Source organism: Eulemur rufifrons, chromosome 2, assembly GCF_041146395.1.
Source record: "Eulemur rufifrons isolate Redbay chromosome 2, OSU_ERuf_1, whole genome shotgun sequence".
NCBI classification, from domain to species: domain Eukaryota; kingdom Metazoa; phylum Chordata; class Mammalia; order Primates; family Lemuridae; genus Eulemur; species Eulemur rufifrons.
The window spans coordinates 38,734,902-38,879,080 of NC_090984.1; the positions used below are offsets into that span (position 1 = coordinate 38,734,902).

Below are 144,179 nucleotides of genomic sequence, written 5' to 3' on the forward strand. Positions count from 1 at the left end.
CCTACCTGATGCCCTGGAAAACACCTTTAGAAAATGGCTTTTGGGGGAGGAGATTTGGCGAGAGTCACCAAACCGTACCTCATAGCAAACTGATCCTTGGAGAGTTTGCAAATGTCACCCCGGGTCTCAAAACGAAAACAACCCCCTATCGTTTCGCGCCTTCCAGCATAGGGCAGTGGTCATTTGTCTTGGGGCAAATGAGGCGACCGGGGGCCTTTTCGTGGCTCCCAGACGCGCCCCGTGGCAGGTGCGGGCGGCCTGGGAGCGGCGCCAGAGGCGGCCCTGCGCCCTCGCCTGTCCCCCCACCCCCGGGCGGGCGGGGGGTGCTCCCCGAGGTGACAGGAGGAAGCGGGAGGTGGAGGGAAGAGAGGAGGTCCCGCCCCCACCTCGCTCTCCTTTACGGGAAGTGATGTGGGGCCAGACGGAAAATACCCGCCAAGGACCCAAAAAAGGCCGGCAGCGGTGGCCGCGGCGCGGACAGGACAGCGGGCCGAGCCAGGTGAGGGCGGGCGGCTGCCTGGGCCGGGGGAGGCGCGCTCCGGCCCCGGGCGCCCCGCGGCTTCCCATCCATCCCGGGGCCGAACGAGGTGTCGGGGGAGCGGCGGCTCTGCCCTGGGGCTGGGCTTGGAGGCTGCGGCTCCTTCCCTCCGCACCTCCGGGCGTCCGAGCCCGCCAGAAAAGTTGCTTTGCCTGTCCCAGGTCCCCCGCACAGACCCCAGTGATGACAGACGCCGCGGGTGGGCAATTAGCCGGGGCGAGGTGCTGGTCAGGTGCAGTTCCAGGTCTGTCCGGCGTCTAAGGCCACCCTTGGTGGCATCCAGGTACGAGGGTCCCCATCAGGGGGAAAGGACACTTCATTGGCGGGAGAGGAGCGAGGTCCTAGACCGCTCGTGCTGTCCCCTAGTTCTTTCCTCCCTCCCGTTTTCAGTTTCTTTGACGTCTTACACCCTTGATGATAATGGTCTGCACTGCACTCTAGCTGCGTGAGAGAGGTTCTCCCTTTTCCTGCCAGTCAGACAGAAAACCCTACCTGGCAGCCAGGCCCTCGGGTCGTGACTGATGACAGGTTTCTGTAACTATTGCCAAAGCCCCGTCTCTGTCACCAGTTAAGCCAAGTTAGGCCTGGCTTAAGGGACTCTTGTGAGCCCTTGAATGAGCCTTCCTGGCCTTGCTCCTGCTGGCCACCCAGACCCACATGGCCTCCGAACCTTCTGCAGCAGGGACCGCTTCCTCACCTCGGTGGTAACAGCTGTTCTTTCCTACTGGATGAATTCTCCATTCATGGTTCCTGTATTAGTCAGATGTTGGGGTTGGGAGGTAGGGGACCATAGTGTTATGCCATGTAAGTTTTCTGTAATCATTGCTGATTAAATTTGTGAGTGCCCCACTGTCCCTGTTTCCTTTCTCTTTTTTTTTTGAGACAGCGTCTCACTCTGTTGCCAGGGCTAGAGTGCCGTGGCATCAGCCTCGCTCACAGCAACCTCAAACTCCTGGGCTCAAGCTATCCTCCTGCCTCAGCCTCCCAACTAGCTGGGACTACAGGCATGCACCACCATGCCCGGCTAATTTTTTCTGTATATATTTTTAGTTGTCCATATAATTTCTTTCTATTTTTAGTAGAGACGGGGTCTCGCTCTTCCTCAGGCTGGTCTTGAACTCCTGACCTCGAGCGATCCACCTGCCTAGGCCTCCCAGAGTGCTAGGATTACAGGCGTGAGCCACCATGCCCCGCCTCTTTTTTCTTTACTTTCTTTTTTTTTTTTTTTTTTTTTTTTTTGTGCCTTCTTAAAAACTTGCTTTAGGGGAAAAACAGCCTGAAAAGCGGTTTCTGCAGATGGTTAGAAATGACGAAAAATTAACATAATGCTGAAAGAACTTATCTGAGGATCAGCCTTTTCTGTGTTTTATGTTGGTTTTCATTCCTTTCTTTCTTCCTACCTTACCTTTCTCCTTTCATTCTTTCTCTCTCCCTTCCTTTCTTCTTTCCTTCGTTTCTTAATTTCCATGACCTGCCTTGATTTTTAATTTTGATAAAGCATAATTAATCTATTTTTCTTTTATTGCTTGTGCTTTTGGTGTCAAACCTAAGAAGCCATTGTCAAATCCAAGGTCATGAAGATTTATGTCTATATTTTCTTCTGAAATTTTTATAGTTTTAGCTCTTACATTTCATTCCTTGATCCATTTAAAATTAATTTTTGTATATGGTGTAAGGGAGGAGGTCCAACTTCATCCTTTTGCATGTGGATATCCAATTCTCCCAGCACTATTTGTTGAAAAGCCTATTATTTCCCCTGTGAATGGCCTTGGCACCTCTGTTGAAATTTGACTGTGAATGTGAAGGTTTATTTCTGGACTCTCAGTTCTAGTCCATTGATCTATGTCTATCCTTAGGCTAGTATCATACTGCCTTGATTATTGTAGCTATGTAGTAAGCTCTGAAACCAGGACATGTAAGTCCTCCAACTTTGTTTTTTTTCAAGATTGTTTTGGCTATTCTCGGTTCCTTTAATTTCCATATGAAATTTAAGATCAACTTTCCAATTTCTGTTGCCTTAGTTCTAGAATAGAAGTAAGGATTTTGAAGTAGGCAACAATCTCTAGGAGCCAGACTCTCAAGTTTTCTCTCCCAAACCTGCTTTTTCCTTAATCTTCTCATCTTAGTCAATGGCAACTTCGCTCTTCCAGATGCTCAGACTACACATCCTAGAATCACCCCTGATTCTCTTGTTTCTCTCATACCCCGAGTCAAATCCCTCAGCAAATCTCATTGATTCTATCTTGAGAATATATCCAGGATAATAACCATTTTTCACCACTTCTGCTTCTTCCACCAAGTTCTTGTCATCTCTGTTACCTGGATTACTGCAAAAGTCTCCTAAAGGGCTTTCCTGCTCCCATCCTTTCCACTCCATAGTCTATTCTCAACATAGCAGTCTGAGTCCATTATGTAACTTTGCTCAAAACTCTCCAGTGGCTTTTTATTTCAGAAGAAAAAACAAAATCCTCATCATCCTCATCATGATCCATGAGGCCCTTACAGGGTATGTGATTTCATCTTCTATTACTCTTCTCTTTACTTTCTCCACTCCAGCCACACCTCAGGCCATTTGCACTTGCTGTTTCCTCTTCCTAGAATGCTCTTTCTTCAAATGTCTGCATGGCTTTCTCTCTCATTTTATTCAGGTCAAATTCATTTTTCTAGAAACCACCCTATCTAAAACAGTGTCCTTCACCCCTCCTATCATTTTTTACCCCCTTACCTTGTCTTGTTTTTCTTTAGAGTCTTTATAACGTTAACTGTCATCACACACACACACACAAACACACACACACACACACACACACACACACGCACGCATACAATATCTGTCTCCCCACTGGTAGACTATAAGCTCTACAAGGGCCAGGAATTTGTCTTCTTCGCTGTGGTGTTCATAGCACAGAGAATGGTTTCTGACACATACTAAGCACTCAAAAAACAAAACAAACAAAACAAAGCAAAACAAAAAACCAAAACATTAATGAAAAGGGATTGGGAATTATTCTGCTATTCCTTTCCATTTTTTGTAAGAGAAGCAATGCCCATAGATACACTAACATCTCCTAAGTCTCTCCTCTTCTATCCTCTGATTTCTCCCAAGATAATGGCCTTATCTTCCTTAAAAAGGAAAAGGTCAAATAAGTAGAAAGGTGAGGGCTCGTGGTCTTTCCCATGGTGGCAGAGGGAGGCCCTGTGCTCCGTAGCCTGGGCAGACTGGGCAGGGCCATTTAGTGCCTGTCTCCAGTATTTCAGCCTCTTGTACTGATCTAGGGAGAAAGTGAAATTTCTTGGAAATTTAAGAAATGGAAATTAATTTCTTGATGCATGTTTGGCACCACAGTGAATTAATCTTTCTCTGGCTTCTAAAAGAAATTGCCAACTCTGAGACTCATTTTGGCTTTTAATTATGTAACTACTTTAGACTGTCAACTATTGTGTATTTTGGCTTTATTTCCATGACTAGATTATAATATCCTGGAAAAATATCCATGATTTCAGCTTATTTTTGAGTCTTATATTGCAAGATATCTTGGACAAAGTAAGTTTTCAATAAACTTGCTAAACATACGATTAAGTTAATGGATAAACTTTGGTAAATTGTCGTTGTTGGAAATGCATCTAGTCCAAACATCTAATTTTTTTGGACCAGAGCTGCAAATATCTTGTTAGAATCCACCTTGTCCTACTGCTGCTGATAGAGCAGTATTGGCTACAGTTCAATGGGGCTTCCTGCTGAACGAGGAATTGTGAGAATTCTCAGTGAGAACTGAATTAATTTGGCCTAGAAAGTATGGTAATTAATTTTCTATGTCATTTTAAAAATTGAATCTACCGTCCATTGTTATTTAAACTTACCTTGGAATGTGTCCTATCCTCACTGCACAATATGAAAGAATTGTTTTTACATATATATGCAGTATGTATATATTCCTAATAAATTAAAATAGGTTTGATATCTTCTGATAAACAAAACAGGGCCTTTAGGCTTAAAGTCTGAGCCACTAAGAAGCAAAATTGTCTTATTGTTGAAACAAGAGTGGCTCTTGATGAGAGTAATAATTTTTCCCTTCCATAGCCTTCACTTTTTATGCCTCATGCAGATTTTGCTTGGACTGTATTTGTTCCTCTGCCTCTTGGTCAGGAAGTTTGAGTTTATGATCTGGTTTCCCTTAAGCTGATTACCTTGGGAGCAGACATTAGTACTGAGTTGGAGGCAGAGATAAAGGGTTTGTAATTAACTTTATGTCAATAGGGTGAGGTGTGTGGAGTAGGGAGCATTCAGCTTGTTTTAGCCTTTCTGTCTGGTTGTGCAGTACTCAGAGGGCACGCCACACACTTTTTTAATTAAAAAAAATTTTCTTTAGAGATGGGGTCTCTGTCGCCCAGGCTGAAGTGCAGTGGTGCAAGCGCAGCTCACTGCAGCCTCTGAATCCTGGGCTCAAGTGATCCTCCCACCTCCCTGCCTCAGCATCCGGAGTAGCTGGGACTACAAGTGTGCCACCGTGTCCATCTGATTTTTTTTTTTTTTTTAGAGACAGGGTCTGGGTATGTTGCCCAGACTGGTCTCAAACTCCTGGGCTCTAGAGATCCTCCCTTTTCCTCCTGAAGTGCTGGGATTACAGGCCTGAGCCACTGTAGCCTGCCTCCTTTCCTGTTTTTTTTTCTTTGTGTATGTCACTCTTGAGAAGGCCTCCCATTTAATGCTTTAGTCAGCTACTCTTAGAACTACCCACGTACATGGAATCAGATTTTTGCTTCTTAAGATTGAACTTCTAATGTGGGGATGGAGGTAGGGTGCCAGAGTTAGCAAATAAAAAAAAAAGTAAAATGTGCATTTGGATCAACAATAAATAATTTTTTCCTATATCTCATGTACTATTTGATAACTTTTACTAAAAAATTGTTGTTTATATGAAATGGAAATGTAGCTGGTGTCTTGTTTTTTATCTGGCAGCCCTAGTTGGAGGTCATGTTTATGCACAGCAAATGCATTGATCGTGATCATGTCTGAAGAATGACTGAGCTATGGCTCGTTTTGGTGACTGTGCATGTAACCATCTAAAGGAAAGAGAAGATTTGTAAACTCAAGGGGTATTAGAAGTAGAAGAAAGTTAGAAAAAATTTAGTTTTATTCCAGTCTCTTATAGTTAAGGACATTTGCATCCAGAGAGATTGTCACTTCAACAAAGTCACATAGAATTAGTGGCAGACCCAGAACTGGGACTTGGGGACCAAGGATGGGTCTGCTGTGTGATCTTTTCCCTTAAAATGTCCTGTATAAGTTGTTTATGTTTAGTGTTGACCCTTAATCACTTCTGTCGTCACCCACTCATCATTACTTCATTATCACACTGTCCCTCCAGTCTCCAGACCCAACAAGTGGCAGCCAAAGCCATTCTCAGGAGACACCTTTGACTGTTCTCTGAGAGCCACATGAAAGCCACTATTGAAAACCACTATTTGGTATTCCCTGTTTTGATGCCAGACAGCCTGTAGTTCAATGTGTTTTTATTCCTTTTAAGATCTTAATATTTTTGTGCCTTTTTTTTTTTTTTTTTTTTGAGACAGAGTCTCACTCTGTTGCCTGGGCTAGAGTGAGTGCCGTGGCGTTAGTCTAGCTCACAGCAACCTCAAACTCCTGGGCTTAAGCGATCCTACTGCCTCAGCCTCCCGAGTAGCTGGGACTACAGGCATGCACCACCATGCCCGGCTAATTTTTTGTATATATATATTTTAGTTGTCCATATAATTTCTTTCTATTTTTAGTAGAGACGGGGTCTCACGCTTGCTCAGGCTGGTCTCGAACTCCTGACCTTGAGTGATCCACTCGCCTCGGCCTCCCAGAGTGCTAGGATTACAGGCGTGGCGCCCGGCCTTTTGTGCCTTTTTGATACATTACTGTGAGATGCTTTGACTAAGGTAGACTTACTGAGTGTAATGCCACAACAACCAGTGTTGTCTTCCTGAAAGCCTGCTTGCTTTCAGTGGCTCACTCCTACGACATTCCTCAGTGCTTTGTATTTTGGTAGAATAAATATGAAAGATAGACATATGGCAAGGACCAGTGTGGATAGACAGGTATATGTGACTTGCCACATTAGAGATGTGTCCTTTTTACACACTATTTTATTCTTATAAGTATTTTAAAATTATTTGTACCTATTTAAGAAAGCAGCCTTGAAAATGAACATGTTACCTCTAACTGCAGCTAGAATGCCATATTTCAGAACAACTAATCTTGTTTTTTCATAGCCGTGTTGGTTAATTCACATAAAGCCTTACCAGCTGCCAGGTCAAAGCATAATAATAAAATTGGTTGCCAAGAGACCGAAAAATCTGTTCATTCTTATTTGCTGCAGTTTATCTACCTTGGCCTGATCCCTCCACATGGGTGGCTGGTCCAGTCCTCTCTGGGTATGGCTGGATACTAATTTCCTGTGTCTTTGTATCATTAAAAGCAACTACAAGGTGTCTCAATTGGTTAGTTAAATGTGACGATAGGGTAATTTTGTTCCTGCTGTGCTATCCCTAATATGGGCTGGGGGAATGACACATACAGAAATAGGTCATGACTTAAATATTCATTTGAGATACCTAAGAATTTTTAAGTATAATCCATGGTTGTGGTCAGGATTTCTTTGTTTCTTGCTATGTGTGGTTAATTGTCATAATGAATCTCACCACTGCAAGGGAGTGACCCCAAGAATGAGTGAAGAGGTCTAGCATCCCTTGAAAAGATAAGGTATTGTCCTTACAGTCAGATACTGGAGACCTAATATGGCTTCTCTTGTCAGGGGCAAGGCCAGCTCTCCGTTACCCCCTCTCTGCTCTAGGCACATGGGGCCATGAAGTGTGTTGCAGTATTTCCTCAGGCAGTGACTCATCCTGTGTTCCAGAGCTCCTGCTTGAATGTGGAAGAACCAACACAGCCAGGCATCAGTAGGCTAGTTTTTGTTCTCAATGTTGCTGATAATTAACTTTCTGATACCTCACCAGTGGCTCTCAGTTGGGGGTGATTTCTTCCCCTCCCTCCAGGGGACATTTAGCAATGTCTGGAGACATTTTTGATTGTCACAACTGAGGAGTTACTCACTGGCATAGAGTGCATAGAGGCCAGGGATGTTGTTAAACATTCTGCAATGCACAGGACAGCCCCACAACAAAGGATTATCCTACCCAAAATGTCAATAGTGTCCAGGCTGAGAAACCCTGCATTAGACAAACCACTGAACCTCTTTGGCTTGCAGTTTCCGAAGTTATAAATTTTCTCCATCATGTAAAGCTACCTAAGCCTACCTCTACCACTGTTGTTTTTCTAACCTCTCCCTCACCCTAATTCTAAGTCATTGAATATGAGATAGGGCTCAGCTATCTGTATTTTGTTTTTAAGTCTCCACAAGAGACTCTGATGGGCAGTCGGGCTGAGAATCCCTGTCCCGAGGGCTCATGTCAGATGAGGTTCTCATGGAGGTGCCAGGTTGGAGAGGAGTGGACCGCATGGGGACAGCCTGCCAGTAGGAGGGAGTGAGAGGCTGGTATCCAGTGCCTGTTATGCACTTCCACATGGGCAGGAGCCTGCCAGAAGGCCACAGCGAGCCTGACTGAAGGGTTACATAGGGACCTGTGCTCTCAGAGCCTAGAGTATCTACTTCCCAAATTTCCAGCTGACCACCATACCCTTGTGCCACCGAGGAGGCCAAGGAAATAGTAAGATTGGGCAGTTTCTTCATTAACACCCTGTTTCCTGCTTAAGCTTCTCTGCGGGTGTTTGAAAGTCAGTAACAAAAAACCTCACCCTGAGTCATCAGACTATTTTGCCACCCAGATAAGGAAACCACATTTGTTGGCTTGTAGAATTGTGTAAGTTAAGAGCTGGTAGGGACCTTAGAAACTGTGTCGCCTAACCTCCCCTCCCAGAGGTCCAGAGCTGTGCTCCAGGACACATGGCTAATTGGTGGCAGAGAGGTTTCCCAAAGGCTGATCTGATGATTTCCTGTATGTTCTTTTTATGCTCCTATGCTAATATTTCTTGATTGTAACCAGTTGTAAGGTGGGCAATCCAAAATTGTGTTGTTTTGTTCTTCAAAGGAAGTGACTTCTAGATGGAACTTTACTAACAAGCAGAGTCTCTTCCTTGAATCCTTCTGAAATATCACGGGAAGTGAAACACGTATATTATGATTTTTACCTATGTTAAAGCAGTGCAGAAATATCTGAGTACCCACTCTGTGCCAGCTGCCAGTTAAAAACCGCCATCATCCCTTGTCTGTCCTGCTGCTTTTCTGGTCTCATTCTTGGTCCCCGCCTCCCCCAATAGCCCATTATTCACATAAAGCCATCGATCGTCCAAACAAAGGAATTCAGATCATATCCTTCTTCCGTTTAAAATTCCCCAGTTGCTTCCCATTGAGTTGGGTATGAGACCCAAATGCGTAGCCATGGGCCTCTGTCATGCGAGTGCTGCTGGCCCCCTGAGCTCAGCTCATCCCTGGGCCTCTCTCCTCCAACCTCATCTCCTTCCTTTCTGTTCCTTGGAAATGTCAAACTCAGATTCAGTCCTATGCAATTCATATTTTCTCCTACACATTGGACTTTATTTTTTAAACTAAACCAGAATGCCAGTTTATTGGTACATGGGAAATGGAACTGCAAGCAGACTAGATTCTTTTCTTCGAGGACTAGTGTACTTGCCTCCTACTCCATGGGAAGCAAATATATTATAAAAGGAGAAGGCTACTTGGTAAGCACTGACTCAGGGCACAAGGACTTGGAAATCAAAAAGATCAGAGAGTTTTAATGCTGGAAGAGGCCTCAAAGCTCACCATGTTGATGGTTCCCCAAAACTGGCTGCCCATGAAAATTTCCCAGGGAATTTTTGTTTAAAACATACCCACACAAAACAAACACATTTTTCAATTTCTCCTTTGGAGATTCTAATTTGTTAGGTTTGGGGCAAGGGCCGGGGAATACACATTTTACTTAAAATGCTGCTCTAGTGATTGATGGTGCACAACTAGGTTTGGGAGCCACTGACGCAAGTCCGCCTCTATTCCCAGGTGAGTAAACTGAGGCTCAAAGAGATCATGTTCCTCACTCAGGGTCACACAGCTAGTGAGTGGGAAGATGGAACTCAAATTTCTCTGTCATTCAAAAACATAGTAAGAAAGATTCTCAGGGACAGTGGCAACACAGCCTCAGAAACTGTTTATTACTTTTTCTTTATTTACATGTAACTACAGCATGGTGTCAAACAGGAAATACACGCAGCATAGTTTTTCTTTTTTGTTACAAAGTGTCAGAAGAGGACCAGCAATATCAACACCTTCTGGGAACTTGTTAGAAATGCATATTCTCATCCCCACCCCAGACCTACTGAATAATCTGAAACTCAGGTGAGACCCAGAGTCTGTGTTTTAAAGCCATCCGGGTGATTCTGATACACTCTGAACCTTGAGAACCACTGTCTACCGGCACATTTTACAGCCCACCCCTTGTTAACATTAAAGCTGCCGACCTTGGCCTTTGTAGTTGATGACTCATTAACATTCAGGCCTTAACTTATGCAAGCCATCTGCTTTCCTCGTTGACATTTATTCAAAACACGAACTATTGTTATAAGTCTTCATTAGAATGTCATATACAAGAGAGGAAATAGACTAATATTATATTTACTTAGAGCCTGCTGTATGTGAGGCACCATGCTTGAGGCCACTACTTGTTATCTCATTTAATTCTCACAGTCCTCCTGTTAGGTCAGTGTTATTATCCCTCTTAGAAGATTTGGAATCTGAGGCTGATCTTCACCTGCAGGTTATTTATCTAGCTATAATTGTGCTATCTGTTGTCTCTCTAGAACAGTTGCTCTCAAACCTTATTATGCATAACCAGGAAGTCTCTGGGAAGCTTGTTAGAAATGCAAATTCCTTAGCCCTCCCTTGCAGAGATCCTAATTCAGAGGCCTGGGTAGGACCCAGAACTTTGTATTTTTATCAGATACCCCAGGTGATTCTGTTGCCAGTCCTGGGTCCATTTATTCCTGCCCTAATTGGTTGACCAGATAACCCTCAAGGCTTCTCTGAAGTTGTGTGGTTCTCCTGTGTTTTGTGTTCACAGGCCTTGGGTACTGGGTGGGGATGTTAGCAGAAGAAATACTAGTGTGGGAGGGAGGGAGCTTGAGAACCTTTATAGGGAAGTCTCTTCTATGCCTGGCTGTTTCTGCTCTTGCTCTTGCTGTTGCCTCCTAGGGGGTTCCCAGGTCATGTTTTAGATTTGAGTAACTTGTGTTCCTTTCTGTTATCTACCCCAAATTTTGTAACTTTTCTTGTAGCAACTTTGCCCATGAGTTTGTGGGGTACATATATGTGAGCAACTTCTTCCAGACTATAATTAATAACTATGGAGTAGTGAGTTGCTTAGCTTTGGAGGTCAGAAATGGTATGTCATCTCTTTGACATATTTATTCAGGGAAAGAGTTGACATATTTAGTGAATGATTTGGCAGTCCATTAGAAGACTAAATAATTTGGTGCCATTATGAAGGAAAAAAAGTGAAATGTGAGTTAAAATCTAATTTCAGGTATGATGCCTGATACTGTTACTGGTGAGGTGAGCTGATTTTCTGTCTGCAAATTCAGAAGCAGCTACTGACATAAATACCCCAGGGTTCCCATAGTGTAAAAGAGTCATGTATATGAAAAGGTGGTGGAAACCTTCCAGGCCTTTGCCCAGTAGAGAAGTCAGCAATGTTGAATTATTCAATGTCTTTAATATGTCTTAGTCCTTGAAACAAATTGTGTATGACAAAGCACACACAAAAGCAAACAATTCAGCTTTCTAGGACCTACTGTTATACAGAGCAAGTTACAGATTATGTGTCTAAGAATACTTTCTTTTGCCACCTGATATTAGAGTTGACAATGACAATATGCAAGCTACCATATGTGTCAGGAATTATACAAGCATTTGCTCATTTAATCCTCAACAGCCTTTCAAAGTAGATATTATCCTTCATTTTCCAGATGCTGAAACAAGTTCAAAAGGATTAAGTAATTTGCTCAGTGCAGGGATGGGATTTCCAGGGATGCAGGATTTTTAGTGTTATAACTTGGACAGTCCCTGGTAAACCGGGATGGTTGGTCACCTGAGTGCCTCTCAGCCCACTGACCCACAGTTGACAATGAGGAAGTAAGTCCAAAGGGTTCGGAGCAGTCAGGCAGAGGGTTAATATACTGAAACTTGCCAAATTGCCTCACAGACAAACTTTCAGAACCTGTCTTGGGGCCCATTTTCCTCCATTTTACACACAGTTCTAATAAGCCTGGTCATTTGGTTTCCAGGTGGCTTGTCAATTACAGACAGCACGTTTTTAAGGGGTCGGAGTTGTTCTAGGAAGGCACACTAAGTACCGTGGTGAGGGATAGCTGACTGCAGCAAAGGTGGGGACAGAGAGAATAAAATGTAAATTAACAGGAGACATGAAATCAATACATCAGCCAAAATGGTCAGGAGCCATTTATTACTGGGGCAAACATGCCTTAATAAAAATTGCTATTGAACATTTGCTAGGTGCCAAACATGGTTTTAGGCACTTTGTAAGTATTACATAATTCATTCCTTACAGAATAATCCTGCAGTTATTCCTGTTCCACAGATGAGGCAGAGAGGTTAGGGAATTTGCTCAAGGTCACACAGCCAGTGAGGTAAAGTTGAGATTCAAAGCCAGACTGTCTCCTGAGCTCAGGTCCTCAACATCCTTCTTCAGGGCAGGTCGTAGATCCTGAGGACATAGCACAGCAAGTTAGTGATGTTTATTGTGATGTCCTGCATCATCCAAGAAAAAAAATGCAGGCATGGACATTAAATTTTATTTCATATCAATTAATTTTTTAAATTTTATCAAGGTTATACATGGGCATAATTGTACAAGGCCTGTTACAAAAAGCCAGCAGACTCCCCTCCCCCAGCCCACTTCCTGCTCCCCAGAGTCAACCTGTTGCAGGTCTTGCAGTTAGCTAACTTTGCCAGCAGTTACACCCCTGGTCTTGAAATGACACACTTATATTTCTATGGTCAGTTTTTTAGATAGGGCATTATCTGTTAATAGTTTATAGAAGAAGAGAATTTAACTCATTTCTCCATGTAGCCCTACCATACATGTGTACCATTTTCATCCTCACCTTCTCCCCTAATTGTTACATTATAATCTTAGTTAGATCAATATGTCATGGGCTCATCATTTCTAGCTTCAGGCCTTCCCTCGTGGGCTGGGCAGAATGTCCAGAGAAGACTGTTGTAGCCACCTCTTGTGGAGTGTGCCTGCATTCTGGGAGTCCAGTTGTGTTGGTGAGGCGTGGGTGGTGATGGAGTGTCTCAATATTTACTATGTCACATCTTACTGCCTACCCCTGCCTTCACAGCAGCTGGTATGCCTCGGAGACCCTGAGGGCTTTATCCTCTCCAGAGAATAAGCCTTCCAGTTCTGCCAGAGCTGGAGGAGTTGCAGGCTGGCAGGTGTCGGGACTGGGATCTGGGGGTGGGCATTCTTCCTTCCTTTCTGTTCCAACTTAATAATTTCCATTTAAAAACTACTTTCTTGAGGTATGATTGACATATAAAAAGCTGTATATTTGATATATACATTTCGATGAGTTTGGATTCACCTGTGAAATTCACCTGTGAAACCATCACCACCATCAAGGCCGTAAATATGTCCATCACCTCTCAGAATTTCTTTCCATTTAACATAAGACCTACCTTCTTAGCAAATTTTAAGTATATAATACAATATCGTTAGCTATAGGCACTATGCTATTAGGAGATCTTCAGAACTCATTTAACTTGCGTAATTGAAACTTTGTTCCCCTTAACTGTCACCTTCCAGTCTCCCCCCTCCTCCCAGTCCCTGGCAGCCACCATTATACTCTCTGCTTCTGATGTTGTCACAAATGGCAAGAATTCTTTATTTTTTAAGGCTGAATAATTTTTCATTGTATGTATATACCACATTTCCTTTACCCATTCATTGTCAATGGACATTTAGGTTGTTTCCAAGTTTTGGCTACTGTGAATAATGCTGCAGTGAAAAAGAGAGTGCAGGTATCTCTTGGAGATCCTGGTATCAATTCCTTTGGATGCATACCCAGAAGTAGGATTGCTGGATCCTATGGTATTTATATTTTTTAAGTTTTTGAAGAAACTTCATACTGTTTTCCATAGTGGCTGTACCAACTTACATTCCCACCGGCAGCGTATGAGGGTTCCTTTTTCTCCATATCCTCGCCAGCACTGGTTGTCTTTTGCTTTTTTAGTAATAGCTATCCTAGCAGACATGATCAAAATCATTGTGGTTTTAATTTGCATTTCTCTAATGATTAGTGATGTTGAACACCTTTTCATATACCTGTTGGCCATTTGTATGTCTTCTTTGAAAAAATGTCTATTTGGGTCTTTTAAAACATCAGGTTATTTGTAGGGTTTTTGTTGTTGTTGTTATTCAGTTATACGAGTTCCTTGCATATTTTGGATGTTGACCCCTTATCAGATATATATGGTTTGCAAACATTTTCCCCCAGTCCGTAGGTTGCCTTTTCATTTTGTTGATTATTTTCTTTGCTATACAGAAGCTTTTTGGTTTGATGAAATCCCATTTGTTTATTTTTGTTTTTGTTGCCTGTGATTTTGAGGTCATATCAAAAAATTCATTGTCAGGATAAATGTCTTGGCTTTTCCCCTATGTTTTCTTATAGGAGTTTCATAGTGTCAGGTCTTACATTTAAGTCTTTAATGCATTTTGAGTTGATTTTATGTATGGCATAAGATAGGATCTAATTTCATTCTTGTGCATGTGGATCTCCAGTTTTCCTAAAACAATTTATTTATTTTTATTTTTTAATTTTTTGAGACAGAGACTCTTTCTGTCACCCCGGCTTGAGTGCAGTGGCATCCTCATAGCTCACTGCAACCTCAAACTCCTGGGCTCAAGCAATCTTCCCACCTCAGCCTCTTGAGTAGCTGGGACTATAGGCATGCACCATAATGTCTGTAAAACCAAGTTTTAGTTTCATTGATCTTTTCTATTATTTTTCTAGTCTCCATTTCATTTGTTTCTGTTCTGATTGTTATTATTTCCTTCCTTCTTCTAACTGGGCTTAGTTTGTTCTTCTTTTTCTAGTTCCTAGAGGTGTAAAGTTAGATTATTTGAGATCTTTGTTTTTTCTTCATGTAGGCATTTATCACTATAAACTTCCCTCTTTTTTTTTTTTTTTTTGAAACAGAGTCTCGCTCTGTTGCCAGGGCTAGAGAGTGCCATGGCGTCAGCCTAGCTCATAGCAACCTCAAACTCCTGGGTTCAAACAATCCTTCTGCCTCAGCCTCCCAAGTAGCTGGGACTACGGGCATGTGCCACCATGCCCAGCTAATTTTTTTCTATATATGTTTTTAGCTGTCCAGATCATTTCTTTCTATTTTTAGTAGAGACGGGGTCTCAGTCTTGCTCAGGCTGGTCTCGAACTCCTGACCTCGAGTAAACTTCCCTCTTAAACTGCTTTTGCTGCATTCCATAGGATTTGGTGTGTTGTGTTTCCATTTTCATTTGTCTCAAGATATTTTTTGATTTTCCTTTTGATTTTCTTTGGCCAATTGGTTGTTCAGGAGTATGTTGCTTTATTTCCACATAAATATGTGGTAAATTTTCCAATTTTCCTCTAGTTACTGATTTCTAGTTTCATATCATTGTGGCCAGAAAGGATACTTGACATGGTTTCAGTCTTCTCAAATTTGTTGAGACTTGTTTTGTGGCCTAACATATGATCTATCCTGGAGAATATTCTGTGTGAACTTGAGAATATGTATTCCACTGTAGTTGGATGGAAAGTTCTGTATGTGTCTGTTAGTGCTATAGTGTTGTTCAAACCTGCTGTTTCTGTATTGATTTGCTGCCTAGATTACCTATTCATTTTTAAATTGAGGTATTGGAATCCCCTAATATTGTTGTATGGTTATCTGTTTCTCCTTTCAGTTCAGTTAATGTTTGCTTTATATATTTAGGTGCTCTAATGTTGGGTTCCTGTATATTTACAGCTGTTATATCCTCTTGATGAATTGAACCCTTAATCACTATATAATTATCTTCTTTGTCTCTTGTGATTGTTTTTGACTTAAAGTCTATTCTGATGTAAGCATTGCCACCCCTGCTCTCTTTTGGTTTCTGTTTGCATAGAATATTATTTTCCATCCCTCACTTTTAGTCTATGTTTGCCCTTAAACCTACAGTGACTGTCTTGCGGGCAGCAAATAGTTAGATCTTATCTTTTTTATATACTCTGTCATTCTATATCTGTTGATTAGAGAATTTAATCCCTTTACGTTTAAAGCAATTCCTAACAGATAAGGACTTACTATTTCCATTTGTCCATTGTTTTCATTGTTTTGTAGTCCTTTTGTTCCTTTCCTCTTTTCTTGGTATGCTGAGCTGCTTTTAAAGCAGACTTCTACCATTCCATCTGTTTTGAGCCCCAACTTTACCTTCCCCCAACTTCTAGAGGTTTGTGGACTCTGAATCTCTGAGACTTTCTGGATGTTCTGTGATGAATTCCTTCTCACAATTCCCTACAGGCAGATAAGGAGTCAGCTTTTCAAGGTCTGCTAATCAGTTTCCTCTTGTCTCTCTACCTTCTAGCTTCCAACATTTTGTTGCTTCTACTAACCTGATCATTGTCCTTGTGAGTTTATGTCTTCAAGAAATAAAATACTCTTTATTGTTATATGAGTGAGATTTTGAGAGGCAGCAGAACTACATGTACATGTTTAGAATGGCATCTTGATCCTGAACTCTGAAAGATGTTATAGAAAACTTTCACTGCAAAGGTATCTACAAAAGTTTTTGTTTGTTTGTTTGTTTTTTGCTTTAAGGGGAAACCAACAGCTCTGTGAAAAATGGTATTATCCTAATTTTACTTGCTATTCAAAGTATAGTTCTGGGACCATCACCTGGGTGCTTGTTAGAGATACAGAATCCTGAACCCCCCACAGGCATGTTGAATAAGAATCAGCATTTTAAAAGATTCTTAGGAGATTCCTATGAACATTAAAGTTGAGAAGTGCTAATATGAAACTTTACTTAACATCTACTGTAATTAGAGTAAGTTAACTCTGATGAATTTTAATCTGGGATTTAAAAATCTTAGTACTTTTCCTTACCAGATTATTCTCCAAATTCTAGAGATTGCTGAGAGGAATACACAAGTTTCCGTGAAAATGTACCCTTTCCCCCTTTATAAACCACGTCTATATATTTGAGTCAGCAATAGTTATGAACCAAAAATTCCATTTTATTTACTGCAAGAGATGTCAAACTTGTTATGTTCAGGCTTTTTTAGTTGCCTGTGGTTCTTGAGGTTGGTGATGGGATTTTGTAGATTGGACAGATGGAGTCTTCAGTCACACTTTGAGCTGCCAAAATGAGAAGATTAGCTTCTTCTAGAAGCAAGGGATAGATTGTTTAGTTGTATGCCCAACATCTCACCCAGTGATTAGTTAGTGCTCAGTAAGTGATTGTGGGGTGAATGAATCAAAAATAATAAGATACAATCCCTGCTTTCAAGATATCCACAAACCAACAGAGAAAATAAGAAGTTGGATAATTATCATACAGGGGTGACCAGTTCTAGAAATAGTAAGCACAAAGAAGGGGTATCTAACTCAGCGTTGCTGGCAGAAGAAGGAGCCAAAGAACTAAGCCTCTTGCTGAGCAGAGCTTCACTCTGACTTTAGTATGTATCGGAATCACCTGGAGGACTTGTTAAACCACAGACAGCTGTGTCTCATCCTCAGCCTACCTGAGGTCGGGGAGGCCTAAGAACGTGCATTTCTAACAACTTCCTAGAAGATGCTGGTAATGCTGGTCTTTGAACCACATTTTGAGAACCACTGGTTAATTACAAAGAATTCTCGTGGCTGGACTCTAGCAGCTCACAGGCAGGAGGCAGGGAATGGTAGGTGACACTGAAGGCAGAAGCCTAAGGAATAGGGATTTTATTGTGGAGGTTGTGGGGAGCCATTAGCAGGTTTTATGGAGGAGAGTGATGGATTCCCATTTGCTTTTTGAAAATATCACTTTGGGTGTGGTGTGGGGGATAGATCAGAGACAGGAGCAGGTTGGGGACCAGAAAATGAAATAAGTGGTTTATCATAGCCATCCAGACAAGGGATAATAAAAACTTGGAATAAGGGCAAGAGGAGGAAAGATCCCTAGGACTTGGTGGCCAATTGGAAGTGGGAGGGGAAGAGAGGGAGGAATTATGAGACCTATCAGATTTCTGGCCAGGTGTGCATTGGAATTGTGCTACTCAAGACACAGGAAGCGGAGTGGGTCTGAAGCAGGGTCATGGAAGAGAGTAAAGGAGGTAAATTGAGTGCGAGACATGTTGGATTTGAGATGCCATCAAGCCATCTGGTGGACCTCCCTGTAGACTGTTTTATTCATGGGTCTGGAGGCCAGGAGCAAGGTCTGGGAAGAAATATGGCCCTTCCCTCCGGCCACTTCAATTTGATCTCCCATATTTTGGGTCAGGCATTGTATTTATAAAGAAACAACATTAATATTATATAACCTTTAAGGGCCTTGAGAACACAATACATTTCAAGATGTTTTCTCAAGAAAGCACATGTTCTTCTTTTTTGATTTGGGGGGGGTGGCGAAAGAAAGAGTTGAAGTACTACTGGTCTTCTAACACCAGAAGAGGTTAATAAAGCCACCCTCTGTGTGAGAGGCCAGTCGAATTGGATCTTAGTAAGCTTGAAAGGGGAAAAATCACTTGACTGGTCTGCAGGGCCATATGACGAACAGCTGAGACTAATTAGCTGGATTGTGGGTTTTTATAGCGGTGCCTGATTTTGAAAGTTGATGGAGCGAACTGCTTTTCAAAAGACTCTTTTGAAAACGTTTATAAGTAGGCCATTCTGACTTTAACATTTCTCTTTGTCTTAACATTAGACAAAAAGTAACCTTCTTGAAGAGGACATGTGATTGGAAGTTGTCAATTGTGGAAGTGTTGGCAACTCTAGTCTCTAAAGTTATAGAAAAACTGGACAAACGGTTCGCTGCCCTGACAAGGTATGGTTTTGCATTTATCTTTTTTTCCCTTGCAGTGGTTTTGAGCTCTGCCATGCCAATTTTCAAAATGCTTAAATCATGTGCAATTTAACATAAATACCATTGCACATATTATTATTTTTAACCAAAGACTTCACAATGTCTGCCGAATTTCTTGGGATGAGTTTGAAAAGTGCATTTTCAACGACCAGGGAGTGAATATGAATACCGACTACATTCTTCCTGTCTTTTCTGTACTCTAATACAGTAACATAAATTTTTATTCTTAGATAATAAGAAACTGAATTACTTTAAGAGTCTTGCTTATCCTCTGAGGATTTTATTGACAAAAATTCAAGCTTATTGGGATCTTGTTTTTAATATTAATAGCTTTAATGGAGGAATGTGCGTGTTTTAGTATAAGGCATATTTCTTCTATGAATTAAATCTGCCTTGAAATGATTAGTTTTGTTAGGTCTGATAAGGGTATTGCGGCTGTGTGCGTAAAGGTCCGTATATTTTAGGGGGGAACAGTGAAGTGTGCAGGAGTGAAAGGTCTGGGTGATGAGTGTGCTGGGAGGTTTCATGACACAATTCTCTACTTTTGGATATTGTATTAGTTTACGAGGGCTGCTGTAATGAAGTACCATAAACCGGGTGGCTTCAAGCCTGGATGACTTCAACAACAGAAATTTACTGTCTCACAGTTCTGGAGCCCAGAAGTCCGATCAAACTGTTAGCAGAGTAGGTTCCTTCTGAGGACTGTGAGAGAGGATCTGTTCCAGGCCCCTCTCCTTGGCTTGTAGATGCCTGTCTTTTCCCCGCATCCCTCATGACATATTCCCTCTGTTCAGGTCTGTGTCCAACTTTCCTCTTCTTTTCTGGACATCAGTCATATTGGATTAGGGCCCACCCTAGTGACCTCTTTTTAACTTGATTACCTCTAAAAGGTCCTATCTCCAAAAAAAATTACATTTTGAGGTACTGAGAGTTAGGACTTCAATATGTGGATTTTGGAGGAACACAATTCAACCCACAACAAATGTGTTTTGCAAAATTTCATAGTATTAGCTGGGCATAGTGGCATTTGCCTGTAATCCCAGCACTTTGGGACACCCAGGTGGGAGGATCACTTTAGGCCAGGAGTTTGAGACCAGCCTGGGCAACATGGTGAGACCTCCATCTCTATAAAAAATAAAGAAAAATCAGCTGGGTGTGGTGGTGTGTGCTGCAGTCCCAGCTACTTGGGAGGCTGAGGCAGGAGGATCACTTGAGCCCAGGAGCTGGAGGCTACAGTGAGCTATGATTGTGCCACTGCACTCCAGCCTGGGCCACAGAGTGAGACCCCATCTCTAAAAAAAATTAATATCATATTTTAAAGATTGGTCCCCAAATGCATACAATAAACATTTAAACCAAGCGCCTGGACTGTGGTGGATACTCAGTGTGTGAAGATGAATAAGACATAGTCCATGCTCACTAACTCATGGTTTATTGAAATGAATGGCTCTAACTTTGTGAGTGTGCATGTGTTTACTTATGGCTTCCATTGAGTTGTAGCCACTTTCATAGTCTCGTGTCCCTGGAGGCACAGTCAGGCTCCTGGCACAGGGACAGTCTGATATTTTATGAGAGGCAACTGGAAGGGCTCCCTTGCCCTAAGTATCCTCAACTACAGGTTAAGAGAGTAGAACAATTCTTAATGTTCATCTCCAGCTGTCTCATTTTACAGGTGAAGGCTTAGAAGTGATAAACTCATTCGGCTAATTTGTGTCACAGACAAGGTATCCTGTGGGGTGTCCCGACTTCCCCTGCAGGGTGCTAACCAGGAAATACAACCTTTTGTTTTCTTTGCCACAAGCTCATGCTTTTCACCTGGGAGTGAACCCAGAGCCCCATTATTAGAAGTCATTGTGGGAAAGAGCCTTGATTACAAATTGACATTCTCTGTCATGATTCTTAGATTATAAATATGGGGGAAAAAAACATGTTTCGGGAGGAGTGTTTATTCATGAGGGCATCTTGTCCATAGAATGACGTTGGGTTGAATACATCCCAAAGGGGTTTACCCCTGGTCACGGTTGCTTTCTCTGTCTCTCACCACTCTGTCCCTATCCTTCCAGACAGTGTTCAATGACCCTGCAGCCATTAGAATACAAACAACATTTTTCTTCTTTCTTGCTGCTTCTGCTGCCCACAAGACAGGAACTGTGGCAGAAATGGAGTGGGTTGATGAAACCCTGTTGCCCAGCAGGATGGCACCATGGCAACAGGGCTGTGCACGTTTGTGGCCAGGGCAGGCTGCCTCTCTCTGCCGCTGTTTCAGCTCCCGCCCTCTCCAGACCTTCCGTACCTGAGTGTTCAGAAAGGAAATGGTCACCTCCCCCGCATTTCTGTTTTTCCTTCTTAGGATTAAAGCTTCCTGAGAGATCGGGCCGTCTTTTGCTATTATTCTCTTCTTCCTCCCTCTGAACTTGGTGGATTTAGAACCAGAGCTCAGGATATAGCATAGGTTGATAGCTGATGAGTCATGATGAAGCCCATTAAAAACAAAAGCTGATTATCACAGGAGCGATTATTTATTTGCCCTGTCTTTGCAAGAGGATGTTTTTTTTCCCTACGCTCCTGGTGTGGCTGCAGCGTGGCTGGGGCCCTGCCCTCTTGGCAGAGCAGAGGTCACCTGGCATGGGGGCGGAGGGAGCGAGAGGAAGTGGGTGATGGATGAGGCCGGGTGCTGCTGGAGAGATGAGCTCGCATTGCTCATCTGGAGGCAGGAGCAGCTTTGCTCAAACACAGATATAAATCATCCCTCCAAGAGCATCAATTTTTTTGTTGTTTTTTCTTATCTTCCCCATTTCATACTCTATCAGGTTTTCCTTCTCAATGACACAATCTGAGCAGGGATCCTTCAGCTGTCCTTTAGCTAGATTCATCACCCAACAAAGGAGAAAATCCAGATTGCTTTACATGCAGCTCTGTGCTGGGGTAACCAACCCAGCCTGTGGGTTATCGCTGCTCGAAAAATCCCCTTCCTGGTGTCCTTGGCTCTCTCTTGCGGCCCCTTGTGTTCTGGTGCTTTCCTTACTTTAAATGCCCATCTCGTCTCTCCTATGGCTTCTGTGTTGGTGACTGTAAAATTCATAGCCTTCTTTTGAGCTCTAGTGTTGTTTTCCAAGTGCCAGTTAAACACAACTTTTTGGATGTCCCTCAGACATTAGGGATATTTAATTGGTGGTGTCCCATACAGTGTAACATAGTAGTTGAGAATGCGCCTGAGTTCAGATCTTGGTTCTGCCAATTCTGGCTACGTGACCTTGGGCAAGTTTCTTATCCTTTTTGTGCTTTGGTTTTTTCATCTGTAGATTAGGAACCTTATAGGGTTGTTGTGGAGACTAAATGAGTTAACATTTTAAAGGATTTAAAGAAGTTCTCATTAAGTATTAATTACAATAATCATCTTCTCAAACCATCTTTTCCTCTCTCAGTTAATGATAATACCATCCACTCACCAAACAAAAAGTTTTGATTATCTTTAACTTCTATACTAGTCAGTTAAGAAGTTATATTGGCCGAGTGGGGTGGCTCAAGCCTGTAATCCCATGATGCAAGAGGCTGAGGTGGGAGAATGGCATGAGGCCAGGAGTTTGAGGCTGCAGTGAGCACCACTGCACTAAAAAAGTTACATAGATTTCTATCTCCTAAATATATCTTGAATTAATCCAGTTACTCCCTTCCTCTTCATTCCTACTGTCACTGACACAGTTCAAACCCTCACCGTCTCTCTCTCTATACATTTAGCCACTTTGGACTGCTAAAACAAACTACCATAGAATGAATGGCTTATGAACAACAGGAATTTATTTCTTACAGTTTTAGCGGCTGTGAGTCTGAGATCAGGTGCCAGCAGGGTTGGGTTCTGGCGAGGACTTTCTTGCAGGTGCAGACTCCTGACTTCTTATTGTATATTCACGGGGCAGGAAGATAGCTCTCTGGCCTCTTCCTGTAAGGGCAGTAATCCCATGCATGCGGGCTCTACCCTCATAACCTCATTACCTCCCGAAGGCCCACTTCCTTATGCCATCACGTTGGGGGTTAGATCTCAGCATATGAATTTGGGGGAGACAAACATTCAGTCCATAACACCATAGCCTCCGGATGCTCCGTATATTCCCAGTCTCCACGTGGCTGCTGCAGAAATCTGTCCAAGACACACATCTCATGTTCCTCTCCTGCATAAGAGGCACGTGGTAGCTTTCCATTGTCCACAGGATGACACCCAAACTTTTTAGTGCCATCTAGGAGTCCTTTCAGGCCTAGGTCCCAAACATGTTCCCGTCTTTTCAGCCTCTGTCCTGGGTACACCCTCTCTTGAGTCCCTGTCCCCTGTCAGCCACATCCGCCTGCTGAGGTCCCCTCAGTGCATCATGAGCAGCTTTTCGTCTCTCATTCCCCTGCAAGTGCATGTGCCCCTCATCAGTGAGCCCAGTATGTGCGCCCTTCTGGATGGCTTTAAACCTGCTCTATTTTTTTGTATTTTGAATATCAGACTTCCCATATCAAATCCCATAAAAATGTTATACCTTTTGGATTGGTGTCAATAACTATTTTGTTTATAACATCTGTTGTCTTTAAAGGATTTTGCTTATGTGGCTGACATAGGAGGTAAAGTTCATCCGCACATTATCCTGTGCACTGTGTAGTTTTTGTCCACTCACATGTGTCACTTGTCCCTCTATGTGCCTGCACACTCACGTTCTGATTTTAGTCTTTGGCTCAAAAGCCCCTCGTGAAGTTTTTCTGATTTCCTTACTGGGCATAGTGGGCTCCTCCTCCTCCCTCTGGCCCTATCTCCTGCTTCCCGGGCATTTTGTACATACTTCTATTACAGCTCTTGTTTCACTGCATTTTTACTGTTCGTTTCCATGTAGAGCTCACCTATTAGGCTGTTGTTCTTCTAGAACCATGTTCTTGGTGCTTAATGTAGTGACGAGTGCATGACACATCCTCAGTGCTTGTTTCTTAGATGTTTAACTGATGTGCTCATGAGCTGTTGCCTGAATTTCAATCACTCAGACCAGGCTCTTTCCCTCCTCAGTGGCTTCTAGCTTCGCTGGTATATCTTTGGGTTGGTGGCAGAGGCCAATCCATGTATCAACTTCATTTAAAATTATTATTGTTTTTGAGACAGGGTCTCACTATGTTGCCCAGGCTGGCCTCGAACTCTTGGAATCTAGTGATCCTCCTGCCTTGGCCTCCTGAGTTGCTGGGACTGTAGGTGCACATCACCATGCCTGGGTTTCATTTAAAATTATTAACACCTTTTGGATTGGTATATGTATGCTGTTCTGCCTTTAACTCCTATTATATTTGAAGAACACTTAATATATATATTTCTTGGGAAATACTCTCATATGTGTCATGAACAGTATAGCCCTTTTTCATATTATCTTATGCTTTATAATTTTGGTAATTTCACATTTGTCATTTTAGCCAAGTTTGTTTTTCTCTAAAGAAAACTTAAAAGTTCATTAAAAAACATATTCCCTTCTAGACTAGCTTCTAGAGGTTTGAAAATTGTTTAAAAACTAAAAATAATTGAGGGTTTGTAGAAATCACAAAATGAAATTTTTTTTTTTTTTTTTTTTTGAGACAGTGTCTCACTCTGTTGCCCGGGCTAGAGTGAGTGCCATGGCATCAGCCTAGCTCACAGCAACCTCAAACTCCTGGGCTCAAGCGATCCTCCTGCCTCAGCCTCCCGAGTAGCTGGGACTACAGGCATGTGCCATGCCTGGCTAATTTTTTCTATATATATTTTAGTTGGCCAGATAATTTCTTTCTATTTTTTTAGTAGAGACAGGGTCTCGCTCTTGCTCAGGCTGGTCTCGAACTCCTGAGCTCAAACAATCCACCCGCCTCGGCCTCCCAGAGTGCTAGGATTATAGGCGTGAGCCACCGCGCCCGGCCTACAAAATGAAATTTTAATGGCATTAGAAAATTTAATTATTGTAGTTGTGATACTGTCTTAAGTCAGGTGTGGATTAAATGTATTTTCTTGTGATGTTTAATTTCTCTTTTGTAAGATTAAAGACTAGAATTTTGTTATAGATTTGTTTGCTAATTTCTATTTCTTTTGTGTAAGTGATCCTTTTCACTTTTAGATCATGCTTACTCTAACATCTTTGTTCAAATAAATGCATTTCATGGAGTTAAATGAAATATAGACTTTAGGATAATTGCATCTAGGCTAAATGAAAAAACTCAATAAAGTTTTTTTTTTTTTTTTTTTTTTAAAGTGAATTGAGTCCTTAATTATTAGGCGGAGTTCAGAAATTTGACTTCAATTTCTTTAATTTGAAAATTAAGATGTGGTTTTGAGACAGGGGCTGGCCTGTTTAACAGATAGTGTTGAATTACAGAATACATAAGCATCATTCCTTATCTCTCAGAGATGCTTGCCATTTTTGAAATACGTTACCCTGTTTTTTAGGTGTTATAATGGGGGAGCTCAAACCCTAAAGTCGAATAGAGTGCTGTACTGAAAAAACAAAAGATAGCTAATGAATTTTTCGTATTTCTCTAGAGGATGAAACACCTTTTCAGTTGGAAACATTCTGTAATAAATCTGCCTATAAGTGACTGCATCTCTAGTAACTTTTTTTCTAGCCCAAGACAAGAGCAACTTATGTAAATATAATGTGGTACATTTGAAGATTGGTTTTGGGTAAGATCATCTCAAGTGCTTGGTACTTATTAGGTATTTCATTTTTTAGCCATTCCAGTATTTATTAATTACTCTGAGAACGACCTCCTTTCCCTCTTGCCCACTTGCCCTCCCCTTGGAGAGTGCACAAGGAGGGAAGAGAATAACTTTGAAAGAAAAATCCTGGGTACAAAGTATGAATCAAGAACAGAAGCCAGGAAAGTGAGAGAAGAAACTAGAAGGAGGAAAGATAAATATCAAAGGCAGAATAAATAAAAAGATGGCAAATTAACAGATTAAAAAATAAAAATCACATAATCTCAGTACATGCAGGAAAAAAATATAATAAAGTTGACATCTACTCGTAATACTCAGAAAACTAGGAATATATGAACTTCCTTAACATGATAAAAATATTTACCTAAAATCTATAGCAAATGTTCTTCTTGGTGAAATGTTACATAATCAAGACAAGACTGCCTGTATCACCATGTCCATTCACTATTTTTTTTGGAGATTCTTACTGGCACAGTAAGACAAGAAATAGAAATAAAAAGTGTAAAGATTACAAAGGAAGGAACAAAATTTAATTATTATTATATTTTTAAAATAAAAAAAAATATTTGAGATAGAGTCTCTCTCTGTTGCCTGGGCTACAGTGCCGTGGCGTCAGCCTAGCTCGCAGTGACCTCAAACTCCTGGGCTCAAGCGATCCTCCTGTCTCAGCCTCCCGAGTAGCTGGGACTACAGGCATGTGCCACCACGCCCAGCTAATTTTTCTATATATATATTTTTAGCTGTCCCTATAATTTCTTTCTACTTTTAGTAGAGACGAGATCTTGCTCTTCCTCAGGCTGGATAATTATTTTTACCTTATATGTTTAACAAATTGTTAGAATTAATGTGGCTAAGTAACAAATGGCAGAAATATATTTAAAAGATATTACAGTAGTGACAAAAATATAAAGTACTAGTTAATAAACTGAAAGAAGTACAAGGTCTTTATGAAGAGTATTTATTGAAAACTTTAAAAAATTCATTTCTTCATATAAACTATTTTTTAGAGCAGTTTTAGGTTCACAGTAATATGGAGGAGAAAGTGCAGAGTTCCTGTATATTTCCCTCCCCCCAACATGCAAGCCTCCCCCCCAGTCAACATCCCATACCGGAGTGGCACATTTATTACAATCAGCGAACCTACATTGTCACATCATTATCACCCAAAGTCCATAGTATACATTAGCATTCACTCTTGGTGTTATATATTCTATAGGTTTGGACAAATGTAAAATGACATCTATCCAGTATTATATTAATACTATTATACAGAATAGTTTCACTGCCCTAAAAATCCTTGCTCTGTTTATTCATCTCTTCTACTCCCCAACCCCTGATAACCACTGATGTTTTTACTATCTTCATAGTTTTTCCTTTTCCAGAATGTCTGTGACATAACTGGAATTGTACCGTATGTAGTCTTCTCAGATTGATTTCTTTCACTTAGTAATATGCATTTAAGGTTCCTCCATGGAACCTTTTTATGGCTTGATAACTTATTTCTTTTTAGCTCTGAATAATATTTCATTGTCTGAATTTACCACATTTTATTTAGTCATTCACCTACTGGAGAACATCTTGTTGCTTCCAGGTTTTGGCAATTGTGAATAAGACTACTACAAGTATCTGTGTGCTGGTTTTTGTGTGGACATAAGTTCTCCCCTTATTTGGGCAAATACCAGGGAATGCAATTGCTGGATTGTATGGTAAGAGTAAGTTTCGTTTTGTGAGCAACTGCTAAGCTGTCTTCCAAGGTAGCTGAACCATTTTGCATTCCCACCAGCAATGAATGAATGTTCTTGTTGTTATCCACATCCTCACCAGCATTTGGTGTTGTCAGTGTTTTGAATTTTGGTCATTCTAATAGGTATAGTGATACCTCGTTTTAATTTGCAATTTTCTAATGGCAAGATACTAAGTATCTTCTCATATACTTATTTACCATCTGCATGTCTTCTTTTGTAAAGTTTTAAAACGTTTTAAAGGCATTAAAGAATATATAAATTGAGAAATATACATGTACATGGATAAATAGATTAAATATCATGAACAGGTCAATCTTCTCAGTTTGATTTATAGATTTAATGAAGTCCCATCAAATCCCCATATGGCTTTTGGGGAACTTACATGGAAGTGTGAAGGGTCAAGAATGTCCATAGTAAGTTGGGGCACCAGTCCTACCAGCTATGATGATGTATTATAAGGCCTTAGTGATTAAGGCTTTGTGGCATTGGCCCAGAGGTGGCCAAAATGACCAGTGGAGCAGAATAGAAAGTCCTGAAACAGCTCTGTCCATACATGGCACATCACTGGGGGAAGGATAATTTTATTCAGTAAATGGTACTATGATAATTGGATATCTTTAAGGGAAAAATAATGAAATCAGATCCCTATGTATACCTTAAATTCCCAGTGTATTAAAGACTTCAATATGAAAGGAAGTACCTTTTGGAAAATAATATAGAATATCTTTATCACTTTAGATAAAGAAGGACTTCTCTATAATGATATAAAGAGAACTAACTATAAAAAAATTAGTAAATTTGAATAAGAGCCATTAAAAAAGTAAAAAGACAAACCACAAACAGGAAGAATGTATTTGCAACATATGTAGCTGATAAATAGTATATGAATATATGAAGAACAGCACATCCGTAAGAAAAAGACAACTGAATAGAAAAATAGGAAAAAGATACAAATGTGCTTTTTTGTAAGAGGAAACTGAATGGCCAAAAAATTTTTAAGGCCGGGCGCGGTGGCTCACGCCTGTAATCCTAGCACTCTGGGAGGCCGAGGCGGATGGATCGCTCAAGGTCAGGAGTTCGAGACCAGCCTGAGCAAGAGCGAGACCTCGTCTCTACTAAAAATAGAAATTATATGGACAGCTAAAATATATATAGAAAAAAATTAGCCGGGCATGGTGGCGCATGCCTGTAGTCCCAGCTACTCGGGAGGCTGAGGCAGTAGGATCGCTTAAGCCCAGGAGTTTGAGGTTGCTGTGAGCTAGGCTGACGCCACGGCACTCTAGCCCAGGCAACAAAGTGAGACTCTGTCTCAAAAAAAAAAAAAAAATTTTTAAAAAGTTCAACGCCATTAGTAATCAGAGAAATGCTAATTTAGATCACAATGTGTTACCATTTTAAGAAGTCTGAACAACAAACACCAAAGATTGGTTAAGATGTGAAGTTAGTGGGAGGCCAAGACAAGAGGATTGCTTGAGGTTGGGAGTTCAAGACAAGCCTGAGCAAGAGCGAGATCACATCTCTACAAAAAAATTACCCAGGCATGGTGGCATGACCTTGTAGTCCCAGCTACTTGGAAGGCTGAGGCAGGAGGATGGCTTGAGCCCAGGAGTTTGAGGTTGCTGTGAGTTATGATGATGCCACTGCACTCTACCTGGGGTGACACAGTGAGACTCCATCTCAAAAAAAAAAAAAAAAAAGAAAAAAAAAAAAAGGTTGTGAGGTTAAGAGTGTAAAAGTGTAAAACAATTTGGCATTATCTTGTATCACGGAGCATGCACATACCTGCAGCCCGGATAGATCACTCTTTGACATCTACCCTAGAGCAAAGCTTCCCCTGCTGTGTGCTGAACTGGTTCCAATATGTTGAGATATTGAACCCCTCTTCCCTTGGGGTAGCTGGGCAGGGGCTGGCCTTTCTGGAGCCCTCATACCTGTTGCCTTTGATCATGAGCATTTCCGTAAGTAGGTCATATAAATATCACAAAAAAGGTTGGAAAGCAATTTCCTGGAGAAACTCTTGCTGGTGTTCATCAGGAGACATGTATGTACATATGTTTAGTAGTATTGTTTTAAGTGAGAACAAAAGCATAGCAGACGTGGTATAGTTAAATTCTCTTCTGAAAACCCACAGACATTAAGTAATTAGAGAAGGGTTTTAACATATCATTTATTAGTACCAGTGGTAAAAGTGGTAATTGTTTCCAGGAGACTGAGAGAGGCAAGGAAGGAGTAGGAGAATAATGATATTACTCTGGGCCAGTGTGTGTTTTCATTGACATGTCGTCAGATGAGTAGTGTATGATGATGATGGTGGGTAAGACCTAAGTTTTGAATCTGAAGGCTCCCAGGGAGAAAATGCTGTGCAGGCGAAGGGACATTCAGCTGTCTTCCCTGACATTTCCCTAAAGCACCTTACAGCAGAGCAATGATGTCTGGAGATAAAGTTTCATTAGAACGGCAGGGGCTGCCCATCATGTCCTGTGTAATTTAGTTTGGCTGAGAGCACCCTGCTGTGGTCTTTGGTCATGTTCATGCTGAGCTAACAGAGTGTTCCGTCTTCTGTGGTTTGTATGTTCACAGCCTTCTTTTCAGACCTTTCACTGTTGGCCACTCTGCCTCTGTTCCGAAGACAGAGGTAAATGTGGGCCGCAGGGAATGGGGATGATTTTCACGCATTTCTCTCTGGCATGGCTTTGGTGATCCCTAATGCTGCCCCAATCCAATCTCCTTACCTTTCACCTGCAAAAGTCTAACATCCACCTGCAGACATCTTATGGCCACTCCAGCTCTCTCCCCTCTCCCACTTCAAATGTCCTGTTTCTGTCAGCAACACCATTTTGTTCCCCTGGCCACCTAGGGTGCATTCTTTGGAGTTTCCTTTGTTGCGTCCTTTTCCACTCAATGTGGCACTGTGTCCTTTGTTAAAATTAATGTCTCCTGAATCCCCTCCTTCTCATTCCCACTGTGGCTGCCCTCATCTAGGCTCTCATTTTCAGGGAGTTAGAGGTGATTCAAGGGACAGCCGTCACCATGACCCCACTTATATTTCTCATGGCTAAGCTCTGAACTTTGAACCTATAGAGCATAGAATGTTGATGGTGGGAAGTGACCATTGAGTTCAAACCTCTTATTTTGTATTTGAGAAAATAAGGCCTGCAGAGGGTTGGTGACCCATGCTGGATCCACATAGCTGGTGGCAGAGGAACTAGAACCCCACACACCAAAGGGTTAGTCGTCTGGCTGTCTTCAACTTGCCACGTTAACTCACAAGCATCCCTTTGCGTTTACAGCCAGTGTGGTAGTTATTAGTGTATTTGTCTTATCTCTATATGACTTAGAAATCTTGAGAGGATTATATTTTATTTATATTTGTATCCTTTGAAGTGATTAGCGAGGCTCCTCAATCCTAGTTCAACTGGGCTAGGTGCAGTGGTTCACACCTATAATCCCAGCTTTGGGAGGCCGAGGTGGGAGAATCACTTGAGACCAGGAGTTTGAGACCAGTCTGGGCAACATAGCAAGACCCTGTCTCTACAAAAAGAAAAATACTTGTTCAATTGCAGTCAAAACATGCCCTTGTACCAAACATGCTGTTTTTCATATTCCTCACCACTGAGCTAAATGCTGCCTGGCTTGAAGGTGCTCAGCTCAGGTCCTAGCTCTTGCTTGAAGCCTTGGTCACATTGGTCTCCCTTTTGGACCCTTTCTGACCTCCTAGGGGGTCTACTTGTATTATAAAATAACCATCTTACATGTACCCAGTAGTTTACAGGGTTTTTTTTTTTTTATTTCAGTAGATTTAGGGGGTCTAAATTGAATTCCATTAGATTTATAAATTGTTAGTGGTAAAGTCTGGGCTTTCAGTGTACCCATCACCCAGATAGTGTACATTATACCAAACAGGTAATTTTTAATCTCTCATCCCCTCCTAGCCTCCCGCTTTTTAAGTCTCCAGTGTCCATCACACCACTCTGTGTATCATGCATAGCCAGCCATAGCTTAGCTCCCTCTTATAAGTGAAAACATGTGGCCTTTATTTTTCTGTTCCTGAGTTATTTCATGTAAGGTAATGGGCCTCCAGTCCCATTCATGTTGCTGCAAAAGACATGATTTCACTCTTGCTTATGGCTGAGTAGTACTCTACAGTCTATATGTACCACATTTTCTTTATTCACTCATTGGTTGATGGGCACTTAGGTTGATACCATATCTTTGCAATTGTGTATTGTCCTGTGACAAACGTATTAGTGCAGATATCTTTTTGATGCAATGATTTCTTTTCCTTTGAGTAGATACCCAGTAGTGGGATTGTAGGATCAAATGGTAGGTCCCAGCTCTTGCTTGAAGCCATGCTGTTCTTTGAGAAATCTCCATACTGATTTCCATAGAGGTTGTACTAATTTACATTCCCACAAATAGTGTATAAACGTTCCATTTTCACCATACCCACACAGACATCTATTGTTTTTTTTACTTTTTTAGTAATGACCATTCTAATTAGAATAAGATGATATCTCAGTTTATAGTTTATAAAATGTATTCATATGCTATATCCTTTAATCCTCCTAATAATCTTGCTGGATAAATATTACCATATTGAGGAAACAGTCTGGGAGAGGCTATATGACTCCTCTGGGTCACTCAGCTAGGAAGAAAGTAGCAGAGTTCAGGTCTTCTGACTTCAAGCCTATTTCCCTTTTGATATCCTGTGCTGGCTGGTCTATAGGGTATAGCAGACATTTTGCTCCCTGATGTTTATTTGTTCTTTGTTATAAATGAGTTCATCGCTTTTGCCTCACCCTGATTATAAACTTCTTGAGCGGAATGGCTGGATCGTGTTTCTTTCATGCCATCCATAGTTGCTACCACAGTACCGGACATGTGGTAGTTGCTAATCAAATACTGCGGAGTTGATGCAAATATAGTTTAATTTACCAAAAATGTGCAGCTATCACTGGAGTCTCAAGACACTTTTTGAGTTATTTCTGAATGAAATCAGCAGGGAACAGAGGGAACCAGAGGAAGGAAGGGGCTGTTAGAGAAAGCCAGATGGTAGACACAATTAGCATTTGAGTGACAGCTGGCCAGTTGTCAGTCCAGTGGTGAGGGATAGTGGAGAAGCAACATACAAGAAGACAGGCGTCAGGAAATGTGCAACTTTACTGGAGAGATGAGACGTTCTCATGAGGATGGGAGTGGGGTACTTAGAAGTGTCATATGACCTGTACGCATTAACCAAGGTAAAACATTCATACCTCTTGAGACACATTGATTAAGGAAATACCCAGAGTAGGATGGGTTTATGGGGACAAGCTTCCAGGTGAGGGTGGCGTAGGTAGAAATGCATTTGGCTTAGTTAATGATCATCCTGTTCATTACCAGGCCCATGAGAAAAAGAACATAAGTAAGTGTGGATGTTTCCATCGAAACAACTTCCCTTCCTTTTCCTCTACTGTGGGCAATCAATAGGGCCTCAGCCCTGAGCCCCTGTGGTCAGAAGTGAAGGAAATGCAAATAATTGTGTGTGTCATCTCTGCATGGAGGTCTGTTGAGATGACCAACTTGCTGGCTTTTCTGATACTGCATCATTTCACATATTCCTGTGCATTTTCCCAATAAATCAGAGAGATGCTTTAGAAATTCCAGTACTTTGACAACTAAATTATGTTTCCAATTCTGCCTTTTCCCAAAAGGGTCACAAAAATCCACTGATAGACATGTGCCCAGATTTTGGTTTGGAAAATCATGCTGCATTTTGTCTTTTTATGTTTGGGTTGCTCCTAAGTTCATAAACATTTTGTAACTGAATGAAATGTAAAACTTCTTCCACAATAATACATGTGAAAAATGTCCAATTTCCTAACAGTAGAAGCCAACACATTTTCTTTTATAACCTTCTATCTTCTATAAAGAATATAAGATCAAGACCATTTAGATTAGAAGAAAATTTTATTATTTATGCTGGTCTCGAACTCCTGGCATCAAGCAATCCTCCTGCCTTGGCCTCCCAGAATGCTAGGATTACAGGAGTGCACCACTGTGCCTGGCCTAGAATAGAATTTTAAAATCTTTTCCTTCCTGTGTCAGAAATTTTCACAGTTTAGAACTATATTATAGGAGCTAAAGGAATGTGTATCTCAATGTTTAGAGGCACAAGAAATTAAGATAAATGATTTCAAATTAAAAATTGTAATTTCTATGCAAAATAAGTAATTATCATGTTCTATGCTGTACATTCTAAAATGTAAAATCTTTTATTTCTTAGACATTAATATGTAAAGTTTTAGTGTGATATATCTAGGAAAATAGATTAATACCATTGATGTTTTAGACATTTTGGTTTACTTTCAAGGTTTTATAGCTATATAGCAATTGTATTTTTTTATGTGATGTGCAAATACATATAAGAAAAACCTAACTTAAAAGGAATGCCATTTATAACATTGTTTTTCTTGGGGATGAAACACTCAAATTACAAACTTTTGCAGTCAAATTTGTTGGTGTATATGAGGGCTAACTTTATATTTTAAAATGTGAACATACTGAAACATGATTCTAGATTATAAGATTGATTATCATGTATGGCTTCTAAGACGTTTCCCATTACTTTACAGTTATCTCTCTTATATAAAGAATCTCATTTCATCCTCATTTTAAAAAATTAAGTATGATATTACATGTTTCGTCCATTTCCTCTGAACACATAAACATCATTTCCAAAGATTTGCTCATCAATTTCTTATCAACTCATGGGTACTTACATCTTCACAGTTTATGCCCCTCTTGTCTACAGTTTCCTTTACCCTCCTGGCTTGTTCTTTTGCTGATTCATAGTCTCTTTGTTAATACGAAATCTTTATTTCAGTGTTAGTGCATCTGTGTTGAGGTTTCCCCCCCCGATTCTTTTTTAACAAGGCTCTTGCTCTGAGTGACCATCTTGCCTGCTCATTTTAGCCCCTATATAGTGGTAACCTCTTGGCTTCAAATATCTTTCTCAGAGGTGCACTCAGAAAATAGGAGCTTTGTTCTCATAGAAGCCCTTATCCCAGGCTTGGCTTTCCATCTGCCCAGAGCAGGAAGAAGGAAGTTAGTGAAGGAACCTGGTTGGAATAGTTGGGGAACCTTTGAAATTGGATGGGCAGAGCAGGGGAGAGCAAGTGGATCAAATACATTGCTGCGACTTAGAAAGTAAGAGAATCTCTCTGGTTTTTGATAAACAGCAGTTGTGTACCTTTTCTAACTCTTGTTACTGCTGGTTCTGATGATCTGTGTCATCTCCTCTGTCTGTAGGTAGGTATCCTCTTGAATTCTTGGAATGCTGTCCCCCTCCCCGCCCCCCGTAACTCTCAAATCCATAAGCTGCTTCTCACCTCATTGACCTGCTCCTTAGTTTCTTGGTGTTTGACTTGCATATGACTTTGATCACTTGTCTGGGACATCCCTTTGTACTTGATCCCTGCAGCCCAGAGTTGATTCTGTGCTGCCCTCACAGTGAAGCTAGGTAGGGCACACTAGGGTCTTCTCTGTCCCCTCTTCCTATAGCCCTTTTCTCTCTCCCTGAAACTTACTATTGGTTTTAAATAACAATGCTTTCATATAAAACATTCCTTATGACACAGCCGCTAGCTGGGCCAAGCGGTTCTGTGTTTAAAACATAATACTGGCAATTTCTTCTGAATTCATAGAAAAAAATCAAGTGAGTGGAGAGAATTTTAAGTTTTACTTTGAGCGGTATTTTAAAAAAGTTTTGTACCTTGTTATGCTATTTTGTACTATCATTTGGTATAAAGTGGCTTCTGATATAGCACAAAATAATATATTCTCATTTATTTTAAGTTGGCTGTACCAATTTCATTGTGTTCTTAAAAGCATATCTTGGCTTTTGAGGGTTCCACGCAAACAGATTCTTGAGCCCATAAAGATTAATTTGGTCATATTTTCTAATAACCTCAAAGTGTCCATTTAGATACAGGAAAGAATCACCAGGGTAGCTGGTTACAAACATTCTCCCAATAGCTCCCTCTGTTGTCTCTTTAAGGACACTGGTTTCCTATCCCAAGGTCAGTGCTGTTTCTTGGTTCCTTTTTGGACAGTTTGGCCTAGATTATTCCAGGACTATTCAGCCCTAGACCCCAAGCTCTTCCTCCCCCATGAATGACCCAATGATGGTTGTCCCCAGGAGTCTTTCCTATAGTCTCATCTCATTCTCTCAAGCTCTAGGTAGCCACTCTTGGATTTCTCACCAGGGGCAGCCAATACATTTCAGATTTTCAATCCCAGATGAGAAGAGTCTTGGCTGAGGGGACGATCTAAGAGGTGGCATCTTTAGGAGATGCTGAATGGAAAAGCCTGGCGGTCCTTACGAATGAACTCTCAACTAAAGTGTTTAGGCAGAGAGGAAGTATTTGGGGTCAAAGGCAAATGTGATGACTCAGAGCCAGGTTGAAGGTGGATCTTTCTGCATTGGTTTTGGGAATGTGCACAGTGGAATCATTGTTAGGTCTTTGATGGACTCACAGGCCTTGGAGGTGGAGTCTTAACCCTCACTGCTTTCATTAGAATAGTTCTGTTTTCATCCGTTTTATATGTTGGGGTGCCATGTTAAATTTCTTTTGAAGACACAGTTTTATTGCTAAAGAATGGTTGCAACCAGCTGGACTAGGGCAGTTTCCTGAGGCAATGAAAGGTTTGCTGCAATGACAGTATGTAGGTTTCCTATGCAGCAGCATCCAGCTGGCCAAGACACTGATCTGCTATAGACAAGAAATATCCCAGACTTAGAAGAGCTCTGTCACATTTGTAGAAGTCAGAGAAGAAGCTCCCAAACATAAAATAATCTCTACAGTGATCTATATTAAACGTTATGATGCGACATAGTGTGTTCCTTCCTTATTGCTCAACTGACTGTTGTAACAGGATGAAAGCAAACATGCTGTATACATGTGCTTGAGCTCTCCCTGTCATTTATTGATTGTGGCTCACATGTGTGTTCTTAAGTAATTTCACAAGAGTGGACACATAAATCCACTCTGATTAACAAAAAGAGAAAAGTCTAGTGCAAATTACAGCCTTCTCAATTGATAACATGTTTCTAAGAACTTCAAATAACATGTATGCATTAAAGGTAGAAGTAAATAACTTAGCCAACTAGCATAAGTGAACAATTTGGAGGTCTCTAAATTTGGTATATAACTCATTTGACTGTATGCTTTTTTATTCCAGTTAAAAAAAATAGAGGGAAAGATTAAATATGAATAAAAGTTTACGGAACCCTTAAAGTACCTCCACGGATCCCAGGGTCCTGTAGAACACAAATTGAAAACCACAGATTTAATGCCTCCCTCAATAAGGGCTGCAGTGCTCGTTTTTTTTATGATGCTTATATTCATCTTCTTTAAGATATTACGTTGGCTTTATTTTCTAAAAATGAATATGATGTAGGTTTTTAACATACCTTTCTTAGAAACAAAGTAGCAAAAAATATAAACAAGGATATATCAGATTGAAAACCACGACCAACTAGCTTGACCAGTATTAACAGGTATGTAATTTTGCATCCAACAAACAGGGTATACAGATTATTTTCACACATTCATGAAACTTTAGAAAACTTAACTCATCTTAATGAATTCCCCCAAATTTGATGTTATGCAGACCACATTTACCGATTACAGTGCAATAAAATTGGAAATCAACAAGAACAATAACACAAAAGCCAACTGTGATCTGACAGGCTGATTTAGAAGTTGGCTAGATGGCTGTACATTGTTGTTCCTCAGTCCTTGTGCACAAGCAAGCACAAGTCACACCCCGTTCTATAAACGGCTGCTGACAGAAATGCAAACAGTCAGTTCTGGGACTCTGCATACTAAATAGGTGGAATAAGGAAAGACTTCTTGAGAAGCAGTAAGGCGTATATTTGATTAGACCTTGTCCATTAGGTGAGTTTTTTTTCCTTTTGATTCAGCTACTAAAGAATATGTTGTAAGTGTATTATTGGAGAGCAGACCTGAAGAAGACCAAAAAGACCTACAGCCAACTGCCTTCAGCTTATTGGCACCTGATGGGATAGGCTAAGGGTCCTAGCATCACTGAAGAACAAAAGTCATTCTATGAAAAAGACACCTGTACCCGAATGTTTATAGCAGCACGATTCACAATTGCAAAGATGTGGAAACAACCCAAATGCCCATCAATTCATGAGTGGATTAGTAAAATGTGGTATATGTATACCATGGAGTATTACTCAGCTATAAGAAATAGCGGTGATATGGAATCCCCTTTGTTCTCCTGGAGAGAGTTGGAACCCATTCTATTAAGTGACGTTATCTCAAGAATGGAAAAATAAGCACCACATGTACTCACCAGCAAATTGGTTTCCCTGATGATCACTTAAATGCACATTTGGGAATAACACCAATTGGGTTTCGGGCTGAGGTAGGGGGTGGGGGGAGGGGATGGGTGTATACCTACGTGATGAGTGCGATGCGCACTGTCTGAGGAATGGACACGCTTAAAGCTCTGACTCGGGGGGGATGGGTGGGACACGGGCAATATATATAACCTGAACTTTTGTACCCCCCATAATAAGCTGAAATAAAATAAAATAAAATAAAAAAACAGGAAGTGTGGTGTTAAAAATAACATTTATTTATTAGAATTGTTAGGTTTTAAAGATAACTTCTAACTTGAACAAATAAAATTTACTGGCCACTCTTAGATAGATTATGTTAAGAAAGAACTAATATTTCTTAGTGGAAATTACATCAAAAATCTTTTATTATCTTAAGTGTCATGACAATTAAACTGTCTAGTCTTAAATTTCAAGAAAATCAATCAGCAATCGTGATCAGAACTTTCCTCTTGAAAATATTTTTTTTCTCCCAAGTTCTGGCATAATAAATATTTAATTTCTAAAATGATAAAAAAAATTAGAAAATGGTTTGTTTTCCTGAGCCTATTTCACTATTTTTAAAAGAACTGAGTTGGTACAAAGTGAAAATATTTGTAGATACGACTCATGACCTACTTTTATCAGTCAGTGCTGCCTTTTCATTAACATTGTGGTAAAAATAAAGCTGGAACAGTATTGAGAAGCACTGGGTTTCTGAAATGGCTCCATTCTCAGAGGTAGCTGGGAAAAAACTCTTTTTCTTATTGGAAAAGTAGAAGACCCTGAAGACACAGCATATGAGCTTACTGAGGAGGGTTGAACACTCTGAAGTAAACATTAGCAGCTTGGCTAGGCACGGTGGCTCATGCCTGTAATCCTAGCAATCGGGGAGGCGGCTGAGGCGGGAGGATCACTTGAGCTCAGGAGTTCAAGACCAGCCTGAGCAACAGCGAGATCCCGTCTCTACTAAAAATAGAAAAAACATTTAGCTGGGCAACTAAAAATAGAAAAAATTAGCCGGGCATGGTGGTGCCTGCCTGTACTCTCAACTATTCAGGAGGCTGAGGCAGGAGGATCACCTGAGCCCAGGAGTTTGAGGTTTGAAGTTGCTGTGAGCTAGGCTGATACCATGGCACTCTAGTCTGGGCAACAGAACTGGACACTGTCTCAAGAAAAAAAAAATTAGCAGTTCACTGTGTTGCAATGAAAGCATGAATTTGTTGAATGGCATTGTTAGTACAAGGTCAGTTTTTGCACAGGCAAACTGGAGTTTGCCAAGAGTACCTGGAGATGGGGGGACAAGAAAGCCAGAAGAGCAAAAAGAAAAGTAGAGAGGCCACGGGTAATGGTTGGAATTAAGGCTGTTGGAACACAACGTGGCGGTGTGTCAGGGCTGGTGTTTGGTTGTGGAAATGGAAATCGGCTGTGAAGAGGTGGAAGTCCTGTGTGCTCTAGATGGAAGCCACCACGTACCCGAAGAACATATTTCTGGGCAGAGAACAGTTCTGCTTAGATGTGGTCAGTGAGGCTGAGGGTGTGAGGTAGACAGGACAATGGGGGAGTGAAGAAGTGCATCTTAGTAGCCTTTGCAAATATCTGTGTGTCAAACCGATGGTTCAACTTAACTTTTGTGAAGGGTGTGTGGGATGGGAACCCTCACCATTCACAGTCCTGCATGCAGTAACAGCATATCTCTTCACAGAAAAGTAAAGCGTGGTTGTGCCCTTTGTTTAAGAAGTCTGAGGAATGACTGCAGTACACTGTGAAAAAAAATCATTCTTATAAAACAATATTGAAAATAACACCCTAGCATGTAAATGGTTGGGTCTAGAAAGACAGGTGGTGTCATATATTCTGCACACAATTTCTCTGTAAGGTGAGTAAAATATAGAGTACTCATATTCTCATTTTTAAAAAAGTCAATGATAAATGACCCCCTCCCTTCCCCAGTTACTGCCAACTAAGGGATATTTGTCTAATTGTTTTTATTATTTGGACAGTCACCCTCAACAGATCTTCTAATTTGTAACTTTTTCTTGGAAGCAGAGGGTTTGCTTCTCAATTTGGTGTGCTTCCCTGACAGAGCAGCCATCGTCTTTCCCATGTTGCAGCCCACGAAAAACTTGAGGCAGGTGAGAGGCAAGATAGGAGTCAGGATGTATTGGTCAAGGCCTTACTGTGCATGCTTCGTGTTCTGGGAGGTCAAGTCTTGGCAGAACACTTGAGTCAATTTCTAGGTCAGAGGTGGAAATGTCTTCTGTGTTTTGCAACCTGGGAAATTCTCTTACCAATTTCAAGTCCTTTGAATGTTGCCTGATTTGTAATCCTCTCAGTCCTGGCTACGATAGCAGTGCTATTATTTCTAATTTTTTGCCTTTGAATGTTGGGACCAGAAGTCTGATGGCACTCTGACATACTTTTCTCCCCATCTGTCAGAGCTTGTTAACAACAGCAGAATTCCCTCTTTTTAACTAGTTGAATGTGTAGCTATTCCACTTTCCAGGTAGCTTATGTTGCTCCTCCTTTTCCATTTTCAGAAAATGTTTTCAGTCTATTCTTTAAGAGCTGTATAAAGTTTCAGTGTCATTCTTAAGGTATAGTGGAAAAAGCTCAAAGCCATAAGATTAATCTGTTGTAATCATAAGAGCAACTATGATTTATTGATCTTTATTGGGCATTTTGATGCTCACTTTATACAGGCAGGTGATGATACCCTATCATTTGAATTTAGGAGACCCTGACTCCAAAGTCAGTGTTTCACTGTCTTGTATGTGCTCACAAAAAGCAACTGCTGAGTGGGAGTAGACTTTACAGATTTTGCACTTTCATCAACTTCGTGGAGGTTTCTCAGCTTCGTGGTAGTATTGAGAGGTATGTTTAGCTATGGGTTGGGCCTTCTATTGCAGTGTCATATGGCTGTGTCCATTATGGGGCTGCTTCCACATTATTTGAGATATTACTCAGCAAACCAAACATCCACTCCTGCTTCCACTGTATTGCCTGTATCTTACAAATGACATATTCTATGTGTGTCTCTTTTTCTGTTATCTTACATCTGTAAAGCAAGAGGTACTTATCACAATCGATAAGTACTATGACATCCAGTGTTTCAGTGAATTTACTTTCCATAAATCCTTACAAATACTCATACTCTGATCTCGAAAGAGGTTTGAGCAACAAATAATGTCTTTTGGATAAATGAGTCAATGGTCTCCACAAATTTTTTAAAAAGCCAGTATCTCATTTGAGTCATTGACAATGGTCTTCCAGAACATTTTTCACTTTTAGGAATCATTCCAATACCCTCTTCTGTCCTAACACACAGTTGTATTATTTGCTTACTGGGTTCTGTGGGTCACCCAGTAAGGTGACTAGAACATTTCAGAAATAGTAGATAGACTCCTGGGTTGAGACTGCTTATTTTTTTCTTCATCTTAGTCTTTCTCTTGAAGAGAAATTATGAATGTTTAGAGGAAGCTCTTACAAGTGAGAGTATGTTTGGATGTGGTGGCAGCATTTGGAAATGTATATTTAATTCAACAGTATTTGCAGATAATTTTATTTTTTCTCTGAAGAACTTGCTATGTTGGAATATCACCATCTGTTTAGAAGTTGGTCTTTTCACTTTGTTTAAATGGGGGAAATGGAATATTCCTATGTAACAGGCACATTTATAAATATTAAGCCAAATGATATGCAAATTTATATCCTATCAGTTTTTGGCCATGAACATCTCCCCTCACTGTTAAGACTGGATCTATGACACTACTATAAAACACTGTATTGATAGGAATGCATTTATTAATCAAAGGTTATAGGTGAATATATAATTCAGTTACAATGTGATATTCTGAATTTGGATAAAATCAAACTCATCTTTCAATATGCAGATAAGGAAGAGCTAGATTCTAATTTCCTTCTGCTTTTCAAAGCTGTTAGATTTCCACTTACTTCTATCTGACATCTTTACACTAACAAGATGAGCTCTTTGTTTATAATTTTATCTGTTCAATTCTTGACCCATTAAGGAAGCTGGAAACATATCTGCAGAAATTAAGGTTAGTAAACTGACGTGCACAGAGTTTGCAGGTTGTCTTCTCTTGTGGAAATGGGGTCCTCGCTGGTGGGCAGTGTGCATCTTGCTTTTGTAGTGAAAGTAGCTGTGCTTTACTTCGGGGTGTAGAGATTGTAATGGTCTGAGAGAGTGGTAGCCAGCACTCATTGGGTAAACACACGTTGCCCCTACTCATATCTGGGTGCATTATCAAATGCCTCTTCCATCCTGTTTCCTGCCATGTCAATTCTCTTCCCCCTTTCTGCTGTCTCTATTATGTGTATCCCCCAGAATGCCAGGTATGGGTCAACAATGGCACCACTGAAAAACAAGAAAAGGCTACTGCTTTTTAACATTACATATAAAAACACTGATAAACTTTATATTTTTATGCCATTCATTGGTACTTGAACATTTTTCACCAAATGAATCCATGGATAAGGGTATTAAATTACATGAAATAAGATGTGGCAACATCATTCTCATAAATGCTGATGTTCTGTGCCATTATCTGAAAAACGAGGGTTATATTCACATGCTCCTACTTCTACATCAAAATCATTTGGGGCTGGGGGAAGTAAAGTCAATAAGCTACATAGAAACAATAAAATATATTATTAATCATTTAAAAAAATCAAAATATTTTCAAGTGAAAACATTCTTTACGATATACTTCATATTTCTTTTTAAAAATTTCTGCCTATTCTCTATTGAGCTTTACATTTCTATTTCTTTTATATCTTTGCATGTATGCCAAACATGTGACTTGTGTGCATATCTGCAGGGAAAGAGGAATACAGGGATGTGAATTTTGATGTCATGTTGCATGATGTTTATGAGAGAAGTTTACAATGTTCATAAGGATCGGCTTCTTTGAAAACCCATAGGCAGGTATAGTTATTGGAAGAAATTAGATAGGAACGTGGCTAAAACCGTGAGGTCTAAGGTAGGTAGGGAAGAAACAAGAAAATGCATTTCCATGTTGAGTATAACTGAATTGACTCCCCATTGTACCCTGGCACCCAGCACAGAAAAGGCATTCAATCAATATTTGTTGAATGAAGGCATGAGTGAGGGCCAGAAGTATCTTTACAGAGAACTTGAAGTGGTGCCAGAGAAAATAATCTTATTTGAGAGGAAAATACCAAGGGACTGAATGACTCTAGGGGGAAAGGAAAAATTTCATGATTTTTCTGCTTGCTTTTCATTTTGGAACCATAACAAAAAAGACATAAAGAGGATTTATGGAAGATGGGACCAACTATCAAGAAGACTTATTTTTCCTTGGATTTGCTGTGACCAACACGAAGCAGACAACTCATAAATTTATGACTTCTCTCCCTGGAGGAGCCCATCGGAAGGAAGGATTTTTTGATAAAAGGGCTGCAAGGGCAGAAGTACAGACCCCTCAGCCCAACATCTCTGAGAGTCTAAGCTTTAGTTACAAGCAATTTATCACTGTAGCTGCTGGCACCGAAGAAAACTTTTGATTTCTGAATCAAAGGAACTATAACTGAGGTTTCTAGCCCTGAAGGAAGGAATATAAAGAGAACAAAAATATGGGAGAGATGCACACAGGACTGGAATTTAGGAGACTTGGGATCTAGGCCAGCCCCATATCTAACTAGTTGGTAGATTTCAGACTGTTCACTTGCCTTTTCTAGGCCTCAGTTTCCTCTTCTGGAAATTAGAGCATTCAACTCCTGAACACTCCCAGCTCTGAAATTGCCAAAAACCACATGGATAAGACTCATTGTTAGATTGGAATGCCAAGGTAGCTTGGCATTGTGATGGATAGAGACCCTGAAAGTGATTGCACCTAAATTGAATTTCTTTCTGTGATTTTTCTGGTGGTTCAGGTACTGGTTTCAGTAAGAATAGGCTAATGAATTACATACTTTGCTAATAAAGAACTTGATGAAGCTATTCCTAATAGTATTGGTAATAAGTTTCAATTATTGAACACAACACAGAGCAAGCAATGTGCTAAAGCTTTCTGTGGATTATCTCACTTAGTTCTTAAAACAACCCAGTGAGGTTAGCAATGTTGTTATCTTCATTTTACAGTTGAAAGAATGAAGCTTAGCTTAAAGAACTTCGACCATATCATACAGAACAGGAGAGTCAGAATTTGAACCCAAGCTTACATTGAGAAAACATCACTCTTTATATCCGTGGTCACCACCCCCGGGCTGCAGACTGGTACCAGTCTGTGGCCTGTTAGGAACCAGGCCACACAGCAGGAGGTGAGGGTGAGCGGCAGGCAAGCCAGCGAAGCTTCATCTGTATTTACAGCTGTCCATTGCTCACATCACTGCATGAGCTCTGCCTCCCGTCAGATTAGCGGTGGCATTAGATTCTCATAGCAGTGCAAACCCTACTGTAAACTGCGCATGCGAGGGATCTAGGTTGTGCGCTTCTTATGAGAGTCTAATGCCTGATGATCTGAGGTGGAGCTGAGGCTGTGATGCTAGTGCTGAGGAGCAGCTGCAAATACAGATTATCATTAGCAGAGAGGTTTGACTGCACAGTAAATGTAATGTGCTTGAATGATCCTGAAACCATCCCCTTCCCGCTTGGTTCATGGAAAAGTTGTCTTCCATGAAACCCATCCCTGGTGCCAAAAAGATTGGGGACTGCTGCATATGGTATAAGTCTTATACAGACATTAAATTCTTTTTAAGGATGATGAGTAGATAAAATAAAATCAAATATGTCTAGTGATAGTACTGTTTGTGGCACATGGTAGCTATTCAGTTAATATTATTCCTCCCCTTTCTTTTATTCTCTTTACTAAATATGGATGATAAAGGGAAAATACGGCTTTCAAAAAAAATGTCTGGCTATCTAGAATTGTTTTAGAATGATCCACCTTATGATAGGGAATTTTAAGGTTGGAGTCTATGATTGACTTTATTATGTTGCTTCACAGAGAATTTGAGCTATGGGGTGTGTGTGTATGTATGAGAGAGAGAGTGGGATACAGACAGAAAAATCTTTCCTCTTTGCTCTTAACTGAAATCACTCTCCTCTGTCTTATCCCTGACAAAAATTAGAATATGTTTTATTTTTAAAATAAGGAAGAAGATTATTGACTTTCTATCACCAGGCAATTATCACCAATAGTATATGTTGAGGAAGTGGGTGTTTCTTAGTTTCTATGGTTAATCTGATGAGAGTGAGGGTGGAGAGCACTTTGAAAAAATATTTGTGTAAGGAGGAGAGATTGAAGTGAGCTGAGTAAGAAAGAAAATCTTTTGCATGTCCCAAATTGGGGGCACTCTTAACTTTTTAGAAAATATTCCTTTGAGGTATTTAGATACTACTTCCTCAGGGAGGTTCAGAGTTTAAATATGTGACCTTAGGTTCAACTGCTCTTTTAACAGATCCTTATTTTTTATTTTATTAATTTTTAGTTTAGGGGCTCAGTGTACTTCTTACAGTTCTAGGGGAGAAAGGAACGTTGCCTGCACGTTGACCTAGGAAGCTAGGTTGCTGATAGCTACTAATACTTATGTAGGACTTGCTATGTTCCAGACACTGTTCTAAACTTTGTATGTGTACACTAACTTGATCCTCACAACTGCCCTCTGAGGTAGCTTTACCATTGTGCTTCATCAAGTCTAAACTGTGTGGATGGGGCATTCTTGAGTTTACTAGAAGATGCTGACAAAAGGTTTTCACACAACTGTATCTCTAGTGACACCTGATTTATAATAGCAATTGCAAGATGTCTTGGGTTGTAAGGCTATGAAATGTAAGAGGCGCTCTAATTTTAAAGAAGTTAAAATAAGAAAGCATATACATTTTAGAATTAATAAAATATGATATTCACATTTTATAGATGAGGATCCCGAGGCAAAAGAGGTTAAATAAATTTTCCAAAGTTATGTGACTGGATTCAAATCTAGGTGGCTTGTTTCTAGAGTCTGCACTTTTAACCTCCATTTATTTTCTGTCTCTCAACAATACGTTGGGATTGAGCCCATGCTAACATACGGATAGACTGGCTGAGACCCAGTTACTTATCCCCTCATTGTGACACCTGTGATGGAACAGCACCAGCCCTTTCTGAGGGAGGCAGGGTGCGTGGTATGTACAACCTGCCTCTAGGGCTGTGATGAGGGTGGTTGTGCTAACACAGGTGAAGCACTTGACACGTGGGCGTCTGACCCAGGCTTCAGATCCATTTCCAGCAAGAGCAGTAAAAGAGGGACGCCCTGATGAACTGGCTTCCCAATGTCAACAGGCTGGAGTACGTGCAGGAGATGGTGTGTGTTAAATGTTGTTTGGGTGCCCCAGATGTTAAATTCCCGTATTGTGTGTTCTCAGTGTTTCCCTTTCTGCTATAAAATGCTAACATAAAAATAATTTATGTTATTAGATTTCTGTATTTGAGGAGTACAGTATTTTCTTTCTGGAAAACAGGCCCCAGAAACACCACTCGGGACTTGAGTAACATATAAGAAAGCAAAAATAGTTTTTATATGAAAACCTACCATCAGTTGAGACTTAACATTAAGTTGTCTTCACCTAGTGGTGATAAGCAGTGGTGAGATAACCACATAGGGGATTGCAGGTTGGGGTTGGGAGTATAGTCTGTTATGGACTAGAATCATTTTTTGTTGAAAGATGGGATGATTCCATTAACTGCAGGCTTTGATTAATTGGACCAAAAGCTCAGATAAGGAAACTGTCACCATCAACACTGTGCCCAAACCTTGAAAAATCTCTTTGTTGTCACTTTGAAAACCTGCCTGCCCCTTAAATCCATTTATTCCTTGCAGCTTCCTTATTCTTTAGAATTCTGGTCTCTGTTAACCCAGATCAGCCTGGTCAGTATGACTCATTTTGGGTAAACTCTATACAGACTCCAAATTGGCTGAAGGTTTTCCCCCACTGAGATCTCTGTTTTATTGTTGGATCATGGATTAAAGTCTTGCTGCCAGGTGCTTGAGGTAAAATGGGAGGTGAATTCTCAACCTAGGAAGCCTGTGTCCCTCCTCACATCTTTCCCTGTTGCTGACCATACTGTCCTTTGCTAGTGCTCCTTTCTCCCAACCCCTTTCCCAGACGCCAACACATACAAGCTGTAAAGGGCAGAAATAGATGATACTGTGATGGAGACAAATTTTGTGGCATAGAATGTCTATAATTGAGGTAATTTATGAGTCAAAATTTAAGTTTGTTGGTTTGGCACAATTTTAAAGCACCACACTGTTTGTGGTGTTTCTGATTGTCATTTTACATATCTATCTAGTCATGAACTAAATGAACATCTGAAATCAGTCTGAAACAGTTCAGAATGTCTTGAACCAGTTTATGCCAGTCTAAACCAGTAAAAGCCATTTTATAGATGACTTGAACTCATTAGGAACAATTTGATAAAATTAGAGCAAGTGTGACTAAGTTGGAAGTAGATTTATTATAATTAGTCAGCACCAGCTTGATTTATTAAAATATACTTGGAACCAATCAAAACTTATATGAGCCAAATAAGAACCTGCTTGTCCAGGTCAGAACCTATTTGAGCTAGCTAAAACCAGTCTGGAAAAAAAGAACAGTCTGAATCAATTAAAACTATTAAAATGAGACCCACATAATTTTGGTTAGATACATCTCGTCTTAGCCAACATGGTTTTAGAGCAGTCAGAAATAGTTTTGTAGGTAGAACCTCTTTTAACTCATTCTAAACTAATATGAATCAGTCAGATTCTTTTGGACAAGTATGAGTTTGCTAAAATGGATTGGAGTGTTCTATATGGATTTGAACCTGTTTTTAAATTTATTAGAACTCTTGAAATAAGCATATCTATTTAAAAAGAAGTGCAAATGGTTTGAACCACCAACAACAAAAAGATAGGATTAATTTGAAAGTGATCTTTGTTGACTCAACAAAATACTTTGAGCTAGTCAGCAATCTTTTGTGCTAGAAAAGATATGTTTTGAGCTGTCCAGAGCCAATTTCGGAAATTGTTCTAGGTCTTTAGAGTGAGTCTAGATGTCCACTGTGGGGAAAATAGAGTGAGCTAACCTTTAAGTACCCAGTATATGCCAGGCTTTGTGCTGGGTGCTCCACAAACAGTATCTCATTGAATATTCACAACAATGGTGTGAGGTAGTGTATATCTTTTTTTTTCATAGAACGGAAACCTGGAAATCTAAGGCTCAGAGATATCCAAGTAGTTCGTATGTGGGAGACTTAGGATTCAAACCCAGCTCTAGTTGACTTGATGTTTCCTATTAGGCTACCTTGTAAGATATAGGGCCAGGCATGGTGGCCCTTGCCTATCCTAGCTACTCAGGAGGCTGAGGCAGGAAGATCACTTGAACCCAGGAGTTCAAGGTTATAGTGAGCTATGAGCACACCACTGCACTCCAGCCTGGGTGACAGAATGAGACCCTGTCTCTTAAAAAAAAAAAAAAAATCATACCACTGATCACTTTTAAGCCTAATATACATTTGTAAAAAAATAAGTAATGCATGTGAAGCTTGAGGTGGAAGAGACATTAGACTTGGAACTAGGAGATCTAGGTTCTAGATCATGTAAATCAATTTATGTCTCTGGGTTCTGCTTTATCCTTTAGAAGACTGAACCCAGAGAGTGAAGGGTCTGAGCATTTATTTTCAGATTAAGAAAGCAGATAATTGTCTTAAAGGTGCGGTCTGAAAAATGCAAACCATGGTTAATATTGGTGGTGGTATCTATACCTTCAGTTTGTGGTATTTGGTTTGTTAACATTTCCTTTATGATGGCTTGGTTAGTATTGCTATCGTGAATAGAAAACAAAACTCACAAGAATCATTTGCAGACTCACTTGTGTGATTCTTCACCCATGAAAGTTAAACACATTAAATTGTTGGTACAGCAAGGATAGTTTCATCCAAGTCTTTGAATTCCACTTACGTAGGTTTAGAGAATCCTGGAATATTGATGCCATTGGTAACAGCATTTTCTCCTATACCTTAAATGTTATAAAAACATGGTTATAGAAAAGACCAACTTTTTTCAAATTAGAAGTAAAGAGGAAATAAGGTAGCCACAGTGTCTTCTTGCTTCATTCTTATTGCAGGATTGGAGTTGCTCTCTGCTTCCCCATTCAGTTTGAGGGGAACTCCACCCCCCAAGGGATTAAACATCATCTGGACCTGCTTTTCAATTCTGAGCTCTTATTTCTGAATAATTTGGAGCTAAGTGAGATGCTGTGATAGGACATGCTAGAATGTTGATGCCCAAGTGTTCATCTTTTGGAGAGGAATTCTGTTACGTGCCATTAATACTGGCGACCTACGCCTGCAAATACAGAAGCTAATACCACAGGAGAGCCATCATCTGTCAAGTGTCACTCTTTATAGTGAGCAAATAGAATCATGAATGTTTGTAGAGGCTCTGCCCTTATCGACTAGCTAGCCATATCTGAAATGTGAGATCACAGGTCTGTGCTAAGGCACTCTGAGGAAGTACACTGCAGTGGCTCTTGGGGATCGGCATTTAGGATTTTTCAGCATAAGGTGAGTCACAAAGTTGAGGATGAGGGCGGAGGGGGAGTAACCTTGAAAATCCATACATATTCTTGCCTAAGTTTTTATTAATTTTATTGATCTATAGAAATAATCCTATAGTAAGCACTGAGTATGACAGCAATGTTTCTGGATATGAGGTTGGATGAAAAGGGGACAAGAGCATGGACCTAATGTAGGGCATCTGGTGTGCATGTGAATAGGTGAATGTGTGTTTGAATGGGCAGGTAGAGTTGTCCATGGTGATGGGATAGCTAATTATTTTTCTGATTTTCAGGACAGTTTATTGGCATCGATTAGTGGGGGGAATGAAGAGAAGTTGATTAATGGGTACAAACATACAGTTAAAAGGAACAAGTTCTAATGCTCAAAAGCAGAATAGGGTGACTATAGTTAAGAACAGCATGTTATATATTTCAAAACAACTAGAAGAGAGGACTTGAAATGTTCCCAACACATAGAAATGATGAATACTCAGCCCTTAGAGGGGACCAGCGGGGACCATTACACATTCTATGCATGTAACAAAATATCGCATGTCTCCCTAAGAAGTGGGAGCTAATAGATAGGTACAAAGCAACATAAAGGACATGAGAAACTAAGAAGGGGGTGGGAGGATGGCGGGGTGGGTGTGGGATAAAAACTTACCTGTTGGGTACAATGAACACTATTCTGGTGTTGGGCACACCAAAAGCCCTGACTTAAGCATTGTATAAGATATCCATGTAACAAAAACACTTGTGTCCCTTTGATTAATATTTTGAAATAAAAAAGAATTAAGTGGCTTTGAAGAAACTGTAGTAACATAAAAATAAATAAGATAAATAAAATTGCCTAGGTGTCCATTTTCTCTCTTTTTATGAGAGAGAGAAGCCAAGGATCCAGGGGTAGGAGACTTTGAAAACGGAGGGGAAATTGGAACCACTTGCACTCTAAGATCTCCTATCATTCCTTATATCATTCCTTTATTAGTTTTTGTTCTATATGGTCTGCAGATAAGACTTAGTGACTGTTATCTTCTTCTTGATTATCATTCTTACTTGAAATTTTTGTCTTAATATACTAAAATGGGTATGTTAAAGCTATACTTATTTGTTGTTTCAGTAGCTTCTCCTCTAGCAAGTTGTTAGGTTCTTGGGGACCTGATATGTAATCCTCTCTGCACAGAACCCCTAGACATGTAGGTGTTACGTAGAAGTGCTTGTTGGACTGAATTATTAAATTGTCACTATATTAATGGGTAACTCTAATGTTTTGTAATGGATTTTTAATAAATATACATTTGTTTGTATTTTGCAGGTGAACCACTGAGTTCTTCATTATGTCTGATGGGGATTATGATTACCTCATCAAGTTTTTAGCTTTGGGAGACTCTGGAGTAGGGAAGACCAGTGTACTTTACCAGTACACAGATGGTAAATTCAATTCCAAATTTATCACAACAGTGGGGATTGATTTCAGGGAAAAGAGAGTGGTAAGTTGTAAATCCTTCTATATAAAAATGTAATGTTTGAGTCAACATTGGCCTGTCTGTTGGGTTTACTTTGTAGGAGTTAGGAGGACAAAGGTTGGGATCTAAAGTTGAAGAGTGCATATGAAAGTGTGTTATGTGCAATACAGGCAGTGTGATTGAACAGGCTGTGCTGAAGGACACTTCATGTAAAATCAAGCAGAGAATATAAAAGTGAATAGTCCCCTTAAATTTTATCATAGTATCCATTTGGCTTGTATGTTCCCCTCTGAACTCCACAAAAGTTACTTGTCTACCTTTGTCATGAAGCCTGCCCAACCACCCTCTCCCACATACCCTTGTTTTGTGGGCTATACCTTCCACCTTTGGTATCTTATCATTTTTATTGGCATTCCTCTTAATTAAACTTCAGCAATTCCATATGGAACACTGAGTGGCAGAACTCAGCACTGCTGCCAGGAGGGTGAGGTTGGAGTAGGAGTGGGGAATGCGGTAGTGGATGTGATGTTCTGCAGAATGTTGAAGGGAGAGGCTTTTTTTTTTTTTAAAAAAAAAAAGAAACTCAAAGAACCTTAAGACTGAATATTATTTTAGTGGTAGAAGGGAATGCAGAAGGCCATGGTGTCATAGTTGCAGATGAAGGAAGATGGCCTTCTCCATGGACTACATTTCTTGCTAAAAAATCCACTGTTACCACAAAGCAGGTCAACAAGTGGCCAGGAGGTTAATGACAAAGGCCGGTCAATGCAATGCATTCTACCAGAGGAAGATACAGAGTCCCTGGTACAAGACAGAAGGTCATTGCCTTTTACCCACTCTAAGTATTTTCTTCTACTAACAGAGAGTCTTTTTTTTTTTTTTTGGAGACAGAGTCTCACTCTGTTGCCCAGGCTAGAGTGCCATGGCGTCAGCCTAGCTCACAGCAACCTCAAATTCCTGGGCTTAAGCAATCCTTCTGCCTCAGCCTCCCGAGTCGCTGGGACTACAGGAATGCGCCACCATGCCTGGCTAATTTTTTAAATATATTTTTAGTTGTCCAGATAACTTCTTTTTATGTTTTAGTAGAGACGGGGTCTCGCTCTTGCTCAGGCTGGTCTCGAACTCCTGACCTTGAGTGATCCTCCTGCCTTGGCCTCCCAGAGTGCTAGGATTACAGGCGTGAGCCGACCTAACAGAGAGTCTTATAGAGACTTAGACACACTGAGTAAGAATGGGATCCTAATGAAATTTTTAGTATTGACATATAATTGGTAGAATCTATATATATGTATGTGATTATTTTTAATTCTCATTTTATAACCTTGTTTTTTTGAAAAATAGATTTATTAAGATATAATTCACAAAAGGTAAAATTTATCCCTTTAAACTATAAATTCAGTGGTTTTTGGTATATTCATAAAGTTGAGCAACTATCACAATTTAATTTGAGAACATTTTCATCACTGTAAAAAGAAACCCCATACCTGTTACCAGTGATTCCCCATTTCTCCTCCCCCTAACCACCATGAATCTAGTCTCAACAGATTTGCCTTTTCTGGACATACCATGTAAATGGAATCATACAATATGTGGCCTTTGTGTTTGGCTTCTTATACTAAGTATAATGTTTTAAGGTTCTTCCATGTTCTAGCATGTATCAGGACTTCATTCCTTTTTATGTCTGACTAATGTTTCATTGTATTGATATGCTACATGTTGTTTACCATTCATTTGTTGCTGGACATTTGAATTTTTTCTTTTTAGCTATTATGAATATTGCTTCTGTTAACATTCATATACAATTTTTGTGTGGATGTATGTTTTAAAGTCTCTTGGATATATGCCTAGGAATGGACTTACTTGGCCATGTGATAACTCTACGTTTAACTTTTGAGGAATTTCCTCAGATGCACCATTTTACATTCTCATCAGCAATGCATCGGGGGTTCCAGTTTCTCCACATCCTCACAAACACTTTATTTCCTACTAGATTATAGCCATCCTTACCTACATTGTGTTAATACATAGCATGTGTGATCATTCTATGCTGTGCATTATAAATTTATAAATATCAATTTTAAATACAAAAAATCAAAGGCCAGGGAAGGAGTTAAGACTGTGGTGAGGCTGTGTGTGTGTGTGTGTGTGTGTGTGTGTGTGTGTATTTGAATGAATAAGATATGCAAATAGTTTCAGCCCTTATTTAGGTCTGTGGTCCATATTGAGTTAATTTTTCAGTATGGTGTGAATAGGCGTTCAGCTTTATTCTTTCACATGGGGATATCCATTTGTTTCAGCACCATTTGTTTAAAAGACTATTCTTTCCCCCATTGGATGGTCTTGGCACTGTTGTGAAATCACTTGACCATAAATGTAAGGGTTTATTTACAGACTCTAAATTCTATTCCATTTATCTGTATTTTTATCTTTACACCAGTACCACAGTGGTGTGATTACTGTAGCTTTGTAGAAAGTTTTGAAGTTGGGGAGAATGGGTCCTTCAACCTTTTTCTTTTTCAAGATTGTCTTGTGGGTCTCTTGAAATTCCATATGAATTTTAGGATTAGCTTGTCAATTTCTACAAAGAAGCTAGATGGTATTCTGACAGGGATTGAATCGAATCTGTAGGTAGATTTGGGGACTATTGCCATCTTCCTAATATTAAGTTTTCTGATCCACAAACATGGGATTTTTTTCCCATTTATTTAGACCTTTTAAATTTCTTTCAGCAATATTTTGTAGCTTTCAGAGTATAAGTTTTGTACTGTTGTTAAATTTATTCTTAAGTATTAATATTTTAATATTTTTTGATGCTATTATAAATTGATTTTATTAATTTTATTTTCAGATTGTTTATTGCCAGTATTCAGAAATACAATTTAAGGTTTAAATTCTTGTATATTGGAATCTTGCTGAACTTGTTTATTAGCTCTAATAGTCTTTGTGTCTGTTTGTATTTATGCCATAGGATTTTCTGTATATAAGATCATATCATCTGCTAATTTACTTCTTTTCCAATTTGATATGTTTTATTTCTTTTTCTTGCTTCATTGAAGAACCTTCAGTAAAACACTGAATAGAAGTAATGAGAGAGGACATCCTTGTCTTGTTTTTCATCGCAGGGAGAAAACATTTAGATATTCACTATTAAGTATAATATAAGCTGTCAGTTTTTAAATAAATGTCCTTTCTTGGGTTGAAGAGATTCCCTTCTATTCCAAATTTAAATTGTTTTATTATCATGAAAGGGTGTTGGATTTTGTCAAATGCTTATTCTATATCTATTGAGATGATTGTATTTTTAGTCCTTTATTCTGTTAATGTATTACATGAATTGATTTTCTTATGGCAAACCAACCTTGCTATTCCTGGTCTTGGTATATAATCCTTTTTATATATTGCTGGATTCTGTTTGCTAGTATTTTGGTGTGTATATTCAGAAGGGATATTGGTCTGAGTTTTTTCCCCACATCCTCATGATGTCTTTAGTTTTGGAATCAGGGTAATATTGGCCTCATAAAATGAGTTGGGAAGTTTTCCTCCTTGTCTATATTTTGGAAGATTTTGGGAAGGAATGGTGTTCTTCCTTAAACATTTGGTAGAATTTATAAGTGAAGATATTTAGGCCTGGACTTTTCTTTGTGGGGAGTTGTTTGATTACTAATTCAATCTATCTATTAGTTATAGTTTTAGATTTTCTGTTTCTTCTTAAATCAGTTTCAGTCATTTGTGTCTAGGAATTTCTCCATTTACATATTCTAATTTTTTGGCATATAATTGTTAATAGTGCTTCTTCATAGTCTTTTTATTTCTGCATGGTTTGTAGTATCCTTTTATTTCTGATTTTAGGAATTTGAGTCTTCTATTTTTATCCTTGGTCATGTCTAGCTAAAAGTTTATCAGTTTAGTTGATCTTTTCAAAGAAAAGATCATTTATTTCCACTCTAATCTTTATTATTTGTTTTCTTCTGCTCACTTTGGGTTTAGTTTACTCTTATGTTTCTAGTTTCTGAAGGTGGAAGCTCAGGTTATCAATTTGAGATTATTCTTTTTAAATGTTGGTGTTTATAGCTATAAATTTTCCTTTGAGCACTGCTTTAGTTTAGTCAATAAATTTTCACATGTTGTTTTTGTTTTCATTCATCTAAAAGTATTTTATAGTGTCTCTTTTGTTTCTTTTTTGGCCCATTATTTATTTAAGAGTGTGCTATTTAATTTTCACATATTTGTGATTTTTCCAGGTATCTTTGTTATTGATTTCTAATTTTACCCCATTGTGGTTAGAGAATATACTTTGTATAATTTTGGTCTTTTAAATTTATTTAAGCTTGTTTTATGGCCTAACATATGGTGTATCCTGGAGAATGTTTCATGTGTATCTCAGAAGAATGTGTGTTTTGCTGCTGTTGGGTGGAGTGTTCTATAGGTGCCTGTTATGTCTAGTTGGTTCAGTGTTGTTCAAGTCTCTGTTTCCTTGTTGACCTGCCTAGTTTGTTCTATCCATTCTTGAAAATGGAGTATTGAAGTCTCTAAATATTATTGTTGTCTACTTTTTCCTTCTTATCCCTATGTCTGCTTGATGGGTTGACTCTTTTATAGTTAATTAATAAAATATCCTTTTTTTGTCTCTAGTAACAATTTTTGTTTTAATGGTATTTTGTCTGATATTAATATTGCCACTTCAGCTCTCTTTTGTTTGCACGGCATATTTTTCCCCATCCTTTTACTTACAACTTCCTTGTGTCTTTGACTCTAAAGTGTGTCTCTTGTACATAGCATATAATTGGATCCCATTTTAAAAATCCATTTAGTCAGTCTCTTTTATTTGGAGCCTTTAATCCATTTACATTTGATGTAATTACTGTTAAGGAAGAATTTATGTCTTCTATTGTACTAATTTTCTTTTAACATATGTATTATGTCTTTTTGTTCCTTGATTTCTCTTTGACTTCTCTATTTTGTATTAAATCAGTATTTTCCAGTATATCATTTTAATTCCTTTTTCATTTTTTTTTTACTGTATATGTTTGAGTTATTTCTTAATAGTTCCCCTGGGGATTACAATTATCATCTTAATTTTTAATAATCTAGTTTTGATTAATATCAACCTAATTTTAATACTATACAAAACTTTGCTCTTGTATGACTCTGTTTTCTCCCCCTCCTTTGTGGTGTTACTGTCATACAAGTGGCATCTTTATATAATGTGTGCCCATCAACACAGATTTATACTTACTGGTTTATGCAATTGTATTTTAATCAGATGGAGAAAAAGAGTTTACAAACAAAAATACATTTATACTGTCTTTTATATTTACTTATGTAGTTACCTTTACTGGTGCTCTTTATTTCTTTGTGTGGATTTGAATTTACTGTCTAGTATCCTTTCAGCTCAGTCTCGAGAGCTGTCTTTAGTATTTCTTATAGGACAGGTCTGCTAGAGATGACTTTTCTCTCTCTCTCTTTTTTTTTTTTTATCTGAGAATGTCTTAATTTTTCCTTTAATTTTAGAGGGTAGCTATGCTGAATATAGAGTTTATTGTTGATAGTCTTTTTTTTCTTTCAGCACTCTGAAAAGCTGAAAAATCTCTCAAATTTTTTCTGCCCTTTTCAGTCTCTCCTTTTTTTTACAGGACATCCAAGATATATATATATATTGGTATGCTTGGTTATGTTCCACAGCTCTCTGACATGCTCTTCATTCTTTTTCTTTCTGTTTCTTATACTGGATAATATCAATTGACTTATCTTCAAATTCACTGATTATTTTTCCTGTCATTTCAAATCTGTTGTTAAGCCCCTCTATTGAGTTTTGCATTTCAACTATTGTACTTTTCAACTCCAGAATTTCTATTTACTTCTTTTTATATCTTTATTCTGTATTTAGTGAGCCATTGTTCACATACTTTCCTTTAATTCTTTAGACGTGGTTTCCTTTAGTTCTTTGACCATATTTATAATACCTAATTTAAAGTCTTTAGTAAGTTCAACATCTGGGCTTCCTCAGGAACAGTTTCTATTGCTTGCTTTTTTCCTATGTATGAGCCACACTTTCCTGTTTCTTTATGTGTCTTATAAGTTTTGTTGAAAACTAGATATTTAAAATAATACAATATGGCAACTCCAGAAATTAGATTCTTCCTCCCAGACTGGGTTTCTTATTTTTGCGGCTTATTTATTTATTTTTGTTGTTGCTGTTTGTTTAGTGCTGTTTGTTTGTTTTGTTTAGTGACTTTATAATTCTATAAAGTCTGTATTTTTTGTTGTGTGCAGCTGAAATCCCTACTCAGTCAACTTAGTGGACAGCTAAGGAGTGGACAGAATTTCTTAAATTCCTTGAACCAATAAGTCTCTCAGATTCTTTTAGATTTTTTTTTTTTTTTTTTTTTTGAGACAGGGTCTTGCTCTGTCACCTAAGCTCGTGTGTAGTGGCATGATCACAATTCATTGCAACCTTGAACTCCTGATCCTCTTGCCTCAGCCTCCTGAGAAGCTAGGACTACTGTCATGAGCCACCATGCTCAGCTAAGTTTTAAAATTTTTTTGAGAGATGAGATCTTGCTGTGTTTCCTAGGTTGGTCTCAAACTCCTGGCCTCAAGTGATCCTTCTGCCTTGGCCTCCCAAAGTGCTGGGATTATAAGCATGTGCCACTACACCCAGCTGGTTACACTTTTTCCTTTTCTTCTTTTTGTTGAGACAGGGTCTCTGTTGCCCAGGCTAGAGAATAGTGGTGTCATCATAGCTCACTGCAGTCTCAAACTCCTGGGCTCAAGCGATCTGTCTGCCTCAACCTCCTGCGTAGCTGGGACTACAGATGTGCACCACCATGCCCAGATAATTTTTCTATTTTTTGTAGAGACAGGGTCTTGCTGTGTTGCTCAGGCCGGTCTCGAAATCATGGCTTCAAGCAGTCCTCCTGCCTCAGCCTCCCAAAGTGCTGGAATTACAGGCATGAGCCACTGCTCTGGCCAGGTTAGACTTTTGTTAACCCTAAGTATTAAATAGTATTGGCTATCTCTGGTAGCTATGGTGTTAAATAATTGCCACTAATAGTTTTCAACAAATGCCATAGGGATAGGGCTGTTTTCATAGAGAAAGCTTTGAGTGAGGTCAAATGAAGACAAAGCCTGCAGACCAAGCTTTTCAGGGAGCTTCTTGACAGTTCTCTGAAGACAGGACTTTTAGGGAGCTCCAAACCTATTCTGCCTCCACTGTCCACAGTGGCTGCTAGACTGATGGTTTTCATGGCTACCATATTTGTGCATTTCTTGATTCTTAAGGCCACTGCAGAGCTAGAGCAAGGCGGATGGGAATAGGACAAGTTGAAAACACCAGAAAACAAACTGTTTTTACTGATATGCAGTCATTCTTCTTGAATAAATGCCCATTGGAATGTTGCAAACCTTTAATTTCCAGAGTTCTGAAAAAGTTGATTTTGACAATTTTTACCAGTGTTTTTTGTTGCTTTTTTGGAGGAAGAAATTTTTGGAGGTCCTTTCTCTATTGTTCCGGAAGGGCTTTCTATAAAATTATTTTAAAAGCACTTTTTAAACATGGGATGGGGAAAAGCCATAGAAAGGTAATATTTCCTGAAACTAGTTACTCAAGGGAAACTTGAGGAAAGGCAAACTGTTATTTTTATGTAAATTATTGCATCATTTACATTTATAATATAATTATAAAACATATGTGTCTATATTTTAATACAAATTGTTATATTATTCAAATAAAATTGTTTGACATAAGATACAAACATGACTGTATTTCAGATGAGATTATTTTTGGAAGTTTATATGCTTTGCAGATTTGTATCAAATAGAAAAGTGGTAAGAGTTAACTAGTGTCAATAGTTCTCTTATTTTCTCTTTCACTTTGCTGTTTTAGGTGTACAGAGCCAATGGGCCGGATGGAGCCATTGGCAGAGGCCAGAGAATCCACCTACAGTTATGGGACACAGCAGGTCAGGAGAGGTAAGAGATCTTCAGTTAGCTGCTCCTTACTGAAAGAAAGAGAAAAATAACACAGTGACCTGAGCAGAAAAAAGCTCAGTAAGATCTGTTGCTAAATTAGCAGGGAATTTATCACTTGGAGATGATAATGGTGGCTATATTTCATACAAGGTCAAAATGAATCCTTTTCAAAATGGACCTTTTCACTTTTTCTTTTCTTTTTCTTCTTTTTTTAGACTTACATACTTTTGTCCACTTACTTTTGCTGTTTACTCAACCACAAGAAAGCTGCAAAGTTGCATGGGTTATTCTTACCTGATTGTTGAAACCTAGTGGAAAATCTGGTTGGAATTAATCCATATGGTCAGAGGTTACTTGACCAAAATAAGCCACATGAAATCTTGATATAAAGTTGCTTTTAGTTAGCTCTAGCTTTTGTTTTCTCTCACTGCCACCTTGAAGGATTTTGTTTATTTTTTTAACTTTTTATTATGGAAAACCTCAAGCATTTTCAAAAGCAGAGAAGATAGTATAATTAACCCATGTATCCATTACTCAGTTTCAATAGTTATCAAGTTGTGGCCAATCATATTTCGTGTATGTCTCTTACCACTTCTCACCCCTCTCCATATTATTTGTAAGCAAATTCTAGACATCATATTATTTCATTCATAATTATGTTGGTATGTAGCTCTGAAAGGTAAGATGTTTTTTGAGAAAAACCTAATATTGCTAAGTAGATGACAAATTTATACCAATATTTTCTTCCCTGGAGCTTGATTGTCATTTATAGGCTTTGCATATATAAAGTGAGAGGAAACTGACTGGTAGAGAGAGAGAGAGGAGACAGCAGGATAGAGCCTTGGAAGGCAGAAAACCAAGAAAGGATAGCATCTGAATCAATATACTATTCTCACCCTTATACCAAAGAAATAGTTTTCGGAGATAAGAGATTTCTGTAGAGACTGATGTTAAAAAGTCATGGAACACATTGCAGTGTCAAGATGAGCTTTCACAGAAGGAAAACATACACAACAAGTACCATGGCTTTTGGCCTAATTAACTCATAATTGTACAATAAATTCTTGGCTGAGACTAAGAGGTCACGAGCTAGTTCTCCTCAACCCTGTCCAGCAGGCTGGGTTTTCCAATCACATGGTGTGTTAACACTGAAGCTGATATAAATGATTAATAACTGTCCTACACACTTTTGGAATATCATTGTGTAATTTGTTATTGATAAACTTTTGTAAGAGGCTGAGAGTATTGCATGTAGCTTTGTATTTCAGGAGTGGGATTATGGCTTAGCTGACCAATCTGCTTCTGTGTTCCTAGGTTTCGTAGCTTGACAACAGCGTTCTTCAGAGATGCTATGGGTTTTCTTCTACTTTTTGATCTGACAAATGAACAAAGTTTCCTCAATGTCAGAAACTGGATAAGTAAGTGTTATTGTTTCCCTGCGTCCTGCTCCCCACTCTCTGGAATAGAATGTTCTCTTGTATTCTGCTTCTGTTGTAAATTGTTTTAGAGGAGTTAGTTAGTCCTAGTTAGTGCAAGTGCTGTTTAAAGGAGAGGTTTTTAGTTTAAGGGCAAAGATAATTAATTGAAATACTCTGCTTTTCCTAGTAACATTTACTTTGATTTGTTGAGTACTTCCTATGCTCTAGGTACAAGGCAGCATTTTAAATGTAATCTCCTAATTAGTCTGTTCCAAGGCGACTTTGATCACTATTTTATAGATGAAGAAGTAGAAGCTTAGAGAAGTTAAATCTCTAAGTATCTGCTTGCCTATTGTGTGTTCTCAATTCTTGCATCATCCCTGGGTGTTAAATATCTATTACATAGATGTAGATATCTTTTGAAGGCTTAATGAATCATACACTTGGCCCTAGAAGGTTCCATCTCTGCTTTTAGGGTCAGAGCATCTGCCAAGAGGACCCTGCCATGAAAATTCTACAACATATTAGCAAAAGTGGTCCCAGTGCAACATACATCAAGCTTCATTTTGGCTCTTTGGAGAGATTCTAACCTCCAAATTGATTGGTTAATAGCCATTTAAAATCCTGCCAGTTGACCAAATAACAGCTTTCAAATGCATATTTTTCTTCTTCAGTTGTATTAGTGTAACCCTAGAGAATCTATTAGAGAAGACTGTGATATTAAATTCTTAACATCCAAATCTTTAAAACATTTATTTAAAAATATCTACTACTTAAAAATTAGTTGGTATTTTGGGATTATGAAAGGGTAATTGGCTATAGTTTGGTTTTTTTTTTTTTTTTGCCCCAAATGTGTTCACAGGAAGTGGCTATAGTTTTGATAATAGCCTTATTTTAAGATGAGTTTTAAAATAATTTATATAGCACCTTGAGGTTTCCAAAGCATTTTCACATACTTTGTACCTGATCCTCACAACCACCCTGTGAGGAGATCCGGGTTGGTGTTGTGTCCTTATTTCAGGATGAGTACATGGAGCCTTAGAGCAACAGACTTATCCAAGGACATGGAGATTTTGGCTTTCAGTGCAGTGGCCTTCTATGCCTTTTCTCAAGTAAATTGGCCACTAAGAGTTGAAGAGCTATTAAACACTTTAAGTATGAGTTCCCCAAATGTAGTCAGGCTTCCTGGGCTGCACTTTGCTAGATGCCTGGCCAGTTGTACACCTCATCACTTCCCTTGCAGCTGAACGGTGGCTATTTCTAATCCCTTAGTCTCAGTCCCTGCTCGTCATCCTCTCCTTGGGGCCTTCAGGGCACGTTCTGGGGCTCTCTTAAATCACATACTTCAGAAGGATTCCTAGAGAGTGTGCTCAGAAGCTTAGTGTTGAAAGATAGTCACCCTGTTTTTCACAGGTAGAAACTGAAACTCTCAGGTGTTAGATAGATGTCTGGGCTTTATAGGTAAAGAAAAAAATCATGTAAAAACGTGTACATACACATGTATTTTTTTTTCCTTACAGAGTAAAGAATCTTTATGGCCCAGTTAGGTAAAAAGAAAAAAACCTTATACATATTGAAGGTTTCATGTCTCCAATGGAAAGTATTCCCCTTCCTCCCCCATTTAAACAAAAAGGTATAATATTCAATGTCGGAGGTAGGAATATAAAATCTGAATTAGGCATAGAAAGTTCTTAGTTGTTTATACATTTTATTTTTCCTCTGCCTGTCAGCATTTTGAGTATCATTCTTTTTTTCCCATCAAAATAATAGCTTTGAAAAGTATATATATTTTAAATAAATAAATAAATATCTCATATATGTGTATGTATTTATAAAAATGGTGCACGCCAGGACAGAGAGAGTGTTACATTACAGAAGCAGCTGACCCTGGTCCCTGAGTGGCCAGGGAGAGGACAGCAGGTCTGTCCCCTCCCTTTGCTCCTTGCAGGCCCTTCTCTCTCAACTACGAATCTCTTCCTGCCCTCTTGGAAGGGTGATAAGAGCCGAACGGAGAGGCCTGCTCGGTTTCAGAGACTGAACAGAGCCCTCTGGACCCAGATAGAAATCTGAAAGGACCTGGGTAGTGACCTATTCAATGCCCGTCTTCCTGGAGTTCGGAGGGGTAAGCAAGTCCTGCTCACAGTCATCCCTCACCCAGTGCCAGCATGTTTTGTAAGGAAACTTTAAAGTAGCAAAGATTTCCAAACTTCCGCAGCCTCACACAAGTGGTACAAGAGCCCAACAATAGATATTTAACATAGTTTCACCTCTTTGTTTTCATTCCTGTTATTCCCTCTGTCCGAAAAGCCCTCTCTATATTCACCCCCATTTAAAAAAACTAATTAGAGTTCTGCTCATTCTTTATAACCTGGCAAAAGTGGCCTCTGTGAAATTTTCTGTGATAACCTTAGTCGGGCTGGATTTTCCCCCTCCTCTTACCCCAGTTACAGTTTTTACTACATATGGGGTCCTTATCACATCCCGCCTCACGCTATAGTTGTTTATGTATGTGTCGTTTTCCTTAGTGAGTTTTCTAAAATAACTGATTCATTCACTTTTTATTTAAGCATAATCTTTGTAGAAAAATTAGGGAAAAAGAGATGGAAAAAGTCACCAATAATCACACCTCTCAGACTCCACCCCCCCCCAAAAAAAACAGTATTAATCATTATTACTGGTAATACTTACACAGCTCTTATAAATGCTTTCATGTATTAACTTAGTGGTTCTCGAATGTGAGTGTGCATCTGAATCAAGGAGGGCTTGTTCAAACACAGATTCCTAGCCCCAGCATTCCTGAGTCAGTAGATCCGGGGTGGGACCTGAGATTTTGCCTTTCTAACAAATTCTCAGGTGATGCTAACTAAGGGTGCTGGTCTGCAGACCTTACCAGGAGAATCACTGAATTTACTCATTTCATCTTCACCTTGACCTTATGAAGTAAGTAGTATCATTATCACCATTTACAGATAGGGAAACTGAGGCAGACAAATACCTTCCTCAGGGTCCCACAGCCAGTAAATGGCAGAGCTGGGATTCAATCCCAGGCGCCCTGGGTCCCTAGTCCATGCTCACAGCCATGGTGCTGGATGTGTTAGCTGTTCACAGAGCACAGAGCCACTCTGCAGACCAGAAAGATTTCACAGTAGAGGAAACCATGAAGCAAGTCTCGAAGGAAGGTTGTGGCTGAGTATTCAAGGATGTGGGAACAGCCTGTGTAACAACATGCAGAAAAAAAAGGGCATGGCTGTTATTAGAAATGGTGCACAGTTAGGTCTTGCCCATGTAGGGCTTGTTACCACAGCTGCCCCTTGAAGGCAAAGAGCTGTCCTGAAATTCCACCCAAAGTATCGGCCCGTGTTCATGCTCAGTACATGCTTGCTGACTTGACTTTCTCTTGAGAAGCTAATAACATGACTTCATAATGAGGAACTAAAATGTCAACACTTTTCTGGTTAACCGTGATAAAAAAATAAATTAGGCCATACACTTCGAGGTATGTCTCATTGCGAAAGTTTGGGCTGCTTTAATTTCACTCTGGGGTGTGGTGAATAAGAAGTAAGGCTTTATTTTTCCTTCTTTGGGAGATTATTTAGCTTAGTGTGAAGCTCTTTTGTTTGAGTCAATTGCTTTTTATAATTATGTGTATTTACAGGTTTTTAGGTGAAATAAAAGCTATGGAAAAAGAATTATAGTCCCCTACTTCCTCTTGGTTCCAGTGACAGAATTATTTACTATTTATTCTGGGTCTTTTAGCCTCATTGAATCCTGCATCTTGTTTGTTTTAAATGAATTGATTCTGCCCTAGGATAAGAGAGAAATGTAAAAAACATTTCAGATGGAAATAGGTTAGTTTATAGGAAGATAATTCTTTTCAAAATGTCATTGCTGTGGAGAAAAAAATATTTGAAAATCAGAGCTTTAAGATTAGCAATAAGCACTAGGAAATCTTCCAAGTTTCTTTTTAAATGACCTTCATAAAAAAGTCAGGTGTTCTGTGTGTGCGCGTACATGTGGGCGCGCACATGTGGGCACTCAACATTTTGAGGGTTAGCACATTCTTTCATAACTATCTGACATAAATTAACTGGGGTATGTGCTTAAGAACAGGAGTGGTTATATTTCTGCCCCATCCATTCAGCTTTACAGATTAGATTATTGATGCTTTGAAAACATACCGGTTTCTTATATCTGTATGTATATTTGCAGCTTTCAAAGAACTTTTGCATGTATTCTCCTTTGATCATATGCTTACATTATTATTTACCTATAATAAACTTTCTTATATTAATAGGTCAGCTACAAATGCATGCATATTGTGAAAACCCAGATATAGTGTTATGTGGAAATAAGAGTGATCTGGAAGACCAGAGAGTTGTAAAAGAGGAGGAAGCCAGAGGACTGGCAGAGAAATATGGGTGAGTATTTTTGTGGAGAAATCTAGAGAAAGCACTTTCAATATAAACACGAGCACATGAGTGGGTAATGCAAAGATAAAAGTGAAAAATCAAAGCAAAAAACTCAGCTATAGGCCTTAGGAGGTGTCAAGTACCTCTTTTTCTATATTAATATTATATGATAGTTGGAGCCATAGAAAAATCATGAGGTGAGGGCTTCCTTCAGTGCTTTGGTCCTGTTTTCTCAATCTCTTGGCATTTGCAGAAAGACAGCTTTGAGTGCAAGTGCACTGTGTAAGGCCTTCTTTCTGAACTACAAACAGGAGACTCCTGGGATAAAGAAATTTCAAAGGCAGTTCATACACTATTGTAGAGAGTTCTAGCATATGCAATAAATATAATAAATAATAAAGCCCTATTGGATATTGCAGACTGGGTGCTGGTTTTGAAATGTCTGTGCTGGGAGAGGGGAGTGTAAGATCCCCTTTGGTTTAGGCTATGCTTTTCTGGTGGAGGGTCAGCAAAATACTGTCTTTCTCCTCAGGTTCTGGGAATAGGATCATAGTAGCAGCTGCATGAATTGGACATAAAAGAAGTGGTCAGTTATTGCTTATGAAAGTGTTAAAGTGTCAAGGTCACGTCTGCAAAGGAATTTTTACTTTCCTTTCCTTCTACTTCTCATACATTGAGGATCCAAATGTAATTTCAAACCCTGGTATTGAAAGTGGGAGGCAGCAATGAAGGTTGAGAAGGGAGGGGAAGTAGAGTGGTGTGGTGTGATAGGCTGGGATGGTGCCCAGCTAGCAGCTTTAGTGGTTAGGCAGAATCCAAGGGGGCCAGGGATTCTGGCCTTTCCCTTTTCCCTGTGTGACCACTGCTTTGTTCTTCCTTGGGTTGATGGAGGTTCAGAAAGCTGATAGGGTTTACACTGCAAAGAGAATGGAAGGACAGGTTGGCCAAGTGGGAAGAAGCCAGACTCTGGAAAGCTTTGAACACCAGGTAAGGAGATTAGATTTGATCCCTCTCTTTCAGGGAGTTGCTGAAAGCCTTTGAGCATGGAGGGATGCTGTGTGTGCTTTTCCAGATCAGTCTGGGGGCTGTAAAATGGAGGGAGGGAAGAGTAGAGACAGGGAGACTGCAGTGATCTGTGAGAATGGGTAGAAGCTGGATTTGCAGAAAAGGAAAAGGAAGACTAAATTAGAAAAAAATACATTGGGTGGGGCAGAACAGGCTTTTAAACCTTTCTCAATTCTAGCTCATCTGGGAGATTCTCAGCAACTATAGGCTTACTCTGGCAAGGATTTACAATTGGATGTGGAGGTTTTTACCTTAGGGTAGATGGTGTTTAACCATGTTAGAAACATCTGGAGAGCATTTAACAAATGCTCGTGTCTGGGCCTCACCTTTGTGCATCTGACATAATTGGTCTGGAGGAGTTCATTATCAGCCAGGGTTCAAAGGAAGAAATACCTGCATATATATGAAGGGCTCTGTTACAGGGATTGGACCATATGCAGCTGTAGGAGCTGTTAAGCCTTCTCTGTAAGGTGTTGTCTTTGTGTCTGATGCTGAAGCTTGGAGTCCACACGACAGGGAGCCAGGAAGGGAAGGTGGATATAAAGTGTAGCATGGAGGAAAAAAGTGAGAACCAGCTGGGACCCATAATGACAGACTGAAACCCACGTCAGTTCTTGTTGCCTCTGACCTGGACGGTGTGGGTGTCCTGCAGAAGCCAGGGCCCTTTGTCACAGGGCTAGCCACATATTCCTGGCCCAGGTGCAGGTCTGGTTGGCGGTGTATGCCGATGAGATGAGCCAGCAGATAAGCAACAACATACGAGAGTATAAAACGGCTGCTGCTTCACTTCTATCCCCAAATCTCTTTTGTGGTCCACCCTAACCAGAAAGGGAATTCTGGGGAGTGCTGTTCAGCCTGGCCAAGTTGACATATTACAAAGCCTGGGCATTTGGTACCTTTTAAAAGCTCTCAACATGATTTTCATGTATAATGGTTGAGAACCACTGACCTAGATGATTCCAAGGTGGCTGTTGGCAAAGCCTCACAGGTGGTTCTCATAAGCCCCCCCTCCCTGGAGAGGCACTCATGTAATGTAGTGGAAAAGAAACACAGGGAGAGGTCAAATACCACAGAGAATACTCAAGTGTTGAAGCTGGGAGCTGTGTTGCAAGGCTAAGGAGGAAGTCAGCTATGAGGCAATGGAAACTGTGTATCTAGACCATGCTTTTGAGAACTGTGTTAGTAAATGGGGGGAAAAAAGGCAGTTAAGGGAGTTAGATCAAACAAGTATGTTCTCAAGCATTGGGGGAGAGTCAGGATTGACTTCTTCCCCCTCTGGGCTGCTTTAGCTGTTTTCCTGTGTTCTGGTTCTCAGGATTCCACAGCCTGCCTGGTGTCACAGGGCCGGACATACGGCCTTCTGCCATGTCGGGTATCTGAGGAATGTGGGGACTTCCAGCTGTGCCCAGCTCACCGTGGCTGGGGAGTGGTTCATACAGAGGGGCTTAATCTATAGTTTCCGAGTTGAGTTAAAATGAGAAGAGAGGGATTAGCAGAAAAGAATAATTGAAACTCGAAGAAGAAGGAAAAGGGATGGAAATAATTCCTTCAGGATTTAGGAAGGATATAGTGTTGTTCTATAGGCTGTTGGGCACTTTCAGAGGAAAATATGATGCATCAATTTGGTTCACACGCATTTCACACATTTGGCTTAAAGTTTAAGGATTATTGTCACAGAAATCTTATTTCATTCTTAATTGTAACATTTTTCTTGGTTGCATATGCATCCAGTAATGGACTCCGGTGGTCAGTTAATCTAAAAGCGTACAATTTGTGGTAGATCTTCATATCATTGATATGTTGTCTGCCACATTTACATTTTTTGTAACTACTGTGCTGTCTTCTATTCTCAACTCATAGAAGTGGATCGTTGGCCCACAGGTGGTTCTCTGGAATACACATACATTCAGAGAATGAAAGACTGTGTCAGAAAAACTTTGCAAGCCTAATAAAGAACGTTACATGCAAATATGGAACATAAATTTGTGTGTGCTGGGACAAGTAAATCTGAGAATAAGGAGTTCACACAGCAGCTAAAAGTGGAAAAGGTGAATTGTCAGCATGAATAGCAGAGTTGGTTTTTTTTTTTTTTTTTTACCAGCCTAAAAGTCTGTTTACTTCTAATTTTCTAGCTGATTTTTGCTTTTGTTTTTTGCTGTCAAACTTGGTTAGGTTATAATATGAAGCTCTTAGTTCACTTCCCAACAAAACAAGTGATCTCTCTGGTAAACCAATTGAATTTTCCCAAGACAAGTACAAAATAAGGCTTTCCAGTATGCTATTAATATATTTAGTAATATTGTCAATGAAGTAAGAAAAGAGAGCAAAACAGAAACTTGTGCAAACTTGTGCTTCTGCCAGCCAAACAATTAAAGTTCACACTGTTGCTGAAACACTTTTAAAAATATCTACACAGTGACAAATATTTAGAAGAGAAAGCAGAATGAAACAATGGCATCATTCCTTTTTTAGATGACATTGTTAGATCTCAGCCTTCAGTGTACATCAGAATCACCCGAACACTGGGTCTCACAAGTTTTGATTCAGTAGGCCTGGGCTGGAGCCCATAAATTTATTTTTCTAACTAGTCCCTAAATGCTGCTGCTGTTGATTCAAGACGGCACTTTGAGAAAACCAGTGTAGACGCTCAGATACTGTCAGGTATGCTTGCTATCAGACATTTTCCTTGGCAGGTGTGCATGCTAGCAGATATTTTCCTTGGACAAAGTCATTCATGCACAGAACATGGAACAATTGTCTCCTTGTGCCATACGTGGGTGAGGGAAGTGTGCACAAATGACTTATCATTGGAAAATCCATGCTTAAAGAGAGGAGGATTTTTTTTTCCTTGCACCATTAATTATATCAGCTATGATATAGACTGGGAAGGGATACTGAGATTGGTACTAAGGGAATACCCAACCACAAGTGAGCATATGATGACTTCAGTCTGTGAGTAAAAATGGTTGCATCAAATTGCCTGCCCACACTGCTTTATTCACAGAGGGTTGTTGGTGGTCATAATAAGATTTTTTTCTTGATTTGGAGTTGAGGGAAATAGAGAACAATTATGACAATGATCATAGCATGACAACTGAATATACGTATTTCATGTGCTGTGCAAAGAAATGGGCAGTAAATTCAATATGACATTTTCCCCACTGAAGGCTGCTGGCTGTTGGTGAGGAAGATACTCAAGAGTTTCTGGAATGAAAGAGGAATTAAAACATTTACTCACAACATTAATCATATCAATACAGATAATTCTAGGGGTTTGAAGTGGCTTAGTTCAGCAGAATGCTCAGTGTCTTACCTAAGTCTGATGAAATGTACGACTATCTTGATCTCTAAAAGTTTTATTTTTGCAAACTTGTTGACATCCTTTCTTGAGCTGAGAAATAAATTAGGGATGTATCACTGGGCATGTTTTAAAACCACACAAATAAACCACAGGCAAACATACAAAGCCTGATTTGCAGAGCCCCGTTTAACTCAGTAAAGATTCTAGATTTCATTTGCCGCAATCTCCCGGGTTTGAACAGTCAGCATTTCCTGTAACTGTTGTTCATTTAGCATCCAACAGACTACGAAAAAGTAGCGAGACTCACTTCTCACTTTAGTGAGACATTTCTCCATAATTTCTGGAACCACATGTGAGCCAAAGATCTAGAACCATTTGACAGAATCATCACACATATTTGCTATCATTCCTGGAAACTTCTAACTGGTGTTTGGCATCCTTTGGTTTTATGGGAGTAAATGATAGAAAAGAAATCAGCTGGATGTAGATCATGACCCATGGCATGAGTGAGATCTTGGTGAAAAACTGCAAAGCCATTATGTCCCTTTCATTGATTTGAACCTGTTCATTTAATTTTTTTAATTTTGAAATTTAAGATTAATCTATTTTTGAAAAGCACATTAAAGTTAGTCTACATGTATTCCATGTGGCCATTTACAGACTGTGATTAGCAGCACAGAACTTTTTCATGCCTTTGGCAATACTGCTCCATGGTAACGTTACATTAGCACCACCATGTGGACAGAAGGAACAATATCCTCCTTTGCTTAAACTGGGGACAGTTCATCATCTTAAACTTAAGGGAAGATTATTAAATTTTTTCCTAATAAGTTTTGGGGAAAGCAGAATATTTTTGAGAGAAGAAATTAAACCCAATTAGCTTAACATTTATTGCTGTGTGCTAGGCTTGTGCTAAGCACTTTACATCCATTTTCCCGTTTGCTCTGTACCATGACCCCATGGACCTCTGTTACTTCCCTTCGCAGAGAGGCAGTGGTCCCAGAGTTGGAAACGGGGATAATGGGTAGTTGGCTCTAGAACCCAGAATCTTAACTTTACTTTTTCCTTTATCCTCACTTCACTCCCCAGTCTAGACTTTGAGATATTTTTATATTGCTTTAAAAACGTATAACATGTTTTAAAAAAGTATTCAGATAAAGTAGCTTAAACTCTTAAAAGTGAGCATTAAGAAGATATGGACATAAAAATATTTCTAATTCCATCTAGTAGACTTCCAATGCCCTCGGGGCAGGCTGCACAGTCCCACTTTCAAATGTAAGAACAATGCACATTTCTGTCTCTGGGATATCATTTCCTTTAGAAGGAAAGTCTTAATTCAGAGTCTTCTCTGTGGATCTCATATAGTTTTCTTTTCCTCTGGCAACTCAAAAAATTGAGTGTAGTGATCTCTAGCATTCATTTATTTATGTAGAAATGAAAATTTTATTGCCCACTTGCTCAGAAAACTCTGAATGATTAAAGATTTTAAAATTGTTTACCTGACTCCTGGTTGCATGACCTGGAGGTTCACAAATGGCAAGAAAATACACTTTTAATTGAAATAAATGTATTACTTGACTTTGGAGTTATAATTCTAAACTTTATCTTGTTAATATTGCATATCTTTTAATATGTGTGACTTAAAAATTTATAACTTAGCTCCCATACCTTGAAATTCTACCAGTTAGATATTTGCTTAAGCTAATAAACATTGAACTAGAAGCATTAGTCATTTATACCTTGGCATTAGTCAGTAAAGTAAGATCCATTTTTTTCCTCCAGTGTTTAGTGAAGATCACTTGAGGAGTGAAGGGTTTGATAAGGCCTGAAGGAGGCAGATGCTTTGGAGCATGAAGCATTTGGCTAGGACAGGTTGAGCGAGCCATCCATCATGTAGGGAAGCATGGTCCTAGGTACCAGAATTAGGGCAGTACTGTAGATTTTACAGACAAGCTGCATTGTTGATTAAACCAAACTTTGTGGGCTAGTTTGGGAATTTAATGTTTACAATGTTGCTAGTGACATTGATTCTTTGGGATGATATGTTCTGAGCTTTAAAAAATAAAATTACAATTAAAATTTTGTGACCTAATCCATTTCTGTGTTGGAAATAAGAAACATTTATCAAATGTTTACTATATGTCATGTTCTGATCTAAGTGCTTTAAATATCAACTCATTTAGTCCTTACAAGAAGAAACTGATATTCCTTGGCATTTGTAGATGAAGCCACTGAGGCACTGAGGTTAATAGTTTGCCAGAGTTACACAGTTGATAAGATGTAGTGCCAGGATTTGAATCCAGGCAGCCTAACTCCAGAGGTTCTGGCTCTTAACCATTGTTCCATTACTGTCCATAACTTCCATGCATAACTTTTACATTTTTCAAAGTGCTTTCAGCTGTGTTTTCTTATTTATGCCTCAAAAATATCTGTGAAGTAATTTGCAGGAGCTGAGGGGGAAGTAACTATGGAAAGTAGAAATAGCTATTGGAGATTGAGTTGAGGAATTGAATGGGTTTGAAGTCTCAAGTTGGAAAGATATTTATCATTGATTTTAAGAAAATTAAAAAAAAATGAGGCATACAGTATTGTGACTTAGTAATTAAAGCAAGTTTACTGCTTAACTATTTTTTTTGTATTTCCAATTTATTCTTGGGGGGAAGTGAACTTTTCAGTTGGTTTTTCATATAGTAATATATTTATGAATGGGGATAGAATGGTCAAGCTCTCTCCTTAAGTATAAGAAATGTTCTATAGATGTTAACTGATTTTTTTCATAGGTGTAATTGAGAAAGATCATGACAAAGAAAATTTAAGTATTTTGAGAATTCTCAATCTAAAATTCCAGTCCTATAGCAATGGCAGAATCACAAACTGTCCCCAGGATTTAGTTCAATAATATCATAGGTACTCAATAAATAAATGTGCATTGAATCCAATCACAAAAAAATGCCCTCTTCGCAGTTTTTAATCAAATATCATATATGACTGGGGCGACAAAAATATTTTATCTTCATTTTATGGGCAAGGTGAGAGATGAAGATGGAGGAAAAAAGATTGACAGTAACTAAAGAGACAGACAGGAGGTTTAAAAACTGCTAAGACCAGGTAATTTTCCCAACAATCCCTTCTCTGATTAAGATATTTTAGAGTCATCAATGAAGGGGTAATAGAACATGGGCATGGTGGCATCAGTGGAGCAACTGTCTTGCAGAACTCACAGATGGATGGATAAGTGCTCAAATGAGATGATAGTTTCTCAACCAGTTTCTATTAATAATAGCTATGTTAAAACCAGAGAGAATTGCAGAGGTTCAGCTGCAAGGCCTGTCAGCTCCAAGAGGAAGTGTGCAGATTTAGACAGCATCATGAGGAATCATAATGGAGAAATAGCCTTATGTCCCTACACATGTATCCCCTAAGTGTGATTCTTAGTGACATCAGAAGTGGAACAGTTCTGAAAAGACCTGTAAAAGCATGCATAGAAAATGATACTATTTGTAACCCAGCTACTTGGGAGGCTGAGGCAGGAGGATTGCTTGAGCCTAGGAGTTTGAGACCAGCGTGGGCAATATCGTGAGACCCCATGTAAAATAAAACAAACAAAAAATACCCCCACACACATAAGAAAACAACAACCAAAAAATCCTTACAAAATTATTTATACACCTCACTGGAATAAATGTATAAGGCTGCTCAAGGTTGGCGGAGACAGGCTCAGAGACTCTGGCTGCTGCAGGCTCCTTTCAGGTGCCCCAAGGGCTGAGGGATCAATGTCATCTCAGGTATACCTGTAACTCACTGCACACCAACATGCCTTGGATCTATTTTAGCCTGTATACCTGGAAGTGGTGTCATTGAGGCATAATGCGTGCATATTTTCAACTTTACCAGTTATTACCACATTATTTCCCAAAGTAGTTATAACAGTTTATACTTGCACCAGCAGTAAATGCAAATTCCTCTTTTCTCACTCCTTGGAAACACATGGTATTGGGAGATTTTTATATTTTTGTCAATGTGGGTTTGAATTCTATGCCATTATTCTAGTTTGCATTTCCCTTATTTTTGGTGAGATTGAACATTTTTTCATAAATGTCATTTCTGAAAACTTCCTGTGCATATCCGTTGTCAATTGTTGTATTATCTTGTTTGGTACTTTATTTAATTTGAGGAATCATTTATATTTTTTTCATTGCTAACACCTTTTTTATTTATATGAAATACCATCTGGTTTGGTCTGTGGGTCATCTTTTGATTTTGCTTATGATGTATGCTATGGCACCGAAGTTTTAAATCTTAGTATTATCAAGATTATCAAACATTTTCTCTGTGGTTTGAGTTTCAGTATCTATATTAAGAAAGCCTTCTTAACCACAGGAATGGAAAAACAAGCACCACATGTGCTCACCATCAAATTGGTATTAACTGATTAACACTTAAGTACATATATAGTAATAACATTCATCAGGTGTTGGGCAGATGAGAGGGGGAGAAGTGGATGCGTGTATACACACCTAATGGGTGCAGTGCACACTATAATATGCTGAAATAAAAAAAATTAAGAAAATTAAAAATAACTATTAAAAATAAGAAAGCCTTTTTTTTATCGCAGTGTCAAAAAGATAATCTCATATTTTCTTCTAAAAGTTCCCAAGTCTTTTCACCCAGAGAACTTTACACAGTTTTTTATACCCTGAATAAAGTTTTAAATTCTGAAAGTTTTAACTCTATAAATGTTACTAAAATATATATTACATAAATATGCTCCCTTAAAAAAGAATAAAAATTGATCTTTTGAAGATCAATTGTCTAAAATTCCCCCAGTTTTGCATCTATATTAGGAATGCAGTGTGAATTATTTTTTATTGGTTTTTTTTTTTTCTTTTTAATGAACCCTTGGGTGGTAAAATGTTTTTGTCATCTTGTGTATTTGTACTCTACTTATTCTTTAATTTGAATCATCAAGGGAAAAGGTCACTGTCCTTTCCCTCCATGTATTGTTACCTAAGTTTTATCTGTCTTCCAGAATTCCCTACTTTGAAACTAGTGCTGCCAATGGGACCAATATAAGCCAAGCAATTGAGATGCTTCTGGACCTGATCATGAAGCGAATGGAACGGTGTGTGGACAAGTCCTGGATTCCTGAAGGAGTGGTGCGGTCCAATGGTCACGCCTCTACAGATCAGTTAAATGAAGTCAAGGATAAGGGGGCATGTAGCTGTTGAACAGTCAAGTAAGCGACCTAGTAATTCAAGTGGCCCATGCCTGTGATCTTCTCTATGATTGATACCTGGTACAGTGAGAGATGAATGGGCATTGTATACAAACTGCTTCTCACCATCTCCGTTAGACCTATCAATAAAGCATCCAGTTTTAAAATTAATTTCTTGCACTTTGTAAATATTTGTTTAGGATTCAGCCTGAGAGTTAGGAGAAATATTTCACAGAGCCAAAAGTGCCTTAGAGAACCTCAGCGTATGACAGTAGATCACTCTGGGATTCAGGATTTTGCAGCCACAGAAGCGTATATTCATCACATAGAGTGACGGAGGATACTGTCCCTGCCTCCATGTAGATAGGCACAGAGTCTCACATTTGAGATCTCAGATGCAATTGTAAAGCTATCACAGTTCTGAAAACAAATTTAAAAATTCATACCATAGGTGACCTTCTAAAATGCCATCTAAATCATTTGACAAATAAGAATATGTACACACATCAGTTAAATGTTATTGAGTATTAATTTTATGTAAGCATTCTCTTTAATGTGAATATTGGACAAATTATGGCCATATCCAAAGACCCTAGATAAATTGGATTGCCCAATTTTACACTCCCTGTGACATTTTTGTTGGTGGGAAAGGGTTTGGGGGTGGGGAGAGGGGTGGCTTAATGTAGTACGAGCAACTGAAGTGGCACTTCTGGCCCCTCACTATATTCCCATTGCTCTGAATGGTTGATTGAAGGATCGGGGAACTTGATTTTATAGCTCCAGGTCACTGTGATCTGTGAGTTTTATGCTTGGCCTATGTGCTGGCCACATCTGAACATTGCAGGTGCTTGTACTGAAGTTATTTGTGGAGTAAATATTTACGTTCTTTTTCTTCATATTTGTAATATTGATCTGGCATCCTCAGGCTGCAGTTTCAATTAGCTTGTAAATGACTGATCTCTGTCCTCACCATCAGGCTCTGTATTGTTGATATTTGCAACTTGTTTTACTTTTCCTTTGGTTGAATTAAAGGAGTTCGTTTTTAATTATATAAAATGTCTGTTTGCTATTTGGTGGAAGATAGATGTTTGTATTTAAGCAGTCACATGTGTACTCTAGTTCAATATAAGAAAAATAAAGTATTCTATAGCCTGTTCTTTTTCATTGAGATCATGAGCATTTACTATACTTGCTGGGACTTGCCATAATCGTGTATTCTGCTTCATTGCCAAGGTGTCTTCATACCAAATTAAAGGTGGTTTTAAAATATGATTCATGGAAGCTGTTTATAATGTTCAAAGGTATTCATTTAAGGGAAAATTCTTATTTGTTAAAGTGATTTAAATAAAGTAAATTAAAATTTCCAGAGAGCTTAATGGCTATATAGAAAGAAATATCACTCATTATAATTTAGACAAAGAATAAAAATAAATGTATTTTGTGGTGACAAATGTTTGGCAGAACAGTGATTAGAGAAATACAAGTATTATGAAAAATAGTTACTTTTATATAATTTTCAAATGGCTTTTTATTGAGCACCTATCATGTTTTTTGCCACTGTCCCTCTACCACTCCCATAACAAACTTAGCCACGGTCAGTATTTCTATCCTTGAAATGAAGGCTGCTTTTAAATTCCAAAGAGGTCCTGGAGGCCTAGGCATTTGAATTGTGCATTCTAGTGAGGGAAAGATTCAGATGTTTCAAGGGCAAGGTCTTACTTACACAGTGGTGCCTTCTAAAGTTGCCATGAGACATCAGTGGAGTCCATCATAATTTTATAGCTATGCATCAGGGCATATTTTATATGGTCTATTTGTGTAGTTAAAAATAAGAAAATGTATGTTTCGGTTTTCAAGAATCAAATGAGTAAGTAACTACAGATTCCCTTGGCCTTAAATATATAAGTAAATGTGTATACATAATATAGTATACACATAAGAACCACCTTTAATTATTGAAATAAATAACCAGTATTCTTTTTGGAAATCATTTGTTTAAATTTGATATTGAAGTACCATATTTTTATGTGTCAATGTATTTTTCTATTTACAAGCCTGTGTAAAACTGAAGTGTATCTTCAATGAACCATGTATCAATTAAGCAAATAAAAAAAAGTGGTATAGTCTGTCAAGTTTGTGTGTGAACATAACTTCATTTCCCATCACAAGTTTCAAACCAGAGGTTGTAATGCCAAAGGAAACAAAATTCAGGGATATGTGTTCCATTAGGTGCTCATTGGAGGGACAGCGAAGACAACATATTCTTGAAAAAGTAAGTCAAAATGTTACCATCATATATTTGCTGAGCACCTGTATTTGGGAAATGTTGTAGTAGGTAATCTCAGATAAAACAAGGGTGCTTAAGGCCTGAACTAGGATGAGCTGAGAGACAGTGCGTGAGACATTGGGATGGGTTTCAGGGTATAGGCACTGATTGGATGAGGAGGGAATAAGTGTGGAAAGATAACTTCTCTGATTTCCTACCACTGTCCACCTCACTCATTCTTTTCAGGCACACTGGCCACCTTGGAGCAGTCAAATGTGTTGCTGCCTCAGGTCTTTTGCATTTGTGGTTCCCATATAGGCTGGAGGACTAGCATCCTTTATATGGCTCTCTCTCCTAGCCTGACTGTTCAAATGTCACCTTGTCTGAAAGGACTTTACTGACCACCTTGTGTGAAACAGCACTCAGTCCCCTTCATGGCCCCAATCACACTGTCACTCACTGACATTCTACTTTGCTTTTCTCCACATCACTCATCACCACTTGATGTAGTAATATTTACACTTGATCTTAGCCAAAAGGCCGAGAAGTGATTCACTTGATATGTTTGTCTACAATCCACTCTTCAAAATTGTCACCATCACCGAGAAAAGGACCTGATACACCGTAGGTACCAAAATGTTTGTTGACTGCATAATGGACTTAAGAGGTAGCAGGGTCAAGTGAAAGACTTTTCAAAATAGGAGTCACTACTAATGTTGAAAGAAAGAGTAGTAGAATTTGATCTATTTAAGGGGTGTTCAATAAGGAATGATTTAGTTGGTATTTTTATAAACTGGAAATCTCTACAGGGGTATTTTCCAGGGCTTCTGTTTTTGGCAAAATGGGTGACTATATAATTGGAAAACTCTCCCATTATAAAGAACTTAGATAATGCTGGATAAAATATGAGGAACGTATTTTTAGAAATGTATTGTTGACTTCTCAAGAAAATAAGGGAAATACCACACTCCTCCCCCTAAAACCAGATAATAACAGAGGGAACTTAAACAACCTGATGCTGAGTTTAGTTTTCTATTGGCTTGGTTTTTCCAGTATTGGTAGTTAAGATACTTGGTTTTACTACTCAGCCATAAAAAAAAAAAAAAAATGGTGAACTAATACCTGTTGTATTATTCTGGATGGAACTGGAGACCATTCTTCTAAGTATCACAAGAATGAAAAAACAAACACCACATGTACTCACTATTAAATTGGAACTAATCGATCAAGACTTATGTGCACATATGGAAATAACATTCATTGGAAATCAAGCAGGTGCCAGGGGAGGAGGGGATGGGTAAATTCACACCTAATGGGTACAGTGCCCACTATCTGGGGGATGGGCACACTTATAACTTTGCCTCAAATGGTACAAAAGCAATTTATGTAACCAAAACGTTTGTATCCCTGTAATATTCTGAAATTGAAAAAAAAATACTTTGGGTGAGGGGAAATACTTGGTTTTAATGGCTACATTCTGTTAGGAGGGAGAACCTTGGGCCTATTGGGAGTAGGGTCTGGAACTGAGACCCCATCATTTCAAAATATACACAAGGCTGAGGCCTGGTCTATGTCTTTAACCTCCTGTAATAAATTTGTAACCATAAATCTGCTCTTACACAGGTTTGAAGTTCAAGTTTATACTACCTAATTTTTCTGGGACTGTTAAGAAATCAACACAAATTAACATTAAAAAAGTGTTTTGCTCTGGATTACTCAGTAGAAGCAAAGCAAAAGTCTTTTCAGAGGCAACATCTGGATTCCTACAGAAAACACCCTACTCTAGATGAGCTTACAATTTCTCTCTCTTACTCCCAATCATGAGCAAGGGCCAGTAGACCAAACAGCAGGATGTGGCATTTAAGAACTTCAAATAATAAGACCTATCAGATGGAGACCATAAAGTAAAAATGTTTAAATAATTGTAAAAATTAAAGGAATTGAAAAATCTGGAAAAAGAAGACAATTTTAAAGACACCAGACTGGTTTGAATTAAAAAAAAAAACTTTCCAACAATGAAGAACATAGGCTTTGATATTCAAAACTTAATGCTTAGAGGTTTAACGGCAGGCTTGACAGAGTTGAAGAGAAAACTGGTGAACTAGAAGATAGGTTGGAAGAAGTTATACACAATTCAGGGAGAGATAAAGAGAAAGTATTGGAGAGGTAAAGAGATACAGAGCAAAGAAAAAAGCTCCAACATATCTAGTAGGAATTCTAGAAAGAAATTGAAGGCAGAGGCACCATATGAATAAAAGCCAAGAATTTTCTAGTACTGACAAAAGACATACCCTCAGATTCAGGAATCGTAAATCCCAAGCAGGATAAATGAGAAGAAACAGTATTTCCAAGATTTCAGTTCAATTGTTTTTCAAGGGGGAATACATATTTTTCTCCTCTTCCTCTTATATTCCATTAAATAGTTGGAAAGAAAATTTTCTAAGGCTGGTTGCTCAATCATTCAACCTAAAGTGAAGCACTGAAAGTTGGGAAGACTGATGAGGCTCTTCCATAATTGTTGAAAAGGATAGGAGAGGGAGATTAAAGAAGAGTGTTAATGAAATAATTTTCAGTCTCTTGTTTGACAAAGTATTAAGAAGATGTTTATTACTAAAACATCTGGTATGTGCCTTTGTTATTTAACATTTTTCTGTACATACTGGCCAAATGACTAGACAAAAATGTAAGTATCAGATAAAATGAAAAAATATATTTGCAGGTTATAACTAGACAAACTGATTCTAAAGTTAAAATGAAAAAATAAACAATGAATAGCCAGAGAAATAATAAGAAAGACAAGGAAGGAAGGGAGAGGAGGTAAACCCAGTTATTTAAGAAACTACAACAATTTAAACATTGGGAACTGGCACATAAGTAGATAAAACAATGGAACAAAGCAGAGTCCAGAGACAGACCCACAGAGAAGTGACATTTTGAATCAATTGGGGAAAGGATGCCTTATGCAACATATATAGCATTGGAGGAAAAACACTGGAATCCTCTATCATGTATAATTCCAGATCAGTTGAAAATTCAAATGTGGAAAATGACACTACAAAATGTAAGAGAAAAATATTTGAAAAACAATTCTAGAGTGGGAAATGCAGTTCACAAGGAAATACCAAATCCAAAGCCATAAAAGATTGTATAAATCTGAATGTATAGAAATAAAACATTTCTGCATGGAAAAATACCATAAGCAATTGGTATATTGATAAATTGGGAAATAATTTCCAAAGGGCGAACCTTAATATGCAAAGTGATGTTAAAAATCAACAACACAGTAGAAAACTCTGTAAGGATGTTAACAGGCAATTCACAGAAAAAAACAGACTTCTAACATTGTAAAGATTATTTTTAACCTTGTTTATAATTAAATAAATGCCAGTTGAAATAATAATGAAATATATTTTCACCTTAGGCTGGAAAAGGTCACTTTTAACAAGGGTGTTGTGAAATAGGCATCTTATTGGTTGTTGAGTGTTAATTGGTAAAAACTTTTGGAAGGCTACTTAGTTTTATCTACCAAAATTAAAAATGATATCTATCTTCTGACCTAGTAGTTTTATATTAACTCTCTTTTGAAAAAAAAAAGGCATCAGTAAGAATGCTTATTATGCCAAAAGATAACAATGTTATACAATGGCATACATATAACTATGAAAAAGAATGTTAAATACCCATAATAAAATATGTATTTAATGTCTATTATGTGCCAAGAACTATTCTAGATACTGGGGATATAGCTGTAAACAAAACAAACTAAAAATTCCTGCCCCTGTGGAACTCACATTCCAACGGAGATACAGCAAGATGCAGAAAAGGGTTAATGGCATGTTCATTAGTGTTATAAAAAATAAGAGGGAGACGAGACAGGCACACACAGAAATACATGTCTGTCTATGCACAGAAAATCTCTGGTAAGTAGTAACACGAACTGTTTGCCACTGAGGAGGAAGACTGGAGGTCTGGGGAGGGAACTTTAGTTTCCTGTGCAAATGTATGTTTACAACATATGTATATTAACTGAAATGGGGAGAAGGGAAAAAGGTGAACACCGATGTGCGCGCGCGCGCGCGCGCGCGTGTGTGTGTGTGTGTGTGTGTGTGTATTTTTTAAGAGACAGGATCTCATCTCACTCTTGCCAGGGCTACCATGCAGTGGCCCAATGGTAGCTCACTGCAACCTCAAACCCCTGGGCTTACTCCATCCTCCTGCTTTAATTTAGTCTCCCAAGTAACTGGGACTACAGGAGCCACCACACCCGGGTAATTTTTCTATTTTTTGTACAGATGGGTTATCGCTATGTTGCCCAGGCTGGTCTCGAACTAGGTCTCAAGCGATCCTCCAGTCTTAACTTCCCAAAATGCTAGGACTACAGGTTTTATTAAAAAAAATAATAATAATAAAATAAATTACCGGCAAAGTTCGTGGAGCCTCAGCGGCTCAACTGTTTTCATTGCAATGTTCAAAGCAATGTTGGACCGACTGCAGGTTCTCCCTGTTTACACCCGGTAAGTCCGCTTGGGAGCGGAATCCGGGGCTGGTCGGGGGCAGGCAATGGAAAAATAAGTTTTTAGAGACAGGCCAGTATGTGGAGAGTTCCCTGGGGCAAAGCACAAACCAAAGATAAGATATATAAAACACGGGTAAATGTCAACGTATAAAGAAGAGCTGTGAGGAGCAAATTATTTCCCAGATTAAGAACCAGCAGGGACCGGGCGCGGTGGCTCACGACTGTAATCCTAGAACTCTGGGAGGCCGAGCCGGGCGGATCGTTTGAGCTCAGGAGTTCGAGACCAGCCTGAGCAAGAGCCAGACCCTGTCTCTACTAAAAGAAAATAGAAATTATATGGACAACTAAAAATATATATTTTTTCTGTCTATAGAAAAAATTAGCAAGGCATGGTGGCGCATGCCTGTAGTCCCAGGTACTTGGGAGGCTGAGGCAGGAGGATCGTTTGAGCCCAGGAGTTTGAGGTTGCTGTGAGCTAGGCTGACGCCAGGGCACTCTAGCCCGGGCAACACAGTGAGACTCTGACTCAAAAAAAAAAAAAAAAAAAAAAAAAAAGAACCAACAGGCCTCGTCCCTGGCTCTGCGCCTGCGCCAAACAGCAGCGCTTCCCCCTCCCCCCGCCCCCCTCCGGCCACCGGAGGCACCGTCACGTACGGATTGCGTCTTACCGACCCGCAAGGGCCAAGGACGCTCGCCTTTCCGGGTCGGGGAGGGGGAAGAGAATCACTGCCGGTCGTGGTGTTACGTCACTTCCTCTCCAGCTTGGCGTTTGGTCGGTGGGGACCCACGCGGGTTCGACATGCGTATCGAGAAGTGTTATTTCTGTTCGGGGCCAATCTACCCCGGCCACGGCATGATGTTCGTTCGCAACGATTGTAAGGTGAGGCGGCCGAGACCAGTGCGCGCGCCAGCCGCGCTCCCGCGAGTCCCGGACGCGCCGGTTGGGCGCCGGGTTCTTCTGCTCCCGCGGTGTTTGGCCCGGGGTCCCCGCGCTGCTCCCGTGGGCGGGTGGCTCAGTGGGGGACTCCGGCATCAGTCTCCTCCTTGGGGAGTTTCTCCTGCCTGCGTCCGTAGCGGAGCGGGCCACCGGGCCACCCTTGGGTAGGATTGGCTGTGGTGAGATTCAGGAGCAGTCCCAGCCAGCGCCCGCCGGGAATCTGGGGGTCTGTTGGGCTATTGGCTACTCTTGTACATGGGCCAAATCTCGATTCCAGTAAACTTTGTTGAACGTATTCCCAGTCCAAGCCAAGGTGTAGAGGTTGGTAGAAATGTTGCGTATGTTGTAATGGTAGGGTTATGTATTAAGTTACCGTTGGGAAACTTTTAGTGAGTTAGTTAAGGTGAGTTGGGGAGGCTGGAAAGACTCAAAATAGAGGTGACATTTATCGTGGATCTTGAATTTTGCGGAAGAAAGAGAGGAGAGGGCATTCCAGGTGGAAGGAAAGAACATTTTGAAGAAAGGCACGTAACACACCAATTACATCTGTTTGAGGAAGTGACCGGATAAATGATAGATGCTTGGGGTAGGGCTACAAATACAAATATAATAAGCCCATAAATGTAAGTAATAGATATGAAGCCTAGTTGTGAAAGAGTTTCTGAATGATATATTAATTTGTTTTCTCATATCAGAATGAATCTCATTCCTCTGCTTCTCAGAGAAACATTGTTTCTCATAATTTGATCCCTCTCACATTTGCTTCTGAATTAACGGGCATTTGTTAAAAATGAAGATTCCTGAATTCCGTAATATCTATTGAGTTGGAATCTTTGAGTGGAGGATCTAAGAATCTGTATATTTAACAAGATTTTTGACATGCTAAACAATAACACGTCTGACTTCATCGCCTTGTATCTCTGTAATAGACCAAAGATATTGAGCTAATTAAATTAGGAACAAGAGATCCAGTTGAAAGAGTTCAGAAGTTTGTTTGAAAACTTAAAAGAGCACATAGAAGGTGTTGAATATTTGCTTTAAGGAACATGATAAGAAATTTATAAAAATGAACCAAAAGATTGCCAGGTTGGGGTCTAATTCACAGTGGGCAATGTGATTTTGTAACTGATCTAATCATCATGATTTTATGATTTTGCCCAGCTGGGTGTTGGAATTAGAACAACAGATGGTGGGAGACATCGGGACCTGGGTATTGATTTGGTAGACACAGTGGAAGTTGAATTTGATAGACACAGTGGAAGTTGAATTTGATGAGGAAGTCTAACAAGGACAGTGTTATGTTAGTTGGGAGTCAGCTTGGCCTGAGGAAGACCAGTGGATTCAGAACAGAGTTGATGGGGGAAATAGGAAGAAGTAGAGGTCCTGAAACACTTAACAAAGAACAAGTGTCTCATCTTTTCTACCAAATCTGTATCTTCTCAGCTCCAAATCTGAGTTATCCATTGTATGGGAAAATCCTGCTTGCACCTAACAGTGAGCCTAATGAAAGAAAATTCCTTATTATTATACATCATATCTTTTTGCTCTCTGAATTAATACCATCCTTATGTGCCTAGATGGTTTGCTAGAAACTTGAGAGTCATCTTTGAATCTTTCACCTTTTGTATTTAATTATCAAGTCCTATCCATTCTGCCTCTGCAAGGATAGTGATGTCTTTGCCTTCTTTCTGTCCTCCTCGCCTGGTTCAGATTAGGCACTTGCCACTTTTATAGTCTTTTATCTAGTCTTTCTGTCTCATTCTCTTAGCTTTTAAGACTGTCTTTCCTAGAAACCTCACCTCTGAACTCTTCTTACATAGCTTCTTAAAGGTAGAATTAGTGCTAATGCTCCATAGTTTCACATACTTTGCAAACAGGGAGAATACCTACAACCTTACTGAGGCCTTAATAAGTGTTTGTTGAGTTAGTGGAACAAGAAAGGTCTGAACAACTTTGAGGCCAGGGTATGATGGATCATCTGTTTGCGTGTTGAAGACTGAGTATGATAGGGGACTAGATTAAAAGAGAAACTTGAACCTTCAAAGCTTTGTCTCACACATAATCCATCCACCACCACCCCCACCATAGTTTTAGCCACTTCCTCGTAAATGTTTACAAATTACTTTATACATGATTATAGCTTTATCCCATTGTTGATATCCTAGTCTGATCTTCATCTTTTTTTGTTCCCAAAGTGAGACTTATCACCTTGCTAGACTAAGCTTTCCAAGATAGGGTACCATATTTTAATTAATTCTTGTATCCCTAGCACCTAGAACAACATCAGGCACATACATAGTAGATGCTCCATATTTGCTGATTGAATGTCCTTCACACCTCCAGTGACTCCTGTCTCTTCAGATACTTCTTTATGCTTTTTCAGATAACCTATTAGACAAACAGTCAGGTAGACTTCTCATTGGCTCTGTTTGGAATTGAGAAGATCCGGAACAAGTTCAGTCCTCTCATTAGATAGATCTCAGAAATGGAGATTTACTTCTTTACTTAGGTATGAAATTTAGGAAGCTTTTACTTACAGAGATAACGGTATTTTGGGCTGAAAACACTCAGATCAAATTTGCCAGTAATGATTTCATAATAGGTTACTCTAGAAGACTATAGTAGTTCTCATATCTTCTAGTCTATTTGAAATTAACTCAAGGTTATAGACATGCTTTCATTCAAGTCTCTTAGGGGAAGGCTATCCTGGAGGCATGGGTCTAGATCAGATAAACTGATACTGACAGTTGCTAAGGACTGTCCTGTGTGTAGAGACCTGCTTGAAGTTCCCCATAGGACAACATACATATATGGTGAAAAGTATTATGATATGTGATATATAAACAGCCTTCCTTGGTTTGAAATGTTTATACTGTGTATTTGATATATTTCAGTATGGGTCACACCTTCTAGGTAAGATAATGCCACTTAATTTTCTTTGCCAAGATGCATAAACCCCAAAGAATTACTTTTTCTCTTCACATTTTGTCCGGTAACATAAACAAATTGCAGTGTGTTCTAAGATATAACAAAGTAACAAAATAATGCATTTTAGATTTATAAAACGAGTCGCAATAAGCCATTTCAGGAACAACTGAAGCATTATTAAGTTGTAAGTTTGCACTGAAGGCTTAAATCTTTTGGGAGAAAGGTGGAGAATTAAAGTAATAAAGAATCTTACTATATCTGTGAATAAATACTTTAGAAAACAAATCTATTGTCATTTTTAATTGCTTTTAAAAGTATATTGTGCTTTTAACAAGCAAGAAAGACTCAAAGGAGATTTTGGAATGATTGAAACTTTTATCCTATTGTGGTATATAGAAAGTGAATTTTAAAAATTATCTTGATTTGAGAAGGGACTCAAATAAATAACTTTAAACTATTTCTTTTATTCAAGGTCATTGTGAAGTTTTACTGTTATTCTATAAAAATGATTAGTAGTTTTTAACCATATTTTCAGGGCTCTGAGCCTTTAGTTGGGATGACATTTGATAGTCAAAAAAGAATTCAGTTGCCATTTAATCTGATGTTTTACACATTTCTACGTGGTGTTGTGAGTAAATAGAAGGAATTGTGAGTGAGAACCATTGTCATTTCTCAGACTTAATAGTATTTTTTTGTCTAGCAGGGGTAACATGCTAGAAAAATTTTTAATGTTGACTTTTCAATATTTTTAACTTACTTTTCTTGTAGGTGTTCAGATTTTGTAAATCCAAATGTCATAAAAACTTTAAAAAGAAGCGCAATCCTCGCAAGGTCAGGTGGACTAAAGCCTTCCGGAAAGCAGCCGGTAAAGAGCTTACAGTGGTGAGTATAATCAGCTATCAATATAGTTTTTACATTTTTCAAAATTTTAATTTTTTGGAGGGTGTATGTGATTTAATTAATTATAACAAGGTTTCTTGTTATATGATTGGCAAATGCTTTATTTGTTTTTGGCTTGGAAATAATCTCATTCTCACATGATCCTGAAAACTGTAATTCTGTAGAATTCTGAAAAGGGAAAAAAATTCCCAGTCCAGTTTTATAGAAGTGATTTTTTTTAATTCTCAGAAAACTATTTTCAGCTCTTGCAAACAAAGAGGAAAGTCATTTAAATGGATTAGGGTGAAGTTAGAAATTTCTACTCAAGGATTTTGAGAGGAAGTTAAGAGATTAGATGAGGACAGCAGTGAGGGCTTAGAAGAGGTTTGTAATAGACTCATTTATCAGTTTCTAGATTTCTTTAGTAGAACTTTGTGTCTAAGAGCAGAGAGATTAGTTAGTAGTGTTGGTGTGAAGGGGAATAAGGTAAGTCAAGGGGTGAGGGAATTTCATGGGGATCTGTTGAAGCTTGTCCACATTTGATCCCTGTAAAGGGAGGAGAGGAATACTGCAGCCAGGCTGCCTTTGAGGGAGGGAGGAAGATCTTTTAAACTGTCCCTTCCCTCCGTGGCCTCCTCTTCCCTCAAAACCTACGACCTCTTTCCCACCTTTCTACTGCTAAAGGACAGTATCTAAAGGACAGTATCTACAAGCATTTGCCATGAAGCCCTTCTGTGGCTTCCTTAACAGGGGCACTTTTCAATGAAATAAAGATTATTTGACAAGATGCAAGACCAAATCGCAGTAATTGTCACACATACAATTTTCAGTCTGGGTGAGAAGCAGCATTGCACCCCGAATGCAGGTGCAGCCGCATGAGTGCAGAAAGATGCCAGTCACAGTCAGTTGCTGATTACTAGTTACCTTGTTGCTGAGGTTATTGTGGTCTGAACAAAGGTGTGTGTGTATAAAAGAAGTAGCTAAATACAGATTTCGTGCTGTTCTATATGCCTATGTCAGATAGATTTGAAAACCAAGAAATATCTGTAGCTTTTCCAAAATTGCTGTGCATATTTTTAGATTAATAGAATCATTGACTGTCAAAATACCAACCACGAGAGGGGTATCAGTCTTTGGAGGGGACCTGAAGAAATGCAGAGCAAATCTTATATCCTTCAGGGTAGCAGCACATTTATTTGAAGATATATATGGTTTCACACCTTTTTGCTATAACAGATAGGTATTTAGGTTGAGTCATACTAAATTCTTGATGTTTGGCTTTAATTTGTGAAAAATAACAATTTCATATGGTTCAACCTAATAAAAAAGTTTTTGGCTCTGAGTCTTATCTGGGGCTGGGAAATTGAGGAAGCTTCTCCAGTTTGTTTGTGATCCCCATGACTGTCATATTGCCCTCTGAGGGATGGGGATGATACTCTCCCCTCCTCTCCATTTGAGAATCACCTGTATTTGGAGAGATGTTTTCAGTAGGGCTGTCTTGTACAGGAGGCGTATAAAGGAGAAAAAGTTTGAAAACCTGAGATTCTCTGAGATCACCCTGCGGGGTGGGGAGGAAATGTTAATATGTATTCACTTGGAACTCTTGTGAAAAGGAGGATGTCTTAAGAAATGTTTCTTTTCTTAAAACCATGTTTTTACCCCCCCTGTTTCCTCTTACAGGATAATTCATTTGAATTTGAAAAACGTAGAAATGAACCTGTCAAATACCAGAGAGAGCTATGGAATAAAACTAGTAAGTCACAAGGAAATATCAGGAATTTTCAGGGGAGACTGGTTTGGGATATTACTGGTTTGTTGTTTAAATATTAAATTTCTCATTTTCCTTGCTTGGCTTTTATTCTTTTTTTTTTTTTTGAGACAAGAGTCTCGCTTTGTTGCCCAGGCTAGAGTGCCGTGGCGTCAGCCTAGCTCACAGCAACCTCAAACTCCTGGGCTTAAGCGATCCTACTGCCTCAGCCTTCTGAGTAGCTGGGACTACAGGCATGCGCCACCATGCCCGGCTAATGTTTTCTACATATATTTTTAGTTGGCCAGATAATTTCTTTCTATTTTTAGTAGAGACAGGGTCTCGCTCTTGCTCAGGCTGGTCTCGAACTCCTGACCTCGAGCGATCCACTTGCCTCGGCCTCCCAGAGGGCTAGGATTACAGGCATGAGCCACCGCGCCGGCTGGCTTTTATTCTTTTATCCTCATTTTAATGGTTCTGTTATATGTATATCTTTTATTAGAAGCTATCCTAAACCCTTTTCAGAATTGGCTGGTGTTTCTGGTATAAAAATATTATTATTAAATTTGATACTACTTGAAGTGCCCACCCAGAGATATGAAAACATACAAAAATCTGGCTGGGCGCGGTGGCTCATGCCTGTAATCCTAGCACTCTGGGAGGCCGAGGCGGGCGGATTGTTTGAGCTCAGGAGTTCAAGACCAGCCTGAGCAAGAGCGAGACCCCGTCTCTACTAAAAATAGAAAGAAATTATATGGATAGCTAAAAAAAAATATATATATGTGTGTATATATATATATATATATATATATGGAAAAAATTAGCCAGGCATGGTGGCGCATGCCTGTAGTCCCAGCTGCTTGAGAGGCTGAGGCAGAAAGATTGCTTGAGTCCAGGAGTTTGAGGTTGCTGTGAGCTAGGCTGACGCCACGGCACTCACTCTAGCCCAGGCAACAGAGTGAGACTCTGTCTCAAAAAAAATCTGAAAAAAATAAAAATGGAAAAGTTTTGGGGTGAGTGTGGCTCAGCTAAAATTGACACAAAACCTAACACACTTTATAAGTTTAGATCTAGTTTAGGGATATAAATTGTATTCTGTATACCTTATAAAATTTAGTGGTTCTTTAAAATTAAAAAGTGTAGCACTTAAGATGATCATTACAAATTTTCTAAGAGAACTTCTAAGTGCTTGACTCAGGTAAAAATGAAATTATAGGCTACTGAAATTACAAGCAATAATATCTTTTTTTTTTTCCTGATGTAGGCAGAGACTTTACTGAAAAGAGTCCCGTGTGTAGTTTTGTGTCTTGAGCTAGCTTGGGGATTCTGTTATGGTCCTGTGTGTTTAAGGCCTTTGGCCCTGACTTTTCTTCCTCCCAGGGCTGCTTGTGTGCTGTCCTTAAGCATTTCTAGTATTGAATGTGGGGGTGATTTGGTTTCTTAACCAGAAGTCCCTAAGGCTTAGAATTCCACAAACTTCATCACTCTCCTAATGGATCATAGGTATGCATCCCTTTCAACACTTTTTCCCCAGTGAGTCACAAGGCTTCAGGGCAGGAATTGAAAAGTTGTGGACCTTTGTGGTAGTATTTGACACCTTCTAAAGCTTTATCTTCCTGGACCAGGTGGAGAAATTAGAGTCCAGATTTGGAATTCCCTTTTCCACTTTGCCCTAAGTATTCTGCCCTTGGGTTTTTTCCCCTCTCTTCTTTTTCTTCCTCCCCTCCCTTTACCTCCCCTTTCTTTTCTTTCAATAATGTCTTTCCCTTCTGTTTCATAATTAGAAGAAAAGTTACTTTATGAAAAGCAGTTCATTTTTATGGGTTTATAATTTGGTGAGGATTTCTAAAGAGATTAACTTCATAGGATTCTTAAATTGATTCCAAAAGGTACTCTTATCAAGGACATTATTGGAAGGTCCTAAAGCATTTCTGGACCCTATTCAGTTTTATTTCATTTTGGCCTTTGTTTTCTTTTTATGTTACTACTTGAGGACAGCAGCTCCAGGTCATTTTTACATATTTTATAACTAGTTTTATTTGGTACATACTCAGCTTGATGTTGAAATTGAGGTACCTATCCCATTTTAGTGATATGTGGGTATTCAGTCACGATGACCCTCCATGCTGCTTTCATGTTATTTACATCGCTCTTGAGAAATACTGCTGTGTTCTGTAAGACTTCATATACTTTAATAGCAATGTTCTCTGCAGATCTTAATTTATTTTAACTCACTTTATAAAGCACTGCCTGTAGTGTACCAAGATGCACAGCTCACACACAGTACCTGCCCTCTGGGTACATTTTACTTGGTACTCCTATTTTATTGTTTGTGTTAGATGGTGAGTGGTTCAGGTATTAACACAGGGTCTCATTCCCTTGCTCGCCTTATTTATACATCTGTAAATTGTGTAAGAAGCAATGCTCTGTTGATTTTTTTCTGCATGGATTTTGTTATCCTTTCATATCGGGATCCTAAAAATAGATTTTTCGAAGAGGATCTGCTAGGTAGACAGTAGGAGAGTCTTTTGGAACTTCAAATTGTTTCCTGCTGTTTTATGTAATTAATACAAGTTGTTAGTAGTGTTCCAGAAACATATATTAACCTTCTGAGAGATTCGTTGATTCCCCACACCCCTTATATTTCAGTATCATTTTGTCTGTAAACTAATCTGTTGACAGTAGTTCTGTATCCATTGCATTATTGAATTGTGTGAGGATGTGGATTGAGCCTGTCCTCAGTTGCTCTTAGGTGCGATTGTGAAGGTGCTGATGTACACAGAAATAGTAGTAGGAGAACTTCAAAAGCAAGAATACTAGGAAGAATAGTTTGTTTTATCCCTTGTGTCCCTCACTCTGTATTGCAGACCAGTTTTTAATGTGTATCAGATGCTTTTTACATTCGAAATGTTTCTGTCTTCTGGAATATTTGGAAATACAGTATATTATTCTTTGGAAAGAATGTACCTGCCACTTGTGTTTGTTTCCCTTATGATTAACCTTAAGGTGTAGAAATGCTTCTGAGTGCTGGAACTTGTCCTTACCATTTTTGCTAAAAGGCAAAGAAAGAAAAAAAAGTTACATATCCAGCATATTATTAATTCTAAGCTATAGCATATGCAAATGTTTAGTAGTTGACATTTTCTTTCTTTTTTCTTTTCTTCCCTTTCCCTTTGCCTTTTCCTTCCTTTTCCTTCTTGATGAGGTCTCAGTCCATCACCCAGGCTGGAGTACAGTGGTTTGATCATAGCTCATTGTAACCCTTGAACTCCTGGGTCAAGCAGTTCTCTTGCTTCAGCCTCCTGAGCAGCTAGGACCATAGGAGCTTGCCGCCATGCCTGGCTAAATTTTTAAAAAAGATTTTTTATAGAGATGGAGTCTTGCTATGTTGCCCAGGCTGGTCTTGAATTCCTGTTCTCAAGCGATACTCCTGTGTCGATCGTCCTGTGTCGGCTTCCCAAAGTGCTGGGATTGCAGGCGTGAGCCACCTATAGTTCTCATTTTAATGTCAGAGGTCCCATGGATCCTCCTGGAGGATTTTGTTAAAATGCAGATTCAGATATCGTAGGTCTGTGGGGCCTGAGATTTTGCATTTCTAACAAGCTCCCAGGTGATCCCAATTTTACTGGTCCTCAGACTACATTTTTTTAAAAAGTTTTTATTTTGGCTTAATTTCATACTTTACAGAAAAGTTGCAGGAGTAGAATTTTCTGATACCCTTCATCCAGATTCTCTGAATGTTAATATTTTATTAACTTAACTTTCTTTTTCTCTCTCTCTCCTTCTGCCCTCCCTTCCTTCCTTCTTTCCTTCAGTATATAATTTTTTTCTGAACTGTTTAAGTATACATGATGCTTCTTTATCCCTAAACGGTTTAATGTGTATATCCAAAGAGAACATTCTGCCATATAACTACAATGCAATTAAAATCAAGAAATTAACATTGATATAATATTACCTAATCTCAAACCTATTCCTATGTCTCCAGTTGTCCCATTAATATTCTTTATTGCAAAAGTTGTCAGAATAGAGTCTCTTTAGTCTCTCTTAATCTGTGACATTTCCTGAGTTTGTTTTGATATTTCATGACATTCAGTTTTGAAGAATATGAACCAGGTACTTGGTATAAAATCCCTTATCTGGGTTTCGTCCAGTGCTTCAAGATTAGGTCTGGGTAATGCACTTTTGGCAAGAACACCAGAGACGTGGTGCTGAGATGTTAGTGTGTCTTGTCAGGAGACACATGCTGTCCATTAGTCCCATTACTGGCAGTATTAACTTTGATCATTTGGTTAAGGTGGTGTCTGCCAGGTTTTTCCACTGGAGAGTTACTATTTTATTCTTTGTAATTAATAAGCATATTGATACTTTATATGATTATCCTGTTCTTCTTTAGATCCACAGACTACGCTTTAAGGAGCTAGAGCAGAAGTTGTATTCAGTATGGTAGCCACCAGCCATAGGTGGTACTAAGCACTTGTAGTATGGTTAGTCTGAATTGAGATGTGCTATCAATTGAAAATACATGCTGGACTTTTGAAGACTTAGTATGAAAACAAGAATAAAATATCTCATTAATAATTTTTTGTATTGATTACATGTTAAATGACAATATTTTAGACTTATGGGTTAAACAAAATATGTCATTAAATTTCTTCGTGTTCCTTTTTCTTTTTCTTCTTTTTTTTTTTAATGTGGCTACTAGAAAATTTAAAATTACTTATGTGGTTTTTCTTATATTGGATAGCACTGATACAGATTCTAGAATATAGCTGGATTAAGCTTAGCCAAGGCTCCTGTAGACATTTTCCAAAACTGTTGGCTTTTAGTGATTGAGAACATGGCAGTATTGATTGATTGGTTCATTCTACCAATATTCATCATGTGCTGACCATACCCCAGGCATTCGAAAAAAATGTGTTTGTGACCTGAAAGATGCTGTCTTTATTCAAGGAAATAACAAGCTAAGAATGGGATTAGTGGCCAGTAATCCAAGTTCTCTTTATAATAAAATTTGAAAAGCAATGAACTAGTTTAAAGTGGAAGGAAAACTTAACAGCAGGAAAGGCTGCTATTGAATAAAAATTCCAGAAATGATACTTATGAAAGAGAAAATTGACAGTGCCGTCAGTCAAGATTATATATTTTCTTCAGCTTTTTCAGTGAGGATTGTTTTTGCAATGAATGTTTTCATTTAAATAGAAGGGTTTGTTAAAGCACTTGTTGGTTATAATCATACTGCTTGAACGTACATAAATTGGCTAACTTTTATTATGAATTTTTTTGTAGTTGATGCAATGAAGAGAGTTGAAGAGATCAAACAGAAACGCCAAGCCAAATTTATAATGAACAGGTATGAATATTTATATAGAGTAACTGTTAGAAAAATAATTGCTAGTAGCTATCTAGAGACATTCGTACTTTAACTTTTTATTTTGACATAACTTCACACTTACAAAAAGCTTACAAGGATAACATGAAGAACTCTTGTATATTCTGTTAGCATTTTACCACATTTACTTTATTCTTGTCAACTATATGTGGTATGTTGAAGACATACTACATTGCTTCTAAGTATACTTCAGTGTATATCACCCAAAAATAAGAACATTCTCTTAAATACAGTGTGGTTACCAAAGCCAGGAAAATAACATTGATGTAATACTATTACATAATTTACAGTCCTTGTTTAGATTTCATTAATTGTTAATAATGTCCTTTATAGCAACAGAAAATCCTGGATCATACATTACACGTAGTGGTTGTATCTCTTCAGGCTTCTTTGATCTGAACAGTTTCTCATCTACCTTATATGACATTGAGATTTTTGAAGAGTACTGGCCGGGTTAATTTATACAATGTTTCTCAATTTGGGTTCATCTGATGTTTTCCTCATGATTAGTTTTTGGCTAGCCACCTTTTTTCAGGAATATCACAGAAGTGATGGTGTGTCCTTCTCATGCATCATGTCAGGAGGCACACGTGTCACCTTGCTGGTGATGTTAAATTTGATCACTTGTTTAAGGTGGTGGCTGTCAAGTTACTCCGCTGGAAAGTTACTATTTTTTCCTCTTGTAATGAATACTTATTTTCAGAGAGGTTCATTGAGAGCAAAAGCCTGTTCCTCCTCAAACTTGTACCTACTGGTTTTATTAATAGCGTCCATTAGAAAGCCTTGTCTGAATCAGTTACTATTGTTACTGTTACCAAATGGTGGTTTTTCTAATTCCATCATTTCTTTTACATTTCTTAGTTGGCTTTCTCATGTAAGAAAGAGCTTTCCCTTTCCCCTCACTTTAAAAATTCACTCCTTTATTCATATCACGTCTGTGTATATTTGTGGATTTTTATGGTATTCAGTGGGTTATAATTCTTTATTGTCATTATTTATTTTGATGTTCTGAGTGGGCCAACTTTGTGCCAGTTCCTTCAGGAAGGCTCTCGTGTCATTTTGACAATTCCTCATCTTTCTTTGAGGGCCTCCTTGTTTTATGGCTAATAAGATGTCTCAAGCCTCATCTTGTACTTCCCCTGCCCCAGCCTTGAGCCAACTATTTCTTCAGAGCAAAAGCGCTGGTTTTTAATCTAATCTCTGTGGAATGTGTCGTAGAAAGGAAGCATGTGCCAGCAGCTTACTACCTTGAAAAAATGTTAAAGCATTACAAAAAGGAGCCTAAATGTTTGGGAACTAGTCTGTTAGCATTTTAGAACATCATATGTGTTTTGACAGAGACTGTTATCTATTTGAGGAGAAAAGATCTGGGCACTGTAACAATCAGAGATTGTTTTATGTAGTAGAGTACTACATGTGTATAATAAACATTAATCTCTGAGATTTGTTCATTCTTTTTTTCAGTCACATCCTTCATTCACTCAGTAAATATGTATATTGAGCCCTATTTTGTGCCAGACTAGGCACAGGGACATAATGAAGGATTAAGTTGTGGTAGTACAGAAGTCCGATTTAAGCTATTTGGGAACTAAAAATCTTTTTGAATTTGAGTCAATAGGGAAGAAAATGTAGATCTATAAGGCCTTAACAGGTCACTTTACCTTAAATTTGGGAATAAATATGAAGTAGGTATCCACTTGCCATTTGGGAATGAGTAATTTGAGAGAACTGAGAGACTCTGTTTACTTGGTGTTGATGTTTTGCTGGCCTGGGGGAGGAAGGGGAGAAGAAAAGGGAGTGAACAGAAGGACAGTCGTGTAGTTCCCATTTCCCATCAGCGTGGCCAACTTAATTAGGAAAATTTAATAGCTGTATTGTGAATTAATGTCTCTTGTAGTTTTAGTAACTGAAATTTTGGCTTTGGTATGTTTTATCCTAGATTGAAGAAAAATAAAGAGCTACAGAAAGTTCAGGACATCAAAGAAGTCAAACAAAACATCCATCTTATCCGAGCCCCTCTTGCAGGTAAGTACTGCATTTCACAGGACTTTTCTGCTTTAGGTAGAGAAATGAAAAATCTAGATTTTTGTGGTCTGTATAATTGGGTACCAGTTAACTTTGGGTATTTTTTCATTTAAATGTTGTCTTTCAGAGTACATTTATGATAGGACTTAGTTTATAAAAATATAATTTATTCAGTACATTTCCCAGTTGCTGTCAATCTATTGCATATTGTATTTTTTTTCCTTCTTCATTAAATTTTGTTTTCCAAAAGATACCTCCCCAAGTTAGGCAGAGTGATTTGAGTAATAATTTCATGGATGATTTTGCATCACACATGTTTTAATTAAAGGACAGAGTGTTTTTATTAGTGGTTCTCAAATTTTGGTTGGTATTGGAATTACCTGGGGAACTTAGTATAAATACAAAGGCCCAGGCCCTTTTGAGTCTGGGCCTGTGTTTAGTAGCATTCCAAGTGATTCTGATACTCAAGTTTGAGGACTACTGTTTTATATGAAAACCTACTCTTTGTGATTATGTTACTGACTGGTAGACACCCATTTGGGTAGTTAGTTGTTCATTTGTGTAGTTTGTGAGGTGCTAGAAAACCGGTCTTTTACTCAGCTGGCACCACCTGTTATGTAATTTACTTATTTATGCAGGCTAAAGGGAGAGAAATTTTGCCTAAACCATAGTAAAAGTCAAATTCTATAACCACATGTCAAATAGATTTGTGTAAAAGTCCTACCTGAATTATTGTAGCAAATTTTATTAAAACAAATAGACAAAATCCTGGAGCATTTGTTTAACCTGTTGATGATACAAACTGATACTCAGAAAGCAACAGGAATGAATCATTGTTATCTAATTTTTTAGGTAATCCTCTTTGAGGTAGATAATACAGTGGACAGGGACCAGAAGAGGGACTTGGAATCTAGATAACTAGTGTTCAAATACCAGCTCTTTGCCTTGCATGACTTACTAGCTGAGTGACCTTGGGCAGGTTAATCTGTCTTTGTGTTTCAGTTGTCTCATCTTTAAAATGGGGGTTGTTACGAGGGTGATAATGTGTGTGTACAGTGCTTACTTTTTGCATGCATATCATAAGCCCTTTATAAATTTAGCTATTATCCTTAAATTTCTTAGAAATGGCTAATATTACAAAACATACAAAATCCTTTATAAAGTGTTGATATGAAGTCTGTAAGGACACATTGAATTAAGTTTTTGATTTTTTTATTTATTTTTGTTAAAGGTAAAGGAAAGCAGCTGGAAGAGAAAATGGTACAGCAGTTACAACAGGATGTGGACATGGAAGATGTTTCTTAACAATCTCACTGTAACCATTTCTATGTACATTTGAAAGTGTCCTTTGGAGACTAGAACTTCTAAGTTATTGGTTTATTTTTTACATAAGGTCACTCAAATGAAAGATGATTAAAAATGTATTTCCTATGTTGCTGTCTGCAAAACATCAGATAGTATGGATGTTGGATTGCATCTCAATGTTAAACCTTCACTGATAGATGTGCTTTATGTAAATTATGAAAATTCAGTTTGTAAATACAGAAACGAATTGTGGACAAAATGGTCATGCCATTTGGATAATGGCAGTAGACAGCATTTATATAATAACTTAGGACAAAAATATGGCTAGTGATATGTAAAATAAAATTTTCTTTGCAGTAAAATTCTCTTTATTGTTTTAGAAGGGGAGATACAACAAGGAACTAACAATTTGTGACTATCAGCTTCAAATAATATCTTTTATTTTGATCAGTATTTCTTGTTTCGGGTTATTAGCATCTTACAAGAAGAGCATAATGGCCTCATCTTGTGAAGCCTAATCATACTGAACTGGTCTGGCCTAGTTTAACTATGGATGTTGAGGATGAAAGCTGAATAATCTTTGCCTGAAATGGCACTATGTAATTTCCACTTTGGAGAATACTCAGTCCTAAGTTGTGATTCCTGGTACAACAAACTTTATTTTTCTAGCCCAGCAGTGATCTAAAAGCAGAGGAATCCCAGTGCCTTTTAAACATTTTTTGGTGTGATTTTCTGTATAAAAGCTCCTAATTGTTTTTGGAAAATAGAGTTTATGGGTAGAACATCTGTCCATTAGTTGCACATAAAATAAAACCATTTTAAAAGTAATGCTGCATTTTATTAATCCACTCATGTATTGGTGGGCACCCCGTAATATTCTGACATAAAATAAAATAATGCCGATATATTTATTATTTAAAGGTACTAAACAAAGATATGAAGTACCAATTATTTGGAAGAAAATAACTTCCTCTACATATACTACTTAAGTAGATTTATTACAGAAAAATGTATACTTTGTGTTTCTATATTGTTACATTGTTTATAACTTTAAGTGTAAAAATATTAACTATCAGTTTGTATACTGATAATATCAGTTATAATTCTGGTAGGGCAGAATTTAGAATAAATTACAAATTGGAGGTTCTAATTTTTTTTTTTTTTTTTTTGAGACAAAGTCTCATTCTGTTGCCCTGGGTACAGTGCAGTGGCATCATCATAGCTCACTGCAACTTCAAACTCCTAGGCTCAAGTGATCTTCCTGCCTCAGCCTTTAAGTAGTAGCTGGGACTAGGCACTCACCACTGTGCCTGGCTAATTTTTCTATTTTTGGTAGAGACAGGGTTTCACTTTTGCTCAGGCTGATCTTGAACTCCTGACATCAAGTGATCTTCCTTCCTTGTCCTCCCAGAGTGCTAGGATTACAGGTGTGAGCCACTGCAGCTGGCTGGGTTTGAATTTTTTATTTTAGTATTAGATAGTAAAAAAGTAGGCCAATCACTGGACCAAGTGTTAGAAGACCTGAATTCCAGTGTGGTTTTTCCTCTGTGTTCTTATTTGTAAAATATCACTCGTTTTTAAGCAACATTATTGATGTGAAGATTAGGGGAAATAATAAGTGACAAAAAAATTTGTAAAATTTCTTGAGAAGTTTTTAATACATACTATATTCATGTCTTTTCAAATATAAACATGTTTAAAATTACATACTATTAGGTTATAAGTTTCCAACCTTGCTGATTGGAAGGAACAAGGTGCTCTTGCCTTGAGACCATCAATTTGAGGGAATTGGGTTGAAGAAGAGCTGACATCACCTCTTGGGGTTAGCATCTAGGCAGTTCTCTTCACTGTCGTGATTTCATAGTATTTTGAGAACCCAGATATCATTTTAAACTACGTGGATATAATTGCTACTGTTTGCCTCCCTGCCCTCCCGAACTCTCTGAGTTTGGATGGATCACTGAGACTAGTTTACCTTTAAAATGGTGCCTGAGAGGTGCCATGGTGCAATGCTCTTAGGCTACTATTGTTTGGGCTTGTTTGGTCAAGTCCTATGCTGAGCAGTTAGCATAAGACAAAAGCATAACATTTTCCAGACAATCACTACCCAGAGCTCTTACAGAATCTCTAGTTCTATAGGAACAATATAGGATTGAAAATCACTGAAAGGAATATCCTTAACACGTACGCATCACAATACCTTGTAGGAATGCAGAAAAAAAACTCACGTTAAAAAAAAATCTTAAAAATAGGAACTGTAGGAAGATGTTTATCCTGTAGACAGGAGTTTGAGAAGGACTGGCCTATTTCACAATCCCATGAAGTAGATACATTATTCTCATTTTATAGATGGAAACATTTGAGGTCTAGGTAACTTGCCTCTTTAGCGCACAGCTAGAAGTTGGAGGGGGTAGGTGTTTGTGTTTATACAAGTCTGTTTCCACAGTTGCCTTGCAGATATGTAGAAGGAATTCATCCAGAGCCTCATATCTAGTCTTCACAGTTCCAGGTGATTGCTAAGAGATGACTATGCAAGATACTTGAGAGACACTTGACTATGACTTGGTTTCTTCATCTGAAAAATGAATATAATAGGACTGATTTTGCAAATTTTTAAAAACAAATATAAGAAGACTGATTTTGGAATTTTTTGTGATGATTCAGTCAGTTAATACATGTAAAATACTTATTTCAAGGCCATCACCACAGTAAGCTAGTGTTAAAATGCTAACTCACCAACAGCAATGGGCTTTGACTTGGGAGGAAGAAGGGTACTAGGGTTTGGGGATAGCTGTGGCTACATTGAGTGTACTGTAGGTAGTCTACAAAGAGAGGGACATGTATGGTTTAAAATGTCAATTTTAGCCTCTAACTCAGCTAGAAAGTTCTGTTATTAAGAAGAGCATTTCCCATTTTCCCATTTTCTGTAGTGAAGAGTGGGAAAGGGAAATACATTTTAGGTTCCTTTCTGCTAATAATTTAAAAAATGAATAGTGGCCCATAATTTTAAAAGATAAGTGATATAAGGGAAGTTATTTTTTCCCCTGTCCTTTAGCTACATCTTAAATGGAGATCTGGAAAAAGACATCCGACTTCAATCACTCACAGATGTAGTATACATTCTAATAATCAATGAAGACTACCTTTAAAAGTTAACATGGCAGCTTGCTGGATTAAGTGTGTTGAAAAGACAAGGGGAAAAATCAATATTAAAAAAATCTTAACTCAAGGGCTCTGGAAGAATTTTCCAAAGTCCATATTCATTTATTAATATATTACAGTATTGAACAGGTGACCACAAGTTTACCTTGTATGTCTTTATACTGAATGTATCAATCAGTCTTATGTGGATTTGAATCATTTCTACAAAAGGAGAAATGACTCCTTCTTAAAAATGTATTCTTTATGCTCTGAATGTAAGCATCTCTACCTTCTGGTGCCATGGGATGAGCCCCTGACTTCAGTTCTCCTAAGTGAACACCATTCCTAGGTTTTTAATTTTCATCAGTTGAAGCTCTCATGTGGGGCTTGAAGGTGATGGCTTCTGCCACACGATCGTCCCTGGAATATCAGTTACCTGGTCTCTTTCTCTAGCCTCCCTTTAATTCTGTGGCTCCTTATGATCCTGGTAATAAATTCCTTTTGCCAAAATTTGCAACCAAAAATCTTGACTGATAGACATCCTCTTAGCAAATCTAGGTAACCCATTTCTACCATAATCTTCAAGAGTGTGAGGACTATTTCTTATCCCAGGCACATGTTAAGGTACCAGGTATGTGGAAGGTGCTCAATGTATGTCTAAATGGATAATGAGTGTGTAACCATATGCTAAGTTTTAGTCTATTTTTAAAAATAACTCATAACTTGAAAGACATAAAGAATAAATTAACAGCAGAGAGGCCCACTAAGAACGGAAGCAGCCTGTCTGACTCCAACATTGACCAAAGTTTCAGTGTTGGGAAGGCTTGCTGGAGAGCAGTGCTGGTCTTGGGTTACATACCTGATTTTGCTGCTTAGATCACTAACCGTGATAGATCAATCAAAGCTACATTTTTGGGTCTGCCTGGACACTTCTCAAATGTGAAGGAATCCCAGGAAAGACAGGAACTGTTTTTGGCAGGTTTCTTTTGAGAACTTATGTCCAGAACTTGCTTTTTTTTTGATGGAAATAGTCCCTTATTTCAGTAGCCACAGTGTCTAAAAATAGAGATAAGGAGAACTAACTGGAGAGAATCTGTTAAAAGAGGACTTCTCCAAAGGAATAATGACTGACCAAAAAATACAGGAGACTGACCCCTCAGTATTGTGAAAACCTTTGTTTCACAAATGCCAACTGTTAAATACTTGCTTTGTGTAGTATATTCTAGTAAAGTGTGTATGCATTTGGTTCAGCACCAATCCGTGGATTCTTAAGAGGAACACCAATGAGAATGTCATTCTAATTCGTGAGTTACCCCATGCAGTTTTTAAATCTACACTTAATGGTATTGTCACATATTTCCTTTTCTCATATCAGGGAGTGCAATGTAGACAACAAACAAGTATTAAAGGCAGTTCACTTGATTAAAAGGATCCACCATCCCAAAGCAGATAATGATACAAAATGCTGGCTCATACTGTGTTAAGCTATAGGTGCCTGCATTCATGTCCCCTGAGTTTCTCTTCAATATTCCCAGATTCTTCATGCTGCCAAAACATCAGAGCTAGTAGCTTTTTTACTCTGTAGAAATAAAATTTCTCCACTTCTAGAAGGCACATGAGAATTACCAGAAGATACATTAGAATAATATACAATGGAAATAAACTGTGTGCAGGGAAGAACGTCTCAAAGGATAAACTATCCAGGTCACAACCTCTCAGTGCCTTTGGTTACACATTTGCAAACAGGATATGCTACCACCCAGTCCCAGAGTTGTGAGAATCCAATGATACAGTAATAATTACAGCCAGGTACATTGCGTATATTATCTCCTGATCTTGACAACCCTTCAATTTAGTCCTCCCTATTTTGCAGATGAGGAACATGAATGTAAGAGAAGTTCAATAACTTGGTCTATGTCACTAGCTAACAACTAGCAGAGCTTAGATTCAAGCTCAGTCTGTTTGAGCCTTAATCGCTAGTCTATATCCTAAACAGCATCTAGCATGATTCCTGGCACATAGCTGGTGCTCCAAGAAAGTGTCTTGGAGAAAATGATAGATTTTATGGAGTTGTTTAATTTTTCTTGTGACTGGAAAGGATTCTTTTTCTTACCGGTTCGTTCAGGGTATCACCTGTCTAATGTTGACTGTAATTAAGACAGCAAATTTAATGAAGTAAAGGTTTTTGAAATTTACTATTATTAAAAAAATTAGTATGGCAATGCCATTAATTATAATTATTGGAAGAACTGTTTATATTTAGCCCTGAAATGCATGCTAATCTTGCTATCCAAAGAATTCTAAATTTCTTCAACACCTGCTTTTATTTATGAGCAATTTCAGTAATCATTAATTGGGTTTTAAAATGTTTATTATGTGTCTACACTGTGTGAGGCATTGTTTGCCTCATTTAGCATCAGAATAATTAGTGCATGTTATATTTGAGAAATTTGAATCATTGGAAAATGTATTCTTCCAGTTATAGTTGATGTCTTAGAAGACTATTTAAATATAATAGCTATTTATTGCACTTGTGCCAATTCTTAAGTTCCCCAAAATTGTCAGGATTACTGCCAACAAGAATTCTGTCCTCATTCCAGGGGATGAAAGTTCTGATGCTGACAAGTGTCAGGGTTCATGGAGGTGGGTTTTGAAGATGCCCGATGTGCTATTTGAGTCGTCTTTCTAACAACTGATGTGGCAAAGAATCTAAGATCATGTTCTCACAGTGCACAGTACACGTGATAACATTTCATCCCCACTGTTGGTTAAAAGGAACCTCAGAAATAACACGGGCTTTACCGAGCAAATCTGTCTTTGTCTTTATGGGAAGTCTCCATCAAAGATTAGGCATCGAAGAAGATTTGGGTCAAAACAGTAGAGGATGGGCTACAGTAACATTGAGAGAGCGGCCTCAAACCTGATTGCATATTAGAATTACCTGGGGCAGCTTTACAATTACTAGTGCCTGGGTCCTGCCCCAGAGCAATTAAATGAAAATGTCTCGGATTGGGCGTAGGTATTGGTATTTTTTTAAAAGCTACCAGGTGATTATAATGTATTTCCAAGGTTGCAAACTACCAATCTAGAACACCTAGAATTTCTTAGTTTAGGCAATTAAGGCAAAGGTATTTTCAAACAGTTTGTTTTCAAGAGGCATTTTATTAAACACTTGGTTTGTTTCTTTATGTTATCAAGTGGCTCACCAAGATAATGGGAACATTTTTAGCATGATGCTAGATAACTTCATAGCAGTTAGATAATTTTCCAAGTACCTAATGACTATACTGATAGTTAACTGGATGTTTCCTGAGTTTTAAAATAAGCATCGCTATTTTTTTTTCTAATTTGATTAACAGTCTGTCTGGATTGATGTGACCTTGTTATTGAGCAGTGAGGATTGCATGGTCCATTTGTTAGGATCTACATATTTTATCTTTAATTCTCCCAATCATGAAGGCCTGGCTAAGACTCTTGCTTGAAACCTAAATGAGGCACTCACTATAATCTTGCCCTTCCATTGGTGCTCCTGTCATGGTGTAGTTTATCAAAGGAAATAAAACTCACCTGATTTTAAAGAGAGGCGAAGAGGACATACGTGTGGTAGGAACTGGGGATTTTATCCTAAGAAAAGTATATCATATCACCTGTGGGTGGGCATAATAGAAAGATGGAATATTACTTGAAGCATTTTATCAGAACCTCCTGCTGTAGTTTGAATGTTGTCTCCTCCAAACATTGTACTGAAATTTAATTGGCATTGTAAGAGTATTAAGAGGTGGGACCTTTAAGAGGTGATTAGGCCTTGAGGGCTCCACCCTTATGGGTGAGTTTAATGCCTTTAAAGATGGCTTCCAGGTGTGGGCTCTGTTTCTTTCTTGCGTGTGCTCCCTTGCCCTTCTGCCCTGGGATGACACTGCAAGAAGGCCCTCGCCAGATGCAGACACCTCAACCTTGGACTTCCCCGCGTCTAGAACGGTAAGAAATAATTTTCTTTTCCTTATAAGTATCGGGTATTCTGTTATAGAAGCAGAAAATGGACCAACACCCTCTATCATCAGATTTGTGTTTTCCCAATGACATTGGGGTTCAAGGTCCATTAATTAGATAGGGACAAGGCACAAAGTGTTAATAAAGATGAACTATTCAATCTTGTTTTGGAGGGTTTCCGTTACAAAACACGGTGATTTACTCAAAGCAGCATTTTCTGAATTTCTGGTCTTATAAAAATATTTAAAGAAATCACTTCCTGTCTTTATGATTTTTCACCTTTCCTGTACAGGAGGGAAGCTGTACAGTCATCAGTACATAGGTATTGTCTTCTAAAGAAGCTCCAGAGCTAGGGGGAGTCAATAAATAGGTCATTGCTTCTCTGCCTCCACCAAAATCTCTTCCCTCTAACCGCAAACGTGAAACTCTGAAGTGTTCAAGTCTGGGACCTTTAATCTGCTTGTTCTTAATACCCTTCCCTCTTCTCTGAAGGTGACTTTAGCCTATTTCTTATTTCAGGATCAACTTCAAATGTGTCTTTTTGGATAAGGTGAGTAAGTTACAAAACAAGCAACCTAAGAGGTGTTTGAAATTTTAACTGCCATCCATTCAGCCATTCAATAAATATTATTGAGCAGCCGCAATGTGCCAGGTACTTCGAGATACCATAGAGACAGTGTAGAGAGCAAACTAGATAGAAATCCCTGCACTCATGGAGCGGGGTGGGAGAGAATGTCACAAGATAAAGGCTAACACCAATTACAACTGGAAATTGATACCAGGTGTATCAAAGGTTTTAAAATAAAAATGCTATTAAAAATGCAAAAACCTTGACTCAGAAATCGAATCATATTGAAGAAGTACATACTGAAGAAATTATTCTAAGGATATAATTACGTGCCCAAATATGCATGTACAAAGATGTTCACTATATTTTAATACAACATTGAAAGCAAGGATTGGTTAAGTACACATGCAATGAACTATTCTAAAGCCATTAAAAAGGATGCTGCAGTAGTGTTTCCAATGACATAGAAAGATGCTTATGATATATTAAATGAAAATTACTGGTTTCAAAATTGTATGATATGATTTCTCTAAAACAGTGGTTCTCAAGCAGAAGCAACTTTTGCTTCTGAGGGGCCATTTGTCAGTGTCTAGAGACAATTTTGGTTGTCACAAGCGGGGTGGAGGTTGGTGCTCCTGGCATCTAGTGAGTAAGGCCAGAGATGCTACTGAATATCCTACAATGCACAGGACAGTTCCCACAACCAACAACTCTGAGGTCCCAAATTTCAACACTACTGAGTTAGTTAAGAAAACCTGCTCTTAAACAATTACACGTAGTGTTCAAAGGACACATACCTTCTGAATAAACAGGATCATGGGTGTTTTAAATATTAATTTTCTCTGTTTATTCAGATTTTGTTTTAAATAAGAAGTATTGACTTTGAAATTAGAAACAAAAACTTTTCAAACTGTGGTGCTAAATTTTGGACTCATTTCAGCTTGAGAATGACTTTTTTTTTTTCCTAAAAAGGCTCAGGCATTTTTTTTTCTTTCCTTGTTGCTCTCCTTGATTGTGCACACCTGATTGCCTGTATCTGTGGTGCCTCTATTCGGATGGAACCTGGGTTATGTCTGGTCCTGGCTTACTCCAGTAACATGGGTTGATGTACTTGCCCACTTTCTTGTGCACTATATCCATCCCGGGAAGTAATCTGTTCCGTGATTTTTTTTTTTTTTTTTTTTTTGAGACAGAGTCTCACTCTGTTGCCCAGGCTAGAGTGAGTGCCATGGCGTCAGCCTAGCTCACAGCAACCTCAAACTCCTGAGCTCAAGCGATCCTCCTGTCTCAGCCTCCCGAGTAGCTGGGACTACAGGCATGTGCCACCATGCCCGGCTAATTTTTTCTATATATATTTTTAGCTGTCCATATAATTTCTTTCTATTTTTAGTAGAGGTGGGGTCTCGCTCTTGCTCAGGCTGGTCTCGAACTCCTGAGCTCAAACGATCCGCCCACCTCGGCCTCCCAGAGTGCTAGGATTACAGGCGTGAGCCACTGCGCCCGGCCGATTTTTTTTTTTTTTAATTTGATTTTGTTTTTTTTTTTTTTTTTTTTTTTCATCTTATTGTTATGGGGGATACAGAATTGCAGGTTACATACGTTGCCCATGTACCGCCTTTTTCTGCAAGTCAGAGCTCCAGGCGTGTCTGTTCCCCAGATAGTGCGCGTTGCACCCATCATGTAGGTATATATCCCTCCCTTCCCCCCCCCCCCGTTCCGTGATTTGAATAGCATGTTCTTAGAAGTTCATGGGTTCTAGTCTAAGGAAGCTAGAGGGACCCCTCCCATCCTTTGGCAAGGGTCCCAAAAGACAAACAGGGTGTACCACAAATGCTTCAACTGCCGAGAACTCTATCCTGGCAGGTCCATTCCAGGCTCATCTCCAGAAAATCTGGGGTGTAGTTAATTGTCTAACTATTTGAGTTGGAATATTGTGGCTTATAAGGGTCTAAACGGGCTTGCTAACTTACCTCCTCTCTTTAAGCCCACCATAGAAATAAAAATTAGCCACAAAATATCTTTAGTGAGCCCCCAAGTTTTCTATGTGGAGAACCTAGGGCCAGTGGTATCATGCTTGTTTGTGGAAGACTATTGTCTCTGGCTACCATCTAGAATTTCTATTACTTTGACTGTGTACATGTTATTAATCAGGGAATTAATCATCCTCATTCTCTTTGATTAAAAATCACATTTAACCTTAGACAAAGTATTGTCAAGTGGGTGAGGCAGATGATATGTTTTCTCTTTTACTGGACTCCTTATTTTTCTAATTAGAGCCTATGTATCCTGTGCTAGAGAGCCTCTTGAAATTAACTTAATTTACTGGCATTCTTGTTACATACCCATTTGTTTGGGCCCATGAATGTGTGTGCACTCCATTTGATTACGTCCAATGTTCTCCCCCAAATAAAGACTACAATTAATTCATTAGTGGATGGTTTATATCCAGGGGTAAGTGCCAATTTATGATGATTCCTTCAACACTTGCACTACATTAATTTATTTCCCATTTAATCAGTGTTTAAATTGAACTGGGATCAGGCAGAACAAAGCACATGGTTTTGCATAATTATAATGGAGCAAATGGAAATAGTCATAGGACTTCAGCATTAGAAACCTCATGCAGAAGCACAGATGGGTTAGGAGATGTTGATTAAAAAATATGTCTAGGAATAAATCCTCCAAAAGCACTGTATTAAAATCCAAATGCCTGCAGGACAAGAAACTTTGCATTAATTACTTTAAAATTTCTTATTCTGTCTACAGCTCTGAGTAGAAATCCTACAGATTGAGCAAACTGTGAAGGCGCTTCTTTTCATGCTCCATTTAACTTAAATCATTAGATTGTTCAGAAAGTCGTTTCTTCCCAGACTTGTCTAGGTGGTAAGTTCAATATTTCGTGGCTGTCCCTTTGCACTTCTCTAACCTTCTGCAAGCTAGTGTTGTTGAAGGACAGGTTTGCCTTGTGGGAAAATGGGCTACCTTGGAAAACAGATTTTCAGGTTGGAGCTTGTCTAAAAACTCTCTGGGTTAGGAATTGCACTTGCTGGTTTTGCTACCTCAAAACTAATCAGAGAGAAGCTGAACAAATAGCGTTCTTCAGGCAAAGGACTTTCTGACATGTAGTCATTTGTTAACCGCCCAAGTTTTGGTCTTAGACTTTTTTTTCCTTCTCCCCTTTTCTTAATAAATCATTGCAAATACTGTAGAAGTCTCCCCTTCCACACTGTGCTCCATTTCCCTTCATCCGTCCCCAGAGAACCACTGTTCTGAAGTGGATATTTATCCTTCCAGCCATGTTTTTATAACTCCACTTCATTAGTGTATATCCAAAAATAATTGATTAAAATATTTGGCATATATTTCACCTTTTAAAAAATGGTCTCATACTGAAGGTATCCTAATGTATCATACATTTTTTTCTCTAAACATTATTGTTATATCCATGTTGTACAAGCACCTAGATCTAGTTTATTAAACAATGTACAATATTCCATCATGGAAAGGTACCATAACTTGTTATCCATTATCCTAGTGAGGGAAATTTAAACAAATGCTTAAGTTCTCACTATTACAACCAATTAGCGAAGGTCCTTTTATTTGTTTCGCTGGGACTGGAACTTTAGACTGACTTTAAAGCCTGTTCTTTCCTCATCATATAAAGTTGCCTTTCAAGTAATGTACTTTTATTATAGTCCAGTTTGATTTGGTGGAACACATTAGCTAAGCATTTAAATTTGGTAATGCCATTTCATCTCCAGATGGGAACCACTTTACTAATTTCGTTGCACATGAAGAGTGGATTTAGTGTTTAAGGCAAAACTGTCGACTACAGTAGCCACTAGCCATATGTGGTGACTGAGCACTTGAAATGTAGCTATCCTAATTATGATGTGTTCTAAGTGCAAAATACATATCAGATTTTGATGAAAAAGTATATAAACTATTTTATAAATTTTTGGCACTGAAATGATAATATTTTGGATATGTAGGGTTAAATAAAAATATAGTTAAAATTCATCTGTTTGTTTTTACTTTGTTAATGTGGCTTTTAGGAAATTTAAAGTCACATGTGTGGCTATTGGACAGCACTGGTAAGGGATTGATCAGGGCGGCTGAAGCGATGGAGTGTGTGTGTCCGGGTGCCAGGTGGGGGCAGCAGAGAGTTGCTGGAGTCAGGACTCCATGTCGAGTCCGAAAGGTGCTGTGTCCTACCAAGCTGAGAGGCTCAGAAAGGCAGGATGTCAACAAAGGGGCTAAATGGGAATGTAGTCAGCAAGGATGCAAGGACCAGAGATCCTGGATCCTGGCTCAGAGGGATGAGGGGGAGGGCGTTCTGGAGGAGGGAAGTCTGCTTAAAAAAGGGAAAGCTCTAATATTGTATAGCTTTGATGTCACACAATTCTGTGTTTGAATTCTCACTCTGTCAACTTGGGCAAGTTATTTGAACTCCGTAAATCTCAGTTTTCACATCTGTAAGTTGGGGATGATAGTTCCTATTTTTTTGTTGTCGATGCATGTAAACAGCTTATTATAATGCATATATTGAATATTTGCTATTATTATTATTGTCTTTATTTTAATAAGTCATTCAAAAAGCTTTCTTTTTGAAGCAGCAGACCCAGGCTGCAGGTCTTACATATGGGTTTAAAATGACCCATATTAGGCTCAACACTTCTTATCCTCTCTTCATCTCCAGGCGGAGATTAGAAAGTTCTCTCAGCTGAGAAGTGATACACCGGAGTTCTTACTGTTTTATCCCTTGCCAAACAAAAGACTTAAATAGATTTCTTTTTTTGGCTGTAAGCTGGGTAATGCATGCATTTGTTCATCACAGAAGTTGCCCAGTCCTGTGTTAAGCAAACATTAGGGATGCACAATTTAGGGATGAATCAAATGTTTACAGTTAGGCGAAAGGTGCCACCTAGCTATGATACAGTGTGATGGGAGATAAGGTTGAGTTGTGGGAAAGTTAATTCCATGGAGGAAGGCAGAGAGGGTTTCAGTGATGGTATGGAAAAGGAGAGGGCACTACGGAGCTACTCATCATCCTGTCTTCTAAAAGCCCCAGTCTCCCAAGGTCCAATTACCTACATCTCTACCAATGATCTCCATCACTTCCCAGCAAAGTGACACCCTAGAATGTATCACCAATAGAAAATGCTCTATTTTTCTAAGACCTGAGCTCTGATTTACCTCTCAGTACTGCCCAACCTCTCTTATTCTCCTAACTTCATTCAGGGAATTTTTTTTTTTTTTTTGAGACAGAGTCTCACTCTGTCACCCAGACTAGAGTGCAGTGTTGTCATCATATCTCACTGCAAACTCAAACGCCTGGGCTCAAGTGATTGTCCTGCCACAGCCTCTGGGGTAGCTCGGACTACAGGTGTGCACCACCATGCCCAGGTAATTTTTTTCTATTTTTAGTAGAGAAGGGTCTCACTCTTGCTCAGGCTGGTCTCGAACTCCTGGTTGCAAGCAATCCTCCTGCCTCGGCCTCCCAAAGTGCTAGGATTACAGGTGTGAGCCACTGCACCTGGCCTGTTCAGGGAACTTTTACTGAGCACTTGATATGTACAAAGATGGGTATTTCTCCTCAGGCATGGGCCTTGACACACTTGTCACAATTTTTGTATTGATTGCCTCTAGCACAGATGTTAGGAAATTGAATAGTGTCTCTTCCTGTTTGCTCTCTAGGTAGAAGACAGTAGATATAGCTCTGCCCAGAATTATTTCTTAGATCGTTATCCCTTTCCATGGAGTTCTAGATGTTGCTCTTTGGAATGGTGTTCCTTGTGAAATGTTTGCAATTTAAATATATAATTCAAAACTAATGATCTGGCATCTGCTTATACTAGGAATATTTGATCATGAGGGTTTATATTGGGTTATAGTTAGGTTATTGACAGAAGATTAGGCATTCTGAAGAAAAGCCTTCCAATATGATTTCAGTTTATAGACTACTAAGTCGATACTTTTCTTTAGTGAGGACTTTAGAAAGTGGGATGTGACTATTAAAGGGGTTTGCAAGATAATTCAAAGGGTTTCAGAAAGGAAACATTAAACTTTTGCTTATATTTAGCTTTTAATCACTCTTTTATAATATGTTTTGTGTATGCTTTATAATGTTTGTACAAGTATATAACAGATACACACATATTGAGGGTGAGCAAAGTTTTTTAGCGATAGGGTACACATAATCAAAGAAGTCGGTAGACAACTGCCTTAGTGTATTAGTTAGAATTTTTGTGTTTTTTAGTGTTAAAAACCCAACTCCAACTAGCTTATGGAAAGAAGGCACTTATTGGGTACTCTAAACTAAAAAGACCAGATATGCAGCTAGCCTCGAGTATGGGGGTTTAGGTGCTCAACGATGTTGTCAGGATGCACTTGCTCTGTCTCTTGGCTGTTTGTGTGGGGAACGGTGGCAAATGGCACTGTGAACTCCCACTCTTCCAACTTACCACCCAGTTGCAGGAGACTCTCTTCCTCGGGATTCCAAACTGATTGTTCTGGGTGGGTCCCATGCCCATATCTGAACCAGTCACTGTGGTCAGTGGGAATGGGTTATTCTGGTTATCTGGATTAATCACGTTCTTAGGAAAGGTAGGGTATGGATTAACCCCATGGGAACCAACTGGCAAAGCTTTCCTCCAGGGAAGAGGAAGGAGACCCAGGAAAGTGGGCAGACTGAACACGCCGCAGTCTCAGTGACAGTGGGACTGATCGCAACGGGAGAGGTCAGGGTGAAGTAGCCCATCCAAAGATGTTAAGATCCATAATCCAATGTGTAATTTTTATAAAAATTATAAATGGGCATGAGAAACTGAAGTAAGCTGCCAGGCTCCTTCTTAGGCTGAGGAAAATTGTATGTTAAATGTGTATTAAGGTGGCACTGCCTAGTCTGGGAAAACATTTTTTCTGATCCTCAAGTTACAGAAAGGCTGAGATGTAACCTCTCTCTTTGTAGCATGGCCAGTCTGCCCTCTCCAAGTAGACCTTAGGATGGTGTTCATCACATTATAGGCTTTGGGGTCAGAGTGGCCTTGGTTTGCATCTTGACCTTGCCATGAGCTAGCTGTGGGTGTGCTGGCCAACTTACCAAAAGTCTCTGAATCTCATTGACTTCACTTGCACCTCCCTGATAGGGGTGTTGGGAAGATTAAATGAGAGTATAGTCCCTAGCACTTAATAAATAGGAACTTTTGTGGTGATGCCGATAATACTGATGTTTTCCTCTTTAACAGTTTGGGGTTCAGGAAAGGCTGATTCATCTTTGGAAACCCTACTGAGTCCCCAAAGAGCCTGGCATGTAGTAGGTGTTCAATAAATAATTGTTGAATAATGAAGGAGGGAATTGAATGGAGCTTATTTTGTTTCAAATCATTCCCAGGAGGTTCTCTTGTGAAATGCTGCTTAGACTTGCAGCTCTACCAAAGGACAAATTATTCTTTGAACAAGAAAATTATTTCTTGGTGTTCTCCCTCTAGCCTTCTGAAATGTGGACCAACAGTACTTCAGGGAAACTCTTCAGGGTACTGGGATTTCAGCACTGGCTCTGTACTGATGTATAGAATTTTTCGTGGCTTTTTCATAGCTTTCTGCTACCTTTTAGAATATTTTTTTATCTGTTTTCTCCAAATGACCATAAAAGACCCGAGTGAGCTGTTCTCACTGACTTCTCCAAAGACTGACCCTCACTATAGAAGGGCCGAGAAAGCTGACCTGGCTTGTGATTGTCTGGGATGCTTAAAAGAGCAACTTGGGAATGAAGGTTTGGGGTTTTCTTGGGCCAACTTTGGACTACTCCTGTGACTCTCAGTGTGAAGGAAGTTGCCATGGAAAACAATGACTTACAAAGGACAGGCCATTCTCTGGGAAATAGTGAGCAACAGGAAAGTGGTATATGTTTTCTCAAATGCTGCTGCGCAACTCATTTCTGATATCTTACATTTGCCCAAGAATCTGATGTACTGGAGTTTTATTTATATTATTTATTTCAACTTATTATGGGGGTACAAAAGTTCAGGTTATATGTATTGCCTATGCACCCCCCATCCTCCCGAGTCAGAGCTTCAAGCATGTCCATTCCCCAGACAGTGCACATCGCACTCATCATGTAGGTATACACCCATCCCCTCCCCCCCACCCTACTGGAGTTTTTGTCCACAGGGAAACAAGATGGGTAACCTTCTCAAAATGCTATCAGAACTTCTAGCCTTGGAGAGCTGTTATGGGGTAACTGGGGCTCTCATCTCAGACCCCAGACTGCATGCTTATTAAAGACAGAGCAACGATACTGGAAGGGCTGGCCAGCTGCTAATTGAACACTCCTGTCACCCTGCTTTTGAAGGCAAAACAGACAAATGAAGTTGGCGATTTCATGGCTAATTACTGACTACAACCAAAGTCACTTTGGACTTTTCATTTAACGATCAGAAAGCTTCTACTTGGAAGATGAGACATTCCTTAGATCTAAACTGCAGGAGAAAATGCGTTTGAATATAGCAAGTTATCTTTGTTCCACTGCTGGAGAGGAGAAAAATAAATTACAAGCCTTGTGTGTGCTGGGCAGAAAATAAGCGCCTGAGGCCCCAGGCGGAGAATGAAAGGTGGGCAGAGGAGGGCATGAGGTGGGCTCCCGCTGAAAGTGCCGCGGAAAGGCTGTCATCTCCCCGGCTGACCTTTCCGTGGCAATCTGGATGGAGGTGAAAGACAATACAAGCAGGTGCGTGAGCCTGCTGAGGCCACTGACAACAGCGTGATGAGTCTGCCGGTCGGGGTGATATGTCTCCAAGGCGGTGACGAAAGCTGGCACAGGGAATGTTTTTACCACTAAGAGAAGCTAAATCGGTTAGGACAGAGTCTGGGCAAGGTCTCTGATGGAAATACAAAAAGGGAGAGCTTCACTCTCTTCTGCCCTGCATCCTCCCATCTCCACTGTTCACCCTACCGACAGAAGGCGATGGGCTTGCACACACGAGTGGAACTACTGAGCTGTTGACTTGAATGGGAAAACATTGTGAAAGAAAATAACAGTGAAACAAACTTGTTTAGAAGGATGATTTGGCATCAAGAAGCTGGTGCAGACTGTATACCGTGGAATAGAGCAAGTAGGTTATGGAAATCGTGGGCACTAAATGACTGTGTCCCCAAATACCATGAGATTTTACTCAGTCATGATTGTAACCTGGCATTTATACAGAGATCTAAACTTTCCAAAGCACTTTCATATGTTTCTTTCATTTGAGGCATGTAACAACCCTGCAGGGTTTGTGAGGCCCATATTATTATTCCCCCAGGACAGATGATGAAACTGAGACCACAAAGGCCCAACAGACTTGCTCAAGCTCACATATCCAGTGAGAGGCAGAGCTGGGGCTGGAACCCAGGTCTCCAGGCTCTTAGCTGTTTTCATGTCATCACACATGCTACCTCTGTTGTAGCATGACCAGCAGGTGACGTCTCCTGCTTTGATCCAGACTCAGTTTTAGATAACCCAGACTTTGAGGAACAGGTGGCGGAGAGCTTCCTCAGTGGGCAGTTCCATCACACCTTGGTGTTCAGAGGGGCAACAAGGTGCTCATAGCAGGAGGAGGGTTATGCTGTTGCTTCCCAAGGGGAAGGATAGGATGGTTTGAACAGACTTGCAAGGGGAACATTTCCTCTTCAAAATCTTTGTTTTATAAAAGTAAGAGACTATTTGGTAGCAGCCTAGTGCAAAGCTAATTAGGACGGCTTGAATAAATTGAGCTCTTGGCAGGTAGTTTTATTTCTCCAAAATTATGCTTGGAGAGTTTTAAATGACTAAGATTTCTCAAAACATTGGTAAGTAGAAAATGAACAAGTACAATTCCAATTATGTTTATGGATTTAATATTGCAATAATTTGCTTTAGTTAATAAAAATACATCTACCCAGGACATAAATATATAGGAGAATGGGCAAAGACAGCTATATCATCAGAAGTAACATTTTGTCTTCCCTTCATTGATACTTACCTTTTTGGCATCAAAAGACCTTCACTAAGTGCTATTTTCTGTGAATAATCTCCATGAGCAGAGCAAGTATTCTTTTTTTTTTTTTTTTTTTGAGGACTCTCATTTTGTTTTCCATTTATAAGGCTACAGTAGAATTGAGGGTCCTTTCTTCAGTCACGAGCCATTTGCCATAGGGGAAACCAATGTCACAGGCCACTCACACCCAAGAAGGGGCATTTGTATTTAATAGTAACCACTGTTGTTGGCCTTGGGGAGCTGTTGAAGACGAAATGCTATTCACGACTCTCTCCCTTTCCTCGAGACCAAGAGTTAGTTATCATTAGGTAATAGGAGCAACACAGACAGGAGATAGGCCCCTCGCTATCTCAGACTATGTTCTGAACCAGGGTTCAGATTTTCTCCCTCACATGGTTCATGGCTTTATGGAGAAGCTTTGGAAACTACCCTTACTTGGCTGGATTCTCAGGGTACTGTGGTTTCTGCTGGTGTGCAGGCCCAGTGGGGAACAGCGTCACAAGGACTTGCAAGCCACCTCTGGCTCAGGCTGAACTGTACAGAGTATTTACTGAGAGTGGTGGGAAGAATCTTAATAAAGAGTTGGGTGCCGAATCGTGGTCTGGGGCTAAAACAGGGTCTGGGGGGGCTGCAGAAGTGGTGTAGGGGGTGAAGCAATACTACAAACAGGAAACAGTGTCAGAAGCTGGTTGGGTAGCTGAGTAGGAGGTGGGTGGGGGTTTGTGGTTCAGGACAGAGGCAATGAATGAGGAGAGATTCTTCTGGAAACCTGCAGAAGCACTTTAAACAAGGGTGTACCTTACTTGTTCAAAGCAAAGTCTAATTGCAATGAAAAAATTTCTTTTTTAAAAAATTAATATTTTAGGCCGGGTGCGGTGGCTCACGCCTGTAATCCTAGCACTCTGGGAGGCCGAGGCGGGTGGATCGCTTGAGCTCAGGAGTTCGAGACCAGCCTGAGCAAGAGCGAGACCTCGTCTCTACTAAAAATAGAAAGAAATGATCTGGCCAACTAAAAATATATATAGAAAACATTAGCCGGGCATGGTGGTGCATGCCTGTAGTCCCAGCTACTTGGGAGGCTGAGGCAGTAGGATCGCTTAAGCCCAGGAGTTTGAGGTTCCTGTGAGCTAGGCTGACGCCACGGCACTCACTCTAGCCTGGGCAACAGAGCGAGACTCTGTCTCAAAAAAAAAAAAAAAAAAATTTAAAATTGATAAATTGTAATTGTAAACATTTGTGGGATACAATGTGATGTTATATGTCTACAATGTGGAATGATTAAATCAAACTCATTAAGATATCCATCATCTCCTTTCCCTATCATGTTTATTGTGAGACATTTAAAATACACTCTTACTTTGAAATATACATTATTATTGACTGTTGTCCCCTCTGTGGTATAATAGATGTCAAAACTTACTCCTCCTGACTCTCTGAAACTTTGTACCCTTTGACCAACAACTCCTCATTCCTTTCCTTCCCTCAGGCCAGCCCCTGGTAGCCATTATTTTATGCTCTACTTCTATGAGTTCAACTTTTTTAGATTCCACACATAAGTGAGATCATGTGGTATTTATCTTTCTGTGCCTAGCTTATTTTATTTAGCACAATGTCTTCAAGATTCATCCATGCTGTCACAATGATAGAATTTCCCCCCCCTTTAAGGCTGATTAGTATTGCATTGTATATACATGCTATGCTTCTTTATCCATTCATCTATTGATACATACTTTAATTTCATATCTTGGCTATTGTGAATAATGCTGCCATGATCACAGGAGTGCAGATGTCCCTTTGACATATTGATTTCAGTTCCTTTGGCTATATTCCCAGAAGTGGGATTGCTGAATCATATGGTAGTTCCATTTTTAGTTTTTTGAGGAGCCTTCGTACCATTTTCCATAATGGCTGTACTAATTTATATTCCCACTAATGATGTGCAAGAGTTCCCTTTTCTCTGCATCCTTGTCAACATTTGTTACCTTTAAACTTTTTGATAAAAGCCAATCTAACAGATGTGAGGTGATATGTTATTGTGGTTTTAATTAGCATTTCACTAATGATTAGTGATGCTGAGCATTTTTTTCATGTCTGTTGGCTATTTGTATGTTTTCTTTGGAGAAATGACTGTTCAGGTCGTTTGCCCATTTTAAACTCAGGTTTTTTGTTTTCTTGTTATTGAGTAGTTTGAGTTCCTTATATTATTGAATATTAACCCCTTATCAGATACATGGTTTGCAAATATTCTCTCCAATTCTCTGGGTTATTTCTTCACTCTGTATGTTGTTTTCTTTGCTGTGCAGAAACTTTATAGTTTAATGCTGTCCTATTTATCTGTTTTTTCTTTTGTTACTTGTGCTTTTGGGTCATATTCAAGAAATCATCATACAGACCAATGTTATAGAGCTTTCCCCTATTTTCTTCTAGTAGTTTTACAGTTTCAGGTTTTCTATTCAAGTGTTTATTCCATTTTGAGTTGATTTTTGCATATGGTGTGAGATAAAGGTCTAATTCATTCTTTTGCATATGAATATCCAGTTTTCACAGCATCATTTGTTAAAGAGACTGTCCTTTTCCCATTGTGTGTTCTTGGCAGCTTTGTTGAAAATCAGTAGGCTATAAATGTGTGGATTTATTTCTGGGCTCCCTATTTTGTTCCATTTGTCTAAGAGTCTGTTTTTATGCCCATACCATGCTTTTTAAAATGCTATAGCTTTGTAATGTATTTTGAAGTCAGGCAGTGTGATGCCTCCAGCTTTGATCTTTTTACTCAAGACTGCTTTGGCTATTTGGGATTTTTTTGTGGCTCCATATGAATTTCAGTGTTTTTTTTATTTATGTGAAAAATGTCATTGGAATTTTGAGAGGGATTCCTTTGAAACTGTAGATAGCTTTGGTTAGTATGAATATCTGAACAATATTAATTCTTCTAATCCATGAATACAAGATACTTTTATCTTTCCATTTGTGTCTCCTTCAATTTCTTTCATCAGTGCTTTATAGTTTTCATTGTACAGATTTTTCACCTCCTTGGTAAAATTTACTCCTAGGCATTTTATTTTTATTTTAGTTGTAGCTACTCTAAGTGGGATTGTTTTCTTAATTTATTTTTCAGATAGTATGCTGTTTGTGTATAGAAATGCTACTGATTTTTGCTTGTTGATTTTTATGTCCTGCAACATCACTGAATTAAGTTCTAATAGTTATTTTTTAATGGATTATTTAGGGTTTTCTATATATAAGGTCATTTTGTCCACAACCAGGGGCAAATTAAGTTCTTCCTTTCAATTTGGATGCTTTTAATTTCTTTCTTCTGCTTAATTGCTCTGACTAGGACTTTAAGTAGCATGTTAAATGGAAGTGGCAAAAGCGGGCATCCTTGTCTTGTCCCTGACCTTAGGGGAAAAGCTTTCAGCTTTTCACTGTTGAGTATGATGTTAGCTATGGAGTTGTCATACGTGGCCTTTATTATGTTGAGGTACTTTTCTCCATACCTACTATATTAACAGTTTTTTTTTAGGAAAGTGTGTTGAATTTTGTCAAATGCTATTTCTGTCTCTCTTGAGATGATCATATGTTTTTATCCTTCATTTTGTTAATGTAGTATATCACATTTATTGATTTCTGTATGTTGTACCATCCTTACATCCCAGGGATAAATCCCACTTGATCATGATTCTTGAATGATTTCTTTTAGTGTGTTGTTCATTTGGTTTGCTAATATTTTGTGGAGAATTTTTACATCTGTGTTTATCAGGGATATTGGTCTGTCATTTTCTCTTCTTATAGTGCCCTTGTCTGGCTTTGGTATCAGGGTAATGCTGACCTTGTAAAATGAGTTTGGAAGTATTCTCTCTGCTTTGAGTTTTTTTTTTTTTTTTCTTTTTGGGAATAGTTTGAGAAGAATTGGTATTAGTTCTTTAAATGTTTGGTAGAATTCAGCCGTGAAGCCATCAGGTCCTGGGCTCTTCTTTGATGGGAGCCTTTTTATTACTGATTCAATCTCCTTATTATTTGTATGGTCAGATTTTCTATTTCTTCATGATTCCATCTTGGTTGATTGTATCTAGGAATTTATCTACTTAGATTATACAATTTGTTGGCATATGATTGTTCTTGTAGTAGTTTGTTACCATCCTTTGTACTTCTGTGGTATCGGTGAGTACGTTTTCTAAAGAGAATGTTAGGAAACACTTCCTGCCTGGGCTCAACAGTAAACAATCCATTAAGTGGATAATGGGAGACACTATCTGAGTTTGTTGTTGCCATCAGACACCCGGAGAAGGGTAGATACAAGAGGGCCAACGTGATGACAAAACCAAGCTCTGGGCAGACACTGAAAGAAATTAGCCTAAGTGATTCTGTTTTTCAGGCTCTGTGAGTGAGATGTGAAAAACTCAGAACAGGGATTTAATTCTTTTAATTAGGCTTGAGGTTTCTCTAGACAAAAAACTCACCAGATTGGAGTCGCTGTGTAATACATGATTGAGTGCTTTCAACATTCAGTGAGGCAGGCAGCTGTCTCTGTCTGGGTCTTTCTAACATCTCTCCATGAACTGGCACCTGCAGCAGAACTTCCCTTGGCTCAGAAAAATTAAATGCATATTCCTTTAGGAGAAAAGAGCAGGCTTTTCAACATTAATGCTTCTCTCTCTTTAATGCCTCATAATCTCTGCATTTCATTTCTAGTACAAAGTACCTTAGCTCTGGAGTATTTTTGAATTTTTATGCAAGCAATTTATCCTAGAGTGTTACAGTTGTAAGGAGCACTGGAAATCATCTTGTGTTAAAGACATTATTTATTTTACAATTAGAAAATTGAGACCCTTGGTATTTACCTAGAATGGTAGATGGTGGAGCTGCCTTTAGAACCCAAGTATCCCAAGTTCATTACACCATATGTAAGACGTGGGAATAATGAACTTATGTCAAAGGTATATTTTAAAGAAATTTATAGTATACATGAGGATGCCATCAGAGTGTGGAGGAAGTGATGATTTTACTGTTGACTGATCTAGATGTGGTAATCAATTTTCATAGCTAGTTAAAAGGCAATAGATACAATGTGAACAAAAACTAAAAAGCAGCCCTTCACTGTTTGCCCCTAAAACAGGGCAGCCACTGACGGGTGAAAATGAGTTATAATAAAAAAGATTTATTTCTAGGTCAAATATCAATGAATCAGTTTGACTTTAACAGTTTAGTTAACCAAATTCCTACATTTTGTAACAGAAACCATTGTTTCCTCATTCCTGTTCTATTTCTTTCCCAAATCTCTCGGGTTTGAGAAGAAAGCACCTTGAAACCAATCGGACCAAACTGGTGTCTCGGCCTCTGTGATGGCAGCCACGGATGTCCATTTGCACTTCTCGTTGCTTCTTTTATCTTTGCCTGCATGCTGAGGCTTGTGTATCAGGAGTGGAGAAGTGAGCAGATTCATCCTGAATGGTTATTGCTGGGAGTGGGGTGAGAAGAGAGTGTCAGGTGGATGTGTGCAGCTGGAAAATACTTTGGGACTACTAACTCAAAAGAACAGATCTCTTTTAACCAATTAACCAGTGATCTTTTCTCTTTTAGAAATGTCCCCTTTGCTTCTCCTATTCACACAGCAAGATAGTAGCTCATACTTGTTCCCTTAGAAGGAGGGTAGGGCAATGGAGAGAGAAAACACCCTCAATTCTTCATGGAGTTGGTTCCAAAAGCCTTAGCCCATCCACCAGTAGCTTTCTGAGAGAGGGAGTATGGGAGGTAAATTTGAGTGTCTTTTCAACAATTAACGTTTTTTCGTTTACACTTATGTATAGTTTTATATGAATATGTATCTGTGATCATATCATGATGCTTTAAGGCTTTACATGACTTTAAAAGGTATTTCTTCTGCCTTCACACTTGATTGATAGTTTAGCCATATAAAGAACTTTTGGGCAGAGAGGGGACTAACTGCTTATACAGAATTTAAAGCAGCCCTCTTATTTTCAGTCTCCTCTGCAGCATCTGGGGCCTCCAATTCCTAATCTTTTTTTAGAAATTTAAATCATTCGGCTTCTCACCATATCCATCTTCTCACTTTCCTCCTTGTTGCTGAGTCGTTTACCATTTCTCCATCAGCTTTCCATCTTCGTGTGGGTGGTGCTTTGGAGGCCCATCAGGATGGAGTATGTATGTTTCTTGTTATAATTATTATTTTTTTGAGACAAAAGTCTTGCTCTGTCACCCAGGCTAGAGTACAGTGGCATCATGCTAGCTCACTGCAATCTCCAACTCCTGGGCTCAAGCGATCTTCCTGCCTCAGCCTCCCAGGTAGCTGGGACTACGGGTGCGCATCACCACACCTGGCTGATTTTTTCTATTTTTAGCCGAGACAGGGTCTGGCTGTCACTCAGGTCTTGAATTCTTGAGCTCAAGCAATCCTCCTGTCTTGTCCTCCCAGAGTGCTAGGATTACAGGTGTGAGCCACCACGCCCAGCCTCTTGTTCTAATTATTTTTGGGTCTTTGATTGAATCCCTCATGAAGCTGTGTTGGACTGTACAGTTGAGGACACTTTACCAGAGCAGAGAACATCAGAAGGGACACCAGCAGGCATGTGGGTCAGTATTCCCCAAAGAGGATTGGATTATTCCTGGACTTTCTTGGTATAGGAAAGTGGTATAGGTCATGCATGGCCAAGTAGGTTTTTGTTTTAATCATGCACTTATTTTAGTGTGTGTTAGACACAATGGGCTGGTTATAATTTTTCTACCAGGATTCCATTTAAGTGCGTGTAAAAGAAAATCCAAAGAGCAGTGGCCTAAACACATAGGGTTAGGTGTGTTTTTATGTACCAGGGAATTCTAACAGAGGCAATTTCCCTTGACGCTTCAGTATAAGCTTCAGGATCCCCCACCTGCATGGGCTCCTTCCAAGGCCCTGTTAGGCCTTGGGAGGGCCTAACAGCATTGCATTCATAATTTTGCATTCTTTTTGTAGACGTCTCTCAAACTGTATAAATTTCAGAACTCACAAAACCTGGATCCACCCCTGTAGTCCAAAGCTGGTGCAGTAGCTCTGTGATGCAATCAATGTCCTAGACGTCAAATATTGTGACAGCTTTCTGGGCTCAAGCCAAGGAAAAAGGGAGGTTTGAAGGGCCATTGGGGTAGTGACTTCACAGTATCTGCCTCACGTATGTTTACACAGGGATCGTTGCTTAGCATTAGGCTCTGTAAAAAGAGTGAGTAGGTATAAAAAAAATTAACCAAATAATAACATTGAGAGTATGTAATATGGAAAAAGTCATGAAGGTGGTATATGAATTACTAAAATTTGGAAAACATTAAATTATTTTACAGTGGCAAGAGAAGGCTAGAGAAATTTGTGGTAGTATAGCATGGTAATTGAGAACAATGGCTCTCGAATCAGCTCTTGTCTAGATTTGAACCTCAACTCCACCTTTTTCTAATTGTGTAGTATTTTGCATGTTATATAATTTTCTAAGCCTCATTTTCCTTATCTGTAAAATGGGGATGAAAATAACAATTCCTATATCAGAGGATTAAATAATTAAAGGGGTGATATCTGGTACATGATTAGTGCTCAATAAATGTTAACTGTTACAATTGTTACTAGCAATGGCCAATTTTTTGGAAAAACAATGGCAAAAAGAGAAAAAGAGGTTAAATAAATGAAGTATGGCCAGTGGGTTGTCAATATTGAGAATGGATCTTATGGTTGAGAAAGAATGGCTTTCTCAACCTTGGTATTACTGACATTTTAGTCTGGCTAATTCTTTGTTGTAGGGCTGTCTTGTGCATAGTGAGATGTTTAGCAGCATCCCCATGGCCTTTACCATCTACGTACTGGTAGCACCTCCCATGTTTGTGACAGCCAGGAAGGTCCCCAGACATTACCAAATGTCCCTGGAGGGCAAAATGGCTCCCTGTTGAGAACTACTGTCATAGGATACTATAGCTGTTGTTGATGACTAAATCAGTTGTGACATAATCAGCCCTCTTTGCTGTTCTCTTTAGACACCTCTGGGTAGCATGGGGTAGCTGAAGGAGCATGGGCTTTAGGGCAAATCTAGCCTGAGCTCAGATCCCAGTTCTGTCACTTATTTGTTGTGTGATCTTGGGTAAGTGATTTGATCTCTGGTTTTTCATCTGTAAAAAGGAGCAGCAGTGCCTATCTACTTCCCTGAGCTACATGAAAACCACCTCCAGTGTGGTGCCAGGCAGAGTCAGGACGCACCAGATGTTTGTCCCCATTCTTCCTCCCTCTCTTCTTCCTCCGCCCCAAGGTAGGCTGTGAAAACAGGAGCACCAAGGGCCTGAGACAGGGAGGCTTTCTGGTCCAGATTCTCATTCCTTACCCAGTATAGACTTCTCGTGAGCTCCTTAAACCTTGAGAAGGGGAACTTCTCCAGTTAGGCCCTAGGAGTATATGAGAGCGAGCTTTGCAACTGGATCTCCAAGAATAAGAATATGTATATTTATATGTATTTACAACACACATGCCCTAAAACATGGAGACTGTCCCCAGAGAGGCAAGGGCAAAAGGTGGCCATCAAACCTTGTGCTGTGTGCCTTTGCACCATATTTCTAATGATATCCTGAAAAATGATTCCCTTTGGGGAAGCTGAGGCAACAATTAACATATCTACCCTTAGACCATTCTACAGATCTGTGGAGTGATTGGCTGATGGTCATGCTTCTTTATAGAGCTGACCCTACAAACGTCTTAAACTCTTACCAGCCCTGACCACTATTGCTAACCTATAGCTAGTGGACAATTCTAAACCAGCCTGGACATAGGGCTTTTGCTGTACAACGTACGTGGGAGGGTTTGTGCAGTGGATGAGTGAGAGAAAGACAGCTTGTTAGATACCATACAGGGAGGTGTCAAGCTGTCACTATGAGAAGTGTGGGAAAAGGAACATCACGACACTACCTCAGACAAAATAGCACTGAGGGGCTTGCTGAGAAATTGCACAAATAGAAAGATCCATATTGCCTGTGGAAACCAGAGACAGAATCAGCAGACATCAGATGGGGAGACAGTGGAATGAGTGTTCAACAAGGAGTCAGTTTGCCTTCTCCATGTCTTTTTTTTTCTTTGCCACTTAATAGCATCCTGCAAATCACTTCAGCTCACTCCAGCTCAGTTTCTACCTCTACAAAACAATAAAGCTTACTCTGCCTACCTCTCAGGGTACTGTCAAAATCCGATGAGGCAGCATGTGTCAATGAAAAATTGAAACCCTGAGCGTGGCAGGTGTTAGCTTCCCGAGTGAGGCCTAATGTAGCAAGAAAAAGTCGCAAAGCAGCACCCATTGCAAGGGATGGGTAGCAGTGATAGAGACTAACGTATTGAAATCTGGAGATTTACATGCATTATTTATAATCTTGACAACTCTGGAAACTGGCATTGTTAGTCCCATTTTACCTACAAAGTTAAATGATTTGTTCAAGAAAGGAATGAAACTCAGACCTGCCTATTTCCAGAGCTTGTGCTGTTTTCACTATCTCACATGGCTCTCCCAAATTCTTTGCACATTCATAGGCATTAAGTATGGGGAGTCTGACATATGACTCTTATTTTTAAGCTTTTCATCTTCATAACTTAGTCCCAGTCCTGTAATTCCCCACCTTAGAAGGGTAGGCAGGCTTTGATCTATTAATAGTAAATCTCTTGTAAAAACCTTCGGGCTGCAGACCGGCTTTCCCACTGGCCTACATACTGAGTTCTGACCATCCGGGATTTGGGCAGCCTTTTCCTGGCCCTGGGGGCAGCATGGAAGACCACCTGTGTGCAGACTTTCTTCACACTCAGGGAAAAACCGCAGCAGCTGCAACAAGGCTAAGGTTGTAGCATGTGCACATGAGGAGGAGGAGGTTTTTGATACCGGGATTAGATTTCTATTGTTACTATAACAAACCACCACAAATATAGTGGCTGAAAACAACACAAATGTATTATTTTACAGTCTTTAGGTCAGAAGTCTGACATGGTCTCGCTGGACTAACATGCAGGTGTGGGCGGGGTAGTTGCGTTCCTTCCTGGTATTGCTAGGGACAGGCTGTTTCCTTGCCTTTCCAGTTTCGGGAGACTGTCCACACTCCTTGGCTTCTGGGCCCCTCGCTCCATCTTTAAAGCCAGAAACTCTCTGAACATTTTCCCACCATATTTCTTTCTGACTTACTACAGCTGGGAAAGAGTCTTCACTTTTAAGGGTTCACGGGATTAGGTTGGGCCCTCTGGACGATCCAGGCTAGTGTCCCATCTCAAGGTCCTTAACCTCAATCACATTTGCAAAGTCCCTGTTGTCACGTAAGGTAATGTATTCACAAATTCTGGGGATTTGGATGTGAACATCTTTGGGGGGGCATTTTTCTGCTACTGCAATCCCTAGTCACATCAATGGAAAGTGCCATGTGGTTTGATCTCGATTCTGGTCTCACTGCTGTTGTCCTTCATTCATTTGAATACAGGTGATCCCCAGGTTATGGATGAGATATGTTTCTGAGAACATCTTTAGGTTGGATTTGTGTGTAACTCGGATCCCTGACTAACGGTGCATGTATGGTAATAATAATAACAAGACCATAGTGGCTCATGTGGTAATAATACAGAATAATAATAAGTTAAAGAAACTATTGTGCTCTTTCTTTTAATTCAAACAAACAGAACATAAAAATAAACTCATACAAAAAGTTTAGGTAGGAGATGGGAGGAATTTCAAAAAAGATTATTAAAGGTTAACACTCACCTAATGCTGCGTCAGTGCCTTGCTTACTGGAAGGGGCACTTTTGAGGCAAGAAGGCAGCTGACATTAACGGGAAGGTGCTGGAGAAGATGGAGCGGGAGCTGGAAAATCAAGATTTGGTTCTGTGGCTGCAGGAGGGAGCTGACCACTGAAGTCGGCTTCTTAAAAAGGGTATCTAGGGTTGTTTGCACCTTTTTCTGTTTTTCATCGTAAATGGCCTTGTAGCAGCTGATGTTCTCACTCACTGCACCGTAAACCTTTGTAAACCGCTCAATGTTAGGATCTTGCTCCTCAAGCTTAGCAAATTCTGCTTGGATGAGACAGAAGGCTTCAGCTAATTCTTTTGTCATAAACTTTCTTGGCTCTGGATCTTCTGATTCTTCATGATCTTGTGTTTCTGTCAGCTGCTTCCCCGTGAGACTAGCCGCTAGTGTAACGATGCTGCGCCAACCAACCATGCACACCACGCAGGCTTGTTTATATGCGTGGGAGAAACTAGTTCCTGAATTATTTAATTACACATGGGCTCCCATAAGTATAATTTATAAGTACAAAAGTTGGGTGGTTCGTAACCATATAAGCCATAAGTTGGGTGGTTCGTAACCCAGGGACTGCCTGCATTTCTGTCAGATCGGTTAAGGCTATTTAACATTGGCCTTACGGTGCTTGGTATGTACAATTCACAGAACATTTTGGCCTCACGGTAGTTCTGAGTCAAAAGCAGTGAGAAAGGGATGAAAAGTAGCTTTACTTTCTCAATTTACTTTTTAAATCAATATTTATGAGAAAACAAAGTAGAAGAAACCACGGTTGACTCCCTGGGATTTGTCCTGAGGCTAAACCTGTTGATCATCTGAAAAGAGCCAAATCTGGGAATTATCTGCCATGGCAAAATCTTACAAAAGGTGAGGTGGTTGGTATGTAATGAAGTGTCCTCGCAATAATTCCCTTGTTCTGCCAGAATATGGTTCAGCAATGATTAAGAGCCTCGGGTAACATAGATTCTTTCTACAGAATGAAAAATAAGCATAGATCCGTACTTACCTACTCTTCAATTTACCTGGATAGCAGCAGGTACCCGATGATTAGACATTTGTTCAGGAAAGAGAGAGGCGACAGGCTTAATAAAGATGCAACTACAGCAAATTTAAGCCTTCTTTTTAAGATAAGAAGGCAGCTAGGAGGTACTACTTCTGGGATGTCAGTAGGAAGAATTCCATGACCCCCCCCCCCCCCCCCCCGGGAAACAAGCATAACTGATTATATAATTTGAAGAACAGAGAAAAAATGAAACAAATGCAAAGAGCCTCAGGGAAATATGGGGTACCATACGGTTAGCAATACTGTATTGAATACTTGAAATTTGTTAAGAAAGTAGATATTAGGAGTTCTCTCTCACAAACAGTAATGGTGAGGTGATTAATATATTAATTAGCTTGATTTTGGTGATCATGTCACATCATATACCTAAATCAAATCATCACATTGTACACCTTAAATATATACAATATTTGTCAATTGTAACTCAAAGCTAGAAAAAAGAAAAACTTGAAACCATTGAGAGAAAAGTGATATATACAAGGGGACACTGATCAGATTAACAGCTGACTTCTCATCAGAAACAATGGGGGCAAGAATAAGGAAGCTGCCCTAATTCAGTAGTGCTAAATCAGGTAAATCATAGGCTTATAAATCTGTGGTCCCAGAAGGGAAGTTCCACATATGGTCAATTATGCTTCCTAATCCTGTGTGCATTGCAGACGTCACCAGTTAATCACAGTCTTCCTTTCCTTTGAACCCAGTCTCAGAATATTCATCAAGAACCATCTAGAAAGCCACTGCCAGTCAACCAGAATATACATAAGGGATGAAATACAAAATTGACTTCCCAATCTTGTTTCGCAGGTGAGGAAGTCAAGGGCTAGATGTCATGCGGGTTGGAGGCGGACACAGCAGTGTTGCCCCGATCTCCTGACAACTGGTTCATGGCATCACTCTGCGTTTGCTCAGATCCAGCCAGCATCACGGGCCCTTTCGCATTTCTACCTCAGGAACTTTCTGAATTTCAGTCACCACTGAACCTTGCTTGTCCTATTCCATATGAAGAGAGAGCTGTAGGACTGGAGCATTCATGCTTGAAAAGGAATGATTAATTAGCACTGAGAGAGGTGGTTATATATCTATTTTAAAAAATCTCTCAAATTTCAGGTTTCCTTAGGGGTTGCAGCTATGTTCCTGGATGTGCATTTCTCAGTCTTCCTGCAGGATGTGGACTTGGCTGAGGTGAGGAAGTGGCTTCCTGCCATTCTCCTCCTGGCATGGGACATCCTGCTGGCAAGACTAAGCGTTACTGGTACCCCAGAGGAAGTTCTAAACTTCCATGGATAGAGTCTCTCATCTGTCTCAAGTTTGGAAGGTGGAACAAGCCAGACCAACAGACGCCTCAGGTTAGCAAACTACAACAAATGTATATTTGCCTCATGCTTATTACAGCTGACAACTAGAAGTTGACAACTGAATGCACCTCATGCCTTAGGGTTTTCATTTACCTATTTAGTTAGGATTTTCCCCCTGTTTCCTCTCTTAGTTTGAAGAATCAGCTCTGAGAGCTCCACTGGCTTGGGAAATCAGTTACCTAACAAAGAGTCTCCTGCCCCTGCCCAAATCTATTAGGAGATGTCAGTGGTTGAGTTAGTGTGAATCACAATTTCCAAGGAGAATTCAGCAGAGCCTCTTTCTACTGTTCCCACTCACCCTCGTCTCATATGGTTCTCTGTCCCTTGCAAGCCCATCCCCACATCCTAGAAGGTTTCCTCCTTTCACAGTTCTACCAGGTGGGTGGGGTTGGCATCGACATTCCAGAAGGCTCAGAGTGCAGCAGTTTTCTCTGGCTTATTACTGACACTAATGCCAGGTGCTGTCACCACTGCCTTCTACTCTCCAATCTCCTACCCATCTTACTGATTTTGCTGACAGACCAGCTTATGGAGAGAACTGCCAGACAAAGTCTGTTTCAAAGGATTGCCTGGAAGTGCTGTGTCGATAGTTAAGTCTGGTATTTATTTACTTCAATCCACTCAGATTGTTCTTACAAACACATTTGTGTGAAGATATACAGAATGCAAAAATATGTCTCATCTGTTCGGCTTCTTTTGGGTGCCATTCCTGCTTCTTTTCAGACCACAGGCTGGGAACGACTGGCAGTGTTGACCTTAGGAAGGTAGATGGGCACCCTGGGCTTCAGGTGGAGCTCAGGCCTCCTTGCATTGAAATCTGGTTGCTTCTCCCAGAGCCCTGCTGTATGAGAGGCTGCACTGGGGCTGTGTTATTCGGCCAGCTCCCTTGAGTGGTGTAGCCACCTGACATTTACCTTTTGAACAACTTTGCTATGTTATAACTGCAACAGCATTATTTCAATCAGTGCATCACCTTGAGCTGCCTTTACCTTTTATTCTACTTACACACGAAAATATACATTATTTATTACAATTCAGGGGTCATTCTTTGCTGGCATTGTGTTTGAGAGAGTTACAGAAACGTTACAGGAGCGAGGGAGTGTACATGGAATTGGAACACGTGAGCCCTGCCATGGTCCTCAGGGCAGCCCCAGAAGCAATTTTACTTGCAGGATGAGAGGCTCTGGGTTTCAAGTGATCCTAATTTGGGTACAGATTTTGTTAGTTTTTTCACCTTAAAGTTAATATGCTATATGCCTTATTATAAAGTAGATCAGGTGTCACAATCTTTTCCTTGTCCTGGCACATGTAGATAATATTTGGCACATTGGGGTACCAGGGCCACAAGGGTACCAAGGCACTCATGGCCAGAGGTAGATAGGGTGACCAACTGGTCCTGGTTTGCCTGGGACATTTCTTTTTTTTTCTATTTTTTTTTTTATTTCTGCATATTATGGGAGTGCAAATGTCTAGGTTACGTATGTTGCCCTTGCCCCCCACCTCCCTGACATTCTTTTTTCTTTTCTTTTTTTAGAGACAGGGTCGCACTCTGTTGCCCAGGCTGGAGTGCAGTGGCACTGTCATTGCTCACTAAAGCCTTGAGCTCCTGGGCTCAAGTGATCCTTCTACCTCAGCTTCCTGATTAGCTAGGATCACAGGTTTGCAGGACCATGCATGGCTAATTTTTGCAATTTTTTTTTTTTTGAGGTGATATCTTGCTATGCTGCCTAGGCTGGTCTCGAACTCCTGGCCTCAAATGATCCTCCTGCTTTGGCCTCCCATAGTGTGGGGATTATAAGTGGGAGCCACAGTGACTGGCTGCCTGGGACATTTCTGATTTTAAAACTGAAGGTCTGAAGAGTTGTTCACTGTAGCCAGAGCTGACTGGCCCCAAGCTCTGCCCAGATCTTGAGGGCCGAGAAGATCGATACACTGGCATCCACGTGCCCCATTTGTGGCACACACATTGGCACCCTTGTAGTCGGGGGCTCCCTGGAATCAGAAGGGGAAGAAATTAGTAAAACAAAAAGCAGGGATGAAAATAGTCTTTATTCTGTGTTCACCCACAAAATACCTCTGGGTAGCCTGCATCTCCCCACCCCCCACCATCCCTTGGGGGGTGCACAAGCTCTCTGCAGGGGTTTGCACTGTGATGCTCATCACCCTGATGTCGTGGTGAGACCACAAGGATTCTACCGCGGCCATCTCGTCTGATGACGTGGGCTGGCCAGGCCAAGCATTTTGGGCTTTGTTGCTGACACATGATCTCCTTATTGTTAGCTTGGCCACTGGAGTTGGGCCACTAACATTGTTGCCCCTTTGTCTTTTCAGCCCAAGTCATCTGTGCCTTAAGATGAGGGAGGGAATATTCCTCACCCCAACTCTTGATTTTAACATTTCCCAAACTGAGAGCCTTGCTTTACCTCTCAGTGTGCCAGTTTGATCTTTAGACCTGTTACTCTTCCAGTTGCCTAAAATGCCTTTTCATATTGAATCTGCCACAAGTGCCTGGGGACCTGCATTAGAAGTATGAATGATGCCACATAGGGACATCATTTTACAATGTTCCCTCTTCCTGACAGTCAACCAGAAGACATGAACTGAGTCTGAACTCTGATTCTCTCCCTCACTTGGAGTGGGAGGCTCACAGGACATAATGATGAAAGCTAAGTTGTCGTTGCAGAATTGGAACATCTGGTTGTTTGAACACTCTGCATCTTCTGCGCTCAGTTAGAAGCTCTCTTTGATCCATCTTCTCTTTTTTTTTGTGAGATGGAGATGTTTCTGCAGCAACTGTTGCCACTGTCGTTGCCATATACCATCAAAATAGACCAGAAAACCTGCTGACATGGCTGTGTTGGTGAAAACAGGCACTGTCATCAGCTTGTTAGAACACCTGCAGGGAGAAGCATCTCCATTAAGATTTTAATGTTAAAGTCGAGTTTAGAAGCTAGAAACTCTGCAATCCAGGGGTTAAAATTAAGCAGTTGGTGGGTGATTCCAGGCATCGTGGCAGAGTCCCTAGAAACCTATTCAGAAAACACTGGAGAAGCAGATCCCAGACCTGAGTTTGCCTGATGCTGATGAATGAGTGCCTTGATCTCGATGAACATGAACTATGACATACAGCTACAGGAATATGGGTTTAAAAACCTTAAATTGTTTAAAGAGAAGGGGCTACTATTTTTTTTTTTTTTTTTTTTGAGGTAGGGTCTTGTTTACTCTGTTGCCTGGGCTAGAGCGTAGTGGCATCATCACAGCTCACTGCAACCTTCAACTCCTGGGCTCGAGTGATCCTCCTGCCTCAGCCTCCTGAGTAGCTGGGACTATTGGCGTGCACCACCACACCCAGCTAATCTTTCTATTTTTTGTAGAGATGGGATCTCACTATTTTGCTCAGGCTGGTCTCAAACTCCTGGCCTCAAGCGATCCTCCTGCCTCAGCCTCTGAAAGTGCTAGAGTTACAGGTGCGAGCCATCATGCCTGGCCACTTTTTAAAGTTCTTTAACAATAGGTTTAAAGATAGTATTTTTCTTGTGTGAACACATAATCTCATTTCTTTTTTTATTTTTTTTTTATTAGTTTTTTTTATCATTAATAACAATTTAATTTTACAGAATCAAAGAGTCTAACAGTATATCTTGTTAGATACAGTATGTCCTCATAATGTATACATTATTTCTTGTACAATGATATGAAATAATATGGGAAATATTCATGATAAATTATTAAGTGAACAATGCAAGTTAAAAACAACAGTTTCATATTTTTTTTCCCCACCCCCCCTTTCCCGAGTCAGCACCTTCAAGTGTTACCACTCCCAAAAACGGTGCGCAATGCACTCATTGTGTAGGCATACCCCCATCCCCTCCCCCACCCCCCACCTCAGTCTGATGTCCAATTGGTGTCGTTCCCAGATTTGTATTTAGGTGATGATCAGGGAAACCAATTTTCTGGTGAGTACATGTGTTGCTTGTTTTTCCATTCTTGGGATACTTCACTTAATATAATGGGTTCCAACTCTCTCCAGGAGAACCATAGAGATGTCGTATCTTCATCATTCCTTATAGCTGAGTAATATTCCATGGTATACATATACTACAGTTTACTAATCCAATCATGTATTGATGGGCATTTGGGTTGTTTCCACATCTTTGCTATTGTGAATTGTGCTGCTATAAACATTCGGGTACATGTGTCTTTGTTACAGAATGACCTTTTTTCCTTTGGGTGTATGCCCAGTAATGGGATTGCTGGGTCAAATGGCAGGTCTACTTGAATCTGTTTAAGATACCTCCATAATGCTTTCCACAGGGGTTGCACTAGTTTGCAGTCCCACCAGCAGTGTATTAGTGTTCCTGTCTCTCCACACCCACACCAACATGTGTTGTTTTGGGTTTTTTTGATAAAGGCCATTCTCACTGGGGTTAAGTGATATCTCATTGTGGTTTTGATTTGCATTTCCCTGATGATTAGAGATGTTGAACACTTTTTCATATGTTTGTTAGCCATTTTTATATCTTCTTTTGAAAAATTTCTATTCATGTCCTTTGCCCACTTTTTGATAGGGTTGCTTGATTTTTTCTTGCTGATTTTCCTGAGTTCTAAATAGATTCTTGTTATCAGTCCTTTATCTGATGTGTAGTATGCAAAAATTTTTTCCCATTCTGTAGGTGGTCTGTTTATTCTCGTGACTGTTTCTTTGGCTGTGCAGAAGCTTTTTAATTTAATCATGTCCCATTCATTTATTTTTGTTGCTGCTGTGATTGCCTTGGGGGTCTTCTTCATAAATTCTTTGCCTAGGCCAATGTCTGTAAGAGTCTTTCCTACATTTTCTTCTAGAATTCTGATTGTATCACGCCTAAGGTTTAAGTCTGTTATCCACCGTGATTTGATTTTTGTGAGAGGTGAAAGCTGTGGGTCCTGTTTCAGTCTTCTACAAGTGGCTAACCAATTCTCCCAGCACCATTTATTGAATAGGGATTCTTGTCCCCAGAGTATATTCTTTCCCGCTTTGTCAAAAATTAGGTGACTATATGAGGATGGTTCTATATTTGGATTTTCTGTTGTGTTCCACTGGTCTGTGTCCCTGCACTTGTGCCAATACCAGGCTGTTTTAAGAACCATGGCCTTGTAGTATTGTTTGAGGTCTGGCAAATTAATACCTCCCATTTTGTTTTTGTTGCTTAAAATTGCTTTTGCTATACGGGGTCTTCTTTGATTCCATACAAAGTGTATAATTATTTTCTCTATGTCTGTAAAGAATGATGTTGGTAATTTAATAGGGATTGCATTGAATCTGTAGATCACTTTGGGTAGTATAGACATTTTAACAATGTTGATTCTTCCGATCCACGAGCATGGTATATTTTTCCATCTATTTGCAAGTTCTGCTATTTCTTTTTTCAGTGTTTCATAGTTCACATAATCTCATTTCTATATGTTAAAGTACCAGATCGAACCATGTGAAATTGTAATTCATCTGTTTCTGACTTATAAAAATGGCAATTTCATACAGTTGCTGCAAGCCTCCTGGTCATGCTGAAGGGTTGCAGCAGTGCTGTGGGTGATCTCTATGCTGGAGTCACTGAAGTCCTGCTCTTGGGCCTCACCCCGGTCCCGGGCCTCTCCTGACTTGGTGTGGAATGCTTGTCGACCTCAGCCCCAGGACCAGTTCCTGCCATAAACTAGTTAGAAGACAATAAAAACAATAATGTGACTATGTATATTTTTTAACACATAGTATCCGATACTCTTCTAAGCATTTTACCTTTATTAAATTTACATTTAAACCAAACAACAATCCTATGGGGATAGATCATTACATTATTCTTTGTGGACAAGGAAATTGAGGAACATAGAGGAGAAGAGATTTGCCTAACATGCCACAGGTAGTACTTGGGGGGAGGCAGGATTTGAACCCACCCATGTGGCTCCAGAGCCTGAGCTGTCCTTCACAGTAATTAATATACAACACTACACTACGCTATATCTCCATCGCCAGAGACCAGGGAACGGCTCATGGGCAGAGGCAGTTGAGATGGAGATGAGGGAGTTGACAGGACAGGTATTAAGGAATTATAATGGATAAGACTTGGTCCCAGTTAGATGTGGAAGGTGAGGAAAGGAGAGATCTGAGGTGAGTCCTGGGTTCCTGGCTAGCACCCGTGAGAGGACGTTTATGCAATTTTGCCATAAGAGGAGGATACAAAAACAGGCAAGTTCTGCTAGACAAATTCGATTTTGGAAATGTACTCGGTTTGAGTTATCTGAGGGTCTTCAGGGTTGAGGTTTCCCAGCAGACAGCTGAGTCCACAGGTCTAAGCTCAAGAAAGAGGATAGAGCTTGACGTGATTATTTAGAAGTCATCAGCATATAGGTAGGAGGTGAAGTTGTGAACGTGAATATAATCACCCGGAGAAAGCGAGCAGTGTGAGAGAAGATTCCAGTGTCTGTCTTTGGCTGGGTTCCCCAGGGGCAGTCCTAGAGATAATTCATGTAAAAGTGATTTAATTAGCAAGACAACTAGAGAAGGAAGAAAGTGGGTCAGGAAAAGAAGTCAAGCAAGGAATGCAACATTAAGCAAAGTTCCACAGAGGCTGACTTTGCCTCAAACCCAAGGAGAGCTCTGGGGACCGTGTAGGTCCCACTTCAGAGATGTCCCAATGGGGGCCAAGGGGCTGGGGAATTTATACTCCTGCCCTGTCCACTGGGCTAAGGTTGCTGGTAGGGGCTGTGAATTCTTAAGCACTTCTAGGCCTTCGTACAGACAGGCAAGGTGGACCTCAGCACCCTGGGGTGGGCCTCGGTCAAAGAGAAGCAGGAGCAGGTTGTTGGGAGTGTGCACTAAAACAGCAAAGGGAATCCGGTGGGTCACTGACATCGTCGGCTGGAGTGACAGAACCCCGGGAAGTGTCAACATACAAGAGCAGTCAGAGGCAGGGGAGTTGAGTCAGCAAACGAAGCTGAGAAGGAGCAATCAGGGAGAGGAAAAGAGAACTGTGATAGAGGAGTCAAGAAGGAAGAGTTGGAGGAGAACGAGGCAGCTGGTGGTGTCCCATGCAGCAGAGAGGTCCAAAAGCCTGGTGAGGTCAGGAGAGTGTACACTGGATTTGATAATGAAGGTCATCAGTGACCTTTGTTAGGTGACGTGGGAGTGTTGGGGTGTTTGAAGCCTTATTGCAGGGAGTTCAAGAGTGAGTTGACAGAAGAAAGTGAGACAATTAAATTCTCTTAAAGTCGGCAGTGATAGGAAAGAGCTATGGGGAGGTTGGTTGGGAGGGTTACATGACTGAATGAGGGAGGCAGAAGGAGAACTAGGAAAATGGAAAGTAGAGGGTAATGGATAACTTGCTTAAGCAAGACCTGGGAAGAGAGAACTCTTCCACTGGCAGTGGAGGGATACAGACACTGGGATATGTACAGGGATGGGGACAAGAAGATGCGGGAGTTCATGTCCCAGGTGTCAGCCTTTCTTTGTCTTCTGCTATCATTTAAATTTTAATGTTTGAAGCTTTCTTTTTCACACCATGGCTTTTTGTTGTGTTTGAGTTGGGATTATGATATAGAAAACTTTGTTTCTAAATTTTATTTTGCATAATGATCTGGTAAAAATTCAATAAATGTCAAAAGGACCAGAATGTTGCAATAATTATTATAAATGGGATTCATTATATAGTGCAAGATTGCTTTACTAAAACACTTTTTTCTAAGATCCTTATTTTCATTTGTAAAGGTTTTCATATGGATGTGAAAATGACAACTCACAATATTATTTCAGTTGCAGTTTTGAATCCTTGGTTTGAGAAAATATTATAAGCCAATGAAACTAGCAGCCTCTGATCATACAACATCTATTGTGCTAAGTGTGTGGTTAGGTGCTTTAGATAAATTGTGTAATTTTCTTCGTAAACTGTGTGTATGACCTATTATCACTGGGGAGAAAACTGCCAAAGGATTGCATACTAGCAAGGCTCAGGAAGCAGATATTTTTTTTAAGTATTTTCAGCTGGTTGTGGTGACTCATGCCTATAATCCTAGCACTTAGGGAGGCTGAGGTGGGAGGATTGCTTGAGCCCAGGAGTTCAAGACCAGCCTGAGCAACATAGTGAGACTACCTTCATGTTGGGCGTGGTGGCACACACCTATACTCCCAGCTAGTTGGGAGGCTGAGGCAGGAGGATCGCCTGAGTCTAGGAGTTTGAGGTTGCAGTGAGCTATAATGATGCTGCTGTATTGTCGCCTGGGCAACACAGTGAGATCCTTTCTCAAAAACCAAAAACAAACAAATATGTTCATTGGTTTAAAAAATTAAAAATATAAATGGCTACTTATTTTAAAAACACAAAACCCAAGCATAGAAGTATATATAGTAGAGGGGACCTTTGTTAAGAGGTTGATAACTATTCTTCCAGGTAATTATCAGTCTCTCTCTCCCCCCTCCCTTCTCCCTCTCTCTTCCCCATATATATATGTACACACACACTTATTAAAAAGAATAATCACACCACATATTCAGTTTTGCAACTTGCTTTCCCACTCAATATTCATAATCTGTTCTTTTTTCTCTTTTGACAATTTATTTTTTGACAACTTATTATAAAATCTAAAATAATTTTTATCTATTACTATTCCCTCCAGTCTTCCCCTTCTGATCTTTTTATGCATAGGCCAATCAGCTGGGTCATAACTTCCTAAAGAGGTCATAATAATACACCATTGCTTTAATAAATAATACTTGTTATTGACAGCAGTGAGGTTTTTGTCCTCTTTTTTGAGTGCTGTTTTAAAGATGAGCTTTAGCTATAAGTACCCAGATGTGTCTAACTTGCCTCTCCCTAAATTCAAACCATGATGGAGAGGTGCCTGGGAGAGGATCTAAAAATAAAACAGCATACATAGAAGTAGTCCCTTGATTTTGTTTGGAAGGCCATAAATTTTCATAACTTTGTGCCTTTTACTGTTCATAGCTCCCTGGCCCGTGATTTATGCTCTGCCTAGTAGACAAGGTTAGTTAGGGTAGCCAGATGTCCCAGATTTAAATGTAGATAAATGGTGAGGTTTTGCCCATCACTAGAACAAAGAACCATTTCAAGATTTACAAAATAATTATTGAGGTCATGAGATGAGCAATTTTTCTGTAGTGGAGTTGGGAGCATGTCCCCCTTCTCCTCCAAGTTGATTAGCCTCTGAAATGTCATTTGTTTGGACACTGTAAATAGCTGTGAGCTAACATTTCCTCATGGATTATTTTTAATGGTTAAAGAACAGCTGATAGGCTGTGAACTGTGATCTATGAGTTAATTAGAATTTCAAAAGGAAATGATGGCAAACATTCAGAATCTTCAGAGTATTATAGTAGTGAGTTTACTTATATTTTAGAATTTATAGTCTCTTTTTAAAAACCTCTGCCCTATTTTCTTTCCTTCCCTTTAAAACCCTGAAACTCCATGGATACTTCTTACTGTGATTTTAACTCCTGATGTGTCTTTCCCCTTTCTGTTCTTACCGACTCACTGTCATCTGGCATCCCTATTTTTCCCTCTAGTTTTGTGACCCTGTGTAAAAAAAAAAATGTTTCCCTCACTTTTTTTGAGGCTGAAACCCCAGTCCTGGGAAAATGTTCTGTAACACTTGATCATTTTCTACAAAGGAACATTTAAGAATTTTCTCAAACTGATGCCCGAGGAGGAAGAAAGGAACAGGTTCTTCCCTGGAACCTTTGACAGAACCTTGGCCGAGGGGGAGAGACATCCTTCTTCACCTTGGCTTGCCGCCCTCGGTCTGTGACTTGGTCATCTTTCTGCCACATCCTCCTGTGTTCATTCTCTGGATCTTGCAGCATGTGGCTGAGAGCACCATGGATTTAGATAAGCGGCATCTTACATCTTGTTTTAAGGTCAAAAAGAAAGTGAGATTTGGAAATGAAACCTTATTACGCTTCATAAATGTTTTAGTAGCAGTTATTTCTATGGTTCTTAGAAATTGGGGAAGCTGTCACCGGGAACTTTGTAGGTTGGTATGTAACTGGTAAGCTGAGCTAGCCTAACTTGCCGGATGTGGCCCGTGACGGAGACACATCCTTCTTGTTGTTCCCCCTCCTTCCTTATAACATATATTGAGCAGGCGTCATCGTCACCTGCCACTGGATGAAAACTCTGGCTGGCCCGTGACTCTTCTGGTTACTGTCAGGTAACGAGAGAGTCACAGTTGCTTTAAGTTGCAAACACAATCTCAATTCAGCAGTTAGAATGCATAGTGCTAGGGAATAAATCAAAACTCTGACAATTTATAATGTAAAATAATTTTACCGAGTACTGATATATCCTTACTAAGTTGTGATGTTTTCTCTTTCCACCTCCCATGCTGGCTGCTTGCCGGGGGAAAAGGGGACGTGGTTCTTCACTTCACTTCTGCTTTGTATTGCTCCCTAACTTCAGCTCCTTCTGCGGTTTCTGACCCCTTCTGGATGGGGTCTAGATGTGGGCTGGGGAGAGGATTAGGGGAAAGAGACCGAGGGACTGCTGCCATCTTGGGTCAAGCCCTCTGGTGGCAAGTGTTTGAACTGTGGGCTTCAGAGGGACCTCATTGGACTCAACCTGTCCTTGTGTTCAGGCTCTTGGGCCCTGCTGACTCATCTCTAGTCGGGATGGCCTCCGTGCCTCCTTCCGCAGCCCCTAAGAAGCCAGTGTGCACCCCCAGCTTCTGGCTGAATAATTTCCCTTAACACTCGCTGTGGCCTTGTTGGACACAACACAAGATGGGGCTCTATCGGCTTTCTCTTGTTCGTGGACCACATCTGGCTTGTGGGAAGCAGTCTTCATTTCTTGCGCAAATTCCATTAGCAAAGAAACATCAGCTTGTTTCCTAACCATTAGGTTTTCCAGGCAGGAGTCAGACTCCTCTCTTTTTGCTTGGCATCAGCAGGGGACACAATGCAGCTCTTCAGATGTCCTGTTAAGCCTTCTGCTGTGACAGTCCTGAAGTTAGCTTACCACTGACATCCCCACTTCTCAGGGTGGAGGGAAGAGTTTTATTGCATAGTTAAAAAAAAATCTTCTTTCCCAAATCTGTACTTCTAGTCCTTCCTGTATTTTTATATTCTCTCTGTGGGTTTTAGAACTTTTGAATTGGCTTTCTATCATTTCCTTTGAAAAATCTGCCTTTTGGTGTGGTCTTCTCTCTTTGGCATTTAGTATCTGTTACATATTGGTACCTCTTCAGATATGTAAATGTAAACTCTAATTACAAGAACCTTGGGAAAGACTGGTGATGGTAAATGGACCAGTTCCTGAAGTTTTTGCTTGTTAGCCTAATTGCATTAATTAATGTCAAATATGTAAGTATTCCTGGAAGACTGGGTGTTTTGAAGTGTACACTGGTATATTACTGTGTGATCTACTTTAACTTTTGTAGTAGAGAAGATACACAACAAACTAATATGCACAGCAACAAAACGCTCCACCCAACAAAAGTGAATGATGCTTAGCTTTGCAGATAGTGCCCTGTGCTTCCAAAGACTTATGAAAGATGTTCTTTTTCTGAGAAATCGATTTCTTACTCCTTGAGAGGCAGAGTAGTTGTAGTCTGGTTAAGAATATGAACTTTGGTGTTAGATTTGGGATTAAGTTACTAACTTGGGGAAGTTTCCCTCCTCTAAAATTCACTTTCTCATCTGTTAAATAGAAATATGTCATCGGATTGTTGTGAAGATTAAATGAGTTCATGAGTGAGAATAGCTAAGTAGAGTATCTGGCAGATGTTACTCACTCAAATGTTTGCTGCTTGGCTGCTCTTTGTGTTCCAAGCCTGAATCTCTTTCCAATGTGGTATTTCTTGTGCTCTCTCATGTCTGATTCTTCCTTCTTTCTGGGTCCACAGTATCATTAATCCAGGAGGATGATTCCTCTAAGGACTAAAGTGGGGCAGGCGGCTGGAGGCAGATGGTCAGGGCCTGCCGGGATCCGCGGCTCCTCTCATTTCCATGCACTCCCACTCAACTCCCAACCACCAACCCCATGACCTTTGGCCTGAAGGCTTTCTGTGGCAGCCGTGCCCTGCCCTTCCCATGCATGGGGCCAACCAGTTGTGTAAAGGAATTACGTCTCCCACCAATGAATACGTCTTCCCCTTTACGCCTTGGGGGAGATAATCCCGAGGCACATATTCTACACTCTTTCTCAAAGTTTTCTGGTGCGATTGAGCTCCAATTACCCATAGTGGTAAGTTGTTTGATAACATACCCTGTATTGGCTTCCTTCTCTTCCCTGTGGTCACAGGTTAGGTTCACCAGGAAGCAGCGTGCGGGGTAATGATTAGGGTGTTCTCTTGGGATCAATGCCTGTGGAAGGGAGGAGATGGAAGCAGAGTGGCTGAGGGAGAAGATGGGCTGCAGCGCAGTCTGGAGCCTCAGCTGACCCCTCGGGGAGCTCCGGAGCTGGAATGGCCCTTCAGAATGGCCCGAGTTGGGGCGGGAGTGATGAGCATGGAGAGCCCCAGTGAGTAGTCATTGGGAGTGGGCTGTACCTGGAAGGAGGCCTGACCTTGGGAGAAACAGGTTTCTTCAGCCAAGGCAATCTCCAGAGAGGGCTGAGACCTGGGGCTCTTCTGGTGACACTCCAGCCTTCCTTCCTGAGGGGCCTGGGCAGGACATCACAGCATCCACCGTCCCTAGGCTTCCCACTTCTCCACCAGTGCTTCCTGAGATCATCTCCTGAATAAACTTGCCCTTGAGTCCTTGTGTCAGCGTCTGCTTCTGAGGCAAGCGGCTAAAGCAGAGACTTAACAGTACTACTTGGAGAGTGTGCTATGTGTCCTCTGCCGCTGCCAGGCCTAGGGAACAGGAATAGGGTCCTGTCTAGGGAGTCTGAAAGGAGAGAGTCTGCTTGACTCGTGGAGGCAGCAGAGGGCTTACTGCCTCGGGAGCAGCCTGCACCCTGGAGTTTGTTGGGGGCAAAGGAGGGAGTGTGCGTGTTTTCCAAGGGGCAGAGATGAGAGAGTGGTCTTCCCATGGCCTTGGGTGACAGACAGTCTGGGCTTGTCTGGGTCCTGTCCAGCCGGCAAAGAGACCCCTGCGGCAAGAAGCTGGGGATGGCTGCCAGATTTCCGGGGGCTGTGGAAGGAGGCACATCTGTGCAACGAAGCCAAGAAGATTAAAAAAAGAAAAAGGTTCAGTCCAATTCCTTCTACCTACATTAATTATAGAAAACTTAATTTATTTGCACTATAAAGTAGCAGGGTCCAGGGGTCTATCTGGACTGCTAATCTTTTCACATCCGTCACTCCAGCTATTTGCATCTGGCAGCCAATCTAGACTCCTCACGTGGCGGATCAGCTATTCCGTTTCAGAGTTGTGCTTCCTAATTTTACATTCTCTTTTGATTGAACCCACCATAGAGAATAATAGGATAATCAAAGCTGTGCTACCTCTGGCTGTGATTGTGCTATTATCCTCAATTACGGCATCACAAGATTCCATATCAATGATTTATGTTTTCTACAGTAGATATCACCAAAAAAATTTCATAACAATTCAGTATTTCTAATTAAATGATGTTCAATCAAATATCTGGCGGCCTGTTATTCATCTAAGCTGGTCAGAGCAGGTTAATTGGAGCCCTGGCATGTTCGGTCCTTGTGTACAATAAGTGCTCAATCTCATCGGGAGTCCATTTTGTCAACAGCGCAAATGTTGTGTCAATTTGGAATATCATATAAAAACCAAATCCAGTAACGCCACAGAATAAAGAGTTGTTTTTTTTTTTGAAAATTAAAACTCTATTCTCCATTTCCCCAATTTTGGTGTTAACATTATCTGTGACTTCCAGAGACTTTAATTTCCATTACAGTAATCCCCAAATACATCATAAATCTTAAAAAAGATTTTAAAGCTTCAACTTAACCCCAATTTTCAATTATATTTTTAGTGAGAGAATAAAAATTTGGTGAGTACTTAAAGGGAATGAATCCAAATATCTAATTATACCAATGATATCTCTAACACTAAACAAAAAGGCTAGAAACACTTCTCAGACTTGATTGTGCACAAAAATTACTGAGGGGCCTTGTTAACATGAGGATTCTGATTCCATGGGTTTGGGGTGGGGCCTGAGACGCTGCATTTCTAACGACATCCCAGTTGCTGCTGATGCTGCTGGTTTGCTGACCATAGTACGAGAAGCAAAGACCCAGAAGACTTTTTAAAACCCTTATGAATTGAAACAGAATGTTCACTGTAACATTTCTTTATAAGCCAATTTGCATAAAGCTAGGACAGTTACTTAACTGCTTCAGGATTAGGGACTAACGCTTTCATTAAATCTGGGATGCCATTGTTACATAAGTCATTATTTTATGTGCTGCTAAGAGGGGAAAATACTGGTAAACTATGATGCACCCTGATCTCAGAAAGGTTAAAATGTGAGCTTTAGAACTGAAGACATATGGTGGTTTCTCTGACTTCTTTCCAGTTTCTGCACTATTTATGCTTCGTACCTTTTTTTGAGGTAGGAGCTCTGATTATCCCATTTTACAGACGCTTTGAGTGGCTAAATTACCTTAAGGAACACAGCTGGAACTTGAACCCAGATCTCTCCACATTCTCAGCTTTTGCCCTGTAGGAAGGGCTACCGTCCCCAAGGAAAATGTTACCCTGTGCCATTTCCCATGGGGCTCACTTAAGGTAAATACACCTGTGATTGTAACCTACACTAGTATCTATGCCTGCTGCGTTTATTTCCCTTTTACACACATCTTCTTTGAACCTGGCTTCTTGTATTCTTTGCTCTGCTGAAGTGGCTGTCTTGAACTCAACAATGACCTTTTTACTGCCAAATTCAGCAATCCTTTCGGTCTGAATTTTCCTTGATGTCGATTTTATAGGACATAGTCTACCGTCTTTTCCTTGAAGCTCCTCTCCTGTGTTTCTGAGTAGCTTGCTTTTTATGTTTGATGCTTCTCTGGTTGAGTAAATCATACTTCAGTTAATAAATTTATCACCAGCTCTTTCCTTGGTAACCATGTGTCAGAAGTATATAAGAGAAATCCAGGCAGCCCCCAAATGCTCATTGAATGAAAGTGAGGGGTTTGGGGGTACAATACAAATTACTGCTTTGAAATCACGAATCTTGCTAGAACCTTCTCTGCTCCCACTCTGTGCATATTTTTATCATGGAGTTTACAGTGTTATATTCTAATTATGTTCACTTGTCTTTGTAGCCTACTTGACTGAGATCTTTGTGGGTAGGGACTGTATTTTATTTATTTTTGTTCCTCCAACTCCTGTCCAATGCCTGGCACATAAATGATTCAACACTGCTGAGCCACAGCCACGATTCACTGTTTTAGTGGCAAGAGAAGCCGTTTCCTGATATCTGTCTTGTGTTGCAAGGCAATCTCACTTATGAGGTCTCTAGCCTTGGGAACAAATCAATCAGAAAGAGGGATGGGGAGGTAATGCTCTTTCTCTGTTTTACATGGAGATCTAAGTGGTCTCAGATTGAAATTACTTTTGGACTGTTTGTTGTTTTTTTGCAGAAGATTTGGAATTTCTGATTTTTCACCTATGGGGGTAAAATTAACCTTTATACAGAAGACAAAATTTTCTATTGAAACGAACTAATAAATAAACAACAACAACAAAAATCCCAACAACAACGGTCATCCTATAATGTCATTTAAAAACAATTCAATGGTCAAGGATGGTAGGGCTACAGGTGCTTGCCAAGAAATGATGCTTTAGGAGTCTGAATAGGTTGATTTCTGAAATGTCCATTTTTCCTCCTTCAGGAGCTTTTTCCTCTCACCTGATGGCTCCTAAGCCCATTTCCAGGTCAGTGTTAAGGTGATGTAAGCCTGGAGAAAATTAGGGTTGTTGCCGTATGGGCTATCATGACAGTCTCCCACACTCCTGCTGTTTGCTGGGTCACTTTGGTAAGACTGGAGTCGGTTTATTTATTGCATGCTTCTGAAGCAAGTCATTTAAAGCCACAATTATTGGTAATTCAGTCCTGTAACAAAGCTGTTTTTAAGAAAAATCAAATCTGTTCAGAAGAGGAAAATGACATAATCATTGACCCTGCCATAAGCAATTTTACTGCTTGATTTTAGAGTCCATTATATCTGTTTCTCCTTTTGTTTATCAAATTATTTGTGTTCAACCCAAACAGTACTTTTCTTAAGCCACTAATTTATCACTTGCGGCGGAGCTGTGGCTGCAGAATGTTTAAAACAACCGAGGTAGCTGCAGAGGTCATGGAGAGGCAGTGTGGCGGGAAGGCCGATAGAGGGCGCTGTGCTATCTGGGATAACTTTGGAAAGGCCGGAGCCGCCTGTTTACCAGCCTTCAGATGATGGGAAAAAAAAGTACAAAAGAGCACAGCATTTTTTATCTCACTAATTCTATTAGAAGGACAATGGAATTTTAAAAAACAAAAAAGGAAAAATTCATCGGCTATCTCTTGGGTCTGAATTTTATGTAAAGAACGTTTTCAACATTGGCAGTTTATCAGTTACAAAGGGCTTACGCAACCTAAAGTGCCCTCCGTTTTCCTGATATATTTCAATTGGCCCAGGGGCCATGCTGAAAGTACTCAAATTATCCAAAGATCGGGTTTTGAAAGTAATATGACTCTTGGAACTTTGTAGAAGACTTTGGAGTAAAAAGAAATGCTGATTATATTAATATAATATCCAGTTTCTAGTGAACATTTTGTTTTTTCCCTCTGGAATTCTGATTCCTTACCTGCTTTTCTCCATTCCTTACTTCCTATTTTCCTTCAGAAGTTGAAGTGGGTGCTTTGTTTCTACCATCCTCTTTGAGGGAACTGACGACTTGTATTTGGGATAAGCTTATGCTCTGCCATTCCTTTCCTTGGTATCCTTGGATACCACTATTGACTATTGTCCCTTCTCTTACTTCCTCTGGTTTCTCAGAGATCTGTTGGAAAAGTTAGAAGGAGGAAGAGGTCGGAAGCCGGAGTAGAGGGGGGTTGGCTGAGTTCCGAAGGCACCTTCTGTGGCTCTCTGGTTGCTGGGGCTCTTCTCAGTCTGTACCTGCTTCAGGTACATGGCCAAGCTCCTGTAAGTCTTTATTCTAACACTGGGGGCTCACCCTCTCTTTACTCTTATACCTCTCTCCAGTAGATTTTCAGTGCTCTGGGTTTTGCTGTCTCCTGAAATTGTTGTAGATTTCTCCCTACAGGTAATGTATCACTGTTATAGCTGGCTGGGTAAGTAGGCAATTTTCACTGCCACGGGTCTAAAGCATCTCATAAAAATAACTTACAGATATATTATCTAAGAAAAGCAAAAACTAGTAATTATCTCAGGACTTTCAC

At 39.6% G+C, this 144,179-nt stretch overlaps 2 protein-coding genes across 2 annotated transcripts; both read left to right on the forward strand.

Annotated features, from left to right (window-relative positions):
- Nucleotides 1-440: 440 nt before the first annotated feature.
- Nucleotides 441-74,925, forward strand: RAB27A (RAB27A, member RAS oncogene family). Its single transcript, XM_069459604.1, has 7 exons — nucleotides 441-499; nucleotides 18,536-18,655; nucleotides 50,405-50,579; nucleotides 58,441-58,526; nucleotides 59,841-59,944; nucleotides 64,239-64,362; nucleotides 73,749-74,925. The coding sequence occupies exons 3-7, from the start codon at nucleotides 50,427-50,429 to the stop codon at nucleotides 73,945-73,947; spliced, it is 666 nt and encodes a 221-aa protein (XP_069315705.1). The 5' UTR covers nucleotides 441-499; nucleotides 18,536-18,655; nucleotides 50,405-50,426; the 3' UTR covers nucleotides 73,948-74,925.
- Nucleotides 74,926-81,495: 6,570 nt separating this feature from the next.
- On the forward strand, nucleotides 81,496-96,726 carry RSL24D1 (ribosomal L24 domain containing 1). Its single transcript, XM_069459617.1, has 6 exons — nucleotides 81,496-81,596; nucleotides 85,350-85,463; nucleotides 87,141-87,213; nucleotides 92,497-92,560; nucleotides 94,539-94,624; nucleotides 95,856-96,726. Exons 1-6 carry the CDS (start codon nucleotides 81,516-81,518, stop codon nucleotides 95,927-95,929), a joined length of 492 nt encoding a protein of 163 aa, XP_069315718.1. The 5' UTR covers nucleotides 81,496-81,515; the 3' UTR covers nucleotides 95,930-96,726.
- Nucleotides 96,727-144,179: the final 47,453 nt, after the last annotated feature.

What these genes read in the sequence shown, in the direction of transcription:
- RAB27A (XM_069459604.1), top strand. Translation starts at nt 50,427, where the DNA reads ATGTCTGATGGGGATTATGATTACCTCATCAAGTTTTTAGCTTTGGGA. An exon ending in CAATGTCAGAAACTGGATAA is followed by an intron (nt 59,945 to 64,238) that starts GTAAGTGTTATT and finishes TTATATTAATAG; the next exon opens with GTCAGCTACAAATGCATGCA. An exon ending in GGACTGGCAGAGAAATATGG is followed by an intron (nt 64,363 to 73,748) that starts GTGAGTATTTTT and finishes TCTGTCTTCCAG; the next exon opens with AATTCCCTACTTTGAAACTA.
- RSL24D1 (XM_069459617.1), top strand. Translation starts at nt 81,516, where the DNA reads ATGCGTATCGAGAAGTGTTATTTCTGTTCGGGGCCAATCTACCCCGGC. An exon ending in CCGGTAAAGAGCTTACAGTG is followed by an intron (nt 85,464 to 87,140) that starts GTGAGTATAATC and finishes TTCCTCTTACAG; the next exon opens with GATAATTCATTTGAATTTGA. An exon ending in GCCAAATTTATAATGAACAG is followed by an intron (nt 92,561 to 94,538) that starts GTATGAATATTT and finishes GTTTTATCCTAG; the next exon opens with ATTGAAGAAAAATAAAGAGC.